This window comes from Taurulus bubalis (genome assembly GCF_910589615.1).
Source record: "Taurulus bubalis genome assembly, chromosome: 15".
Classification (NCBI taxonomy): domain Eukaryota; kingdom Metazoa; phylum Chordata; class Actinopteri; order Perciformes; family Cottidae; genus Taurulus; species Taurulus bubalis.
This window is the reverse complement of record NC_136603.1, coordinates 2,986,975-3,089,482: the sequence shown is the minus strand read 5'-3', so window position 1 is coordinate 3,089,482 and position 102,508 is coordinate 2,986,975. Positions and strand designations below refer to the sequence as shown.

The window sequence follows — 102,508 nt, the reverse complement described above, 5'->3', positions numbered from 1 at the left end:
TCGGAAGAAAATAGCAATTTAAAGTTGTCGCTTTCGGACTGTTTTTTTTTTTTTGGACTCTCTATTTATCGAACTTTAGCCAAAAGACAAAATAAAAATAAAAACGACACATTCATGAGCGTGGATGTTTCTGCTTCCTTCAACTGTAAATCAAGAGTTTCTAAATGACCGTGATGTTCTGGATGTAAATAAACATGTTATTGTTGTCGCTGCTTTCAAAAGATGTTCACTGCTGGGTAGTTTAAAAAAATGACAATATTTCCCTCTAAAATGTGCAGAAAATGTAAATACTAATTATAGTGTTTGAGTAAATGTACTTTGTTACATTTAACCACTGAAATTGTGAATTATAGTCATAAACGACAAGGAATTTCATTTTTGAAAATCGTCCCTCCACTATATCATTTCATCATCGAAAATCTGTGAAACGAAGTGAGGAAATACATTTCCGTGGTTTTCCTCTCAGCCGCGATGATTCATCTGTTTCATAAGAGAGAAGCTTCAGGAGCGATGACTGAGGAGGAGGAGTCACACTAAAGAGGAGGAGTCACACTGAAGAGGAGGAGTCACTCTGAAGAGGAGGAGTCACACTGAAGAGGAGGAGTCACTCTGAAGAGGAGGAGTCACACTGAAGAGGAGGAGTCACTCTGAAGAGGAGGAGTCACACTGAAGAGGAGGAGTCACACTAAAGAGGAGGAGTCACACTGAAGAGGAGGAGTCACACTGAGGAGGAGGAGTCACTCTGAAGAGAAGGAGTCACACTGAAGAGGAGGAGTCACACTAAAGAGGAGGAGTCACACTGAAGAGGAGGAGTCACTCTGAAGAGGAGGAGTCACACTGAAGAGGAGGAGTCACACTGAAGAGGAGGAGTCACACTAAAGAGGAGGAGTCACACTGAGGAGGAGGAGTCACACTGAATATATATAGAAAAGTTAGTCAAAAGTCAGTAATCTCCTTCCTCTAAAGCTTGATTGGGATTATTCAGGTGTGTGTACGTGTGTCTGTGCGTGTGTGTGTGTGTGTGCATTCTATAACAGCAGTTGGTAACAGGAAGTAGCAACTCACAGTCTGTACACAGGTAAAGTTGAACACCTGTCAGGCTCCGCCTCCTCTCTCTCGTCACTGAGACGCTCAGCAGCTGACTGATGAAGCTGGAGAAGTTTGGGCTTTTTGGGTTATACCCAAACATGTAAGAGCAGTCCATTCACTGGCCCTGAGACGGGATGAAGAGTCTGCCGGTAGTTAGTCATTTCGTCAATTTTCAGAAAAACACTGAAGCTCTGAGAGGAAACTGTGGACTAAAGAGACTCACATTTGGTTTTATTGATTCAGCAACTTTTCCACCTTTTTTGCAATAATTTGACTTTTCTTTTTTAATTTCCTGTGTTTTCTTTCATGAAAAAAAGAAGCAAATATAATTGAATTGAAATGAGTGCCGTGATGCCCACTTTGAGGCGGCTTTTCACAGAAAGAGACCGAAACAGCAGAGAGGAGGAAGACGTTCACACGATGGAGTCCATTTTCTGTTCCTGCAATTACTGACATTTTGCTTTTTTTCTCCCCCTTTTGGAAACAGAATTTTTCTGAGGCTATCGGACGCAGAGCGAGGCCTTCAGGGACTATCGGACACACAGCGAGGCCTTCAGGGACTGTCGGACACACAGCGAGGCCTTCAGGGACTGTCGGACACACAGCGAGGCCTTCAGGGACTTTCAGACGCACAGCGAGGCCTTCAGGGACTATCGGACACAAAGTGAGGCCTTCAGGAACTATCGGACACACAGTGAGGCCTTCAGGGACTGTCGGACACACAGCGAGGCCTTCAGGAACTATCGGACACACAGTGAGGCCTTCAGGGACCCGTTGTGTCTTTTGTCCATCGAGAGAAACAACTCGTCAGCCAGACGACCGCTAGTCTGCTCTGAGTCATAAAACTGTGGAGGGATACTGTGTGTGTGTGTGTGTGTGTGTGTGTGTGTGTGTGTGTGTGTGTGTGTGTGTGTGTGTGAGCTGTGATCCATCTGGACCCCCGTCCTGGTCTACTTGTCCTTCATGGTTTCTCGTTGGAGCTTTAAAGATGACTTCAGTTCATCAGGATGAAATGCATCAATGAGTTATTTTACAGTCATATGGAAGCCTGTTTACGCTACAACACAAAAAGTCATAATTATGAGATAATAAAGTCGAAATTATGCACACACACGCAGACACGTGCACAAACACACACACACATGCAGACACACGCACACACACGCAGACACGTGCACAAACACACACACACATGCAGACACACGCACACACACGCAGACACATAAACACACGCAGACACACACACACACACTTAGCAGACACATACACACAGACACACACACAAACAGACACATAAAAACACACGCAGACACACGTACAAACAGACACACACACACTTAGCAGACACATACACACAGACACACACACAAACAGACACATACACACTTAGCAGACACATACACACAGACACACACACAAACAGACACATACACACACACGCACACACACGCAGACACACGCACAAACAGACACATACACACACACACGCACAGACACACGCACAAACAGACACACACACACAAACAGACACATACAGACACATGCACAAACAGACACATACATACACGCACACACACAGACTCTCGCACACACACACACAGACACACGCACACACACACACGCACACACACACACGCACACACACACCCTGCCGTGCCACATGAAGCCCCCCGTGTACCAGGCTATAATAAAGTGATCTGGCATCGAGCCCCCGGTGGATATCGAGGCTCTGGAATGAAACGTGAGACGTCCGCAGACGGAAACGGGATTAAGAGCTTCAGACCAACGGAGAGGCAGGAAAGAGAATCTGGATTGAGCACGGACGGTGTGTGTGTGTGTGTGTGTGTGTGTGTGTGTGTGTGATACGTGTACAGATTGTAAAGTTTTGTGTAAAGTAAATAATGTAACCTGGTTATTTAACTCACAGTGAACTGGTAGATATCAGCATGTAACTCCATTCCAAACAAAGACACATTGTTTTGGTTTCTCTTCACGTCTAAAGTCACATGACCTCGTCCTCCCACTCGTCTCTTATGAGTGAGCGGCTGATAAAAAGCCGGTGGCGTAAGAAAGGGAAGTGGGATGCGGAGGTGTGTCTCTTCTCGGCATCGCACACTCAGACGTACAGGAACAGTGTGGGGGGGCGAGGCCGACCGGTCAGCAAGGCAAGGCGAGTGTATGTGTAAATCAACAACAAGGCCATGCCAAGTGCTTCACATAAAACCAGGAAGAGCATTAAAAAACATAAAGCAGGAGAAAACAAGAAAGTAAAAGTTGCAGTTTAAGAAATAAGATGCAGTGAGATGCAGAAATGGATTAATATCCTTGAATCTGGTTAAATGGAAGGCAACAGAATGGGCGACTCGCTCGGGAACTTCCTGTCCGACAGAACGGCTGTGACCTTCACGTGTGGGATTTCATAACCTTGGTTTTAGTGGGAAAACAAACAAAAAAAGGAAATAAAGGTAAAAGTGTAAGTAATTATTTACACGGTATTATTTTGAATTTATTCCAAACGCTCAACCGTGATTGGTCCCTGCTCGCTCGCCTCCGATTGGCTGCTCGCTCTAATGTGTTCTCCGGCTGATGTTCCAGCTGCAGGGAGTCGCGTCCGGCGCCTTCTGGGGTTTAATGCGGGATTAGAACCGCAGACTGGGATGTCCAGTATCGCGCTGCAGGATTAGAGCCTGTGATCACGCTCTCGGCCTCGGAGCTGAAGCCAGACGTTTCTATTCAGACGCATTAAAGGAAAAGTCTGATGATAATCCAACAAATCTCCTGAAAAAAAAACGCCACCAAAAGCAACAGTGAATGTGATTCGAAACCGGATATCTCAATTAAAAACACATCAATTCTTCATCACCAGGCATCAACACACACGGCACACACAGCAGCAAATGCAGATTAATCCGCCGCTGAAAATAGTCCCCGACAAAAACACAGTATCCTCTAAAGATAAAGAATAAAGTGAGCAGCTGCTTTAGAAAACGACGTGTTCAGTAGGAAGCATAGACTGTAAATAAGAAGTGGACGTAGTTGAACTGCCATTTTTGAAGCCTCGAGTTCGGCATCTTGGCCGTCGCCATCTTGTTTTTTTGCACGAGAGGGCGGAGCTAAGTACGACCGAACGCCAAATAGGACGTTTTTTTTGGTCGACTAAAATGCTAGAATTAACTTTCATGCAGTGAAAACACAAAGAGTTAAAGTTGTTAAAAGAAAACACGGACGACTCCCAGACCGGACGACAACGCGGTAGAGAGACCTGTCAATCACTGTAAGCCCCGCCCTGAAGCATTAATGAAAGGATGTAATTAGACAGCAACCCTATGGTGATTTATGGTTGTAGAACAATGTTTCTCAAAAGCTGCATTTCTTCTTCTGTGTGTTTGTTTTGTAGCAAAAAATAACTCATAGTGCATAACTATCATTATAACTTCCCTAAATTATTAAAACAGAGAATTCATGTAACTCTCTGACACGTTGTGGGAGCATTTTAATGCTACAAAATAATAGTATGAACTAATAGTTTTAGTTTATAATTAAAACACGTTTTGGGGTGGGGGGTATTCCAAAATGAGAGCAGCCGGAGTTTAAAGGGCACACGTCTTGGATTTCACGAGCTGCTAAATTTAACGTAGAGCTCATTAAGCTGAGAGGAGTTCTGCAGCACAGCAACACGGCGAGGCTCTGCAGCGGGTAGAGGTCTCACTTCTACAAGACAACAAACAAGTCAACACGTTCACTTCTACAAGACAACAAACAAGTCAACACGTTCACTTCTAAGACAACAAACAAGTCAACACGTTCACTTCTAAGACAACAAACAAGTCAACACGTTCACTTCTACAAGACAACAAACAAGTCAACACGTTCACTTCTACAAGACAACAAACAAGTCAACACGTTCACTTCTACAAGACAACAAACAAGTCAACACGTTCACTTCTACAAGACAACAAACAAGTCAACATGATCACTTCTACAAGTCAACAAACAAGTCAACACGTTCACTTCTAAGACAACAAACAAGTCAACATGATCACTTCTACAAGACAACAAACAAGTCAACACGTTCACTTCTACAAGACAACAAACAAGTCAACACGTTCACTTCTACAAGACAACAAACAAGTCAACACGTTCACTTCTACAAGACAACAAACAAGTAAACATGATCACTTCTAAGACAACAAACAAGTCAACACGTTCACTTCTACAAGACAACAAACAAGTAAACATGATCACTTCTACAAGTCAACAAATAAGTAAACAAAATCTACAGATGCAAGCAGACAAAGCAGACAAATAAACCCCTGAATGTGTATTTTAAGATGTTTCCTTTCCACTCTAAAAGAAGACATGTTGTGGAAGAAAGAACCTCTAAATCGACTTGTGGATGAAAATGTTTTGCCTCTTGGGTCTCAACTTAATTGAGATGTCAGCAGTGGACTCTTAAGCAGTTGTAGATCAAATCTAAAATTAAAGATACAAAAAGAAAGAAACAAGCACCTCAAACAATAATAATAATTTTACCTATTTGACAAATTATGTTAAACACCCACATTCATAATACAAACTTGTTTTTTTTAATTCTATCAGCGTTTGTATTTCCCATAATTATGAATGACAATCATAACGAGTTGCTGCAGTGAGTTCAGTTTCCAACGAGACGTTTCACTTTGAAACATATTTTTATCATATGTCATTAATAAGAAAGTATTGATATAGTTGAGGATTGCTACTCAATCAATTCCTAATAGTTTACACATACAGATGTGTTGCAGACAGCGGATCAGATGGCACAACAATGAATCTCACGGGAAGGCGTGTAAATAGTCATTATTACATCATTTTGGATTTTTTTTCGGTCGTTGCATGAATACAGACTTTTTCTAAATGAACTTAGAGCAACAAATCTGTTGAGTCAGGTTTAGATGGTGGTTTGGGTTAAAATGACTGCGGAAGCGTCACTACTGAAGTTCACATTAAAAAAATTGTTTTCCTGTTTGTATTTATTTTTATTAATATTAATATTTTTCCGTTTGTATGTTTTTTTTAAATGTTTACTTAATTATTGTCTATCAACCCTAACTTTTGTATCTATGTATAATATTAATATATCTAAATGAATACAAGATTAGGTGATAAAGATGAAAGAAATAGGTCAACGTCGACGTCTTTTTGTTGATGTTTCTCAGGATATTTATGAATGACACCGCACTTGTTTTCATAGCAGCTATGAACGCTGGGCTTACAAAAAGTACATAAGCTAAGTAAAAAATACATACACATATTCACAGAATGAAAAATTAACCAAATAAATAACAGCTAACCATAACAGCTAACCCTAACAGCTAACCATAACAGCTAACCCTAGCAGCTAACCCTAACAGCTAACCATAACAGCTAACCCTAGCAGCTAACCCTAACAGCTAATCCTAGCAGCTAACTCTAACAGCTAACCCTAGCAGCTAACCCTAGCAGCTAACCCTAACAGCTAACACTAGCAGCTAACCCTAACAGCTAACCCTAACAGCTAACCCTAGCAGCCAGCCCTAACAGCTAACCCTAACAGCTAACACTAGCAGCTAACCCTAACAGCTAACCCTAGCAGCTATCCCTAACAGCTAACCCTAGCAGCTAACCCTAGCAGCGAACCCTAACAGCTAACCCTAGCAGCTAACCATAACAGCTAACCCTAACAGCTAACCATAACAGCTAACCCTAGCAGCTAACCCTAGCAGCGAACCCTAACAGCTAACCCTAGCAGCTAACCCTAGCAGCGAACCCTAACAGCTAACCCTAGCAGCTAACCCTAGCAGCTAACCCTAACAGCTAACCCTAACAGCTAACCCTAGCAGCTAACCCTAGCAGCTAACCCTAACAGCTAACCCTAACGCTACCCAGCAGCCTCCATCACAGTTTAGATCGTTTTATTCGGGGAACAAACGACCAACACCAGGAAAGTCGTTCTTATTTAATGCTGAACGACTTCATTCACTGACGCGTCGGTGGAAGAGAAGGATTATATATATATATATATATATATATATATATATATATATATATATATATATATATATATATATATATATATATATATATATATATGGGTTAAAGATATCTGCTGAAACAGTGACGAAAAGTCAACTTTACAGTTCAAAACCTTTCACTGAAAAAGGTGGTGAAACTTCTCAAAGAGTCATTTTAGTTTTTCTAATTATCGGCAAACATCAGAAGACTCAACGGTCGACTGAGTGATTTGTTAAGGTGGACTTTTTTTATTGCTTCCTTTTTGTTGTTGAGTTTCACCTCAGTGACACCGGCACACACACACACACACACACACACACACTCACACACACACACACACACACACACACACACACACACACACACATACCCCTCAGATCATTGGCCGGCGACACCCTGGCCCCGCCTCCACCAGGACTCCTTTATAAACACCAGCCTGCCGAGGCAGCTGAAGTTACACCGACTGTCCCTTTAAGCACTGCGCTCCTCTGAAGAGCTTCTGCTTTTTATTTATTTGAAGTCAGCTGACGTTGACAGGAGAAACTGTCCTGGTTTTCCTTCTCTCTTTTATTGAGGAGCGGACCTTTTTCTTCCACCAGAGGAACTTTTCGGGAACTTCTCCCCCTGCAGAGCCCCGATGGATCTGTCCGACCTTTCCTTCCCTCTCTCCTCGGCCGACGACCTCTACGATGACCCCTGCTTCAGCACCGGCGACATGAACTTTTTCGACGACCTGGACTCCCGGCTATTGAGCGCCGGCCTGCTGAAACCGGAGGCCCATCTTCTTCACCACCATCACCACCACCACCACCACGTCCCCGTGGCAGAGGAAGAGGAGGAGGAGGATGAGGAGGAAGAAGAGGAGGAGGACGAGCACGTGAGGGCCCCGGGGGGCCTCCACCAGACGGGGCGCTGCCTGCTCTGGGCGTGCAAGGCCTGCAAGAGGAAAACGTCCCTCGAGGACCGGAGGAAAGCGGCCACGATGCGGGAGCGGCGGCGGCTCGGCAAAGTCAACGACGCCTTCGAGACGCTGCGGCGCTGCACGGCGGCCAACCCCAACCAGCGGCTGCCCAAGGTGGACATCCTGCGCAACGCCATCAGCTACATCGAGTCCCTGCAGACGCTGCTGCGGGGCGGCCGGGGGGCCGGCGGCGGCGACTACCCGCAGCAGGGGCCCCGCGGCGGGGACTCGGGCGCCTGCAGCCCCCGCTCCAACTGCTCCGACGGCGCGGTGAGTCCCGGGAACAGCTGGGCGTCCGCCTGCCGCCTCGGGAAATGTTTGGAATGCCTTTGGCTTTTTTCTTTCTTTCTTCTTTTGGAGACAGTGCTTTCATACGGGTTCAACTAGGGGGTCAAATTAAGAAAAATCTAATTTGATAGGTCAAGAATATGTTTTATATTTTTACGCCAAACTGTGAAAAAGTTCTTTTGAAGTCAGTTTCAAGTATTGAAAGTGATTTGTTTTATTTAGAAAGAAAGAATGGAAATACATGCATGATTTATGTTCTTGTTTTGTTGCACTTCAACGTCTTGATTTATAAGGAATTAGCAGAAAAGTGGAGCAGATCAACATTTTAAGTCCCTTTCCCATTTAACAATGCTAATTACATGCTAAAATATAGAATGACAAGTAGACAATATGTGCAAGTTGTGATAAAAACTACAGACTACAAACGTATCAATAAAATTTTAAAATTCCAAGTTACTGTTTAAAATAACTAAATTGAGTGATGAAAACAATACATTAAATAAATCTGTTTTCAAGCATGAATAATGTTGAAAAGTTAGGTTTGACTTTCAACTTCTGTAAGAGCCGATCATTGACTGATCGACTGCATTGATCTGTTTCAGATGGACTTCGTGTCTCCGTGTTCGAGCAGAAGTGAGAACAGCGACGGCTCGTACTGCAGCCAAACGGACGGTCAGCTTCTATTTGTCATGTGACCACTTTCTCTTTTACATGACTTATTTCTGACATTTCTCTTTTGAGTTTTGCTTTTTTTTATTAATTTTTTTAACTTGCATCGCCCCCTGGTGGTCACTAGAGAGAATACAGTTTTAACCAATAGAAAACAAACCTATTTTTAGGCCTCTGCTCGAAAATGTCATCCCCAAACTAAACAGGGTTTATCTCTGCAACCACTAGGGCTATTAGAATAATGTTGGTGTTATAATAAAAGGTACACATGTGAGATTGTGTTCAAATGTGTAAATACCAGTCTTTATGTTACTGGTTAAGAGTAAATGAAGATGAAAAGGTTTCAGGTCCGCCTATAAAAAAATCACTTTCAGGATGATTATTTCTTTGAAATGATGCAGCTGTAAGTTCCAACTCTAACCCAAATCATAGCTCAATATGTGAACATTCTCTAACCCAAATCATAACTCAATATGTGAACATTCTCAAACCCAAATCATAGCTCAAAATGTGAACATTCTCAAACCCAAATCATAGCTCAATATGTGAACATTCTCTAACCCAAATCATAGCTCAATATGTGAACATTCACTAACCCAAATCATAGCTCAATATGTGAACATTCTCAAACCCAAATCATAGCTCAAAATGTGAACATTCTCAAACCCAAATCATAGCTCAAAATGTGAACATTCTCAAACCCAAATCATAGCTCAAAATGTGAACATTCTCTAACCCAAATCATAGCTCAATATGTGAACATTCTCTAACCCAAATCATAGCTCAAAATGTGAACATTCTCTAACCCAAATCATAAACAATATGTGAACATTCTCTCTGCAAAGGTTGACTTTGATTAAGTGAAGCAGAACAAAGTTGGAGAGGGTTTAGAACAGAGAACATTCAGGCGAGGACTTCAACATTTGCATTGGGGCACATTTGAATTTCGTACCAAACCATATATTCATACCATATTCACTTGTATATTACTTATGGTGTTCAATACGTCCAAATACAGCAGTTTGGGGCTTTTTTTTTCATGAAACAAGCTATGATTTACAGTTTTATATATATAACAATCGCTCCGTCTTCCAGACAGACTTTGTACAACCACAGCCTTCAGAGATGTTAAATGTTTTGTCAGAACATTAGCTTTATAGATTAGTCTGGAAAAGAAAATGTCAACAAATATTTAAAAATATATATATATATATTTTTGAAGAAGAGCCCAAACTCTAGCTTTAAATACGACCATTCACTCTTTTTCATTATGACCGTTATGACCGGACACCGTGACATTTTTAAGAAATAAAAACCTTCAATCCGACCGAGCAGAAACTAAACGTTTCTCTCTTCACAGATTCCAGCAGCAGAAAACCGTCGCTGGTTTCCAGTCTGGACTGCTTGTCCAGCATCGTGGAGCGGATCAGCAGGGACCCGGCTGCGGCCCCTCCAGGGGACAGCGTGGTCCCCCGGGGCCCCGGGTCGCCTCAGAGCAGCCCTGCAGGCTCCAGGTCCTCCAGGTGCTGAAGGAGCCGCTCCGACTCCTGCTCCACAAAAGCACTAAAACAAACTGCATTTTCCAGGAGTTTGCGTCCAGTTTTTCTTCAGTTTTTATCTTCTTGAACGAAGCGAACGCTGCTGTTAAGTTTGAATAATCTCATCGGAGGGAAAAATATATATTTTTATGACTGATTTCTGCTGCAGAAATGAGAACTGAGGACCATTTTGTAAATTTGTAAATAAGAGCTGTTTGTTCATATCACACACACACACACACACACACACACACACACACACACACACACACACACACACACACACACACACACACACACACACACACACACACACAGGAATGCTGCGATTGTTGTGTCATTACGTTTCTATATATTATTTATGAGTGAATGACATTTTAATAAATGCATATTTATATTCAGTTTAATCTCTCTCATATTTTATAAATTGAGCCTCGATTATAAACCGCAAAGCCTCATTTTCCAGGAGAAACGACTGCCGGTGAGTTTTATTTGAGCTTTCTAGATCTTTTACTCATTTGTTCCAAACATGTGATGCAGCTAAATTATATTCACGTCAAATATCGACTGAACTAAAACAGTGAAGTTTGTCACTATGATCGAACTCCTTCAGTTAGACATTTTAATCCATCGTTTGTATTAAATATTTAAAGTATCAGAACTTAAATCGTATGGTTGAGTCTGACGCCAGATCTTTGGCACACGTGTAAACAAATATTCTCATTTGTTGGTGCAGACATAAACTACATGAATATATCATTGCACATGTTCATGTAGAATCCAAACCATTTGAGTTTGATTCGTGATTATTTTTCAGCCCAAAAAATATGACCAGAGATGGAAAGAGTACGAGAATATTCTGCTGGAGTAAAAGTAAAGTTACTTTACAGGAATTTTACTGGAGCTAAAGTAAAGTTATCGGTTTAAAAATACCAAGAACAAGTCTTTTATTAATCCCTCATTCTGAAAATATAATTAAAAAATGTACACAGACAATATTTATGCATCAAAATAAGTGGAAAGGTCTAATGTGAATACACACACACACACATATACTTATTTTTGCTGCCCCGTGAGGACGCCATACTCGGAGGTTTCATGTGGAGACACCACTTTCTAAATGGAACAACATCATTCTTTTGATCACACACATTTACATTTTGGGAGGTCCTGGGAACCAAAATATGAACTTGACTATTACATTTCTCAAATTTAGAAAGCATACATTTTTAACAGGCTTTTCTATCCCAGCTTGTCATAACACAAACCACCACCAGGTGACACTGTTAAACTTTTGTCTTACACTTACACGACTATATGAGGTGCAATGGAGGACACACTTCAATTGTACCAGTCCACTCCGCCTCTCTGTCCCTGTATAGGACAACATTTGAACACATCACAATAATGTTGTAATTAACCTTCTCTCAATTCTCCTTTTCCTTGTCTGGAGCCTGAACGCACCACAATGTGTAAACATGAGCGGTCATCTCCGTTCAGACCGGCTGCTAACGGCTCGTTGTTGTCTCCTTTTTTTAATTTAATGCGACATAAAATAATAGTGACCTCATCCTTCATTTTAATTCCATGTTATATATTTATATATTGTTCCCAAACTCACCAGGTAAGTTCACACATTCAACATGCATCTTTTCCGGAGGGTCAGCTGAGCGCAGTGCCACCTCTTAGGAGCTCTGCACAATACGTGTGATGAATAAAAGTACTTAAAGTACTTAAAAGTGCAATATGTGATTTTTAAAAATACTTTAAAAGAAAAATGTATTGCCAAACATTTTTTAAGCTGACTGTTGATATGGAATATGAAATGTAGGGTCAACAACAATATAAACAACATATATATATATATATATATATATATATATATATATATATATATATATATATATATATATATATATATATATATACATATATATATGTATATATATATATATATATATATATATATATATAATAAATAATATGAATGATTCCCTTCAGATGCCAAACAGTCAAAAGAAAAGTCAGCGTAACTGCATGAAACTACTGTTTATTAGAAGCTAATCAATGAGATCGATCAAACAATGACATTTTTAAAATGTATTTATTAGAGCGGAGTTCCTCAAGCAGACACAGACGTCCGGGTGTCGACCGGCTCCGAGCCGCTGCTGCGGCCGAGGGGAGGAGCCTCTTATCGGGCCGATCGACGCTCGGCCGCCGCTCACTTCCTGCGGCGCGCGGCGGCTCCCTTCTTGCTGCTGCAAAGCGCAAAAATGCAAAAAAACTGCATCAGATGTGCACAGAGATGATTTATGGTGTCTGTGAGTTGAATATTATAGCTGGGTAGATATTTAAACATGTATTAAATATATAACAAAGCACAGGATGAGAAATAAATGTGGAGCGGTTTATTGGAGCTGCGTCGCCCTCTAGTGTCCAGACAGAGAACTACCAGTTACAACCATGCACCCTCGTTATTAAGTATATATAGATAATAATATATGTTTTATTACAATACAAATATCATTATAAGTCCAAACTACATTTAATAAATAAATACATATACATATATATAAATATGTACTATTATTTAGCAAATAATAATTGACTAAATAAAATATTTAGTAAATGTATTAAATACAAATAAAATATATTTTACTATATTTTTAATAGTTATACATTACTTAAAAAATTGATCAGGATTGCATATAAACAAACTAATGTCAAAATGAAGGTAGATATTTTTAGATAAATAACAACAACGAAAAACAAGTAAATAGGATCGTAATTGGTGGTGAAATTATTAGTAAAAATAAATACGCAGTGTACTTCAGTACAATTTTGAGGTACTATATTTATCTATTTTTCATATAAACTACACTTATTTGACAGCTTTAATTAATAGTTCAATTGTAGATTTATTATTTAAACCAACCGATATTATTACTAACTAAGTTAAGTAAAATATATAAATACTTCTTCCACTACTGATTATATTACATCATAAAGTAGACTCTTTTTTAAAATATTGTTTTCACTAAAGCCTCAACTTCCCGTTTGGATTTTGGAGTGATTGTTCTGTATCTTTGGAGTGATTGTTCTGTATCTTTGGAGTGATTGTTCTGTATCTTGGTTTCTGGATGTTTGTGTGAGCGACTCACTGTTTCTGCAGCTCATCGATGCGGTTTCTGAGAGACACGACCTGGAACACAAACAGCCGGGTCACCGGGTCTCCCTGCACACCTTCAGCACTCTGTGCCTCCGATTGAGGTAACTTGTTACACATTAATGTTATTTTTAGCATCTAGAAAAAAAAAAGCTGCATGTCGTGGGGCCTAAAAACCGTCTTGGAGATACATTCAACGGGTTTGACTGCAAAGGTGAGACTTGTGGATCCAAAGAGCTCGACTTATTGTTTACATTTTAGTCTTTGACGGCTTTTCTTTGTATTGAAATACTTTAGTCTTACGAAACCGTTTTGAATGGTCCCAGTGCTGCTGGAGTCCTGGGTCACTGACCTCGTATCTCTGCCTCGTGAGCTTCTCACAGTGGTCGTATTTAATGGCCTCCAGGTCGTGAAGCCGCTCCCACAGCTCATTCGCCTTTTCCCTGAAAGAAGAACACAAACCAGGAGCCAAACATTCAAGGAACAGTTCGGCAAAAGCTTGAAAAGTACAAATAATCATATTTTAAAACGTTGCTTTGTTTAGCGCTTTTGTTTTAAATAACTTTTGAAGTTTTTCAGGTGGCGGAAAAAACGTTATTCTCCTCGGTGACGGCGTTAAAATGTCCAAAGCCGGAATTCAAGATTCAAGATATTTAGCACAGTTATTACTCCGTACGATGAAAATCTTACTTTGCGAGGTCCTCCTTTCCACAGAATTACTATAACTTAAACTTAAGCTAAAAATTGTAATCTAAAAAAAAGGAGGTCATTGCTAATAGTACAAACAAATATATAAAAAACAGTATTGCACACACATCCACAATGCATGTAGCCCAACACATAATGCCTCAAATACAGGAGAATCTGATCAGCACATTGCTGAATGATTAAATATATTGCTCTATTGTCTCTTTTGTTTAGTTTTCTCTGCCTTTTCTCTAAAGAAAATACATATTCGAGCAGTTTTGTTACATCTCTGTGAGGACATTTCCGTGCCGCGCCTCGTTACCTCAGTTGGTCCTCGCTGAACCCGTCCACGTCCATGGATTTGCATCTCTCTGACATGATCTTCTTCTTCTTCTCTCGCTCCGTCTGCTTCTTGCCTCTCTTCGATTCAACCTAGAAAGAGAGAAGAAGAAGAAGAAGATCTGACCGGGTCCAACGCCACAAACGTTGTACCACAAACGTTGTGCCACAAACGTTGTGCCACAAACGTTGTGCCCTGCTCTGCAGGAAGTGGAAGCGGCGGTCTAGACCCCTACCTTCTGCAGGTGGCTGCTGTAGCCCGACCCCATGCTGCTCAGCGTCAGCTTCTTCTTGGCCTCCGCCTCGGACTTCCAGTGGGCGTCGGCTTCCTCCTTCCTCTGACGCTCAGCCTGTAAAATGTATTTCATGAACATCACGATCTCACTGGGTGATGTAGAGACGTGACATCACTGCTGTGGTGAGACGGGCAACACGCGTTAAACCTTAAAGGTCAGAGAGACGCTTCACACCCTTTATTGTGTTACAGGACAAGATAAAGTAAGATAAGATGCTATGAGGATACCATGATAAGATAAGATAATATACTATAAGATAAGATACTATAAGATAAGATAATATACTATTAGATAAGATACTATAAGATAAGATAATATACTATTAGATAATATACTATAAGATAAGATAATATACTATAAGATAAGATAATATACGATAAGATAATATACTATAAGATAAGATAATATACTATAAGATAATATACTATTAGATAATATACTATAAGATAAAATACTATAAGATAATATACTATAAGATAAGATAATATACTATTAGATAACATACTATAAGATAAAATACTAAAAGATAAGATAATATACTATTAGATAATATACTATAAGATAAGATAATATACTATAAGATAAGATAATATACGATAAGATAATATACTATAAGATAAGATAATATACTATAAGATAATATACTATTAGATAATATACTATAAGATAAAATACTATAAGATAATATACTATAAGATAATATACTATAAGATAAGATACTATAAGATAAGATAATATACTATTAGACAACATACTATAAGATAAAATACTATAAGATAAGATAATATACTATAAGATAATATACTATAAGATAAGATAATATACTATAAGATAATATACTATAAGATAAGATAATATACTATAAGATAATATACTATAAGATAATATACTATAAGATAAAATACTAAAAGATACGATAATATACTATAAGATAATATACTATAAGATAAGATAATATACTATAAGATAAGATAATATACTATAAGATAAGATAATATACGATAAGATAATATACTATAAGATAAGATAATATACTATAAGATAATATACTATAAGATAAGACACTATAAGATACTATAAGATAAGATACTATAAGATAATATACTATAAGATAAGACAAAATACTATAAGATAAGATAATATACTATAAGATAATATACTATAAGATAATATACTATAAGATTATATACTATAAGATAAGATACTATAAGATAATATACTATAAGATAAGATACTATAAGATAAAATACTATACGATAAGATAATATACTATGAGATAAGATAATATACTATAAGATAATATACTATAAGATAATATACTATAAGATAAGATAATATACTATGAGATAAGATAATATACTATAAGATAATATACTATAAGATAAGATAATATACTATAAGATAATATACTATAAGATAATATACTATAAGATAAGATAATATACTATAAGATAATATACTATAAGATAAGATAATATACTATAAGATAAGATAATACAAAATAAGAAAAGATGAAATAAGGATGCAAAAATAAGATAAGACAAGATACTATAAGATAAGATGAAATAAGATGCTATGAGGATAAGATAATAAGATAAGATAAGATAAAATAACAAAAGGATAAGAACAGATAAAAAAAGATGCTATGAAGATACAATGATGAGATCAAATAAAACCTGAGCAGCAGTCGCATTTCAAGGTGTCTAAAAATAAAAGTCTAAAATAACAATAATGTGCAGATCCAGAACGCATGAACTAAATGACCACTGCTGTGTATTTGTGAGCGTGGATCCATTGAGAGAGACTCTGCTGTCCAGAGAACCTAAAGCATGGAGGGGAAGGGTTTGAACTCGAACCTCCCGTCTGGCCTGCCGCTCTTTGTCCTTCTCGGCTCGGACCCTCTGCTGCTCGGAGCGCTCGTTGCGGCGCTTCTCCTGAAAACACAAAGAAATATAACATAATGCCAAGTGCATGAATTAAGATAAATATATATGTTATCAATGTTTTGTTTGGGTAAAATCTCACAATCCTGTCTCTGAGGCCGAGGAGCTCCTCCTCCTCCTTCTTCCTGCACTCGAAGTGGGCGTCGATCAGCGACTGCAGCTCCACCAGGTCTTTGTTCTGACGTTTCTTCTGCATGTCCTGTGAGGGGAGACGGCGGTCACTAACACACCGGACCAGGAGGTCGCCGGCTCCAAACCCGCTGGTGTTCTGTCCAACTAACGATCCAAAAGGCAGCAAAGTGACTCAAACAATTATCAAAACTGTTGCCAATTTAAACATTTTGAGTAACTAACGCTATCAGATGAAGAGAAACAAGTACAAGGTCCAATGTTTCTCTCCCTCCACGTTGTACTTCAGTGCAGTACTTAGTAAATGTACTGAGTTATATTCCAGCGCTGCGTGTTTCTGGATAAAAACAAACTCGACTTACATCAAAGTCCACTTTCTCTCCGTCGGGGATCTTCGGAGCGGACGGTCTGTCGAAGGAAAACATGATATCGTCATTTTCTATAGACTTCTATACAACCACAGGTCAGTAGAGAGCTTTAAAGGAAGTACATGTACTCACTTGAACTTCGGCTTCTCCTCTTGTTTTGTTTTGAAGCATTAAAACAGGAACAGAAAGAGAGAGAGAACGCGTTAGAAAAGCAGAATATGAAGAAAGACCAAGAGGCTGCTGGTTAATCGGGGGGGGGGGGGCGTCCATGTTGTTTCACACCTCCAGGAGATCCACGTCTCCGTTGTGTTTGCGTTGTGAGTACACAGTGTTACCTGCTTCATTCTACCTAGTGTGTGTTAATTTGTTGTGCATTAGTGTGTGAATCAAACCAAAGGAATCCGATGAATACTGCGTGTCATAAATCACCACTAAAACTACTTAATCTTCTTCATCGCACACTTTGCACAACAAGGAGTTTGACGGTAAATTACTGTTAATTGATGGTAAATAAAAACACAAATTTCAACAGTGAGCAAAGTTTGTGATTAACTACTATATATACATTGTTTTGTTTTTTCACGGGACCCTCACACTGAAAAAAACAAAAACAAAACAGCAGACAACACGGGGAAGAAGAAAAGAAAACCGCAGGCAAAGCAACAGCGACTCAGCAGGAAATACAAACTACCATCTTGATCTCCCTCGTCCACTGGCAGGACGCAATCATGCAAAGAAGAGAAGAAGCAGAGATGAGCAGTGGGGCACCCGTCAAACACACGACTCAGCACTTCTGCATCCCTGCAGATGTTCCCCCGCGTCTCTCTTTCGACGGAAAGACCAGCGAGACAAAGCGTGACATTGTTCATGTGCAGAAAAGGTGCGAAAGGGACGACACCAACATACCTTCCTCTTCATAGCCGTCTGCATGCAGCAAGCGTCCAAAGCAAGAGCAGAACAGAACCATTAGTGGTGCGGCGGCTCAGCTTAGGAAGCACATGTATTCAGATCCATGTTCTAATCATAATAATCATAACAATAGTAACCAGGCATCGGCAGCCACTGCAGAAGTCCCGTGTGCTCGTCATGCGTTCACTCTGCATTAACACAGCGGCAGCTGGCACGTCCACAACATCGAATAACACAATAATAATGACTTTATATTCTTAATAACAGCCTTTGCAAAAATCCTTTTGAATTTTTGGATACTGTACGGACAGATTGTGTGAGAATGAGCATGAAGAGGATTTTTCACCAAACACGGCAGGTGTTTAGGTAAATCTGTCTCCGGCAACATTTTGTTCCCAAAACAACTCGACTGCGCTCAAACTACGTTATTCTGGGTCTAGTCCATGTGGACTGGTCTCTGCTGGAGTCTGAGCTGAAGGAGGTTCTGGTGAACCTGCACAATGTCATCTGGTTTCACCAGAATCCGACCCGGCGGCTCAGATGAGGATCTTTAAGAAGAACTCTGTAGAACCAGACCATCTTCTCTCTGGTGGTCTGATTACTGATGGAGGTCTACAGAGGACCAGGACTAGACTGAGGTCTACAGATGACCAGGACTAGACTGAGGTCTATAGAGGACCAGGACTAGACTGAGGTCTACAGAGAACCAGGACTAGACTGAGGTCTATAGAGGACCAGAACTAGACTGAGGTCTACAGAGAACCAGGACTAGACTGAGGTCTATAGAGGACCAGAACTAGACTGAGGTCTACAGAGAACCAGGACTAGACTGAGGTCTATAGAGGACCAGGACTAGACTGAGGTCTATAGAGGACCAGGACTAGACTGAGGTCTATGAAGGACCAGGACTAGACTGAGGTCTATAGAGGACCAGGACTAGACTGAGGTCTATAGAGGACCAGGACTAGACTGAGGTCTACAGAGGACCAGGACAAGACTGAGGTCTATGAAGGACCAGGACTAGACTGAGGTCTACAGAGGACCAGGACTAGACTGAGGTCTATAGAGGACCAGGACTAGACTGAGGTCTATGAAGGACCAGGACTAGACTGAGGTCTACAGAGGACCAGGACTAGACTGAGGTCTATGAAGGACCAGGACTAGACTGAGGTCTATAGAGGACCAGGACTAGACTGAGGTCTATAGAGGACCAGGACTAGACTGAGGTCTACAGAGGACCAGGACTAGACTGAGGTCTATGAAGGACCAGGACTAGGCTGAGGTCTACAGAGGACCAGGACTAGACTGAGGTCTATAGAGGACCAGACCATCTTCTCATCCAATAAAAGTAAATACATATATAAAATGAGTGTCCTTGTTTGATTTGGTTTCGGCAGCGTTTATCTTCCGTACCGGAGAGATCATCATTTGCTTTAGATTAATCGTTGGGAACAAAAACTACGTTTCTCTAAACGCATTCTGCTGAAGCAGCGAACTCGAAGCATTAGTTCAGCAAGTGGACGGTGAAGCGGAACGTCTGCAGTGACTCCGTCTGAGGGAACCCGTCTGAGGGAACCCATCTGAGGGAACCCTTCTGAGGGAACCCGTCTGAGGGAACTCCGTCTGAGGGAACCCTTCTGAGGGAACCCCGTCTGAGGGAACCCGTCTGAGGGAACCCTTCTGAGGGAACCCGTCTGAGGGAACCCGTCTGAGGGAACTCCGTCTGAGGGAACCCCGTCTGAGGGAACCCCGTCTGAGGGAACCCCGTCTGAGGGAACCCGTCTGAGGGAACCCCGTCTGAGGGAACCCGTCTGAGGGAACCCGTCTGAGGGAACCCGTCTGACACAGATTACACAGATCATACAGAAACTGAAACAAACAACACAAAACATTTCCATGGAAGACGTGAATAGTGGGGATCGATCAGTCCCACTCTTCTACTCATGGAAAGAAAGATGAAGAAGAAGCTTTTACATGACCGATATTACCCATAATCCTTTCTGAGTTTGCCAAAATGAGACAAACACAGGAAGAAGAAGACAGTTCATGTAAAAGCAGCGGATTTTCTTCTTCTCCCTTTCAGCATTCAGATTCACATGTTCAAAACACACCGAGCCGCAATGCTGGAAACAGGACAACATGTTTTTGTTTGTTGCGCAACACTAACACTGATGGTGATGATGCAATAAGTGTGGACATCTCACGAAGCAAAGCCCAGACGTTTGCTGCAGAGTTGCACGCTCCAAGGAGCCCGAAGACGCCGAGAGGCACTTCCGGCTTCTTCGTTAGAACAACACACACCGGCCTCGTCATGCCGCGCCGACCCGCCGGCTTTTTGGTTTTCACATCACGTTTAAGTCGAATGTGACAGGAACATGTCAGTTAGACATCCCAGAACTAACAGCTACATTTAGAGCTTTTTAAAAGGATGTTTTGTTTTCTAATTGTATAGAATCACTTTCTTCCATTATAAAAAAATAATAATAAATAATAAAAGTGCAATGTTGTTTTTACGTCAAAATTCATTGACACTCATTACATTTCTTAAAGTTGTTAAATTTCCACCACATGATGAGAAACTTGACCAAATGTGCTTAGAATTGTAAAACAATGGAAAAATGCAGAAGTTGGCCTGAATCTGGAAAACAGTTGTTTCAGTTTGTGAAACCTGGGAAGTTGGGTTGCTTGCGATTGCGCAACAAACCAGTTTCTATGTGCCTTGCGACTGCTGTTGTTTCACAAAGTGACGACATGATGACCGGTGGACTATTTAAAAATCTATTTGAGCTCTGCGACTATAAAAAGAGGGCGCAGCTCAAAACATTTATTTTGGAGAGGAAAACTACTTTTACTGACTGAATGAAATGTTTTTATCAACGCTGCAACTGAAGAGAGTCTAATCTTGAGTGCGAAAGCTCATTTTGGATGAAAATATCTACAGAAATAACACAGGAGGCCCTGACATGTAAAACGTGAGCTCTAAGCGTGTCCCGTATGTTGTGCAGCGTGTCGATGTTGGAAGGACCGTCGGTCCTGCAGGAGAACGGGGGTCCGCTCGAGCCACGTACCTTCCTCCTCTTGGAACGCCTCCTCTGGCTCTGGCTCGGCTTCAGGCTCTACCTCTGGCTCTGCCTCCACCTGGGCCTCCGCCTCAGGGGCTACTTCTACTTCTACTACCTCCTCCTGGGCTACGGGCCACGCAGCATGCACCAAAACCGCCGGGGAGAGGGAGGGTGTCGGAGGAGAAGGCCGTTAATGGAGACCACAGACATGACACAAAGTGAGAGATTACTTTAGTTACGAGAGTAAGGGAGAGAGGATGGATGGGTGAGAGACGGACAGAGCTGCTGGAGAGAGAGAGAAACACATGATGATGAGAGGGAGTCAGTTGACCTTTCACACCGAAGCCATATTGAACTGTTGAGGTGGGAAACTTCCTGAAGAGCAGCTGATGCTGTGGACAAAGTTGTCACTACTTTGCTTCCATAATATGGAAGCAAAGACGTGACATGGGCGATAATTTGTCCCTCGTTTAATTGCAATCATTGAATTAAAAACAGGGAACTGACGATTGTTTTCTTTCAATGCTGATTTTCCTGCAACATCGCTCCCATTATTTAACTTGTAACGTTTAATGTTTTGAAGTGTTTCTTTTGTTTAGAGGTTCTTATTCATATTTTAAGTTTTTACTCTACAGATTTCTTTGATGGATTTGGTGAAACCTCTGGTTCTTGTTTTTCACATTTAGAGTGTTTTCATAAGAATCTAGTTGTATAGAAGTCTATGCTTCATGTGTTAAAGCTGCATTCTCTCTCCTGACCACCAGGGGACGACTCCTCTGGTTGTATAGAAGCCTATGCTTCATGTGTTAAAGCTGCATTCTCTCTCCTGACCACCAGGGGACGACTCCTCTGGTTGTATAGAAGCCTATGCTTCATGTGTTAAAGCTGCATTCTCTCTCCTGACCACCAGGGGACGACTCCTCTGGTTGTATAGAAGCCTATGCTTCATGTGTTAAAGCTGCATTCTCTCTCCTGACCACCAGGGGACGACTCCTCTGGTTGTATAGAAGCCTATGCTTCATGTGTTAAAGCTGCATTCTCTCTCCTGACCACCAGGGGACGACTCCTCTGGTTGCATAGAAGTCTATATAAATGACTCTACTTCTCTCTTGATTTATTCCCTCAGTAAACATTGTAAACATGAGTTTATGTCTCAATCTCTAGTTTCAGTATAATGGCCAAAAAAACAAAATGGCAACACCAAAAACCAAGATGACGACTGTCAGAAACCAAGATGGCAAAGACCAAATTGTTGAGCTTGATGCTTCAAAGCTGCAGCCCACAAACCAATGGTGATGTAATGACAACTACACCAACGTCTTATGCAGAATCTCTGGTTGATACAGATAAGAGAGCTCTTTGTGAAATTAAACTTGCTTTTATGACTTGTGCTGTTTAATCTGCTGCAAATAAGATTAAGATTTGAGGATACACAATAAAATAAAACATAATTTCCTTGATTTGTCCTTATTGAGCTAACGTAGCACTCTACCTGGTTGTCAGCTCTAATGGGGGCTACTAATGGGGAGTGTTGCAGGTTTATTTAGTTATCTGGCTAACTTAAAGCGATTCAAAGGGTTCAAGAATGTTAAATAATTGACCTTTTGTTTGATAACCTTAAAAGAAAGCATTTTAATTTGATAAACTTAACATTTATACGTCCAATCATCACCCAGTCTCGCCCCGTTTCCTCCCTAGTTTCCACCATTGTGATCAATGTGAAGTTTCGTGGTAGTTTGCCACCTCCACCGTTGGAAATTTGCCCGTTGCGTGAATGAGGTCAATGACGGCTGCATTGATGTGACATCAACGGACGACAGCGTAAAAACATGTCACATGCCGAGAAAATGTAAATGTGGAGAGCGTCTGGAAGCTCTCTCACATCGTGGTTTTCCTCAACCATGTGATTCAAAACATCACTCAGTCAGAAAGAAAAGAAAGTCACCCTTAACTTGGAAGTGTTTGATCGACAGCTGTGTTAGTCAGTACATGTTGAACAAGAGATAATACAATAAAATAAAACATTTATTGATACAAAGCTATCTTTAAAGCAACAAAGCAGATCCTGGCGTGTTTAACTCTCATCACCTTTTTAAGTTAAATAAGCAAACTTCCCGCTACGACTGAAATAACATCTGTGCAGATGTTAGCGCTTCCTGTATGAGGAAGTCGCCGTCAAAACACTTCAAAGTAAGGATGAAATCAGGCAGCTGACAAATTAGTGGAACGGAGAGAAAAGATCTTAAATATGGAATGGATTCAGCCGTCTTTACCTTCCTCCTCTTCTGTTTGGGAAAGACGAGGCGTCAGGAGGAACAGAGACAAATACAACATGGCGTCATTCTCACAATTACATGTAAATCCTCTCTTAACTGACCGTGATGTAAATCAGTTAAATTATTAAAAATTGTAATTAAATTGTATGAAAACATTGATATGTGACATATTTTTACAATATTTATATCCAAATAAATACAAAACATTTGGTAAACAAAATTATTAATATATTTTAGCTGCACATTTGAGGCCATTATAACATATTCTGAGCATTTTGAGTGCTAATTTGAAATTAAGCAACGAAGCTTGCATATTTTAGTTTTTATGAATAATAAATCAAACCCAGTGGTTGTCACTTACCCTCGACCTGATCCCTGAAACATGAAAGACATTCACAAATCAATGGAACATGAAAACCTTTGTTTGTTCTTTTTTAATGAAAGTGAAACTAATGAACGTGTGTTGTTGTTGACACTTACAGTTCCTCGGTGTCGGACATGTTGACAGCAGACTTCACACCTGAGGAGAAAACAAAGAGCCTCTGAGATAACAGCTGAGAGGAAGAAAGGTTCAGAGTTTGATCCCCATGAGAACATCAGTTTACTCTCTTAAAAAAATACTTTAAACGTTCTATTAAAATTGCTTTCTTGCAAAGAGTTAGACGAGAAGATTGACACCACACATGTTTGTACAGTGAATGTGATGCAAGTAGACAATTAGCATAGCTTAGCTTAGCATAAAGACTGGAAACAGGGGAAAACAGCTAGCCTCTAAAGCTCACTGATCCACATGGTATATCTCGTTAGATTATTCCAAGTAAAATCCTAAAGTAAAATCCAGAAGTTCTGTGTTTCTCATGTAATTAAAGGCGTGAACGTGCAATAAAACATTTGTCGACACAAAACTTTATCGACACATCTGTGCAACAAGCGCGTACACGTAAACAAAAGTGAAACCTACAGTTCAGTCGGCCACTTTGTTTACACAAGCGCAGCACCATATTCATGACTTCATGGAGTGAGTCTGTTGTTGTAAACATAACTGTTGCTGCTCTATAAACAATATTAATTTATAGTTTAAATTATAATCCCATTCTGAATGTATTTGTAAAAGCAATTGTTTGCAGAGTACTGATACAGGTAACTCCTAGTTGAAGCTACATGTCGCTACCTGAGGGCCACCGTAGTTCTCCAACAGGCTTGGGGTCAGGAAAACAGGAAAGGGTCATTGAGGCTCATGGTGGTCGCTATCTGCATCCTCGCCACTAGATGTCACTAAATCTTACACACTCAGCCTCTAAGATTTTGAAAGAAGGACGTTTACATGTAGTTGTAGTTTATTCGCAATGACAGACCAATGGAACTGAAACAGAAACATGCACATTGTGTAAACATTGTAAAAAGTTTGTTTTTCTTTTTAGTACATATTTTGACTCATATGTAGTAAATATTTTGTTTGAAAACAAAAACTGTTGTAATGTTTTTTCTTTTTCTCAGTCCTATTTTATCTCAGTCTCTCTCATTTTGGTGAAAGTAGTGACAGACAACACTTCTACTCAATACAAAATCTGCTATTAGACATTTATTTACATGTATCTACCGTGTTATGCATACATTCCACTGCTTTTGTGAACCTAAGACCTTTGGTAAAACAATTTCCATCACCAAAATGTTTCGTCCACATGAATAAAGTTATGTTTTCACAACGATATGAAGAATTTCTAAAATCAAGCTTAGATTTTTCAGCTTTAGGGCCATATTATGTCTTTACACTCGTGCCTTAGGACAATGGTTCCTCATTATATAGAGAGCTGAGATTGTTCTGCAAATTTTGACGTAACACATGAGTATGTATCTCATATGCAAGTGCCGTTAAAAGGTGAATTTAAGACATATAAAATCGAGAAAATGACCTCAGACCCCAGAGGGTTAAATGCTACTAATGGGCTACTTTCCTTATTCAAGGTATAGTCGGAAGCTGTAGATACTTTCTGCTGTCCTAATTCCACCAATGAGGATCTCATTCCACCAATGAGGAGCCAGGGCAGCAAACAGTCAGGACTTGATGTTGACATTCAAAGCTTCTCTGTCGTTGGTTTTGTTTTGTTACTTTGACTTTATACCTCAAGTCCAGTAACCTCCTGTCTTTTCGGACTTCTGCAGACTTTAAAAAAAAACGTATTTGTGATACTTTATTTCCCTCAAAACATAATTCCCAATGCAAGTCGGTTGTATGGGAATATAACTGTGAGGAGACGGAGCAGGTTCAAACTGTTTTGTGTAAATGTATTTACAGTCGGCCCAAACTGGCTTCATTTGCGTTGAACTATGACCTCGTCCCCGGATTAAAAGACCAGCTCTCCAGTTAAGAAACGCCAAACTCCAGTCCTATATTGGGGAAATACCACTCTAATCCCTCCACGGTCTCGCTGACTGAAGGAAGCAACCTTTCCAGGTCCAAACGGAGGACGAGGAGCAGCTCTGCTGGAGACAATGCGGTTGGCTTTCTGCTCTCTGTATATTCTAAACATCACATTTGAGATACATACTGTATATTTATATAAAGTGTCTTTGGACGAGTCCTTCACACTTAGCGCCGAGCACAGCTGCAGGGGACTCGGAGGATTATCTCTGGATCCTATTTCTACCCATCAGCTGAGGAACGATGTCCAAATAGTTGCTTTAATCCCTCGGCTCGGTCTGGCGGGAGGATCCTTGGCCAATCAGCAGCCGGCTCGCCACCGAACCGACTCTTTGATCAACTCCGATCCGACACCTCTGTGTGTCCGGCGTCCGCTCAGTGCATACCGACGCTTCAGCACGTCCGTATATTTAGCGGTTGATCGCTTCACTTCTTCAGCGCGAGAACGACGAACGCCGAAGAAGAGTCTCCTCTGAAACTGAAACTCTGAGGATTTAGAGTGAAATGTCAAGATGCATTTATAGACTGATGGATGTTTGTTCTGCGTCTGACAGCAAACTTATGTGTCATCACTATCCCAAAACTTCAGAGGTGTCGGCTTTGTTTTCAAGTCCACCGTGATGGCTATGGGGGGAGGGAGGGACATCTTTCAGTTTCTGTTATATACACAGAGATAAAGGAGATGTCATCATTCTGAAAGAGAATTTAAACTCTAAATCTGAGGATGAAGCTGCTCGTCCGTTTACGTGCAAACAGAAAGACAAAAAGTTTTGCCAATTTTCAACCAAAAACAATGTTACAAATATAACTTTTGTGGCACTTTGAAAGCGTAAACCAGGGGTGTCAAACTCGTTTTAGTGAAGGGGATGCTGCCCATTTTGATCTCAAGTGAGCCGGACCAGTAAAATCACAGCATAATAACGCATACAAAACGACAATATTTCTCTATGTTTAAATCATTGGTGAAGGTTTTTGGATGATAAACCCTATTTTAAGGTCTTTCTTCAATAAACTAGAAACATAAAGACCAAAAATTCAGACATCAGCCCACTGAATCTGCAATATCTTTATTAAAGTCAGTGCTACAATCAATTGTGACTGTGGCTCAATGGTTATTATGCCCATCTTACAATCAGAGGATCAGTGGTTTGAGTCCCAACTTGTTTTTTTGTTGTTGTTGCAATTTTAACAACGATCCCGCAGGCCGGACTGGACCCCCAGGCGGGCCGGACTGGACCCCCTGGCGGGCCGGATCCCTGGCGTAAACAACCACTGGTAGCTGTGGTTGTGTCACCTTTGAGCCTCTATGGTTGTGTTCATATTGGACAATTCAGCCGGTCACAGTTTACATCCAAGGCCAAAATATTGAAAAAGCAGATCTTAGTGCAACTGGACCTAAATGTATTCAAGATTAAAGAAAAAATAATGACACCAAATTAATGAGATGGATAAACTTGTGAAAAAGCGAAAGCCATTTCCAGCCTGGATCGACAGCTTCACAGCCGAAAACCTCGCCTCACAGAGAGTGGAGGTGCAAACTGCTCTCGTGTCACAACATTTGGCAATAAATCACACGCCGCTGATCACTTAAAATAGTTCCGCTCCTGTTTTTTGTTTGAAAGGTACATAAACACGTGATTCTATTACATAAAGTCATTTTTATGAACCTGTTAAATCAGTCTGCGCTCGGGGGAAACTGGACTCCGTCCCTGGAGGCCGACTGTTTACTCTCCCGAACATAAACGACACGCGTTTGGCGTGCAGCATGAGCTCGTCTTCGCCTCCCGGGGTCACGGCCCGACAGGCGACGAAGACGATGATCTGAGGTTCTCTCTCACGACACCTGAGTCAGCTCTTTTCTCCACAAGCGCGACAAAAACAACCAGCTGATTTGGGGCTTAAAAGGAGAAAACACAAAGTGAGGAAGTGTGCGGTTCAGAGGCGGCGGGTCGGCTGGTCGTCTTACCTCTAAAGAGGAAGAGCAGCTCCTCGGGCGATGGGGACGAAGGTCTGTAAGACGCCACAGGGCTCCGCTCAGAGAATAAGTCCTTGTGTTATAGTGATACTTGAGCTCATCAGGCCCTTATTGGCTGTGGGATGAGAGTGTGTGTTGTATGTTAATGTGTGGGAGGCAGGCATGACCCTGGAGAAGGAGATGGGTGAAATACTGCGGATGGAAGAGGAGGGCTCAGGTTTTGGAAAGGAGCAGCTGAGAAGCTTCTGTTGCTAAATTTACGGTGATAGAAGGCTGAGTGTGTGTGTGGCTGGTTACACATCAGCTTGGCATCCAGACAATGGAGAGGAACGTGTGTGTGTGTGTGTGATGTGCGTGTGCGTGTGTGTGTGCGTGTGTTTGTGTGCCAGACACTTCATCAACCGGTCAGTCAACCAGTCGCTGCACATTAACAGAATAATTGTCTAATCATAATAGAACTGGAGCCGTAAACTCACCATCAAGCAGTCAATTTTAATGGGATCTCTGGAACAATGGAAACACACAATTGAGGGGTAAACACGAGATATATATAGCTTCTTTCAGAGAAACCTGTGGCAGCTTGTCGATTGTGGCTTCATAGCTGAGCCCAGTTATTTATCCAATAGAAAAACAACTTAATTAGAGGTTTAGAATAGTCAGACTGTGCCGACTCCTGGAGTAGATTCCTGTGTCGTCAGTCGCAGGTCTCAGTTAGGTTGGTCTCAGTTAGGTTGGTCTTAGTTAGGTAGGTAGGTCTCAGTTAGGTAGGTCTTAGTTAGGTAGGTAGGTCTCAGTTAGGTAGGTCTCAGCTAGGTTGGTCTTAGTTAGGTAGGTAGGTCTCAGTTAGGTAGGTCTTAGTTAGGTAGGTCTTAGTTAGGTAGGTCTTAGGTAGGTAGGTCTCAGTTAGGTTGGTCTTAGTTAGGTAGGTCTTAGTTAGGTAGGTCTCAGTTAGGTATGTCTCAGTTAGGTAGGCAGGTCTTAGTTAGGTAGGTCTCAGTTAGGTATGTCTCAGTTAGGTAGGCAGGTCTCAGTTAGGTAGGTCTCAGTTAGGTAGGTCTTAGGTAGGTAGGTCTTAGTTAGGTAGGTCTTAGGTAGGTAGGTCTTAGTTAGGTAGGTCTTAGTTAGGTAGGTCTTAGGTAGGTAGGTCTTAGTTAGGTTGGTCTTAGTTAGGTAGGTCTTAGGTAGGTAGGTCTTAGTTAGGTAGGTCTTAGGTAGGTAGGTCTTAGTTAGGTAGGTCTTAGGTAGGTAGGTCTCAGTTAGGTTGGTCTTAGTTAGGTAGGTCTTAGTTAGATAGGTCTCAGTTAGGTATGTCTCAGTTAGGTAGGCAGGTCTCAGTTAGGTAGGTCTCAGTTAGGTAGGTCTTAGGTAGGTAGGTCTTAGGTAGGTAGGTCTTAGGTAGGTCTCAGTTAGGTAGGTCTTAGTTAGGTAGATCTCAGTTAGTTAGGTAGGTCTTTGTTAGGTAGGTCTTAGTTAGGTAGGTCTCAGTTAGTTAGGTAGGTCTTAGTTAGGTAGGTTTTAGGTAGGTAGGTCTTAGGTAGGTAGGTCTTAGGTAGGTAGGTCTTAGTTAGGTAGGTCTTAGGTAGGTAGGTCTTAGTTAGGTAGGTCTCAGTTAGGTAGGTCTTAGTTAGGTAGTTCTTAGGTAGGTAGGTCTTAGTTAGGTAGGTCTCAGTTAGTTAGGTAGGTCTTAGTTAGGTAGGTTTTAGGTAGGTAGGTCTTAGGTAGGTAGGTCTTAGGTAGGTAGGTCTTAGTTAGGTAGTTCTTAGGTAGGTAGGTCTTAGTTAGGTAGGTCTCAGTTAGGTAGGTCTCAGTTAGGTAGGTCTTAGGTAGGTAGGTCTCAGATAGGTAGGTAGGTCTCAGTTCGGTAGTAGGCAGGTCTTAGGTAGGTAGGTCTCAGTTAGGTAGTAGGCAGGTCTTAGGTAGGTAGGTCTCAGTTAGGTAGGTCTCAGTTAGGTAGGTGTTAGTTAGGTAGGTCTTAGGTAGGCAGGTCTTAGGTAGGCAGGTCTCAGTTAGGTAGGTCTCAGTTGCCATACTGTGTTTATTTGTGCTCTGCAGAAGGAACGGGGCGGTCCAGATGGAGGGAAGACCTGGAGTTTACAAAGTGTGTCTCTGAGACTCAAATCCTCTCTCACTGTTCTCTCTTTCTCTCTTTTCACTGTCATCTAGTCCATGCAGGTCACATTTACATGTCGTCACCTTCCTAAATTAAGAGTCAGAGTAATTTTCTCGTTTTTTCACCTTTTAGGAAGGTGACGTTGTGTAAAATGTGCGTATAATTCTAAATCTTTCTTCTAAACATGCAGTACGTCTTCAGATGTGGAAAACAAATGTTCCTAATATTATCTGTCTCACAAAGTCAGCTGTATCAATCATTGAGGACATGTCATGAACTTGAAGCATGAATATTGAAGCAATATTGTATTTTATGAATGTTTGTGTTTTCTACTTTTTTGTGGGGAATACAAAAAGTAGCAAATTGTATTCCCCTTTGTAAAGAAACAGTAACTTGCTCGTATCTACTAGAGAGATGAGAAGATCATCGACTGTTTGGGGTTATTTTCTGTCACCAGTGTAGCAGCAAAGCACACTAACTAGCCAAACAGCTGGCTAACTGCTGCAGGCAGAACACGATCCCAACAAAGTTGTGACTCGTCTGACGATAGCGATGTGCTTTCACATACAGTGACGAGAGGATGTGTGATCAAAGCATGTGTGGTCGATAGTCATGTCGGCTTGCATCCATCAGACATTTGCATCCTTCACGGCGCCACTGAGCGAGCGACGGTAATCGAGTGAGAACGTGCAGACGAGGTTAACAAGCATCAACAGGAGGTAGAGGGAGCTGTATTGATGATGAAATGCAAGCTAACGCTAACGCTTAGCTAAACGGAGAGACAATATTCACCTAAACTCTTCAGGTGGCCAGAAACAGGAAACCCTAATGGATGCTAACGTTGATAAGCCTTTGCTAACATGCTACATCCTGTAGCAACACGGTAAGCTAGTGGTTGTCTCTCTCGGAGACCTTTAAAGATTCTGAGCATTTCAAACGGTAAGTTACAAAGGAGAGTTAGATTGCATTAAGACAAATTACTATTCAAAACTTATTTTAATCAATAGTGCAAGCGGAAGTGTTAAGTACATCCCAAACTTTCACAACAGTCTCCATCTATGAATCATGAGGAGAGAAAACATTCTCGACCATTTTTACATCACCTTATATGATGTTGAACAGGTAAACCAGCCATTTACAAGAGATGTGTGTTTAATAAATCATAACTTTGTTAACCGTTGACTCTAAATGGACCATAATTTACTAAATGAACATCATGCTGTATTGAAGAAGACTTGAAATTAGAGATTGAGACATAAACTCATGTTTACAATGTTTACTGAGGGAATAAATCAAGAGAGAAGTAGAGTCATTTATATAGACTTCTATACAACCCTGGTGGTCAGGAGAGAGAATGCAGCTTTAACACATGAAGCATATACTTCTATACAACCATAGGAGTCGCCTTCTGGTGGTCAGTAGAGAGAATGCAGCTTTAAAACATGAAGCATATACTTCTATAAAACCAGAGGAGTCGCCCCCTGGTGGTCAGGAGAGAGAATGCAGCTTTAACACATGAATAGACAACCAGAGGAGTCACCCTCTTGCTCGCTTTTAAGCCGCTTTAAAGCACTTCAGCATCGGAATAGCTGGTTTAGAGGAGGGGCCAATGAGTGGAGTCAATGCTGAGTCTGATCTCCAGGGATTTTTGAGCGACTGCTTGAGGCCAGCAAGAGATTTATTGATATTCATCACTTAAATACAAATGACAGAATACACAAAACTATGCCACAAGGATGCATATCGTAAAAATACTGCCCATCTGCTGCTGGGCCTATAGAGGGCCCTGAATGGCTCTGCTGCTGCAGTTAATGGTGTACATGACGTGCTTAAAGGCTGATCAGCACCTACTCCATCATCACAAAAGTACAGTTTTACTAGGTAAAGTGACACTTGATTTACAGAAGAGAGAAACTCGCCTAACGTTTATATTCGCCATAAACAAAGTGGCTTCAAAGTCAATAAATAAACAGGAAGCTTAAAATATCGTTACAAGAATTCCCAAATCGTCAAATAAACCTGGGAGAAAGAAAAATGCTTTGTGACCTTAAAATACATTTTGTAAATGGAGCTTTATCACAGTTTTGGAATTTCTCAACAGTGTTTGAGGTTGTAATGGTAAATACACCTGGGCTGGGTTATAACAGTGAACCCACCATTGTTGGTGTCGGGTAAAGGGCTCGTGTCCTGCTGGAAGACCGTCTTCCCCCTCAGGTGGAGGTGTCCTCCGGCCGCCTGTAGGGGCTGCACCTCAGCCATCTCAGGTGGCCTGGAAACCCCCATCTGTCCGCCCTGCAACACACTCACACACACTTACACACACACAGACGCACGCACACACTGAACGGTTTTATTTTTGGAGCGTCCGCGGGCACGGTGGCTCGCTCCCCAAGGCTTCAGTTCACTTCAGGATGTGTGGCCCTGTGGCACTCTGAGCCGGGATTAACAAGCAGAGAGCCGTTTGTCCCCCGCGACAGCCGCTCGCCGAAGGTAAACCAGTCAGACTCAAAGTGTGCCTGTTGATTGACCAGCTGGTGGTACCGCAGAGTGGCGCTGACCCGCCGGCTCGGGGCGCTAACCCGCGTAGAATTTGATCGATGCATGTGTGCACGGTCGGAACTCTTGAACGCATGATGCATATCAGACGAGGCTTTTCTGTGAGAGGAAGAGCTTGCAGAGCAGTTTTTAAAACATGTTTCTGCACATTTTTTTCTTTTGCGCCACGATAGACATTAGCAGCGATTAACCCTGCACACCAGCCTGTAGATTATTATTCTTTTCTTGGCCTTTGGATCCACTTTTCCTTGTAAATAAATGGTTTGTTTTGCAGTCTGAGGTCCAGCAACCCGCCTCAGGTGAGATTAATAAAGAGCTCGCCCTCCCTTTTTGTTTAATCGAGTTCTTCAGGTCTGGATAGATTGAGGTCATGGCACACTTTTATCCCAAAGCTAATCTTAAACGTTCCTCTTTCGAGCTGCTCCAAAGGAAGCCTCCCAGATATCCAACCCAGAGCCTTAAAAGGGGGACTTCTCATGTGTCAGCTGGCCTCCTTGTCACTGCAGGAGTCGCTCTGACGACAGGGATTCATGTTAACATTTGCTCAAAAGCAGCCAAACATTGTTTAAATTTCAAGTGAGCGGCGACATATCTCAGGAGGTATTTTTATGCTTCATAAGACAGATGCTCAAACTTGCAGAAAATATCCCATTGGGTGTAATAACCCTGCTTCTCTCAGTCCCAACTGGTGCTAACATGACATATATCAACATTTTAAAGGAGAAACACGAGGCTGAGCTCACAGTCGGCGCAGCTCTGAGAGGATTTGGGCTCGGGGGATTGATTTCCAGCAGACTGTGTGAGCGCAGGACGGCGGGCAGCAGGTGCTCGGTGTCAGTTGGCCGGTGTTTGCTCTTATTTCCTTTCGATCTAAAATTAGGACGTGGACCTTTTTCTAGTGTCGCCACCAAAGATCAACTCCAACAATCAGACGGAGAGAACAATCCCTGCTGTTGTTTTGTTGTTCTTTTCATTCAGTTTCATTGTTGAGTTGTTTATTGGTTGTTTTTTTGGTAGTGTGCTTGTTGTTCTTGTGCTTTTTGTTTGTTCAGATTATTTGTTGTTATTATTGTCAGTTGTATAGTTTCTTGTAGTTTGCTTGTGTTTTTTTCTTCCAGTTTTGACTTGCCATTTGTTTTTATTGTCATTAACAGTTTCATTGTTGATGCTTTTTTGTTTCTTGTCATTTGCTTGTTTCTTTTTTGTTTTATTTTGTTGAAATCTTTGACTAGTTTGTTGTAATTTTAAATAAAAGTAGTATTTTTGTTGACTTTTTAATTTTTGCAGTTTGCTTGCACAGTTTGTTTTCTTTAGTTTTCGTTCCCTTTTTTGGCTTTGGATTTGATTAAATATACATTTTTGTACGGATCCCAAAAAGAGTAGATATTTTACCTGAATTATGAAGATTCTGGTGAAATTATTTAAAAAAAAGGTAAATATATATTATAGAGGGAACAAAAATTGTGACATTTTAATATGAATTATTGTTTGTATAAGCTTTTTGTAGACATCATGTCGAGATTCAGCAGCAGCTCAAACTGGAAACATATCTTTGTCTTTTATAATCCTGGGAGCAGAAGGAGCGTGTGCTACATTTATTGTCGGTTAATTATGCTCCTGACCTTTGACCTCCCTCGTATAGTTTGTGTATTGTTTCTTGTAAAGACAGAAGTCCCCCCCCCTGGACCTGGTCACCCTCCTGTACGTGTCAATCATCCTCCTCTGGGTTCACTTTTATTTCCCGCAGAGGTCATTTTTAAATCCGACTGTCTCCTTGAGAGACTATTTCCATAAGTAGTTTGTCATCGTTTCAAAGCAGCCTCGCACACAAGCAGCAGCTTCACATGCCTTTCTATTTCCAACAGTGACGCTTCTTTTAGCCACGCAGCATCTTCAGGACCCAATTACGAGTTTTGAAAACCTGTTAACGAGCACGTTGTGACGAGGGCTCACAGTTTTCCAGACGCCATTAGCACCAGTACACAGCTGAGTCCACTGCACTGGGAACGCTGGAGACGCAATAATGAGCTCGCCTACACAGTGAATGACAAAGGAAGCAAACAGAGAAACTCTCAAACTGAAGTAATGAGGAATTGAACATCAGGAATGTTTTTAATTGAAGTTATTTCATTGTAAGACTACGGCTGAGATTATTATTCACAAAATAAAATGAAAAGAAAGACTCATTATTTGCTTTTTGTAAAATGATGTTTCACAAGATAATGTGTTATTACAACAGGATTTAAGTACATTTCCAACCTTGAAAAACAGAGAATGAAAGAAGTGATAGTGGCTAAGGTTTGTGCAGGATCAACGTTTCCATCATCCAAAAGTCTTCAAAGTCCAGCATGTGTTTCACAAGTCTTCGTAGAACTGTCCAGCTGGAAAAGGAGGAGAAAAAAATACGTATTGTATACTTGTTATACGAACACAATTAATGACCATAATCACGTATTTATTATATCCACGATAAAACAAACGGAGATTATTTGACCAGCTGCTAAAAGTATTTTCTGGCCCCGACTCTGTAATGGAACAAAAGCGCCTCAATGTTTCCAACAACTGCTCAGTGAGAGAGAACATCCCACCATGCAGCCACATATCTGCCCCGATATATTAATATTATAATTCACAGGCTGTGAAAGCAAATGCCAAAAACAGCAACGTGGTGCGTAATGAAACATTTAGCTGGATCTGGGCTGAGTTTTTGACTTCTTTTGGGGACACTTGGACTACAAATGATATTATAAGCATTTTGTTTTTGTGATCAAGCAAATCTGATGAAACTAACTTTTACATAGCAGGCCTCTTTTGATGAATACTTTGACTGTTTTGTGTTTGCTTTGCTCTTATTATAAGACATAGTCTGATGCGTCTCGTCTGTCTTTCAGGGGTCTGATAATGCTGATGGAAGTCGGCTACATTAATGGGCTGGAGCCTGACCTTTCTCAGCAGTATCCTCCGCCCTTACTGCCTAAACCAGGCAAAGACAACGCCAGGCTTCAGAAACTCAAGAAGAAGAGGGCCAAGAAAAAAGGCAGCCTCTCCCAGACGCCCGTCCCCTTTCGCTCCTGTTTGTCACCTGTCAACGAGGCGAGCACGGACCTCGAGCACAGCGACCAGTCCAGCCCGCCGGGGTCGCCGGACTCGGTCTGCGATGCGGACCCGTCAGTGTCCAGTTTCCCCTTTGAATCGATATACGATGACTCTGCATCTGCATTCCCTCATCCTCGGAGCAGCCCCTACGGCCTTTCTGGCAGATACACCCCTCAGTCCTACATAGCTCAGATCAGGACTTCTGAAGAGCAGGTGGCTCCGCTGTTTGAGTGCTCCTCGTTTTTATTCGATGACGTGACTCCTCTCATGATGCCACCTTCAGTTTCACCACCCCTACCAACACCTGAGCGGCTTCCAGCAATGACTCTTCCCTCCGCTTATAATTTAAACATGACTCCAAATTCCCATGGGTCAATCACAACAGTTCCTCCGGTCGCTGTGTCGCAATCCAGCACTAAAATATCAACTCACAGCCTGACTCTGTTTCCAGCCAACCCCAACTGCGGCCCAGGCCCGGCACCTTCTCAGATTACAGACCTACCTCCTCTTCCAGCGCTGCTATCGCTTCCAAACACTCAGACACAGCCTTTTGTCCAGAGGGAGACAAATGCCAGTTTAAGGGACAACTCTCAGAGCCAGACGTCGTCCTGGATGGCCAGACCAACCAGTAATGGCAACTTTGTTCCCAGCCAGATGTCCCCCGAGATAACCGCCTCAAAAATATCCCTTGTTGAAGCGGTTAAAGAGACGAAGCCTGACGCCCTACAAAGCAGGATTTATACGTCGAAGGCAACATTTTATGAGATCTCTAAACCTCCCTCCATCCAGGACCTTACGGCCATAAACCCAAGCTACGAGGGAGCATCGTTATCTGATGTGTACAGAAAGAAAACAGCGGTGACAGTGGTGAAATCGGATCAGAAATGGAATACGTCCATGTCCCAATGTGGAAGACCTAGGACTCCCTCTTCTACCCCAGCTCGAGTGTCAACTCCCTTTATTGAAATATCCAAACCAAACCCACTTTTATTTGCCGCTTTCAAGTCCTCCCAAGATCCTCAAGCTCCTGCAATTCCCAAGGAAGCTCCGAGACAGAAATCGGCGATTCAAACAAGTGTAATAAGTAAACCTTCAGCTGCCGCGGAAGAACTGAAGCAGACTGATGTTAATCACATTACTGGTATCAAACAAGCCAGCAACTATGAAAAGATAGAGGAGATACAGCAAAGGAGTACAATAAATCTAAGCGTTGATCATACTGATCTGTACCCAAGAGAGAACTTGGCATCAAGTAAGGCTGCACTTGACTCTGCTGTGGTAAAACCAACACTAATAGAACCAGTCGTCTCAAAACTACAAACAAACCAAGTTTCTGAAAGTGAGGCTTCGTATTTGCCGAAAGTTCCATCATTTTTTTCTACAGTACCAAATACTGCAAATATCAACCTTACGACTGTGATTTCAATTCAAGCACCACCAAGTCCAAGTCCCCTGTCCACCCCTCATCGCCCTCCTGCGGTCGATGCACGTAAGTCTTTGTCGTCACTGTTGGAGAGTCAAATGTCATTAGCGACCTCAAAGCCTAAATCACGATCAACATATTATGGGCTCACTCCATCTGAGTATGCTGCCTACGGAGGGATAAGGACTAAAGCTTCCCATCACAGCCCTGCAACCCCCAGGGCCAATGAGACCTCTTCAAACAAAACACAGTCAGACGTGGCTCAGTCTGATGCAACACTACAAATCAATGGACATCAAGATCTTCTGTCTTCGATGGAGGTTTCTGGTCCTAACATTTTAAAACCTCCAAAGGATGTTGAGCTTTCAGCTGAACGGATCGTCACACGTAGTAAAGATATGCTTGAGGAAACTCAGTTTGCAGCTCAAAGTATTGGAGTACAATCACTTAAAACATCAAACATGGACACAATAAAACCTGAGCTCCCCCTTGGCTTGTCACAGAACACAATGCAACAATCCACAAGTGATGCATCCACACCAAAAGCCTCATACTCTGAGGATCCAATACCAATGTCTAAAGCAGGTGAGGCAAATACACAAAGTGTGGCACTATTTTCTACAGAGGCAACGGGAAATACGACTCCATGTCTGACTGATAGCAAAGGTCTGTCAAGTTCTTCCCCACCCTTAGTGAAAGTAAAACTAAATGTTGAAACACAGTGTAGTTTAAAAGGGAGAGAGAAAGCTTGTAATGTTGAGAAAAAACAGACACGAGGAGAATCCAAGGTCACAAATGTCAAACAACAGTCAGGACATGTAGAGATATCCCCGGTCCAGTCTTTCCAAACTCCCAGTGGAGTCAGTTCATCAACAGCCAATGATCTCAATTTCCAAATCACTACCAAGCCTGTTAAAGACCCAGCCAATCGTAAAAAACTTGATGTTCAGTCTCCTGCCACAGATTTAGAGCCCAAATTATCAGGGAATGCCATCATAAATGGTGCATTAACCTTAGGAGTACAACAAGCCATCAAACTGGTTTCGGAAAGGCCACTGCCCAGTAAAGTGGCTGCTGAAGCGGTTTCACATAAGCCAAGTGAAGAAGTTAATCAGAACATTAAAGTGAGCAGTGAGGTTACTCTACCCAATAAAACAAACATGGGGAACATTTTGCCTTCTGTGGCTCGTAATACCAAACTTACCCATGACAAAACAAACACTGAGCCCCAATTGTCAAATATATTCCGCAAAGAATCAATTACCGCTACAACAGGAACAGTTTTGCAACACAAGCCTGTCACAGCATCTGTGTGTTCTGCACAGTGTAGTCGCAGCACGGTATCTGCAGCTGTACAAAGCACAAAATCCATGCAGCAGCTTTGCGCTGATACAAAAAATCCCAGGAATAGTCAAACAGTAGGACAGAGGATTTATTTGCCTGGAGAACGTCTCACTTCTCAAGCATCAAGTGCACCATATACCCCTGCTGCTAATGGTAACTTAGTGGGCAAACCTACCACAGAAACCAAACTACCTGACCTTTCTGTCATTGTAACCAAATCCCCTTCAGATATGACCTCCAATGCGCCCACAAAAGAGCCCCAAAAGCTCACCAAAATATTTGAGAATGAACTTCTAAACATCCAGAGTAGCATATCATCCAGTGGCCAAGATAACATTGTTCAAAGAGCAAATGTCCACACAAACTCAAGATTGACAGTAGTGTCCACACAAGTAGTTGGAACCAGCCATAACATTTCTGTTAAAGACGCGATACTGTCAAGTCAAGTTAATACAGAACCTAAACTCCCCGCTCATAATACTATCGACACTAACAGAATCGGCAACTCAACAGTACACACAGAATTGCAATCACAACTCACCAATGGAAGAATGCGTTTATTGACTGGGAAAACACCCACAGAGTGCCCCAGTGGAGCTATTATATCAGAAAACATTCAGACCAAATGTAGTATTGAATCAAGACCAGCTTCTAATCTTTTAAAAGGGAACACAGTGCTTAACACGCTGAGCGGTGCAAACAGACTGACTGCAGGATTGCCAACAGTCAGTAAGTCTTCCACAGACTCTGTCTCACTTGGACAACCAGGACGTTTAGAGCCTATTCAACACGGCGCACCTGTTGCAGAGACCGCCCAGTCCAACAACTCCAATTCAGGCAGCAATGTTCACGTCCCCAACACGCCTCACACAGAATCCATTATGCCTATGAAGACAGACCCAGCAGTGAGTAAACCATCATTTAATACCGTGCAGGTTTGTAAAACTACCATGCGGTCTAGCCCTACCATGAGGCATGTCACACCAAAAAGCCCTCAGCTGAGATTAGACAGACCCGCAAGTCTACCTGCAGCCATCAGTGCAAAACCCGTTTCTGGCCCTGTTGCTCAAACAAGAGTCTACAAAAACTCAAAAGCAGCCAATATTCTGGCTGAGCACAGATCAACCGAGACATCTGCATCACAAAGTACAACTAAATCCACCGTAAAAGAACAATCTCCTTTCGTTCAGCCAATTTTAGTCAATGAATCTGTAGCGAGTGTCCCTACAAGGACAACGCATCCTGTAACGTCTAAGACTGAGACAACGGTTTCTTCTTCCTCTGGTTATGTCATGGCTAACAGTGTGGAACAGCAAACCAGTGCCAGTCAAATCACGTTGTCTGGAGATAAAGTTCTAACCTCTGTTAGTTCGGTGAGCTCTCAGACTGGAGTGAAACAGTTTAGGCAATCTGTCACTAACACAAAGACATCTGTAGAAACCAACATTCACACTCTCCATGCCGTCTCACACACTCATTTAAATAACCACATTGCCTCTAATATTCAACCTCTTGCTGAAGCCACCAGAGACGCTAAAGCTCCACGCATCCCTTCTAGAAGAACTAAACATTGGAGCTCACCAAGAAGCTCTCCTCTACCAGAGGCAAGACTGCGTAATACACCAACTCAAAGTTATTCTCCAACCTTGCCCCCGTCTCCTCAAACTTCAGTCTCTTTAAACCATACTCCAGAAAAGAAACCTTCTTTGGTTCTTATGAAAGACCAGACAAACATTCCCATTACACCTCTTCGAAATAAAACACCTACTAGCACCGTTCAGCCGTCTGCTAAGTCGATCACAGAGAATATCTCAAAACCTACTACGACTAAGGGCCCTTCAGCCCTGGAGGTAGAAGTACTTTCCGAAATGCAAAAGATAAAAACACACATAGGAACCTCCCTACTAAACGCTGAAACTAACGCTCCCATCCAATCTGCCATTCCTGTTTTAACCAGTAAACCCACTCTAAAAGCACAACCTCCCACTAAGCAGGTAGAATCAAGACCTGTAGAAACAAAACCCTCAGTTGTAAAAACACAATCCTCAAAGTCTTCCCCCGATCCAGTCCAGATTAGCTCGCGCACCAGTAACGTTCAGACTTCGACACAGCTACCAGTAGAGAATATTTCCCCCCCAAAGCCAGCAACAGATACTGTCATGAAACCGTCCGTAGTTAAAGCTGCTGTGATTGACTCTGCCACTCCTGCCTCTCTGCCTCAGGCCTCAGTCTCAGTCAAAGCTCCATCCCCAAACAGAGGAATGTCACCGCCATCTCAGCCAAAAACTGGACTCAAAGACAAGGACGTTCCGAGGACCAAAGCTACAGCGGTGCCGACGGAAGCCCCGGCGGTCAAACCCTCCACGAAGTCAGCGACATCAACTGCATCTTCAACTGCTGACGACGAGAAGGCGGTGACGGCGGAGACCTCCCCTCCACCCGTTGAGCCCAAAGCGGCCCAGAAGCCGAAGGGCCTGAAGGGAAAGCTCAGCGGGTGGACGCGGCTCAAGAAACACATGGTCGTTGAGCCGGAGGAACTTTTGTTTCCAGCGACGAAGGCCGAATCCCAGGTCGAGAAGACGGATCAGGTTGTCAAGAAGTCACCAGCAGACCAAGGTTCTAATCAGGAAGTGGCTGACAACAAAGACGGTCTCAAGGGGTTTAAGATGTGGGACGTCCTCCTCTTTCAGATGTTCTCCACCAAAGACCGAATTATGCACCAGATCAACGCCAACAAGAAAGAGCCGGATAAGAAACAGGAACCCAAAGACAATCAAGGAGACGTTCCTTCTTTTGTCAGCCGGCTGCCGCTCTTGTTGTACAGCCCCCGGTTCGATGCCAGGAAGCTGAAAGAGGCGGCAGAGAAGCCGCTCTCGAAAATAGCCGCCGTGTTTGAAAAGGGGCTGATAAAACGCAAGTCGCAGGAGGACGAACACAAGGACTTCAACAGGAAGGCGCGAGGATTTGGTTCAACGAAAACTACAGATATTTAACTTGAACCGGTGCACAAGTATGTTTGGGATAAATGACGAGTGAAAAAAAAGAAAGATGCAATGATTTCAGAAAAGTGTGAGAACTTCAGAAATTTGGAAGAAATAAGACGAAACAATTTGTTGATCTATTTCATGTTTAGATCAATTGTATGAATCAGGGCTGCAGTAAGGAGGAATATTCTTGAGGGGGAAAGGATGAACAGTTCATTGATTATTGATTAACTATCAAATAAAAAGTCTGATTTTTTTCATCAGTTGTGGTTATTTAGGATGTATATGTCTATGAGTTAGTTTGTAAAGCTTTTAAATGTCATAAATAATAATAATACAGTTACATTAATACAGTTTGGGAATCTTTGCACTTTTAATAAAATAAAATAAGAATGTAACTTGACACAAGAAACAAAAAGATAATGCAAAGCAAGAAAGGAGCATTGCTGTGCAACTCTGCTTTGTCCGATTGTTCTTGTTTCATTTGATGATGGCCTAGATGTTGAATGCACGTACCCTCGACACTTTGATCGAGAGAATATTGTTTTATTTGACATGTTCTACCTTTTTTCTATTTTTCTAAACGGGCTTTTAGTTTACACCGCTGGTAGGCAGTTTGTAATCTCTGTAATAAATAGGGCTTTCACATTCCTGGAACAACAGGGCAGATGGATTTTTGAAAGATGGGAAAAACAGAGATGGATGAAGAGTCATAGTTGAGTCGAGTCAGAGCAGATTTAGGGTTCAGGAAGTTGGGTGTATGGAAGGAAACAAAATGGCGGGTGTCTGGGCTTTTGATCGGGGCAAGAAACTCCAACCACACAGGCTGAGGGCGAGGCAATATGCCCAAAACATCACGACACCCAAAGGATCCTATTCTGGTGTCGGGATGTGTTACTGTGTAGCGTCTGCACAGGGTTATAGGTCCGACGGTCAACTTTTAGTGTGATTGTTTCTAGTGGCTCCTGGGAAGTAATGTCAGGTCGCTTGGTCTACCACGTTGTTCTTGAAATATAAAATATAAAATGTATTGCTGATAGATTTTGATCATGAATGTTAGACTTTGGTCGATGGGATTCACCATTTTTAGTCAAATAATTGGGATTGTGGACGTTGCATGTATTTAATCATGCATAACACAATGTTATTAAACGTTGCTTATTAGGCATCTGCATGTTTGCACTCTCCCAGTGAGAATGTTGGCATGTTTGGGAGAAAAGTGACATTATAATTGTTGCTTTTTTGGGGGGGGTTTTCAGACCTTCTCAGCATACGTTTGCCAAACTCATCCCAAAAATCTAATTATTGTGTCATGGTATCACCAGTGTGCAGGAAATAAACTGGACAAATGTTGATTTTTTTCAGTTAAGTTTCTTCTGTTAGTTCACTATGAAAGTTGGGGATTCATTATTTTCATGCAAATTTGATGATTTGAGAACAATATTTCAATATTAAGTGTAAAACTGTAATTTCTTGCCTTGTGGTGGATCGTCCTGAACTTGTGAACAATGTCACCGAGTTTAGATTGTAACAGGATGTAGAAGTGAATGCCAGAGAATGCCAAATTTATGATGATGATGATGATGATGATGGTGATGATGATGGTGATGGTGATGATGGTGGTGGTGATAATGAAGATGCCTGCAGTATGAAGACAGAACTGAGCAGCTGGAGAAGAAGTCCAGGATGGGTGTGATGTTTCTGGTGCTGCCGTAGAGCATGTTTGCATGTTGTTGATATTTTGACCCTTTTTGTCTCTATTTCGGGAGTTTAAAAATGGTTGTTAACCCAAGACGACCATCCTGATGGGACATTTGTTTTAGGTGACGAGCCAATCAGAGAACTGTGTTTGTTCACTTTGCGATTCAAAAAGATGCATAAAGTTGAAATGGGAAAGTCTTGTTTTGTATTTTATTTTGTATTTTTTATCCCAGCGTTCACCCCTAAAATAAAGTTTCAAAAGAACTAAAGAACTGGACGTTTAAAAAGGTGACGCACAGCAGCTGAACAGTTGAAGAAACAACAGTGAAGCTCATTGATCCGTTTCAATAGGTTTTGAAAAACAACTTTTTATTGTTGGCCTTTTAATTAAATTTATAGACAATAAGAACAATATTGCATATCATGAGACTTCATGATCATTATTTTTGGTATGAAGTTTGTTGGTCATTTGTTGGTTAAATAAAACAAAAAAAATCATCTTTTGAATAGAAAGGAAAAATAATGAAATCCCAAATTTGGCGATGAGCATCGTTCAGTCTCTTATATCTATAACTTCTCTTCAGATGAATGACTTTACACCAGTTTTGCACGTTAAAGTAAAGTTAGAATGAGGTGCAGAAAAACCATAAATCTCTCTGAAGACGAGTCAAGTTTTAGCTACTGATGGTGTTAAAGTGAGTGAGAAAATAAGTAATTCAATAAAAGTAACATTTCTTTTAGTTTTGAACAAGATAAAAAAAATTGGCGTAGATTATTACAATCCCCAATGAATGCATGAATGAATGAGAGAATGAATGAATGGCCTCACCTGACGAGCAGTGTGCCTCCTCCCTGCAGTCAAAGTCCTCAGAGACCTTCTCATACTTTCCGTGACCCGTAACCACGAACTTATATCTTTTACCAGAAGAGCTCTCCTGAAATACAGGCGATGCAACTTCAGACATTTAACCGGCAACTTCAGTTGGTCCTCATTCAACCAAAACTCTCATCATCCCACTCATCTTTGTAGTAAATATTTCATATTAATACCCGAAAGATTACGACCAGTAAATAAAATAACATCAGTTTACAGTTTTGAATGTGCAAAATGAAATCTTTAATGCCAATAATTGAAGCTAGAAGAGTGTAACTGACTTATAGGTATTATTGGTGTCCCTGAATGCAGCCACAGGGAGGCAGACTTGTACTGACTGATGGTTTACAGCAGAGGAAAAGATGCTCGTTGTGGTTGAATGAGGCAGAAAGGAACAGAGAGACGAACGCTTGTTGAAAATTAAATGAAGTTATCAGAAAAAAACACAGTTGAGGAGAAAACGCAGAAATAAACAGTCTCTGTGGAAAAAAATGGATAATGTTAAAAAGTAAAAATCCTAATTTACCGCCGGTCTGGAGGGCGAGCTGCACCTGCTCCCGTCTTCACTTCCTTTCACCCACTGGTTGATGAGATTAGCCACGCCCACTTTTAAAGCATCTGCATCCTGAGCCAGAGAAGAAGGAGCGTTACCTCGTGCAACGTGACGCTTCCTCACGTGGAACATGAGCAAACAGACGAGTAGTTCATTCGTCGGGTCTCGCGGACCTTAGACGGCGTGCCGGGGCCGGCGCTCTGGCTCCAGGCCTCTCCGGCCTCGAAGAGGCTCTTCTTGGAGGAGACGGGCTCGGTGGGACTCGTCAGGTCCGCCAGCGCCTGAGTCCCCGAGCGGCCTTCCTGTGTGGACAGCTGTGCAAAGACAAGGTGAGAGTCGGGACGTTCAGGTTCAAAACACTGTGACGAAAGGCCGTGAAAAGAAGAGTAACTCGTGGGGTTTGACCTCGAGGGCGTGAGCGTACAGCTCCAGCTTCCTGTCAATCTTGGAAACGGCAACAGGTGGAAGCGTCTTCTTCACGTTACCGGAGCTTCAGAAGAGTGGAGGAACGTAAATGTTAGGAATCTGCTGCTGCACGAGCGTCGTGTTGAACCTTTTAAACTCCAATCCAGACGGAGTGATTGTTTTATAAAACTGTAAATCATAGCATGTTTTGTGAGGAAAAAGCCCCAAACTGCTGTATTTTGATGTATTGAACACCATAAGTAATATACAAGTGAAATATATGGTTTGGTACATGAGAAAATAAAAATGGCACAGATGTGCGCAAATCCACATTTTGGGGTCCTCGCCTGAATGTTCTCTGTTCTAAACCCTCTCTAACTTTGTTCTGCTTCACTTTATCAAAGTCAACCTTTGCAGAGAGAATGTTCACATATTGAGTTATGATTTGGGTTAGAGAATGTTCACATATTGTGTTATGATTTGGGTTAGTGAATGTTCACATATTGAGCTATGATTTGGGTTAGAGAATGTTCACATATTGAGTTATGATTTGGGTTAGAGAATGTTCACATATTGAGCTATGATTTGGGTTAGTGAATGTTCACATATTGAGCTATGATTTGGGTTAGAGAATGTTCACATATTGAGCTATGATTTGGGTTAGAGTTGGACCTTACAGCTGCATCATTTCAAAGAAATAATCATCCTTGAAAGTGATTTTTTTATAGGCGGACCTGAAACCTTTTCATTTTTTTCTGTGTGTCATCTTCATTTACTCTTAACCAGTAACATATAGACTGATATTTACACATCTGAACAAAATCTCACATGTGTACCTTTTATTATAACACAACATTATTCAAACAGCCCTAGTGGTTGCAGAGATGCACCCTTTAGTTTGGGGATGACATTTAGAGGAAAGGGCCTAAAGGTTTAATGAATACAAGGTGTGCTGCATCTCTGCAGCTACCTTCAGTCTTCATGTTTGGGAACATTTCAGGTATCCTCTTTTAAATCTCTCCTCACTCACCTCTTCCTCAGAGACTCGGTTCTCTCTATGATCTAAAGGAGAAGAAGGAAGACGTTCTGTGATTAAAACTGACGCTGTGTTAAAGTTCAGACCCACAAAGCAGCAGAGCGTTGCAGGGTGTTTTAGAAAAGCCCTAAAAGCCCGAAACATTGACCCGATTAAAATGAGCCGATTACTTTATTCATCTCATGATAATGGTGACAATATTCCACTTTTTTTTTTTATTAAAACATTTCAGAAATGAGGCAAATAAATCAGACAATTAAACATTATACACATTATAACAATAATATTATTAATCACAGGGCTGCATCTAATGATTAATCTGTAGATTAATTTTCTCTATTAATCTATTAGTTGATTGGTCTATAAAAGGTAAAAAAAGCCATTGTGAGAAATGTCGATCAATGTTTCCAAGACGATTTTGTCCATAACTCCATAAATGATGTATTTTACTGCCACATAGGAGCTTAGATAGCAGATCATATTCACATTTAAGAAGCTGGAATCAAGTAATTCAGACTTTTTTAAATTTAAAAACAAAATGATAGTAAGAATTATCAGAATAGTTGGCAGATAATTTAACATACGACAGCTATTAGAATAGTTGTTGGAGCTCTAAATGATAATAATACAGATAAGACATAGAATAGTGTTGGTAGTGACCTTGGACCGTGACCTTTGACCTGACTGTAGTCTACAGCCGCACTCACCGAGCATTTAGCGTCCGCTGAGACTCTGCTGTTCACTTCCTCCTGTGAAGAGAGGCTGCAGGTTACTCCAGGGCCAAAGTGACCTTTGACCCGGACCAAGTGACCACGAGAACAACTCGGACGTGAAGCATCGAGTTCACACGACGAGACTTACCGGGTAGAACTGGATGAGGAGTTTCTGCAGGAAGGAGACACGACACGGTTAACATGACATCATCGCACCATCAGCATCTTCACATTGAGTCAGAGACATCAGAGACATCGTCACTCTGAAGACTGGCGGCTTGAAGAAGAAGGTATGAGCAGGGCACGCTTTAGGGCGGGGCTACAAGGTGATTGACAGGTCTCTACAGGTCTCTATGTCACTGGCTTTAAACAAATGGTAAAAGGGATCTTTTTGTTTTATTTATCATAACTAAGTCCCTCAGTTGAGTTCAGAACTATTGTTCCTGAAGGTATGTTATTATCTCCATTGTTGAAAACGCCGTGCGACAGTAACCAAGAGGGGAGGGGCTTAGTGGAGGTTTGCTCAAAGGTTGCTGCTAAATGGCAGCAACTTTAAAATGATGTTTAATGCTTTAAAACCTTATTAACCAGCAATGTAATGGCGAAAATTGCGAATGGTTTTGCGTTCAACTAAATACTGAATATCTCCTCAACCCCAAAGTCTATTTGAATAATTTAAAAAGCTATAATATACAGAAAACCCGTGTGAACATAGATAATAAATTCATATATGTGTTCGTGGTATAGTAGTTAATGATAGTACAGTATGAAAAGAAAAATATATATAAAAAAGAAGAAACAAATTAATTGTTATTTCTTCTTATCGTAACTATATTAATGAACGCTGTTATAATATAACATAGCTCTACGTGTCAGGAAAGTGCAGTATCTCTGCAAAGTTTGGCTTTGATTGAGTGAAGTTAAGTATTTTTAATAATTATTTTAGTTCAGGATTTTCGAGAAATCCTATCAACTCGGCCAACACTGGGAATTCCCACTCCCTCCCTGGAAGAGACAGAGCCTGCACACATCTCCACAGTTCCTTACAAAATGATCTTTGAATCTGGGAAAACTTTATTGAACCCCCTCCGCCCCCACACACACACACACACACACACACACTCTCTCTCTCTGGTCCGGTGAGGTACCTTGAATGTGGGGCTCATGGGGCCGTAGTTCAGCGGCTCCTCTCCTCCATCTCTCCTGTTCCCCTCCTCACTCGTCCTGCTGCTGCTGTCCGTCAGACTCTAGACACCAACAGACATCACCGTGTCATCAGCAGAGTAAATAGTAAATATCTAATTGTGTTAAACATTATAACCTCAGTACCTGTCCTCTGGTTTGTGGCAGAACACTAGTGAAACGCTCTGCTGCTAAGAGCAGGAATGTGTTACGGCGTCTTACATTTCGACACACCCGAAAGTCCAAAGATGCATTCTTTGGACTTTTTATTAGTTTCAGGTTTGAAGCCAAATGTTAGGAAACGCTGAGAGGAAGAAGCAGTTGGAGTATTTTTATCGTAAAAAGGAAAGGTTTGTCCTGATGGAGGCACACGTGGACGATAGAGGTATTCTGCAGAGCGACAATAACACTAATGATAATATAATAAACCTTATACAGCGCTTGAAAACATAAATAAGTTGCTGTACATGGTTGCAACAGGATTAAAACATTCAGGACTGCAATGAGGCAAAGATGAATCAGACAATTAAAATGATACATGCATAAAAATGGGATAAATTGACTCAACAATGACATAAAATAAAAGCAATATCAGAAATATGTTGTAAAGAAAACAGCGTGGTAGCTTTAATGAATAGCTTGTTACTGATGTTACTTCTGCTTAACGCTTATAAACAAAACCAACTCAGAACAATGAGCTTCACAAATGTTTTTTACGAGGAAGGAAATGGATTCAACGTGTTCGCTGTTGAGCATTACAGGCTGTGTTTTGGTGGGTCACTGAAGGTGAACAGAAACCGTGATGACAAGAAAACAGAGTACCTGTGTTGTGAAAAGGGAAATATGAATGGCTCATAAAGTTAGCAAAAAGGAAACGGCTCCTCCTCTGGGGACCACGAGTGTAGTCAGTAAATTAGACGTTCATATTTAATGTCCTCCAGTCAACAAAAGCATTAAGATTCGTCCTCTGGGGACCATGAATATGTGCAGCACAATTCATCCGTTTCCCTGGTTCACCATTTCCTCGGTGAACCATCAGTCGAGGTATTAGTAGTACTAGTAGTATTAGTAGTAGTATTAGAAGCAGTATTATTGCAAAGCAAACCTTGTCTGGCATCCTGTGCTCTTCCTCCTCCTCCTCTTCCTCCTCTCTGTGTTTCTCCTCCCTCCTGAGGTGGAGGTATTCCTTCTCTTCTTCTGTGAAGCTCAGTTCTCCTTCCTCATCATCATCTTCATCTCTGGAGCTCCGTCGGGTTTCACGTGACTCCTTCTGCCGGGCAGCCTGCATCTCTTGGACCTCCTGCTGCTGCACCTCCTGCTGCTGCAACTCCTGCTGCAACTTCTGCTGCAACTTCTGCTGCACCTCCTCCTGCTGCACCTCCCCATCCACCCTGCAGGCCCTGCCGCTGCGAAGGAGATGATTTCACTAGTTAATAAATTGGAAAAGATACGGCTAAGAGGAGTTAGCATGTTCAGATCTTCCAACAGTCTCTTGCAAGTTCGTGAAATGGTCACGAAATGTTGTCCAGGTTGTTTTGTGTCCCTTGGAACAACTTTCTTAATAGTTAGGTTTAGGCAACAAAAAAGAAGCGTTAGGTTTAATTAAGCAACAAACCACCAACAGTTAGGATTAGGCAATACAACCACCAACAGTTAGGTTAAGGCAACAAAACCACCAACAGTTATGTTTATGCAACTAAACCACCAACAGCTAGGTTTAGGCAACTAAACCACCAACAGTTAGGTTTAGGCAACTAAACCACCAACAGTTATGTTTAGGCAACTAAACCACCAACAGTTATGTTTAGGCAACTAAACCACCAACAGTTATGTTTAGGCAACTAGACCACCAACAGTTATGTTTAGGCAACTAAACCACCAACAGTTAGGTTTAGGCAACTAAACCACCAACAGTTATGTTTAGGCAACTAAACCACCAACAGTTATGTTTAGGCAACTAAACCACCAACAGTTAGGTTTAGGCAACTAAACCACCAACAGTTAGGTTTAGGCAACTAAACCACCAACAGTTATGTTTAGGCAACTAAACCACCAACAGTTATGTTTAGGCAACTAAACCACCAACAGTTATGTTTAGGCAACAAACCACCAACAGTTATGTTTAGGCAACTAAACCACCAACAGTTATGTTTAGGCAACTAAACCACCAACAGTTATGTTTAGGCAACTAAACCACCAACAGTTAGGTTTAGGCAACTAAACCACCAACAGTTATGTTTAGGCAACTAAACCACCAACAGTTATGTTTAGGCAACTAAACCACCAACAGTTATGTTTAGACAAAGACAAACGGGAGTCAAAGACAAACGGGAGTCAAACACACCTCATCGTCCCCGCCACCAGGTAGGACGTCCTGTCCGGTTGGCCCACGGCGTGCTGCGGACGGGCGTCATGTGACAGGAAGACCGTTGAGCTGTAGGACATCTTGACTTCCTTTCTGTCGACGGAGACCTAGACAGACCAAAAGCAAAGCGGGTAGAAAGCAGGTTCATATTTAATATTAAGCTTGGAAAGTATGTTTTTCGTCTTCACGGAATCCTATAAAAGAGATGAGCAGCTTCAGAGAACCCATTATACCTCATTACGTTTAGTCACACATGTTCCAGTGGTGATGCTAATGGCAGACGATCAAAATATATATATATTTTTTTTTTCATTAGTTTTTTTACCCGATTGATGCGCTAGAAGAAAAGTCAGAGGATCACTAGAGTTACTACCGTTCATCTTCAGGGGAATGTGAATGGATGAATGAACTGAACCAAATTTCAATTTCAATTCATCCAAACACCGAATATCCGGCCCATCCAGAACAAGATGAGCTCCATGTGAAAGCCCAGTATGGTCTGTTAGGACCTGTTGGGCGGTTCACCTTCTCTGGAGGTCTCGCTGAAGCTTCCTGTGACCGACGGCTCCTCCCGGCCTCCTCTTCCTCCTCCTCCTCTTCACCCTCCTGCCGCTTCTCCTCTTCAGGCCGTGGTTTCCGCCGTTGTGTTGAAGGTCTCTGCCGCCCGGCCCTGCAGTCCGGCTGCACCTCCCGCTCACTACGATTCTCCAACCTGTGGCTCCAGTCGCTGAAGCCCTCGTCCTCCTCCAGAACCAGGCAGCACCGGGGCTTCAGCTCCTCGTCCGGCCTGAGGAGAACCGAGTGGGGGAACCGACAGGAAGTGGAGTCAAGCTATTGAAAGTTTTACTATGAAGAAATGCAGACGTGATACAACCATCAGTCAGTGGTTCAGAGGATTGATTAAAGGGATGAACCCTTCAGTCTGAATCTCAGCAGACGTGGACATTTTTTATGTTCTTGCTTTTTGCAACCAGTGAACAGGAAGTGACCCTATCTGGACTGAGGAGTGACGTAGCAACGCTGTATACATCTCTGGTCGCGACCTGTCAATCACCTTGTAGCACCGCCCCTAAAGCGTCCCCTGCTTTATGGTCTGTTTGACTCTAAATGACCATAATTTACTAAATGAACATCATGCTGTATTGAAGAAGACTTGAAACTAGAGATTGAGACATAAACTCATGTTCACAATTTTTACTGAGGGAATAAATCAAGAGAAGTAGAGTAATTTATGTAGACTTCTATACAATCAGAGGAGTCACCCCCTGGTGGTCAGGAGAGAGAATGCAGCTTTAACACATGAAGCATATACTTCTATACAACCAGAGGAGTCACCTCCTGGTGGTCAGGAGAGAGAATGCAGCTTTAACACATGAAGCATAGACTTCTATACAACCGGAGGAGTCGCCCCCTGGTGGTCAGGAGAGAGAATGCAGCTTTAACACATGAAGCATATACTTCTATACAACCGGAGGAGTTGCCCCCTGGTGGTCAGGAGAGAGAATGCAGCTTTAACACATGAAGCATATACTTCTATACAATCGGAGGAGTCGCCCCCTGGTGGTCAGGAGAGAGAATGCAGCTTTAACACATGAAGCATAGACTTCTATACAACCAGAGGAGTCGCCCCTGTTGGTCAGGAGAGAGAATGCAGCTTTAACAGATGAAGCATAGACTTCTATACAACCAGAGGAGTCGCCCATGTTGGTCAGGAGAGAGAATGCAGCTTTGCCGCCTGGCTGCCATTGTTTTTCTCACCTCTTCCATCTTGTTGCTAAATGCTAAAACCCGCTAATTCCAGATCTAAATGATGAGTGATGTCACAGGTCTGGTTGTAAAGATTCCCAGAGTGCAACACAGCAGAGAGTTCGGCTCCTGTTGCTGCTGGCAGGTAAACCGAGTGTCACCAGAGTGTTGATACAGGTGGCAGGTGGCAGACCTGCAGCTTCAGGCTCCATAGCAACAGAGACGGTTGCCCATGGAGACAGCAAACAGAGAGGCACTGAGGCTCAGCAGACTGGACCTCATCAGCGCTCACCGAACACCAAAAAGCTGAGGTTTCTTTGGACAAGAGACATTTAAGTGGTTTCTAAATGTGTTTAACTTCCATTTATTTCAGGGGATTTATCACAAAGTGCAAACACAGTTTCCACTGGTGTTCAATAACTGGTATTTTCTCAGTTTAACCTGAAATGTATCCGATCCTTTATGTTTATGATTATTTATTTCGTCCCTTTTCTTGGTCTGTCTGATAGTTAGCGACTGAAAAAGTCATATTTGGTGAGATGTAACACAGGGAAACCATTAATGAACAGCTCTATGTTTTGACGAATTACCTTTTTTTTGTGATTAATTTTGCAACGAACAAATTGTATTAATAAAATACTTGAAGCTACTTATATATATATATATATATATATATTTCTTCCTTTTTCCCTCACAGAATTTATTGCAAAACATTCAACAATTGAACCCCTTGATGCAAGAAGCTTTCTATAATCACAGCTAAAATACTAATTATTTTATTCTTGTGTGTTCTTAATAATTTGGGTCATGAAACCGAACGCTTGCTGTCGGAGTCTCAGCATCAGTGTTTCATGCGTGAGCTGCATTCACACCCAGTGCTCTAAAGGAGTCCAGTCAGCAGCTCCCGTCTCAGGTGATGAGGATGTTTTCACCTTTCTGATCAAACAGGAAACTGGTGCAGCAGCTCGATCAGCTGCAGCATCGCTGGACTCGTTTCCCCTGTAATCAGCGCTGCAGCAGGTTGAGACTCGAGGACAGTTACAGACCAACAATTTGACATTTCAGGAAGTTGCTTGTTGGATTTCTTGCGTCTCAACACTCTCAAATCTATATAATAAATGTGAAGCTGCAGCCAGCAACTGGTTAGCTTAGTTTAGCATAAAGAAAAGAATGTTTTTTGTCGGCAGATTTGCACAGAACCAGAATGGCCGTTGCCACCTGCTTCCAGTCTTTATGCTAAGCTAAGCTAGCTAACCGTGGAGACATGGACTAGCAGTGTTCTCACCTCATCCTCAACAAGATAGAAAATCAGCTTTTCCCAAAATGTCAAACTATTGCAGTTAATGTGACCTTTGACCACCAAATTCTAATCACTTTATCTTTGAGTCCAAGTGAACGTTTTTGCCAAATTTGAAGAAACTCTCTGCGAGCGTTCCTGAGATATCGTGTTTACAAGAATAGACCAGAGGCAGACAAATACTCGTAAAGACACTACTTACAATGCACTATATTTTAGAAACAAATGTATGTTATCTGATTCACTTTGATTGTGAATCTACAGCCACTTTACAACCAGCATGCGGGCTGGTCTCCAGCATTCGCAGCTAGAAGTACAAAGAATTATAAAAACTTTGTTTTGTATACAATCCACGAAATCATGAACGAAGGAGAATAAAAAGCAAAAACGCCCACTAAGAGCTGGTGATTGTGTCGTGGGATGGATCCAACAAACACAGAGTTCCCCACGAGAGACAAGAAGTCAAAGATCTATTCGTCTTAAACCTAGCTAAGTACGTGTTGTTGAACAACCTGAACATGGCGGCCGTTACACGAAGACGGGATCGGAGCGCGTCGTACTCACGGCGTGTTGTGAGCGAGCTCGTTGCGTTGGGGGCTCTCCGGACAGGAGGCGCGGCTCTCCGGACAGGAGGCGGGGCTCTCCGGACAGGAGGCGGGGCTCTGTGGCCAGGAGGCGGGGCTCTGTGACCAGGAGGCGGGGCTCTCCAGACAAGAGGCGGGGCTCTGTGACCAGGAGGCGGGGCTCTCCAGACAGGAGGCGGGGCTCTGCTCGCCCCTCGGCGTCTCCCTGGATCTCCTCCTTCGCTCCCGCTCCACCTCCTCGGCGTCCTCTTGGCTCCGCTGGGCCGTCACACTGCAACCGACACAACAACCTCAGGAAACATATCTGATAACCTGTAATCTTAACGCATCGCTTCCCTGTTAGGAAGTAGCTTTTATGTCACAGAAATAATCCTACTCCACACAGTTTGACGTGTATATTGACTCTGTATTTATTCTCTACCCGCTTCGACCCTGAGAAAGAATCCTCATACGAAGATTCATTCATACCTTGTGACCTGATATAAAAGGGTCCGCATTGTTGGGAGATTTGAGTTTAAGAGATTAAATATTCTCCAGACAGCCAGGAACATGAACACTAGATATATTCACTCGGCTTTCATCTGTTGCATTGAACATGTGTGAAAGTCCAACATGTCACTCCTCTCTTCTGGCTCCGTCTTTCCTCCAGATGTTGAGGCAAGGATTCACTCCCCTTCAGCCCCGAGTGAGTGAGTGAGGTCCAACAGCGTGAGGAGATCTGGCTCCTCTAGGTGTCGGGGCTTTGTTAAGCTGGCCGGACACTGATGTCTACATTATCTCTGTATGCTTCTTTTAAACAGGAACCAAGAGTCTCAAACCAGAAAGCAATGTCCCGACACTAAACCTGCTTAAAGGTTTGTGGATGAAATACAGGCTGATTTAGTGACGCAACCCAGTCGGCAGAAAATGTTCTGGCATTCTACGTTTCTGCAAACCGCAGATACGTAGAATGAGGAACCCACAATAAGTTTGGTATCAGCCTCATGTCGCGCTGACAGGAAGTACAATGTCACGTGGGATTGGGAGTCAACTGGTTGGATCTGAAAAATGCACTTTTTGGAGAATCCCTCCCAGAAATTGTGTTTTTCTTGCAGAATGCTATTTGTTAAGGTTGCCCAATACAAAATACAAAATACACAAAGTGCAGCTCGGAGGTTTTGGCCTCCATTGGCCATCGTGACCTCCCCTCCTCTGCGTGGAGCTCGTTGGTCAAGATGTCCATCATCAGAAATCAATGACACCTCATGTCTTACTTCATGAACACCCTGCAGCCAATCACAATGGAGGATTCACCCACACTATTGTATAAGAAAAGATAGGATAGTCCTCTATTAGTCCCACGGCGGAGACGTTTACAGGATTACTGGAGCATGAAACAGAGAAAAGTTTCTCCTTTCAGTTATAGAAAGCTCATTCCGTTCTCATGTTTCCAGAGGGGCTTGATAACAATAACCCTTTTTTTATTGTCCATGCACATCTGGTGGAGCTCTGGCCAGCTGCTGTTTCACTTCGTTTCAGTCTCTGGAGGGGAACAGGAGGGGAGTCATCCCGAGAAGCCAGAACGTCATTATAGTTATGGAGGTCTGGAGGAAATCAACAAGAACTATGGAAATAATCCGTCAGCCGATGGGCTCGAGATCCCCGATCTGTGGAGAGAATCTGCTGGTGTCTAAAGAGTTTTAAAGGATAATTATGGTTTATAAGTTGGATCACATTTTTATAGGTTTGGCCGCGATATCGTTATCGAGTAATTGTTCCGAGCTCAGGGAGCTGATGCCACCACGACTAAACATGCCTGAAACCAACACTGAAGCCAATCTATCGCCTACCAGCATCCATCAGATCACAGCTCACTCCTTGGCTGAACTTTGACCTCCTCACAATGAGGGATCTCCATCGCTTCAGGTTCACTCGCTTTTTGTTTTACTTCCAAATAAAGTGCTGTACGTCGGTTTAACTGGTTTAAGACGATCAAAAACTCTGGAATGAACTAGAACGTTTCATCCTTGACGGCGTTGGAGATGAGCGACGAAGTCTTCCGTCCTCGTTCTGCGCAGCAATAGTTTCCAACGTGTTTAAGTTCACGTGAGGCTTCAGACCATCAAGTGGATATCTTCCAAAGTTACAGTTTTGTGTTTCCTTGTGCAGCTGGTGCTACTGGATGACCAGTAGCACGAGTAAAGGGGGACCGGTCTCGGTGCTCATTCATTTGGGTTTCTGGAGCTCCAAAACTGTGAAATAAGACGACCCAGTCAGTGTTTCTGTGGGTTTCCTAGGTCAGAAAACATGAAGTGATTCAACAAGCCAATCAGATGAGGCTCCCCAGCCTATGAGTGTGAGTAGCTCCACCCAGTTTGAGATCTACCTTTGCAAAGCTACGCCAAGTCGATCAGAGTTAATCAGAGCAGACTGGGCTTTTTTAGTGGGTGAACAAAATAAAAATTTTAAGAAGCGTGAAGAGCGTTTTTTTGTCCTGATTGGACGACCTTTTATAAAACGCCCCCGAGTGACTGGATGACGTAAGTGAGGCCGAAGACGCTCTAACCGCCGTTCCACTGCGACTCTTAAAGAGACAGGCGCTTTAACGGAGTTTCAGATAGACGGTGAATGCACGTATATTCAGACAGAAAGCATGGGGGAGGGGGCGCAAAGTGTTTTTTGGGAATATTAAGGGTCTTTTATATCAGGTCACAAGATACAAATCAAGAAAAAAACATGGTATAAATCCAAAAGAATAAATAAAAACATGTTTGGTATCAAATTAAACATAAAAATCAGGGCTACTATAATATATAATCCCCATGTACAACCTCTAAATACAACTCAAACTATAAATAGGATTATGGGTTAGGGCCTGAAAAAGAGCCCGACATGTCCCCTTTAAGATGAACTCTGCACAGCACGAGAGTTCAAACGCAGCATCAGGGAGGAGGACCGGCCTGCAGCTCGGTGGTTCTCATTACAGGGTGAAACACAACGCATGCAAACCATTAGCTTGTGTAATGCAAAGGCATGGACCCAAAAATATGATTAATTCTCCTAACATGTCAACCAGTCAGCTCATCAAACATTTGGCTGAATAAATGAATGAAATCACCGCTAGGAAAAGAAGAAACATCTTAAAATATAAAAGTCTGGAGCTGCCGGCGTTGTCGTGGCTGTTGGTGAGGACGCCGGCGGCCGGGAGTCAAACATGCTGCGGTTACTTTGTGGGAAAGTGACCTACATGAGGTCAGACCCACTGGAGGTGCAGAGGGAGCCGTGCTGGCAAGGGCCGGCCGTTAGTTAGTTAGGGAGCCATTTTTTAGGAGGAACTGGATCAACTGGGGAAGAGGTTAGATTGACCGCCTGAAACGCAACAAAGGACAAGAGAGCGAAGTCCTTAAAAAGGACCTTATGCATGTTTAAAAAGCTTTAGCCGACAGCATTATCGTATGTTATTAAGTGTTTTCGTACAAACCAGATAACTCACGCTGATTGATTAAATGTTTGTTAACATATCCGGCATATTTGTAAGGGGAAGTGAAGGCAGTCACAGTATTTTGTTAAAGTTAGGGAACGATCGTCTGCTTTGAGACAGAAAAGTCCGCAGTGAGACACAAGAGATGTTTCAACCAAAACTAAAATCTTTCCCCAAACCTGAAGCAAAGTGCTTTTGTTGCCTTAACCTAACTTTCTGTTAATTAACGTAATGTCGTCCCAGAGAAAACGTAGCTGGAGGCTATTTCACAAACCGTGAGACTGTGTTGCGACACCGCAGAGTAAATAGCAAAACAGTGCAGTACTTTATATAGCTGTACTTGTTCAGAGAAAGGGTTGCTTGTGCACACAAGGTTAAAAAAAAAGAAAAAGTCTTTTGGGATTTCGGGGGCTGAAATTCCTCTGAACACAAAGCTGTAAACCAGCTGTGATGACCGATGACACGTCGAGATCAAAAGCACAAACGCAGGAGATCACAAACGGTTAAAAGTTGTAAAAGACGAGCCGTGTCTTCGGGGTATCGGGTCTGCGGGACGGCCTGGACTTCAGGTTCCCCCGGAGTCTGCCGGGACATTTAACTGCTGCGGAGCGTGAAGCCAGCTCACTGGAGGAACGCAGTCTGATCACTCTTTCCACCATTTACACAATGAGGCAATGGAGGCCAGAACTGCATTTTCTTTGTGTGCAGGAGGAGAGAAGGGGGGGAAAGGGGGGGGGGATTTAGCCAGACGATGATGTCATGGCCAGATGATGTCATGGCCATTAAGGAAGTTGGGGCTATAAAAGAAGCCATTGAAGTCAGATCAGAGTTTAGTGTCATTTTCAGTGAAGTCATTCAGCAATGTTCCAGTGATCGCTGAGGCAACAAGAACCTCCCTGAGGAGTTAGGAAATTAGGAGATAGGAGTTAGGAGATTATGAGATAGGAGATAGGAGTTAGGAGATTATGAGATAGGAGTTAGGAGTTAGCAGTTAGGAGTTAGGAGATAGCAGTTAGGAGTTATGAGATGAATGCAAACATAGAAAACAACAAAATAAATTAGGCTCCTGGAGCCTTTTAATCAATAGAAAACCGACTTTCCTCTAAATGTCATCCCCAAACTAAAAAGGGTGCATCTCTGCAACCACTAGGGCTATTTGAATAATGTTGGTTATAATAAAAGGTACACATGTGAGATTGTGTTCAGATGTGTAAATATCAGTCTATATGTTACTGGTTAAGAGTAAATGAAGATGACACAGAAAACAATGAAAAGGTTTCAGGTCCGCCTATAAAAAAATGACTTTCAGGATGATTATTTCTTTGAAATGATGCAGCTGTAAGGTCCAACTCTAACCCAAATCATAGCTCAATATGTGAACATTCACTAACCCAAATCATAGCCCAATGTGTGAACATTCTCTAACCCAAATCATAGCTCAATATGTGAACATTCTCTAACCCAAATCATAGCTCAATATGTGAACATTCTCTAACCCACATCATAGCTCAATATGTGAACATTCACTAACCCAAATCATAGCTCAATATGTGAACATTCTCTAACCCAAATCATACTCAATATGTGAACATTCACTAACCCAAATCATAGCTCAATATGTGAACATTCTCTAACCCACATCATAGCTCAATATGTGAACATTCTCTAACCCACATCATAGCTCAATATGTGAACATTCTCTAACCCAAATCATAGCTCAATATGTGAACATTCTCTCTGCAAAGGTGGTGGAGGGGGGGGATTGGTTAAATAACAGTTGACTGTATCAAGAGGCCAAACTATATATATATATATATGTAAAACTATTTATCGTGTTGCATCACCAAACATTGGTTCTAATGAGAGCCTTTCACATGGGGACATGTTTGTCCCCATGAGGCCACCGTAGGTCTCACACACTGTGAAACAAGGTGGGGAAAGGTTTTTTACCAGTTTCATTTTTCTAAATTACTTCTTTATTCATCAGCAAAAACAGGCGTAAAGAAAACCTTTTGGCTGGTGTTTGTTGTTGTAATACTATGTCTGGCCACTAGAGGCCGAAGCCGACTAACGCACGTTCCAAATCGGACGATAAGCGTTCATGTTTTCTTACGGGTGAGTGTGACAACAAAAACAAAAACTGTCACAGATTTTTAGAAAAGTAACTTAGAAAAGTGATACTGGGGAAAACAATGTTTGGAACGAAAAGGCAATACAACATGAGAGAGAACATTTTGATGAGATTTAGAAAATGGATAACCAGAATGTATTTTTCTCACCTTTTTCCCTCTCAGAGCTTCCATACAATAATATATTATATTATTCTGGTTTATTCCAGTTGTGTAACAATTGGAATCTTAATATTTAGTATAAATATTAATATTTAGTATAAATATTAAGATACACTCAGATGCTTCACAGTAAAAGTGACACAATCAAAACTACACGAGAGTCGGATAGTTTCACGTATCAATGCAGATTTTTTTATATTTAAATAAAAGTTGTTTTTAATCGCAAAAAGTGTTCTAAAGTATAAAAAGTAAAAGTACTCAATATACACAGAGACCGGTCGCTCTCACTTTTACAATATAAAAATGATTATGTCATCAAGTCAATATGGTGGAGAATCTTTATAAATATATTTGAAATACAGCTGCACACTCAGGTTTTTATAACTTTATCTGTCAAATAACTGCAGCAAAAAGGTAATGCAGTAATAACAGTAGAATACAAGAAGTGACTGGTTTTGTCCTGCAGGTAAACAACAACAACGTCTCTCTCTCTCTCTCTCTCTCTCTCTCTCTCTCTCTCTCTCTCTCTCTCACCTGATGAGGTTCTGCAGGAGCTGCCTGCTGGAGCTTTTCCTTCTGAGGGACTCAGACATGGTGGACTGGGCTGCTCCTGCTCCTGGTTCCGATTCTGGTCTGCGTGCAGCCTCTGGTCCTGGTCCTGGTCCTGGAGGCTTAGACGTCTCTCTCTCTCTCTCTCTCTCTCTCTCTTTCTCTCTCTCTCTGCAGCTCTCTCCTCCCTCCATGTGGTTTTCATTGAGGCGTTCTGACCCCCCCTCTCTCACCCTAACGGGGTCATGTGACTCACCCAATGGGAGGGTGGGTAAGATGATATCATAACAGGATCAGTGACAATATGATATTTATGTGTATTGTACATATTCCTGTGAGGAGAGCGACGCAGTGAGAGGCACCTCGTTATAATAATCACTAATACTGCTTTTATACTTGTTTATTTATACTATTTAAAAAAGTATATAGTACTATAGTGCTACTATATGAAGCAAAAGTTGCATTTCATTTCACATTTTCCTTTATTTTTTTCTAATATTTCTTAAGAGCAACTGTACTCATTTCTCCCCAGGGATCAATCAAATATTCTGATAAGATCAATATTAATCCAATAGACTTTAAAAATGCAACAATGACACGTAATGCCGCTTCATGCTCTCCTTTGTTCTTGTTTTCTGGATAAAAATACATTTTGCTCTATTTTTATAAAGTGAGCAGTGCTTACATGTTCTGGTTATTCCCAGAGAGTTCATTAATGTGTATGAACTTCAACAATAAATGAGTCTGACTGTGAAGGGATTTACAGCCTAATGGTTATCGGTGGGGATCCGACTTTAAACCCTTTAAAAGACAAAAGGTCAAGTTTACTTTCAGTAATTGATTGTTTTTTTTTCTTCTTCTTTTGAGTTCAAAGTAGCAGAAAAAAACAAAACAAGGAAGTGTCTCATCAATCAGTAAAGACGATAAATGACTCAGGCCCATGTTTCAGGAGCTGATAGAAATCAAATAAAAAAAATGAACAAAAAACTTAAATTAATAGCATAATATGGCCAATACTGTAGGATTAAGACAGCAAAAAAATACATAGAATTATAACATTTTAATATATGACTAACTCTGGTAAAATGCATTTCTTCTTGTGTGAGATTTCATAGATGGTCTGTGACAAATAAACTAAAGTAATTTAAATGAGACTTCTAACGTCAAGCATTTATAGGAATATACATTATTGTGTAGGAAAAGCTGAGAAGATTTTTTTAATTCTCTCTCAAGGAAATGAAAGAAATGAAAATAAACACACCACAGCACCGTGGAGCCGGACAGCGAGAGGATGAGACTTCTGCTGGATCTGGTTTCTGTTCAGCAGGTTATGAATAAGATATAAGAGATATATACGGGAGACCAGCTGTCTGTCTGCCTGTGTGTGTGTGTGTGTGTGTGTGTGTGTGTGTGTGTGTGTGTGTGTGTGTGTGTGTGTGTGTGTGTGTGTCTGTGTGTGTCTGTGTGTCTGTGTCTGTGTGTGTGTGTGTGTGTGTCTGTGTGTGTGTGTGTGTGTCTGTGTGTGTGTGTGTGTGTGTGTGTGTGTGTGTGTGTGTGTGTGTGTGTGTGTGTGTGTGTGTGTGTGTCTGTGTCTGTGTGTGTTAGTGTTCAGACACCCCGATAAAACATTCTCTGCTTCTGAAAACACACAAAGACAGAAGTGAAGCTTTCCTCTTGAAAAGAAACTCTCTCCGTCTATCAGTCCAACACACACACACACACACACACACACACACACACACACACATACACACACACACACACACACAGATGTGCATGAGGTCACACAGGCATTTCCAGCCAACACTGATTTACACACACTCACACTCACACACACAATCCTTCGGGAGCTTGAAATGCTCACAAACACTCCACAAAACGGTCTCCACGGCAACACTCCCACAGCACTTAACCCCGTTTGACCGACGGCGGCGGACCCTGACACTGTTCCTAAGTTTAGAGTAAAAAAGGCAACGTGACGCTGAAGGATCCCTCTGATAGGTTCATAAGCTCCTCTCTGGAGTCTTTGTGTTAGCTAACGTTGCTAGCTAACGTTGCTAGCTAACGTTGACTTTACGTTTGTTACGCAACGTTGCTCAAGAAAGTCTGCGAAAGAAACACTACTGCTGCTTTGTACATGTCGTTAAAGCGCCACGTATCCCGGGAAACCAAACGCTGTCACGTCCGGGTTCATGACGTCATCCGGAGGCTGTGTTCAGTCCCTCTAAGAAGCTGCTTTAGTTTACCACAGCCGTGTGAACCCAAACTGAAACGGATCGATTGCAATGGACGGATAAAGCAGGATGTCGAATGAACTGCCAAACAGCGACGATTTGTAAAAAGTCTGGATTCATGCTTTGGCAGTTCTCTCCGCAAGACCACAAGCACACGACTTTTAAAATGCTGGTTTTGTGAACGTAGCTCTGATCGATCGATGCTAGGCTATGCTAACATTGTAGCTGCTCCAACAACACTCAAAACAACATCATGAGTAGATATTTAGTACAGTTGTGTTGTGCTTGTTACTATTTAATACGTTTACTATACAATTTGAGAATTTCCTTCTGAGTTTTGTGCCCAAAGGTTCAGCTTCCGCCTCCAGGTCTAAAACAGCCGTCAGTGTCTTCGCTCACAGAGGTAAAACGTTGCCAGCTGTCCCGTAAAGACGGCGTTACAAAGCAGGAAGCCGGAAACCGCCGAACCGACCAAAATGAGGGAATGGATTCAAGGTGAGTTTGCAGCTTGGAAAAAAGAAAACGCTGCCTTAAGTTTATTGATGCACGGATGCCATTTAACCTTTTGGAAACCGTGCACAAAAATCCCCCCCAAAAAAAACAACGTTTCGTTACTTATCTCTGGAAACACATCGTTGTTTAACTTCATTTAAATTGCTCCAATGCCGCAACCCTTGTGAGAAGAGACATGTGGTGTACAAAATAATTAAAGTAACCGTTAAGATTAAGTACTTACGTAAACTCCACCAGCTCCGTCAACTTCTACGGCGGACCGTAAGGTTTTACTAAATCCTCAATAAGTACACCTTACAAAGTTGGATTTCACTATCAAAGACATCTCCATAACCCTGTGGGCTTGTCTACGGTAGTCTACATATAAAATATAAGCTTTCAAGACTCCCTATTTGTACCTGATAAATCACAAAACGGCCGGAGTATTTTTTTTTCTTCTTCCGTCTCACGTTTCCTGGTCCTCAAAGCTTCCTGTTGTGCTCACGTTCCTAAGACCACGCCATACAGCAAGTCCAAGCATGCCCCATTCAGACAAAGTTTTGGCATAAAATAAGTAATCTTTCCATTTTTTAACCCAACAACACAGTTCTTTGACTGAAACTCCTTCGTAACACCACAATGCTTTGTTTTATTGTGATTTTTGTTGCATATTACGATTCTTTAGGTCCTAATCGTTCCAAAAAGATGCCTTATTAGTATGTGGGCTGTTGTAAAGGCCCTGAAAAAAATCTGAAATAAATTCTTAAAACAATTATATTAAATAACACAAGTATTAGAGCTCATTTGGGGTTCATACGACTACTTGAACACGGGGGGAACAAGAGGTCCAACCTCAGTGCATGGTTTTCAATTAATCATGAAATCTCTCACAGGAAGATTGTGGAAAACAAGAACTCACCGGCCGGAAGGCGATCTTTGTTGCAACATGAAGTGGGTGGAAAAAACAAGGAAGGGTAATATGTGCAAGAGGGATTTACTAAAAATACAATTATTTTTAAAATACATTTTTAAATGCGGGACAATCCAAAAAAACGGACCAATTGTGTCCACAAAACCAATAGATCGCATTTTGTGACTAACTCACAAACTAAGAGGCATTAAACGGGGTGTTAAACGAATGAAGAAGAAGACGACCTGGTGAGTTCAGAAGTTCAGTATTTCTTCGGTTTTAAAGAATAAGACCGGTGGATGTTTGGGTTTCCTCTGAGTGATCCAGTCTGAGGAGGACCCGCTCCGTCAGCTCACGGCTGTAGACTCGTGTCCGTATCTGCCGACATCAACAAACTAAAGTCTTGCATCAACTTTTCTAATAGGTGGAGGCCAGAATGAGTCAGCTTTTTCAGCTACTTAGTCAATTTCCAGCTTAACTTCTTATCCATTCAACCTCCTCTTGACGCACATCTGTTTTATTTTTCTGCACCAAATCTCTTAATACTTGATTTAGTCCCGGATGAATGAATGTACAGCTACAGCTGATTTGCTGCTCACAGTATAAGCACAAGGTCCACATGTTGTTTCTGAGCTGGACGGGTTCTGTGACTTTTCTTCTCCAACGTCCATCGTGTTTCAAAGCTGAATCAGTGGAGTCCTCGTTCACCACCAAGTAGAAAACAAGTAGACAAATCTATGAGCTGTCACTTCTGTGATCATTTTATCACAAAACACCATCTTTTCCTCAACCTAACAAAGTATTTCACAACCTTTTCCTACACCTAACGAAAAATGTTACGATCTTTTCCTCAACCTCACGAAAAATGTCATAAACACATAAAAAACAAAAAACAACTTTACGTAAAAAATAACCAACGTATATTATAATACGAGTAATGCAACGTTGACTACACGTATGGGTCGTTTTGGAAAGTAATAATAGGATGTGAGTCGGTACGTTTGCTTAAAATATGTGAGCTTTGTCATGACATACTGGTTTTGAATGAACATGTAAGAGTCTGTTCACTCTGGGTTAAAGGCTCCGATCTCTCTGAGCACTTTTCTCTGTTTGGAGAATGTGAAATAACTTCTGACTCTCGTTCTCCGACTACTCAGTTGTTTCCCGTCTTTCTACCGTGTGTGTAAATCTACTGGAGTTTGTTTACAGATCTGATGGCTGAGTAGCATCATGTGACATGATGTATAACGCATGCAACTGGTCTGTGTGCTTCCTGCCGTAAAGGCTAGAAAAGCTGCGGCGGTAGAAATGCTCCATCAAAATCAAATAATTCTCAATTATCTATCGATCTGGATACAACGCCGAACCGTGTTCCGCCTATTAGTGACCCCTGGTTTAAAGGAACAGGGATTTTTGAGTTATTATCCACACACATAGACAGCTGTTATGACTTCAACATACATTGAGACTATCACACTTCATTAGACTGAATTTATTGTAGAAATGAAATGTCCCCAATAACAAAATGTTTCAGGTAGGTTGAATCTTTAATTAGTTTTCAAGTGAAATACCCACACATTTGTGACATTACATCTTATAGAAAATGTATTTTAACCTTGATCCCCACATATAGCAATAGCAAAACTAAGCATCAGACGCCCCACTCTCCCAACCCCAATTAGAAAGACATTCTTGCTGTTTTCTGTGTCTTTTGTTGTTGTTGTTGTTGTTGTTATTGCGGCAAAAATAACCGCAATGACAGTTTAAAGGAGTAGTTAGTAAGATTTAGTGAAATCCGCTCACTCCTGCCATTCGAATTGTGTCGGAGAACTGAAGTGGCCTAACGATAACAAAAAAGAAAGAATGACTCTCTCTCTCTCTCTCTCTCTCAAGTGTTTGCTTTGTCCATTCTGGGCTACCGTAGAAACATAGCGGCAACACGGTGGACTTTGTGAAAAGGACCTGCTCCTTATGAAGCTCAATCGAAGGTAACGAAAATACAGCGATTCTTAGGTTTAGCTGATTATACACCAATGAAAACATAGTCATATTCAATTTCTGTCAATAAATGCTTCCAGTAACTACGGTTGGTGAAGTCATTTAGCTCCAGGTATCTACCAAAAGTCGTCACAATGATGAAAATAAATAAATAAATTGTTCTCATAGGAAACAACCACAATAGGTTTGAGGCTGCTAGAACGTGCTCAGTCAGGATTTTAGTCTGTCTTCCCCAGTTTGGGAACCGCTCTACATAGGAAGACATTTATTCTCCCATCTGCGACAGAACAACGGAGGACGGTAAGAATCTCGAGCCGGTCTCGAGCTCACGGATTCGTCCAAACCCAAACGCAGGGTAGAGGGGTTCGGTGAAGGTGCATTTGAAGGTGTAGAGGTGGATCTGTTCGGCCGAAGAGACGATGGAGGGGAGCAGGTAGAAGGACAAGGTACCGGCGGGCCAGTCCAGATACACCGCGACTCGGTTGGAGTCAGACAGCAGGACAGCGGCTACGTCTTTTGGCTCGTGGTTGTGCCAGGCCGTGTAACCGTGAGCGGAGCAGAACAGACTCCAGGACCGATCGTTCCATCCAATGCAGCAGTCGGCACGGTCTCCTCTCCTGTTGATTCCTCTGTACGTTACTCCTATGTGAACCCTTCCTTTCCACCGGACCTCCCAGTAGCAACGCCCAGTCAGACCTTCTCTGCACAGCAGCTGTCTCCAGCTGTCGAATCTCCCCGGCTGATCGGGATACGGCTGTTTCTCTCTCACCACCACCACTCGCTTGTTGTCATCAGACAGTGAGAGGTTTCGGTCGGCAGTGTTGGGGTTCAGAGAAAGCTCACAGAAATCTAATGGAGGACATAAGACACAAAACACAGCGTTAAGGTGACGGCCCTTTGAATTCACTGATGCAGCTTCCAATGTTGACTGAAAACGATATTGGTTATGATGGGTAGAAATGCTGGTCCACTGTTCCACGACCGGGACGGAATCCGCACTGCTCGTCTTGAATCTGAGGTTCGACAAGCGGTCGGAGCCTCCTTTCCAGCACCCTGGCATAAGCTTTTCCCGGGAGGCTGAGCAGTGTGATGCCACGATAGTTTGAGCACACTCTCCGGTCCCGGTAGCGACCTCTGCCAGGGATATGGGAGAAACCACCCCAAAGTCTTCCGGCGCTGCCCCCTCTCCGGGGGACATGTTGGCCGGGTTTAGGAGTTCCTCAAAGTGCTCTTTCCACCGCCCGACGATGTCCCCAGTCCGGGTCAGCAGTTCCCCCCCGCTGAGAACAGCCTGGGGTAGCCCCTGCTTTCCCTTCCTGAGCTGTCGGATGGTTTGCCAGAACTTCCTTGAGGCCAACCGAAAGTCCTTCTCCATGGCCTCCCCGAACTCTTCCCATGCCCGAGTTTTAGCATCCGCGACCATCGCAGCTGCAGCCCTTCTGGCCTGCCGGTACCCGTCAGCTGCTTCAGGAGACCCCTGGGCCAGCCAGGCCCGAAAGGCCTCCTTCTTCAGTTTGACGGCTTCCCTCACCCCCCGTGTCCACCACCGGGTTCTCGGGTTGCCACCACGACAGGCACCGATGACCTTCCGGCCACAGCTCCGAGCAGCCGCGTCCACAATAGAGGCTTTGAACATGGTCCACTCGGGTTCCATATCCCCAGCCTCCCTCGGGATTTGTGAGAAGTTCTTCCGGAGGTGGGAGTTGAAGACCTCCCGGACAGCATCCTCCGCCAGATCCTCCGCCAGACGTTCCCAGTTCACCCTCACTACACGTTTGGGCTTGACAGGTCTTTCTAGCCGACTCCCCCGCCATCTGATCCAACTCACCACTAGGTGGTGATCAGTTGACAGCTCTGCTCCTCTCTTCACCCGAGTGTCCAAGACATACGGCCGCAGATCAGATGATACGACTACAAAGTCGATCATTGATCTCCGGCCTAAGATGTTCTGGTACCAGGTACACTTATGAGCCACCTTATGCTCGAACATGGTGTTCGTTATGGACAAACTGTGGCTAGCACAGAAGTCCAACAACAAAACACCATTCGGGTTCAGATCGGGCAAGCCGTTCCTCCCAATCACGCCCCGCGAGGTTTCTCTGTCATTGCCCACGTGAGCGTTGAAGTCTCCCAGGAGAACTATGGAGTCGGCAGGCGGCGCCCTTTCCAGGACCCCTCCCACTGACTCCAAGAAGGCCGGATACTCTGAACTGCTGTTCGGTGCATAAGCACAAACAACAGTCAGAGCTTTACTCCCTGCAACCCGTAGGCGCAGGGAGGCGACCCTCTCGTTCTCCGGGGAAAACTCCAACATAGCGGCGCTCAGCCGGGGGCTCGTGAGTATCCCCACTCCTGCCCGGCGCCTCTCACCCTGGGCAACTCCAGAAAAGGACAAAGTCCAACCCTTCTCCAGGAGCTTGGTTCCAGAGCCCATGCTGTGCGTGGAGGTGAGCCCAACTAAATCTAGCTGGTACCGCTCCACCTCCTGCACCAGCTCTGGCTCTTTCCCCGCTAGCGAGGTGACGTTCCACATCCCTAGAGCTAGTCTATGCTGCCGGCGATCGGCTCGCCCAGGTCTCCTGCCTGGCCCGCCGCCCGGTCTGCATAGCACCCGACCCCGATAATTCTCCCCGCGGGTGGTGGGTCCACGGGGTGACTGCTGCTCCATGCTGTTTCTTCGGCCTGAGCCCGACCGGGCCCCATGGGCGAAAGCCCGGCCACCAGACGCTCGCCGACGAGCTCCCCTCCTGGGTCTGGCTCCGGGAGGGTGCCCCGGTTTCCCTTGTCCGGGCGAGGTAACTTCAGACCGTGGGCTGCTATTCAGCAGGGGGTTTTTTTTAACCGCTCTTTGTCTGGGCTCTCCCCCGAGACCTGTTTGCCTTGGGAGACCCTACCAGGGGCTGACGCCCCGGACAACATAGCTCCCAGGATCACTGAGCCACTCAAACTCCTCCACCATGTTAAGGTGGCGATTCATTGGAGGAGTTATCCGGGCTATCCGGTCTTTGTACGCCTGCAGTAGGAGCTGTGTCCGCATCCTCGGTAGTAAGTCAGACACGTTCCCGGTGGGTGTTGGCCTCCGCCAGGGCTGCCCTTTATCACCGGTCCTGTTTGTGACCTTCATGGACAGGATATCTAGGCGCAGCCAGGGGGCGGAGAGGATCCGGTTCGGGAGTCTCGGGATCGCCTCTCTACTGTTCGCGGATGATGTGGTCCTGTTTGCCTCCTCGGACTGTGACCTCCAGCATTCACTGGGGCGTTTTGCAGCCGAGTGTGAAGCGGCAGGGATGAGAGTTAGCGCCTCCAAATCTGAGGCATGGTGCTCTGCCGGAAACCGGTGGACTGCTCCCTCCAGGTGGGGACAAACTGCCTACCCCAAGCGAAGGAGTTCAAGTATCTCGGGGTCTTGTTCACGAGTGAGGGTAAGGTGGAGCGGGAGATCGACAGACGGATCGGTGCGGCTGCAGCTGTAAAACAGGCGCTGTACCGGTCCATCCTGGTGAAGAGGGAGCTGAGCCGGAAGGCGAAGCTCTCCATTTACTGGTCGGTCTATGTTCCAACCCTCACCTATGGTCACGAACTCTGGGTCGTGACCGAAAGAACGAGATCTCGGATACAAGCGGCCGAAATGGGCTTCCTCCGCAGGGTGGCCGGGCTCACCCTTAGAGATAGGGAAAGGAGCTCGGACATCAGGGGGGAGCTTGGAGTCGAGTCGCTGCTCCTTCGTGTCGAAAGGAGTCAGCTGAGGTGGTTCGGGCATCTAGTCAGGATGCCTCTTGGACGCCTCCCATTAGAGGTTTTCCAGGCACGCCCAACTGGTAGGAGACCCCGGGGAAGACCGAGGACACGCTGGAGGGATTATATCTCCCGGCTGGCCTTGGAACGCCTCGGGATCCCCCAGAATGAGCTGGAAAGTGTTGCGGGTGAGAGGGAAGCCTGGGTCGGCCTGCTGAACCTGCTGCCACCGCGACCCGACCCCGGATAAGCGGCTGATAATGGATGGATGGATGGATGGATGGATGGATGGGTAGAAATGCAACTTGTCACAGTTCAGCTATCGCTCTCACCTGCCAACCCTACAGCACTCACTCCCTTCTGTATTACCTCGTCAGCTCTATCACTCTCACCTGTCTACGCTGCTGCACCTATTCCTCTGATATATAAGCTCCTCTCTCTGGTACATAAGCCCCAGCTTCACTCACACTCACTGTCAGATCATTCTCCGAATTTCTGCCAGAACCTCCAGCAATTACCCTCCAACTGCTCTCCCGTTGTCCTGTCTCATCTTATTCTCGGCAAGACAGGGACCTTTTTCACGTGAGGTTTTAGTCAACCAGATCAGTGACACTAGAAGAGTTTAACTTACACCGAAGAGGTGCTGGGTACAGACGATGCTTTCCACAATGATCAATCCTGTGGAAGAGGTAGATATTTGTGAATGGCAGGAGGATGAATCAAAACAGGCGCAGAGTTTGCTTTCACACCTGTAGTTGGGTTCATTTGGTTCGGACCAAGGGGAAAAACATAAAGTTAAACAAATGGACAGGTAACTTGTTGAGTGGACAGAACCCACAATATCTGGTGACTGACAGCACTTTAATTCTTCTGATTTGTATATTTATGTTCTTTGCTGTCACAAAGAGCTCACAAAGAAAATACATAAGCATTATCAATATCTTAGTGAAAATCAGGTAGAAACAGAACTGTTCAAAAGCCCCTGATGACTGGTGCAAATTATGTATTGGTTGTCAAGCTTTTGAAATCGTGCTCAAATCACACATCTGTTATCATAAAGTCCTGTTGTTGGTTTGTTCGATTTCTCACCACAAAGCAAAACTGCGCCAGATTGAGCTTGGAAGCGGATCAATAGCCACCTTTCTAGTCTTGGTTCGGTTATTTGGGCCTCACCTTGGTTGCATTTACAGCTTTTACACCAGTCCATGAACCGTACTTCCCAAGCAGTTTAGGTGTGAAAGCACTCTAACACATGCACAAATATACAACAACCCGGAATGTATCGGCACAATTATATAATCTATATGCTACTTGAGTGTTTCCAGTTTCCAGCTGGGGTCATTCAGTGCAGCAGACAGCATCGTCACTCCTGAGTCTTCAGGATGGTTGAAGCTCAGGTCCAGCTCTCTCAGATGGAAGGGGTTCAACCTGAGAGCTGAAGCCAGGAAGGTACAGCCTTTCTCTGTGACCTGACAGCCCGAAAGCCTGCAAAAACATACGCAAAGCTTCATAGATTTCATAAATGTATACCTTCATTAATCAACATGTCCGACCTTTGGAAATGTCATGCTTCCTCTTACGCTGGCCAATTTGCGTTTGAGGACAAGACTTGGCAAAGGGTCAGTCTGTCAGAAATCTTTGTGTTAGAGTTCAGTTATCTTGATGAATAATGTGAATCTGGATGATGGTTATTAATCCCTTCAAATGTTAATCTATTCAACCAAGACTGACCTGAGAACCTCCAGTCTACAGAGTGGACTCCTGAGTCCAGATGAGAGCAGCTTAACACCTAAATCCTGGAGGTCATTGTGACTCATGTCCAGTTCTCTCAGACTACATTTCTTGGTGATGAAAACGGAGGCCAGAGCTTCACAGCTTTTCGGTGAGAGGTTACAGCCACTCAGCCTGAAGAAGAAAAAGTAGTTTGATTTTAGCCACAGAAATGAGCATTTTCAACACATTTTATGCTTCCATGTGTCAGTACACCTACAAAGCTTTTTTGGATGCTTTGACCACTGGAAGCAGCTTCAGAAAACCCTCCTCTGAAGTTGAGAATTTACTCAGATCAAACACGTCTAGATCCTTTTGTGATGACAGCAGGATGAAGACGAGCGCTGACCACTGAGAGGAAGAGAGTTTTTTTCCCAGGAGACATCCTGATCTCAGGTACTGTTGGATCTCATCCACTAGAGAACGGTCATCCAGCTCATTCAGACAGTGGAACAGATTGATGCTCTTCTCTGGAGACGGACTGTCCTTGATCTTCTTCTTGATGTGCTGCACTAACATCTCCTTGCATTCGAGTTTCCTTCCTGTCGTCTTCAGCAGGCCTTGTAGGAGAGTCTGGTTGCTCTTCAGTGAAAGACCCAGGAGGAAGCGGACGAACAAGTCCAAGTGTCCGTTTGGACTCTCCAAAGCTTTGTCCACTGCCTTCTGGCAGAGGTGGCTAATGTGGATATCTAGTTGTAATGGTGCAAGCCGTACCGAGTTGAACCTTCTTCTTCTCAGTAGATTGATGCCGGTGTTGATGAACGTCAGGAAGACATAAAGCGCAGCCAGAAACTCCTGAACGCTCAGATGGACAAAGCAGAATACCTTTTCCTGACTCAGCCCACGCTCGTCTTTGAGGATCTCCGTGAATAGTCCAGAGTGGACAGAGGCGGCTTCTAGCTCAATGCCACACTCTCTCAGGTCCGCTTCATAGAAGATGAGGTTTCCTTTCTCCAACTGCTCGAAAGCCAGTTTCCCCAGAGTGAGGGTGGTCTTCTTGGTCTCTGTGTTCCAGACGGGATCGGCCTCCACACTGCCGTGATACTTTGCGTTCCGTTGTTTGGTCTGAACCACCAGGAAGTGGATGTACATCTCCGTCAGGGTCTTGGGCAGCTCTGCCTCCTCTCTGATTCTCAACACGTGGTCCAGGACCGTAGCCGTGATCCAGCAGAAGACCGGGATGTGGCACATGTTGTGGAGGCTTCGCGACGCCTCGATGTGGGAGATGAGTCTGCCGGCGTGGTCATTGTCCCTGAATCTCTTCCTGAAGTACTCCTCCTTCTGCGGGTCACTGAACCCTCTCACCTCCGTCACCATGTCAACGCATTTAGGAGGGATCTGATTGGCCGCTGCAGGTCTTGTGGTTATCCAGAGGCGAGCAAAGGGAAGCAGGTTACCTTTGATGAGGTTTGTCAGCAGCACATCCACCGAGGTGGACTCTGTAACGTCATTCAGGATCCTGTTGTTGTTGAAGTCCAGAGGAAGTCGACACTCGTCCAGACCGTCAAAGATGAACAGAACCTGGAACTTTTCAAACTTGCAGATTCCTGCTTCTTTGATTTCAATAAAGTGCTGATGAAGAAGTTCCACCAGACTGTATTTTTTCTCTCTCAGCAAATTGAGCTCTCGGAAAGAGAAGGGAAAGACGAACTGTATATTGCTGTTGGCTTTGTCTTCAGCCCAGTCAAGGGTGTACTTCTGCGTTAGGACTGTTTTCCCAATGCCGGCCACTCCCTTTGTCACCAGAGTTCTGACTGGTTCATCTCTCCCGGGTAAAGGTTTAAATATATCCTCACATCCGAATGTTGTTTCTGAACCTGACGTTTTTTGGGACGCTGCTTCTATCTGTCTGAACTCGTGTAGATCGTTGACCTCTCCACTCTCTGCCTCTGTGATGTAGAGTGTTGTGTAGATCTGATTCAGAAGTGTTGGGTTTCCTGCTTTGGCAATACCTTCAAACAAACACTGACACTTGTCCTTCAGTTTAGACTTAAGTTTACGTTGGCCAATCGCAGCATGAGTTTCTGAGGAAGTAACAGGATAGATGGTCAATGGATGTTGCAGTAAATATATGTGAAATGACACCTTTTGACAAATGGATACGTTCCTTAAAACTCTGGTTCTGTTAATCACAAATTACCTTAATTTGGAACATTCAGACATTAGGCTAATGTTGGTTAAGCTCTGGAGTTCATAGATCTAGTAGATAAATGCCCATATTTCCAGAAGCGGTTTGTAATTCATAAAAGCATCTTACTGCTCTGCAGAGAGTCCGCCAGCTGCTTCTCCTCCATGTTCCTGAGGAAGTTCAGCGAGAGTTTCAGAATCGCTTCTCTGTTGCTGTTTCTCTGCTCTTCATCACCCACAACTTCATCATCTTCTTCCAGCCCCTTCAGGAATTGTGGATTTTCTGGATCCAGAACCTTCTTGAACTTCTTCAGCTCGTTCTTCACAAAAGTCACAATGTTTTCTTCAAGATGCTGGAAGAGTAAAAAGTATCATTTAAAATGTTCTCACAACGATGGAAACAAACATCATACACACCTGACTCTGCTGCAGCAGAAGAACACCATCGGGGTCTGGAAGGGCCTCAAGTACCCAGAAGGGCCTCAAGGCCATTTCTGGGTACAAGGGGCCCAACCAACAGCCTGAGGGGAACCAAAAGTGGGACCTTTGACCCACATTTATGTTAACAGATTTGACCAGCCATCCATCCCACCCAGACCTCCCTGCTGCTGCAACCCCCATCATCTGCACCCCCTGTGGATTATTGCCCACCCTCCACCTCCCCCCCTTCCACAGCAATCGGCTCCCCTTCACACCTCTCATACTCAGCATTCTACAACCAGCACCCCACCCCTACTCCAACACCTCACAGCACCCCACACCCCAGCGTGTCCCTTAACCGGGTTAGGAAGGAACTGAGGAGGATCAAGGTGAGGAAGGCCACGAGTCATGTTTACGACTTCTCCAGTGCCTTCAACACCATCCAGCCTTTACTTCTGAGGGACAAGCTGGAGCAGACCGGGGTGGACCACCACCTGACTGCATGGATCCTGGACTACCTCACCAACCGTCCACAATATGTGCGGATACGGGAGTGTGAGTCAGATCGGGTGTCCTGCAGCACAGGAGCCCCACAAGGAACTGTTCTGGCTCTATTCCTCTTCTCCATTAACACATCGGACTTTAAACACAACTCTGCCAACTTCTACCTGCAAAAGTTCTCAGATGACTCTGCAATCGTCGGCCTCATTTCCGGCGATGATGACAGGGAATACAGAGAACTGAACCAGGACTTTTTAGGATAGTACCAGCGGAACAGCCTCCAGATAAATTTGAGCAAGACCAAGGAGCTGGTGATGGACTTCCGCCGGGGTAAACGCCCTCCTCCGATACCGGTGAGCATCCAGGGACTGGTCATTGAGATTGTGAAGTCTTATAAGTACCTGGGTGTTCACTTGAACAACAAACTGGACTGGTCCGACCATGCACACGCGCTTTATAAAAAAGGACAGAGCAGACTCTTTCTGCTGAGGAGACTGAGGTATTTTGGGGTGCAGGGAGCACTCCTGAAGACCTTCCTTGACTCTGTGGAGGCATCAGCCATCTACTATGGAGTGGTCTTCTGGAGCAGCAGCATCACGGCAGCTGACAGGAGGAGATTGGACAAGCTTGTAAAGAAGGCCAGCAGCGTGCTGGGGCGTCCTCTGGATACTGTGGAGGTGGTAGGGGACAGGAGGATGATGACTAAGCTCTCATCCATGATTAGCCACGCCTCCCACCCCATGCAGGACGCTCTGGCAGCGCTGCACAGCTCCTTCAGTCACCGGCTGATTCACCCTCGGTGTCTGAGGGAGAGTTACCACAAGTCCTTTCTTCCCGCTGCGGTCAGGCTGCACAATACGTTGAGCTCCCAGTAGACCACTAACTAACACTAACTAACTAACAAGAATTGACATTAAAGCTGACTTTGACTTTTTTCTTTGATCACATTGGCAGATTGGCCACCTGCAGCTTAGCCAATGTGTGAGTCGTGTCTGATTGTCATGCCCTCACGATGTGCGCTAACAGGTTTGACTGCATGGTGTTTTCCAGACTGAAGACGGCTCTAAGTGACAGCGCCAAAAGAAAGACAAACGACGGCAGCTCAGTCGCCCTAAATTGATCTTGAAAGTGTGTGAAAGTGTGTTTTTAAATCAAACAGAAATAACAGCATTAAGTATCACTAATGTTCATATTAAATCAGAGCGTACCATTTCAAGATTCAATGTTTCAAAAAGTAAAAGTTCTGTTCTGTACATTTCGTTACCTCAAAAACAGAGTCCAGGTTTTGATGACACTTCAGCTCAGGCCGTTCACTCAGAACCTCTGACCTCTTTCTGTGAGGCCTGTTGACCCAGAAAACACGAGGCACACACACACACACACACACACACACACACACACACACACACACACGCACACACACACTTGATTTTACATTTGAAAAGTCTGCATCCTTCAGTCTAACACATCCATCCCTTATCTTCGTCTGTTTCTCTGAAGAATATTGTTACCAGCAGCCTTAAAGTAGTTATTTTAAGGTAAAATAAAATATATATTTAATATAAAATTGATGAATTATCTCACCAAATATTTGCTAATATGCTCATTTTAATTAACAGAAAACTTTACTGAACTTTGGATAAACTCTAAGTGGCAGGAACGAGGAACGGCTTGCTCTTTCTGTTTTTGTCCTCCCGGCTTCCAGGAGACTACTTTGCCAGTCTCCTGGTGGCGGCGGAAACAAAATTCTGGTTTCTGACACTTTAGATTTAATCTAATAAACAAACCATTAAACCATGAACTGCCCTTGGAGCAGCTCGACTTCTTCGTCCTCTCATTTTCTATCTTTTAAACAGATCTTACACGTTGCAATAACATAATTGTGCTTCAAGGTTTCACCTTGGCTCCACAGTCGGCTCTTCATTCTTGAAGTTGGTAGGTCTACTTATAGACCGGTGGCTCTTCAGTGACACACCACTGGGTCCCCATGAATCTGGTCTCTCCGGCTTCACGGGGCTTCAACACAACACGGAGAGAACAAATGGATTCCAGAGCTCTGAGAAGACAAGCGGTCCTAAACAGGCGTTTAAAAGTCGACCTCACCTCTCGTCTCCGGTCTGGCTGTCCTGGAGCTCAGAGGCCGAGACGCCGTCGTCGTTCTCCTTCTGCGAAAAAAATTCCAATGAGTCTGGACTGTTGGTCTAGGCACAAATGGCCAAATAAAAACCTTGAACCTTGGACACGTTCATGTTTCTGCGTAACCCCTTCAAAGACACATTAACGTACATTCTCCAGGTGGAAAGAAACTCAACTCCAAATGAACGATTGTGTCGTAAAAAACTTCATTTTTGGCAACAAGTTCGCCATCATCACAACATCTCAAAGATGATGATGCACCAAGCTTTTGTTCACAGGTGGGTAAATAATATATTATTCAATAAAGATAAATGTGTATTTATTATTGCAACTGTTGCCCTGACTGCAGCCCAAATACCCACTGTTGTTTATCACCTGACTGGATACACCTGCAGCTCATGTTTGAACTGTTATGAAGTGCATCACATGGGCAGATAAGCCACCTGCAGCTCAGACAATGCGTCAGTCGTGTTTGATTGTCACGATGTGCTCTAACAGGTTTGACTGCATGGGGTTTTCCAGGCGAAAAAAAAAAACGATCTTGTTGATCTTGAAAGTGTGTTTTTAAATCAAACTGAAATAACAACATTCATTATCACCAATGTTCATATAAAATCAGAGCGTACCATTTCAGAACCCAAAGATTCAATGTTTCCTTACCGCTAAAACAGAGTCCAGGTTTTGATAATGCTTCAGCTTAGGCCGTTCACTCAGAACCTCTGACTCCTTCCTCTGAGGCCTGTAGGACCCAGAAAACATGAAGCGCACACACACGCACACATTTTATTTTACATTTTAAAAGTCTGCATCTTTCAGTCTAATGCTGTGTTCACACTGGACATACTCTGTGTACGCTTTGATGGTTTTGTTCATTGGATTGAATTCAAAGGGACAGAAACGAGGAACGACTTGTATTTTCCTTTTTTTGTCCTCCGGGCCTCCAGAAGACTACTTTGCCGGGAGGAGAGCAAAATGGCGGACCTTCAGTTAGTGGTTAGCTGTAGTAGAAAACTATTTGTCGCAGCCATGACACAGGTTAGATCCCCTGAATGTCAGTTGCTCCAGCTGACCACTAACTGAAGGTTCATCTTCCGGAGGTTTCACCTGCTCTCCTCCCGGCAAAAGCAGTCTCTTGGTGGCGGCGGAAACAAAATTCTACTTTCTGACACTTTAGATTTAATCTAATAAACAAACCATTAAACCATGAACTGCCCTCGGAGCAGCTCGACTTCTTCGTCCTCTCATTTTCTATCTTTTAAACAGATCTTACACGTTGCAATAACATAATTGTGCTTCAAGGTTTCACCTTGGCTCCACAGTCGGCTCTTCATTCTTGAAGTTGGTAGGTCTACTTATAGACCGGTGGCTCTTCAGTGACACACCACTGGGTCCCCATGAATCTGGTCTCTCCGGCTTCACGGGGCTTCAACACAACACGGAGAGAACAAGTGGATTCCAGAGCTCTGAGAAGACGAGCGGTCCTAAACAGGCGTTTAAAAGTCGACCTCACCTCTCGTCTCCGGTCTGGCTGTCCTGGAGCTCAGAGGCCGAGACGCCGTCGTCGTTCTCCTTCTGCGAAAAAAATTCCAATGAGTCTGGACTGTTGGTCTAGGCACAAATGGCCAAATAAAAACCTTGAACCTTGGACACGTTCATGTTTCTGCGTAACCCCTTCAAAGACACATTAACGTACATTCTCCAGGTGGAAAGAAACTCAACTCCAAATGAACGATAGTGTCGTAAAAAACTTCATTTTTGGCAACAAGTTCGCCATCATCACAACATCTCAAAGATGATGATGCACCAAGCTTTTGTTCACAGGTGGGAAAAATATATATTATTCAATAAAGATAAATGTGTATTTATTATTGCAACTGTTGCCCTGACTGCAGCCCAAATACCCACTGTTGTTTATCACCTGACTGGATACACAAATCGATCTTGTTGATCTTGAAAGTTTGTTTTTAAATCAAACAGATATAACAGCATTAATTATCACCAATGTTCATATAAAATCAGAGCGTACCATTTCAGAACCCAAAGATTCAATGTTTCCTTACCGCTAAAACAGAGTCCAGGTTTTGATAATGCTTCACCTCAGGCCGTTCACTCAGAACCTCTGACTCCTTCCTCTGAGGCCTGTAGGACCCAGAAAACATGAAGCGTGCACACACACACACACACACACACACACACACACACACACACACACACACACACACACACACACACACACACACATTTGAAAAGGCTGCATCCTTCAGTCTTATCTTTGTCAGATTCTCTGAGAAATGTTGTTACCAGCAGGCTAGTAGTTATTTTAAGGTAAAATAAAAAAAATAAAAAAAAATAAAATATATATATATATATATATATATATATATATATATATATATATATATATATATATATATATATATATATATATATATATATATAATGGCGATGGATCAATGTCCGCGGCTCGAGAAGCTCTCGTAAATAAATGATTCCTTGTCGGCAGAATAGATAGCGCTCGTACAGGAAGTCATGAAAGATCGCAGCTGACCCCTCTCACCCTGGACACAACCTGTTCGTGTCCCTCCCCTCTGGCAGGAGGTTGAGGTCCATCAGGACTAAGACCTCACGCCACTCTAACAGTTTCTTCCCGTCGGCAGTCGGGCTCATCAATAGAGCCCGGGTTCTCCACTGACTGACTATCACAGGACTATTCTCGGACCATTCTTTCGGACCATTTATTTTTATTTTTCTTCCTTTCTCTCCTCTTACCGGTCACTCCACTGCACACTTCATATTTAAACACTCATGCCACATACACATAACTTTAACTTTAACTTAAACACACACGTCACTTTAACATACACTTATATTAATGTTATCTGTTGTCTGAGCACTTTATCCTTATCTGATTTAGACATCACTGCACTGTTGCTGTCGTTGATTGTTGTTTGTCTCGTCTAATGTCTAATGTATGCACCTTCCGCCTAACTAAATTCCTCGTTTGTGCAAACATTCCTGGCAATAAACGGTTTCTGATTCAGATTCAGATTCTGATAATGTGAGAATGGATCTTGGCGATCTGAAAGAACTCTCTCCCTATAAAACTAATGTAACTAATATCGCTCCTTCATCAATGAGGAAGTGAGCTGCCTGTTTTGTCCGGTGGGAGTGGCCATCTTATCCAGTGAATTGAAGTAAACCTGCACGGTAGCAGGTTTACATTTTTGGCTGTGTTGCTATGGTGATTTTTCTAAACTTGCTTCGAGGAACCGAAAAGCCTGACCTACGTCATCTTATCCTGAAAATTAGTCAGCTCAGTAAGCCAGCTCCGAAGAATAGGGCCCTGGTGGCGGCGGAAACAAAATTCTGGTTTCTGCCACTTTAGATTTAATCTAATAAACAAACTATTGAACCATAAACTGCCCTCGGAGCAGCTCGACTTCTTCGTCCTCTCATTTTCTATCTTTTAAACAGATCTTACACGTTGCAATAACATAATTGTGCTTCAAAGTCTCACCTTGGCTCCACAGTCGGCTCTTCATTCTTGAAGTTGGTAGGTCTACTTATAGACCGGTGGCTCTTCAGGGACACACCACTGGGTCCCCATGAATCTGGTCTCTCCGGCTTCACGGAGCTTCAACACAACACGGAGAGAACAAATGGATTCCAGAGCTCTGAGAAGACGAGCGGTCCTAAACAGGCGTTTAAAAGTCGACCTCACCTCTCGTCTCCGGTCTGTCTGTCCCGGCGCTCAGAGGCCGAGACGCCATCGTCTTTCTCCTCGGACACGTTCATGCTTCAGCGTAACTCCTTCACAGACACGAGCATCGCAGCTCCTCTAACCTCCAGGGACACGATCACAGTACGTCTCAGTGATCACATTTCATCTGCGGTGAAGATTCTTACCTGCTGCACTCACATTGATCTAAACACTGAAGGAAATACTTTGCATTCCTCGTCTGAGGTTGTGTGTGTGTGTGTGTGTGTGTGTGTGTGTGTGTGTGTGTGTGTGTGTGTGTGTGTGTGTGTGTGTGTGTGCGTGTGTGTGTGTGTGTGTGTGTGTGTGTGCGTGTGCGTGTGCATGTGTGTGTGTGTGTTATGATTTCGTGGAACATCCTCTTTACTTTATTAAGACATCCTTCCACCGGTCCAACCTGTTTGTTGAGGTTAAATGTGTCCTGGGTGTAGATGATGAACCTGATAGACGATAAACAATGAATCTTGCAGAACACATTGTCTATAATCCTCATGGATATACATAAACACATTAGACAACTATTAGTTTAATACAAAACAATCCTGCAGTAGGAGCTGTGTCCGTATCCTCGGTAGTAAGTCAGACACGTTCCCGGTGGGTGTTGGCCTCCGCCAGGGCTGCCCTTTATCACCGGTCCTGTTCGTGACCTTCATGGACAGGATATCTAGGCGCAGCCAGGGGGCGGAGAGGATCCGGTTCGGGAGTCTCGGGATCGCCTCTCTGCTGTTCGCGGATGATGTGGTCCTGTTTGCCTCCTCGGATTGTGACCTCCAGCATTCACTGGGGCGTTTTGCAGCCGAGTGTGAAGCGGCAGGGATGAGAGTTAGCGCCTCCAAATCTGAGGCCATGGTGCTCTGCCGGAAACCGGTGGATTGCTCCCTCCAGGTGGGGACAAACTGCCTGCCCCAAGCGAAGGAGTTCAAGTATCTCGGGGTCTTGTTCACGAGTGAGGGTAAGGTGGAGCGGGAGATCGACAGGCGGATCGGTGCGGCTGCAGCAATAAAACAGGCGCTGTACCGGTCCGTCCTGGTGAAGAGGAGCTGAGCCGGAAGGCGAAGCTCTCCATTTACTGGTCGGTCTATGTTCCAACCCTCACCTATGGTCACGAACTCTGGGTCGTGACCGAAAGAACGAGATCTCGAATACAAGCGGCCGAAATGAGCTTCCTCCGCAGGGTGGCCGGGCTCACCCTTAGAGATAGGGTAAGGAGCTCGGACATCAGGGGGGAGCTTGGAGTCGAGTCGCTGCTCCTTCGTGTCGAAAGGAGTCAGCTGAGGTGGTTCGGGCATCTAGTCAGGATGCCTCCTGGACGCCTCCCATTAGAGGTTTTCCAGGCACGTCCAACTGGTAGGAGACCCCGGGGAAGACCGAGGACACGCTGGAGGGATTATATCTCCCGGCTGGCCTTGGAACGCCTCGGGATCCCCCAGAATGAGCTGGAAAGTGTTGCGGGTGAGAGGGAAGCCTGGGTCGGCCTGCTGAACCTGCTGCCACCGCGACCCGACCCCGGATAAGCGGCTGATAATGGATGGATGGATGGATGGATGGATGGATGGATGGATGGATGGACAAAACAATCCAGCAGCACCACGGTAAAATGTGAATGAAGAATTTGTTGCACGACTGTTGTATTAGACTCCATTTATTTAAGCTGTACAGTAATATACACATATTGTGTATACATCCCCTCCCAGTGGTTGCAGCAGGAACTGCAACCCATCATGGCATCTGGTGAATGAACTACAATTCCCAGTCAGCAGGGCAGCCGGGCCCAAGGATTATTTTATAACCCAACTAAATATTTCACGATATTTTCTGAAACCTAACGAAGCCATTTTGTTAACAGTTTCCTGTGTAAACATAAGTTTATTTGAAAATTCTGCATTAATGTAAAGAGCGGAAAGTAAAACAAATACAAAATAATACCAACGGTTATTATAATACGAGTAATATAACGTTTGTGTTACATTAACTACACATATGGGTCGTTTTGGAAAGTAATAATAAACATGATTCATTTTGGAAATGTTGAGTTCTTGCTTTTGCTATTTTTTTTGCTATTGTACAATTTCTGAAACCTGGCATGAATGAAATAAAATCATAAAAGTGACGCATGTGGTTCTTGACACACTGTATTTCTCTCTCTCTCACACACACACACACACACACACACATACTCTTTGTCTTTCTCCTGGAAAGGTTTCCATGGCTCGCTCATAACGAGCACATGACACATCTGTAAAACATTCATGACTCAATAGCTGCCAGCTTCATTAAAACACAGGGAGAGCTGTTGAGGAACAGAAAAGCCCAAATCACATCAACTGCGATATCATTCATCTCTCTTTTTAAAAACATTACACATATTCTGGTTTTCATTCAGTTTTTTAATCGGTTTCCAAAAGCAGAATTTTCTGAATCGTCTCAAGCGTTTCACTCCCGAGAGGGACAGTAATCAACACACGAATGAGTGTGTGTGTGTGTGTGTGTGTGTGTGTGTGTGTGTGTGTGTGTGTGTGTGTGTGTGTGTGTGTGTGTGTGTGTAGGTGTGTGTGTGTAGGTGTGTGTGTGTGTGTGTGTGTGTGTGTGTGTGTGTGTTTCCATTACAACATGAGTTATGAACAAGTTTTCGGTCAGTTTGCATGAACGGTAAATCACCTCTGCTTTGCTAAACTGTGAGAACAATAAATGAATGAATAGGATACATTTTTATTAGTTTAAGTTACATTATCCCCCAAAAATGCATGATCAACCAAAAACTACAAAACTACAGTGCAGTGGCTGCTCGGGGATCGTGTTTTTTCAGAGCCGGACGAAAATGAAGTATTTGAATTGGGAGCATTTTGATTGCCTCTTAAAGGCTCTCAACATAGCGACGTCTGAGCTGGTGGCCCAAAAGTGCTAACAGTGCTAACCAGCGCTGACAGAGCCAACAGTGTTTACCTGTAGAGGCACCAGATGGCGGGTGCTACGCTTCCACGACCATTGGCTAACCGGTGAGCTAACCAGTGGACTAACCAGTGAGCTAACCGGCGAGCTAACCGGTGAGCTAATGAGTGGGCTAACCGGCGAGCTAACCAGTGAGCTAATCGGTGAGCTAACCAGTAAGCTAACTGGTAAGCTAACCGGCGAGCTAAAAACACACATTTTCTACGATAAAAAAAACCCTGAGGCTCACCAACAACCGAAACAGTTACAAAATGTCACATTGTAGCATAACACAACATACATGTTCGGTACGTATTGCGCTACCTACTGGCATGGAAGAGTATTTCATGACTAGACCAGCCACTATATTGCAGGCTCAGACGCTCAACAATGGAAAAATAAATAATATTTTTTGTGACTGATTAAGTGAAATTGGACATTTTCCCACGGCACAGTGGTAGAACATCACTGGTGTAATCCGCCCCCTCCACGCTCAGTACTAGCTGTAACACAGGAAGTTCCTTTTCTCGGTGCAGTCCGCGATCAGCAGCGAGTCGTTCTTGGTCAACGCCCCGCATCGCTGCAGCATGGGGGGGCAGAGCGGCAGGTCGGAATACAACATGGCCGCCGTGTTCACCCACAGCCATTCATCGGCCAGGAAACGGAGGCCCGACCACACCTGAGGAGAGGAAGCAACTCGTGAACATCCAAGGAGCATTTCTTCCACCAAAATCTCTCATCATTAAAAAACAGACGTCTATAAAAACTGTTGATGGGATTATAACCTGCAATTATAACCCTTAACTATTCATTTCCAGTTTAATATTTGTACATTCCAAGAGCCTAGAGGAGCAGTTTTTATGTGCATGATGTCATCTCAATGTGAGGTTTATGGGCCGTGCCAGAGAGAGATGATAATGAGCAAATGCAGCAGGAAGCACAACACAGAAGTAAAACAGAGGGAAAGATTGTGTTTGGAGTTCGTGCAAAGTGAGAAGCTTCTTGAGTTACGACCCAAAAGCTTGTTTTAAAGCAGTGACGGTGACCTTTGACCACCAGAATCTAATCAGTTCATCTTTGAGTCGACTACTTCATCTAAACTCACCAACAGTTAACATTACATCACGCCTTATATATAAACAAAACATAATAAATCCTCCTCTTAATGTCAATGATGAAGTGGTGAAGTTTCATGGTGATACCTATGAGTTCATGTGTTGACCCTCTTCACCTGCAGAGTCTTCATCATGATGTCATGTCACTAAACTTCTCTTTAAAGGACGTTTTCTCTCCATGAGTTTGTTCTCAGTAAAATGATAATATGGACCCACCTCCTCCGTGTCGGCCTCCTTCACCTTGTTCGTCACGTACTCGTGGTCGTCCCCCGGCTGCACGCTCACCAGGTCGTAGCCCAGGCCGCGGCAGTGCTCCAGGGCCTCCTCCCACGTCTTGTTCTCCTTCACCAGGACCAGGTTGTCGCTGAAGCAGACGATGGGAAACCGGGCGGAGCACTTTTGGGTCGACATCTTTTTGTCCTCGGAGGAGACGGTGACGCAGTCGCCCCGGTCACTCGGCTCTTCTGGCGCCCAGTTCCTGTACTCAGACAACTTGGAGGTCCACTTCCATGATCCCCCTGGCCCTGTGGAATATAGCATCCTTAACTACTTTGTGCACATCGTAAAGGGTGTAGTACGTGCTCCATTGTCTTAACAAGCTGTGTCATCAAGGCGTTTAAGATAGTAAGATAATAAAGTCATAAACTCTCCAGTCGCCCAAAAATGATGTCATTGTATGTTTCTGCAAACCACAGATAAGTGAATGTTGACGTTTGTGCATTTTGTCAGAGCAAGCAACTTAATCAGGGCCAGACCAGGTCCAGGTCCAGTCGAGTCCGAGTCAAGACCAAGTCCAGAGGCGGTCGTAACCGAGTCCGGAGCAAATACAGTAACAGGACCACAGTCAAGAGTGTCTTTGTAATGCTAACAAAGTGATCAAGGAGTTAGAAATGGACAGAAATAATCTTTAAAGCATTGTGCTATGTGTAGCACTGTGCTGCATGTAGCATTGTGCGTGTAGCATTGTGCATGTAGCATTGTGCGTGTAGCATTGTGGTGCATGTAGCATTGTGGTGCGTGTAGCGTTGTGGTGCGTGTAGCGTTGTGGTGCGTGTAGTGTTGTGCGTGTAGCATTGTGGTGCGTGTAGCGTTATGGTGCGTGTAGTGTTGTGGTGCGTGTAGTGTTGTGGTGCGTGTAGCGTTGTGGTGCGTGTAGCGTTGTGGTGCGTGTAGCGTTGTGGTGCGTGTAGCGTTGTGGTGCGTGTAGCGTTGTGGTGCGTGTAGTGTTGTTGTGCGTGTAGCGTTGTGGTGCGTGTAGCGTTGTGGTGCGTGTAGCGTTGTGGTGCGTGTAGTGTTGTTGTGCGTGTAGTGTTGTTGTGCGTGTAGCGTTGTGGTGCGTGTAGCGTTGTGGTGCGTGTAGCGTTGTGGTGCGTGTAGTGTTGTTGTGCGTGTAGCGTTGTGGTGCGTGTAGTGTTGTTGTGCGTGTAGCGTTGTGGTGCGTGTAGCGTTGTGGTGCGTGTAGCGTTGTGGTGCGTGTAGCGTTGTGGTGCGTGTAGTGTTGTTGTGCGTGTAGCGTTGTGGTGCGTGTAGTGTTGTGCGTGTAGCGTTGTGGTGCGTGTAGTGTTGTGCGTGTAGCATTGTGGTGCGTGTAGCGTTATGGTGCGTGTAGTGTTGTGGTGCGTGTAGTGTTGTGCGTGTAGCATTGTGGTGCGTGTAGCGTTATGGTGCGTGTAGTGTTGTGGTGCGTGTAGTGTTGTGGTGCGTGTAGTGTTGTGGTGCGTGTAGTGTTGTGGTGCGTGTAGCGTTGTGGTGCGTGTAGCGTTATGGTGCGTGTAGTGTTGTGGTGCGTGTAGCATTGTGGTGCGTGTAGCGTTATGGTGCGTGTAGCGTTGTGGTGCGTGTAGTGTTGTGGTGTGTGTAGCGTTGTGGTGCGTGTAGCGTTGTGGTGCGTGTAGCGTTGTGGTGCGTGTAGTGTTGTGCGTGTAGCATTGTGGTGCGTGTAGCGTTATGGTGCGTGTAGTGTTGTGGTGCGTGTAGCATTGTGGTGCGTGTAGCGTTATGGTGCGTGTAGTGTTGTGGTGCGTGTAGCGTTGTGGTGCGTGTAGCGTTGTGGTGCGTGTAGCGTTGTGGTGCGTGTAGCGTTGTGGTGCGTGTAGCGTTGTGGTGCGTGTAGTGTTGTCGTGCGTGTAGCGTTGTGGTGCGTGTAGCGTTGTCGTGCGTGTAGCGTTGTGGTGCGTGTAGCGTTGTGGTGCGTGTAGCGTTGTGGTGCGTGTAGTGTTGTGGTGCGTGTAGTGTTGTGCGTGTAGCGTTGTGGTGCGTGTAGTGTTGTGCGTGTAGCATTGTGGTGCGTGTAGCGTTATGGTGCGTGTAGTGTTGTGGTGCGTGTAGTGTTGTGCGTGTAGCGTTGTGGTGCGTGTAGCGTTGTGGTGCGTGTAGCGTTGTGGTGCGTGTAGTGTTGTGGTGCGTGTAGCGTTGTGGTGCGTGTAGTGTTGTGCGTGTAGCGTTGTGGTGCGTGTAGCGTTGTGGTGCGTGTAGCATTGTGGTGCGTGTAGTGTTGTGGTGCGTGTAGTGTTGTGCGTGTAGCGTTGTGGTGCGTGTAGTGTTGTGGTGCGTGTAGTGTTGTGCGTGTAGCGTTGTGGTGTGTGTAGTGTTGTGGTGCGTGTAGTGTTGTGCGTGTAGCGTTGTGGTGCGTGTAGCGTTGTGCGTGTAGCATTGTGGTGCATGTAGCATTGTGGTGCGTGTAGTGTTGTGGTGTGTGTAGCGTTGTGGTGCGTGTAGCGTTGTGCATGTAGCGTTGTGGTGTGTGTAGCATTGTGCGTGTAGCATTGTGGTGCATGTAGCATTGTGCTATGTATAGCACTGTGCTATGTGTAGCACTGTGGTGTGTGTAGCATTGTGGTGCGTTTAGCATTGTGGTGCGTGTAGCGTTGTGGTGCGTGTAGCGTTGTGCATGTAGCGTTGTGGTGCGTGTAGCATTGTGGTGCATTTAGCATTGTGGTGCGTGTAGCGTTGTGGTGTGTGTAGCGTTGTGCGTGTAGCGTTGTGCGTGTAGCACGCGCAATACGAGGGCCGATACGAAGAGTCTTCATGAAATGTATTTGGGTTCACATCTTATCGGTTTACAGAATCTCTGCAGAATTTGTTACGTTTATTGGTGGGCGGTTGGTTCATGGTTTGAATTTAGATATTTTCATGCTGATGTTTAAAAACTTGAGATGGGGACTGTCATTAGACTATTGTCTTTACCCTCTCTGTGCAGCCCAATCCAGACCGGAAAGTCCTGCTCTCCGGTGGCGTTCGTCACATCTTTGCTGTCTTTGAGATATGCCAGATCCTTGAACTGAGTGGTGCAGTGTTCCCGGGCTTCAGCCCAGTTCCTCGACAGCGGTACGAACACACTTTTACTGTCACCCTCGGGCTTTTCACAAAAGAAGAAGTAATGTCCTTCACAATCGCTGCCATAGAACCTGTCGAGAGAAATATTAAAAAAAAATTACAAAGAGGAAGTTTTTCTTTTCCATTGGCATTGTTTTCTTCTAAAAAAAGAGGACAGTGTACTTTAAAATCCCAACTATTATTTCCTTTTACCTGATGAGCCATTCATAAAACTATATTTTATAAAACCTTCTCTCCCTAACGGGACTATACGTCACTCGTCTTGTGGGGCTTAAAGCGCCAAAAACGACATTTGTAGAAACGCAGCAGAAATGTCTCTTTCCAGAAATCATGACCCGGTTACTCAGGATAAGATTATTGTAATATAATATTATATCGGAGAGAAGGCCAACATATATCTCCCAACACTCTGCAACTCTAACACTAAACAATGTGGATTGATGAGCAACATGTATTTTAGATTTTGGGGAAATCTCCATGAATATATATACACACAATATAAAATATGTTACAAAAAAAGAAGTACGATTTGCCGCTGTAGAAGACAGAAGCACAGTCGTCCTTGCGGTCTGGCTCGTCCTTCCCCCAGTACCAGAACTTGATGAAGGTGTAACCGCTCGGCCACTTCCAGGTCCTCTGCTCTTTGTGCAGGCCGATCCAGGCCTGATAAGAATACAGGTCGAGGCGGACTTCATCCGCCTCCTTAAAGATGGTGGCCAAGTTGGTGTCGCCAGCCCAGCTATGCTACCCCAAAAGAGAAAAAGGACAATTCAAACAGCTTTGTATGCAACGTGACCTGTAGTAAGATATCCTGACCCCCGCTGGAGAGAGGCTCTTTTAATCACCTTTATTTAATTCTACCAGGACATTCATTTACATGTTGAAAAAGGTCTCACACACACACACACACATCAGCTTTAATTATACAAACAGTCAAGGAGTAAAGCGATCAAAATTACGAGAACATTGAAGAGTTCATTCCTTTGTGGTCATTGGACCTCGTGTGCGATCGTCCGATTTGTTTTTATATGTCATTATTTTTATTTTTTTATTATATGTAATTTGCGTCATATGAGTTTATTTTTCTGATCCACATCTTAAATAGTTTCTTGTTTCATGAGCACTTGAACCCTGCGGTTAGAGTTCGTCTCAGTGCTCCTGGATGCGTCATGTTTTTGTAAAAGCTTTTTATCTGAAAAGCACTTTCTAAATATATAGAAAGATTCTGCATCATGAGACACGGGATGTTTCCATTGATCCAACCAAAACTCTTTTTTTTATATAATTTCCAGTGTTCTTTTTCATGATCCCGTCTCCACATTCTAACCGTTGATCAAGAGGACCCACCTGCTGCAGAAGGTTTGCGCGTCGTGCCAGGTGAAATGAGCCTGTACGTACGAGTAGTAGTTAACCACCACTGATCCCAGTCCAGACCCAGTACCGCAGAGGAAGAGGAGGAGGAAGGCTCCGGAGAAGCAGCTCTTCATTGTTGTCATAAACATTATTCAAACGTTTAGCAGATGAATCATTCGTGGATCTCTTCAACTTCTCAGATTATATTTAGGAATATTGTGCTGATTTTACCCCCAAAGAAACAAACCTAAAAAGACCATAAATCGGTGTCCGGTTGCCCGTCCCGGTGCTCGTCTCCCGGTCCCTTGGTGCTCAGTGAGGATCCCGCGGTGCTGCAGCTGAACATCTCACCTCTGAGCTTATTTGACTGGCAGACACTTGAACCAACCGTCTGCTGCGTCTCACCTCCACACACCATTTGACTGTTGGCAAATGAAGCAAGAGATTTACCTACAGACCTGAAAGATATGGATACCTTTGGTTGGAGAGACGGAGAGAAGCAGGCCCCAAAACAACAAACAATACAAAAACAGAAACCCTGCTGCATCATGGGAACGTCCTCGTGTGACTCCAAATGTCCTCGGACAACAATCGTTGAAGAGAACAGTTCATGTCACAGAGCATGTTTTTATGACCTTATAAAACCAGGGGTTTAACTCTGGGTAGAAGTCACACAACAATCTTTTATTATTGTTCTCATCCGGCTTCACAGTCACCAGGTATGAGGCCGGGCAGATCAAGTCAATAATCAGATCAATGCAGATACTTTGATTGGCATACATCTCAACCGGTAAATTATGAAAAAAATAAAAAGGCAGTAAAAAAAGAAAATAAAGGAATAAATAAGTCAGATTTGTTAAACTAAATATGGTTTGTTTAATTAATAAACATTTGTATAATAATAAACATGATAATCTTGGATTTATTTGATACACTTCTGCCTTATGACAATGGTGCCTCATTATATATAGAGCAGAGATTGTTCTGCAGTTTTAGATGTGAAACACATGGATATCTATCATATGCAAGTGACTTTAAAAAGTGAATTTAAGAAATTATGTAAAAATCAAGAAAATGACCTCAGATCCCACAGGCATAAAAACATGACTGACAGCCGGAGGTTATTATTGTAACCCAGGCGACCCATGCTAATTTTAGCTCATTTCAACAGTAGTTTATGTCTAAAATAAAACTAACAGCATTTCAGCATAAACACATTTTTATTTTTTTCAAAGTGATTCAAATTCTGTTCTAAAGATTAATGAAACATTTAGCTTAATTCTTTGAAAGAAAAACACAACATGGAATAAATCACATTTAATCAAACTTAATCATTAACACACTTTTCTTTTTTCATTAATTTAGCGAGGTTTAAATGTCACTGATGACATTGTGCACATATCTGCACGTTTTCTAGTGAGAAAATCAAAACAATAAATAAATAATCAGCATAACAGTGAAGCATGTAAAGTTGAATTGATTGTAACTCTTTGATGCTTTTTTTACAGCTGCAATCACATCGCGAATAAACTCTGAATGGCATCTGAAAAACAAGAAGAAAACAGTCTATGTGTATTATTTTGCGTTTATTATGAGTCCTGGAGCTAAATAAAAAAAAAAGCGATCTTTTATGTGGCGATATTGTATCGATACACGGAAGCTCAGTTTGTCAGGTGCATGCACCATTTATGACAGTGTTGGTCAGTTTATTGCAATAAAACGATGAACGGACTGAAAACTTTATCTTATTAGATCAAATATGTTGACAAAGTTTTCCTTTGGGGACAATTTGCGGTTGAAAAAGGGTAATAAAAGTGCAATATATCGAAATACTCAATATATCGTGATAATATCGAAGTGTCGTGATAATATCGTATCGTGACAATATCGTAGTGTGGCTTAAGTATCGTGATAATATCGTAATAATATCGTGACTTAAGTATCGTGATAAAATTGTATCGTGGCTTAAGTATCGTGACAATATCGTATCGTGATAATATCGTATCGTGGCTTAAGTATCGTCACAATATCGTAACTTAAGTATCGTGATAATATCGTATCGTGATGATATCGTATTGTGATAATATCGTATTGTGATAATATCGTATCGTGATAATATCGTATCGTGATAATATCGTATCGTGGCTTAAGTATCGTCACAATATCGTAACTTAAGTATCGTGATGATATCGTATCGTGATGATATCGTATCGTGACTTAAGTATTGTGACTTAAGTATTGTGACTTAAGTATTGTGCCAATATCGTAACTTAAGTATCGTGATAATATCGTAGCGTTGGACGATCCCCCTGCTGCTCACCCGGCCGGGCCATGCTCCTCTGCAGCTGCTTGAAGGATTCCCCCGTCAGCGTGCGGATCTCGTCCTTCAGCCGGCGGTGGCCGTCCAGCGTCAGGTGCCAGAAGCACGACTTCCTCTTGCCGTCGCGGAACAGCTGGTTGCAGGTCTTGCGGAAGCTGCTGTTGAAGCACAGGTTGTGTCGGATGGTGTTCTTCCAGCCGTCTGGAGCCGTCTGGAAGAAGGGGAAATGCTCTCTGTGGGGAGACGTTACAGCTTGTTACCTTGAAGCTGGGGCTTTAGTCGCCACATAAACCTGGCGTCCCGCCGACCTGGTGAAGTTGTAAATCTGCTGGACTTTGAGGCTCCCGGTGAGGCTGCTCTTCAGCGCCAAGGCGATGAGGATGCAGTAGTTCACAGGGGGACGAGGCCAGGATCCGGGCTTCAGGGTCTTATTGTCCTGGAAGCAGACAGAACATCATTTAAAAAAAAAAAAAAACATTTGCTCCTCCTATAGCAGGGGTATTCAACTAATGTTCAACAAGGTCCAGTTTGAGAAAATGTCCTCATGCAAAGGTCCGGAACATCACAGTAATGTCTAACTTGCGCTATGATTTAGTCCAATATGTATTGAAGTAGCCAGCAGTTGTTTCAACATCTGTATGAAGTCAATTGTATTGCAGAAATATGTCTTATTTTCTAAAGATCTTATTGATAACATGGACTAAATAAGCAACAAGCAAGTTAAAGATATAACAAAATAAGTTGTTATGGCCTTTTAAAACAGGTGTTCTGAGGGTTGCCCACATCCCTCCGGAGGAACCAGAGCTCTCACCCAGGAAGTCGGGGTTCTTCCCTTCCGTCTGTTCTTCGCTGGTCGACCGGAGACGTCTTCATTCATCATCTAACAGTCAAAGACATTCAGAAACACAAACCGTCAGTAAAGCATCCCGCAGACTGAGCGATTGTTATATAAAACTGTAAATCATAGCTTGTTTTATGAAAAAAAGCCCCAAACTGCTGTATTGAACACCAGTAATATGCAAGTTACATACATGGTTTGGTACATGAGAAAATTCAAATGTCACAAATGTGCCCCAATGCAAATTTTGGAGACCTCGTCTGAATGTTCTAAACCCTCTAACTTTGTTCTGCTTCACTTTTTCAAAGTCAACCTTTGCAGAGACAATGTTCACATATTGGGTTAGAGAATGTTCACATATTATATTAAATCACAGCACTGTGAATTACATCTTTTTTTAAACAAAACTGCTTTGTTAGCGGGTACTATGGTAAGGTATTGGTATCCAGAGCGCTACTCGAGGTCTAAACCTCCACAGGGAACCTTTCAGACAGGTTGCACAATAACAATAACACTGTGCACCGTACCGAGTGCTCGGGCTGCATCCTGCGGAGGCCGGACCCGTGGGCCTCTGTGGCGAGGCGCCTCTGGGTCTCTGCGGGGCTCAGCCGGGCCGGCTGGACTCCCTCAGCCGGGGAGCAGACTCCCTGAGGCCCGGCTGAGGCCTCGCCGCACCGGAGAGGGCAGGCGATGCTGGGGTTCACCAGCAGCCACAGGTTGGGCTTCACGAAGGTGTCTGGAGGACAGAACAACAGAGATGTGTGTAGTGGTCGTTCTGAAACCACAAGGTCCACGGTTCGATTCCCCGGTCTCTGTTGAGCAAGACTCTGAACCCCCAGTGAAATGCAGAGGATACTTTCTTTCAGAGAACACGGCGTGGTGCAACCAGAGGATCTGGGGTGTGTTTGGTGACGGTTCAGGCAAAGTGAAAAGCTTCAAGTCTTTCTGAAAAACAAGTGAAATGCTTCCTCAGCTCACCTGAAGTCTTATCGTACCAAATGAAGTCATCCTTTCTTCTTGAGGCTCTAGCAGACGACCTCTGGGCCACGTATTGATCGTTCAGCTGGTCGTCTGACACACACACAGTTTTATCATTAAAGTCTGAAGTGGTTCTCTGGGATTCATCGGGAGTGAAGGACAGTCACCCTCACAGGAGACCAATAGTAAACCCGTCACCGTGGTAGAACTGGTCCGTGGTGGTGGCCAGCTTCAGCTCCTTGTCCATGTCCCAGTCCGTCAGCCCCACGGAGCAGTGCAGCGCCGAGAGCCCGGCTCTGGTCTTCAGCCTGAAGCTCATCGCGCGTCAATAAGCTCAACTAGAAGCTCACCGGCTGCCTTGAAGCCTGCAGGCAGCGGCTTCCACAGCTGGAGCCCGGCAGCCTGATTGGTCTCAATTAGCCTGAAGAGTTGCACCTGAAGGAACTCAATGTTGTGTGATAATAATTCTGCAGTTTGAAACCAACTGGAGCCAAAAACTGCTCTGGATTGATGAAATAAATCTGCACCTGTTGTGAGCGATGATTTCCTGTTCAGGTGGCCACGCCCCCGAGCCGACCGAACGAGGAAGAAGCCCCCGACACGGGACCCGAAAGCTCAGGAAGGAGCCGGTGAGCAGACCGCTTGGTCACGATGGAGACTTGGTCTCAGAAACACTTGATTAGGCCTTTTACCCCGTCACCGCAGGGCCAACGTGCCCGAGGGCAGGGCCCCGGCATAGCTAAATGGAACAGGGCCCCGGCATAGCTAAATGGAACAGGGCCCCAGCATAGCTAAATGGAACAGGGCCCCAGCATAGCTAAATGGAACAGGGCCCAGCACACCTAAATGGAACAGGGCCCCGGCACAGCTAAATGGAACAGGGCCCCGACACACTTATATGGAACAGGGCCCCGGCATAGCTAAATGGAACAGGGCCCCGGCATAGCTAAATGGAACAGGGCCCCGGCATAGCTAAATGGAACAGGGCCCGGCATAGCTAAATGGAACAGGCCCCAGCATAGCTAAATGGAACAGGGCCCCGACACACTTATATGGAACAGGGCCCCGGCATAGCTAAATGGAACAGGGCCCCAGCACACCTATATGGAACGGGGCCCCGGCATAGCTAAATGGAACAGGGCCCAGCACACCTAAATGGAACAGGGTCCCGGCATAGCTAAATGGAACAGGGGCCCGGCATAGCTAAATGGAACAGGGCCCCGGCATAGCTAAATGGAACAGGGCCCCGGCATAGCTATATGGAACAGGGCCCCAGCACACCTATATGGAACGGGGCCCCGGCATAGCTATATGGAATGGGGCCCCGGCATAGCTATATGGAACGGGGCCCAGCATAGCTAAATGGAACAGGCCCCAGCACACCTAAATGGAACGGGGCCCCAGCATAGCTAAATGGAACGGGGCCCCGGCACACCTGTGTTTGCTGCGTTTATCCTGAGCCGTTTGTGTGAAATGTTCATAACTAGCAGATGAATTATTGAGTTATGGGCCAAAATAATAATTTAAAAAAAGTCAGTGACCTTTGACCCCCAAAATCAAATCCTCTCTCTCTGTCCGCACATTTGATAGCAAAGACAAATAAAACATGAGAATGAACTTCAGTCTTCGTTGTTATTTCATAACTTAACAAAACATCAAAGAAAGTCAAAATGGATTTCGGGTTCAGTTTAGTCCGTTTATTTTCTTCCATCACATTTACAGTTCACATTGCACAAGTAAGAAACAGATCAAAACAGAAAAACAAATCAAATATTTCTTTTACAGCATGAGTAAACAAAATCATAGTCATCTTTAAATATCTATATATCTTTGTATAGTTTAAACATTTAGTCGGTCGTATACTCACAAGATTTCACCTCATTCACACAAACTCGGCCGCTGGATTCTTTTATATTTTCATTTCTAACAACGATCTAGTTAATGCAGCGAACCGGGCGGGGCTCGAACACACGTCACTCGGTAGTTTAGGGGGTTATTTAGGGGGAGGGGCCACAGCGATGACCAGACATGCTGACGAAGAGGAGCACGGAAACAGAAATAAATACAGGCGTATTAGAACCTGGAGATGATGATGATGATGATGATGATGATGATGAGCAGAGGAACGTTTTCACGGTCGCGTTCAGTTTCTGATTTTGGGCGTTTTCTTTGTAGTTTTTAAATCTAACAGAAACACATCCAGCCGGCTGCAGCTTTACGTGTCGCTTTAAGATTGACATGATCTCAAAAAACAATAAAGAAGACAAGACGGCGGTTGTTTGAACGGAGGCGGCTCCGTTCTGCCGGACGGCGGCGAGTAAATTGCAAATTCTTCTTCTTGTGTTTGGTCAGCCGATGTGTAAACAGGAAGCGCCGTAAAACAACAACAACAACAACAACAACACAGCGAGCGTCAGAGTTTAGACAACCGGAGAGTTTGGAAGTCAAATGAGCCGATCAGATTCAAGCTAGCAGCAACCGCTGAACTCTCTGGGGCTTTTACAGGGTTTATGAAAGAGCCTGAACGCAACGCAACAAATCAATTAACACCTGCGAGTGAGGAATGCAGAAGATTTAGCATCAAACCGTCAGAATGTTTAACACCGAGGCGACACAATGAAATGACGGCGGAGGGAAGAAGAGGAGGAAGAAGAGGAGGAAGAGGCTCAAAAGATGGGGATGTAGTTGTCGATCTTGGCGCGGTGCCGCTGGGCGATGCACTCGGCGATCCACACGATGTTCCTGCACTCCTGCTCCTTCAGCTTCACGTAGGCGTAGAAGACGCTGAAGTGGAACTGGTTGAGGAAGGCCAGCTTGTTCAGCTTCACCTGAGGAAGAGGAGGAGGAGGAGGAAGAGGAGGATGAGTACAGCACAACGCCGCGATCCAACGGCGTCTACGATGCTTATTGGAATCCATGTATACAATATTGCAAACAATCAACGGATTACACAAGGGGGCGGCGAGTGTGTGTGTTTGTGTGTGTGTGTGGGTGTTTACGTGTGTGTGTGGGTGTTTACGTGTGTTTGTATGTGTGTGTGTGTGTGTGTGTGTGTGCGCGTGTTGTTTGCGTGTGTGTGTGCGTGTGTTGTTTGCGTGTGTGTGTGGGTGTTTACGTGTGTTTGTGTGTGTGTGTGTGTGTGTGTGTGTGTGTGCATGTGTTGTTTGCGTGTGTGTGTGTGTGCGTGTGTGTGTGTGTGTGCGTGTTGTTTGCGTGTGTGCGTGCGTGTTGTTTGCATGTGTGTGCGTGTGTGCGTGTGTGTGTGTTTGCGTGTGTGTGTTTGCGTGTGTGTGTTTGTGTGCGTGTGTGTGTGTTTGCGTGCGTGTGTTTGCGTGCGTGTGTGTTTGCGTGCGTGCGTGTTATTTGCGTGTGCGTGTGTGCGTGCGTGCGCATGTGTTGTTTGCGTGTGTGTGTGTTTGCGTGTGGGTGTGTGTGTGTTTGCGTGTGTGTGCGTGTTGTTTGCGTGTTGTTTGCATGTGTGTGTTTGCGTGTGTGTGTTTGCGTGCGTGTGTGTTTGCGTGTGTGTATCACCTCGTGCTCAAAGAAACGGTCCTCCAGGGTTTTGTCTCCCGGGTTGCTGCCGGCTCCTTCAAACAGCAGCTTGTACTCCTGCAGACACACACACACACACACACACACACACACACACACACACACACACACACACACACACACACACACAGTGAGGTGTTGGTTATAACGAGACACTTTGAGAAACCAGGAAGTGAGTCGCCGGGTCTCGACCTTACCGGGTAGAAGTCGGCGACGATCTTGACCTGATCGTAGTCGTCGGCCCGCGCCAGCTGAGCAAGGCCTTCTGGGTAAAGCTTGCCGCAGTGGGGGAAGAGCTTGGCGCGGTCCTCTTTGGACAGCTCGGTCCCGAACGAGTTGATGGTGATGATGAAGGCTCTCCTGTCGGCCTCGAACTGCAGCGGAGGAAGCACAGATTAGCCGGTCCACCTTAAAAAAGGTCAGTCCACCTTAAGGCTCTGAACCCCAAAACCCGCCGGCGGGATGGAAAAGCACGTTTTCTTCAAACAGCCAAAACTAAACTGTTCATCTCAGCAAGAAGCTGTGAAAACTGCAATTATCGTCAGATTTTCCTCTTTCCGACGGTCCTTGAACACACCGTGTGGGACCAACTCTTCCATCAGAAAAGCAACTGAAACTAAAGCTTTAAATTGTGATATTTCATCAAAACCATTGAATTACGAAAATAAACAGGGAGAGAGGAGGAGAAGGAGAGGAGAGGATGGAAGTAGTAATATCTCAATATAAACAGCAGGTGGCGCCTCCACTTCTTTTTTCCAACATTGGTAACTTGTGGACACTTTACCTAAATGTTGAATAGATAGATTTCTGTGTTTGCCAATTTTTGTAAAAGAAATTATCAAAGAAATTCACATTTTTCGTTTTCCGGATTCATGCCACTCATCAAGACTCTTATTGGTTCTTTTTCATTATTTTCTTAATTATTTTTTTTGTTTCTCGAGCAGCGACACAATAAGTTCTGTAGTCTTTAAAAAGCATTCATCTCAGTGATGATCGTTCCTTGATGACTTCTGATCCGTCTGTGTGACGCTCACCTCCAGGATGGGGCACATGGTGTCGGCCGTGGTTCCTCCCAGGTTGGAGCAGAACTTGTAGAACCCTTCCAGGTACGCCTGAGAGGAGGGACGGTGAGGAGGGAACTCAGTGGAACCACAAAGACAATAACATGGATTTTAATTTGTCTTCATCTTGTTTTATCTTTAGATCTCTAATAATTAGAATATTAATTAAACAATCCGGTTCCCCCGCCTTTCTTTAAGCGTTAATAAGTACGATCATAACTATGAGGCGCTTTACCTTATAAAGCGTGTTACGAATTATTTCGATGTTCATCTCGTCCAAGTCCTGCTCAGATATGCAGTCCTGGAAGAACGCCGCTGGAGGGAAGAAGAGGAAAGCTTGAACGCTCTGGCGCCAACTGCTGTTCTGCTGCAGGAGAGTCCACGAGTCACGAGTCCGATTCCACGAGTCACGAGTCCGATTCCACGAGTCACGAGTCAGAATCCACAAGTCAGAGTCCACGAGTCACGAGTCAGAGTCCACGAGTCACAAGTCAGAGTCCACGAGTCACGAGTCAGAGTCCACGAGTCAGAGTCCACGAGTCACGAGTCAGAGTCCACGAGTCACAAGTCAGAGTCCACGAGTCACGAGTCCGATTCCACGGGTCACAAGTCAGAGTCCACGAGTCACAAGTCAGAGTCCACGAGTCACAAGTCAGAGTCCACGAGTCACAAGTCAGAGTCCACGAGTCACGAGTCCGATTTCACAGGTCAGAGTGTACGAGTCAAATTCCTGGAGTCAGATTCCTGGAGTCAGAGTCCACAAGTCAGAGTCCACGAGTCAGAGTCCACAAGTCACAAGTTAGATTCCTCGAGTCAGAGTCCACAAGTCACGAGTCAGAGTCCGCAAGTCTCGAGTCAGAGTCCACAAGTCTCGAGTCAGAGTCCACGAGTCAGAGTCCACGAGTCACAAGTCAGAGTCCACGAGTCACAAGTCAGAGTCCACGAGTCACGAGTCAGAGTCCACGAGTCAGAGTCCACGAGTCACGAGTCAGAGTCCACGAGTCACAAGTCAGAGTCCACGAGTCACAAGTCCGATTTCACAGGTCAGAGTGTACGAGTCAAATTCCTGGAGTCAGATTCCTGGAGTCAGAGTCCACAAGTCAGAGTCCACGAGTCAGAGTCCACAAGTCACAAGTTAGATTCCTCGAGTCAGATTCCTCGAGTCAGAGTCCACAAGTCACAAGTCAGAGTCCACGAGTCAGAGTCCACAAGTCACAAGTTAGATTCCTCGAGTCAGAGTCCACAAGTCTCGAGTCAGAGTCCACAAGTCTCGAGTCAGAGTCCACGAGTCAGAGTCCACGAGTCAGAGTCCACGAGTCACAAGTCAGAGTCCACGAGTCAGAGTCCACGAGTCAGAGTCCACGAGTCAGAGTCCACGAGTCAGTTTTCACCTGAGAGAACACTGAGAATCTGAACCAGCCGCTAACGGCGACTCGGCTAACCCTCACTGATCGGCGTCCTTCAGAGACCTAGAGTCTCTTGGATTAAAAACACACAAGAAGAGCAGACGGACAGCCCCGCCCCCTTTTAAAATGGGCGGGGTTACGCACCCAGGGGCGTGTCCACCAGGATGGCGTTGTACAGCTCGGCCGGCGTCTGGGCGATGTTCACCGCCTCCATCTGCTCGAAGCTGCCCAGCGGGTGGCACTTGGGCACCAGCTCGGAGATGGCCCTCTGGTGCAGCGTGCCGGTGATCAGCAGGATGACGTTGTCGATCATGTAGCTGTACCTGGAGACACGAGGGGGAGCAGAAATTGTAAAATCCCCAAAAATCGGGAACAGCTATAAACATCAGTTTCATGCTCTATATTGGAATAATGTTGAATTGCATTGCAAAAATCAAATCAATTTATTTTTTAAATGATCATATAAGTTTTTTTAAATAGTTCAGAAAATATATCACTGCCAACTATTCTTTTTAAAGTTAAATCAACACTTTATATTTATATTCGGTCCATTTTAGTACAGAATATAAAACACAGAGGAAATCTAAAGCCTCAACAATATGAGACACACTAAAAACCCTAAAACCTTTAATTTAGTGTGAGAAATATTATGAAATGTGTCAATTTCAGTGTCATTGTAACGGACCTACAGGCAGGAACCACTTTAAACTGGTCCCTGGTGGTGCATTCAAGGACACTGAAGGAAGACGGGACAGCAGCATTTCAGAAACACATTATTTTAAAGGCGTTTACGTTTTCTCTTGTCTTCTCTTATGATTTTCTTTTTCTCTCCAACGTCAGAACTCATAGATGGGTTGCTTTACACCATCAGTTCTCATTTGTCGGAGCACACTTGAACGCACCACTGTGTAGTGCCACAAGAACACAAAGAAAAGACTGGGAAATTGTGTGTTTCATAACATTTTGGACGTTAGAGTCGATGAGCACTTTAAGATATATAATATATATTTATATATAATATATATAATATATATATAATATATATATATATAATATATTATATATATATATAATATAATACAGTCAAAGGTTGTCGTGTGGAAACATCCTGCGTCGATTCAGTCGGGCCGAATTCTGGGGAAATGTATTTAAAGAGCAGGACCTTTTTTCACCATAAGGTAATGGTGAAAAAGACAATAACACCGTGAAGTCCTCGTGTACAATACGAGTAATATTCGCTTGTTGCTCATTGCGTCGCCGCTCTTACGTGATGAAGTCCATGAAGCTGGCCAGCGGCTCGTACGACTGGTTCCTCATGTGGCGGAACTCCACCACCATCTTCTCTTTCAGCTTGTCGTCGATGACGGACACGGTGAGCGGAGACGCCTCGTTGGCCAGGAAGCTGCCATAGTCGGTGCTCTGCAGGTGGAGCTTCAGATCTGTGAAGAAACGCCAGATTTATAAGAATGTTCACCACGACTCAGCTGCTCCCCGACCCCGTAGTTCAAGTTTATTTGAACTGTCTTAAAAGTACAGCAGAGATAAAATAACACCACCACAGTGAACTTTATTCTACTTCCTGTTTACACCTGCGCGCGCGCACACACACACACACACACACACACACACACACACACACACACACACACACACACACACACACACACACACACACACACACACACACACACACACCTGATATTATACGTCTTAGTGCAGCTTATTCATTCGCATCACTACAGTAGTTAGACAGAAGTATAGTTTACATTTTAAAGTCTGCACTATTTACATTATCATATGCTTAATATCTTGGATTCTCATTTTTACTTGAGTGTTTTTCTTTTATACATTTAGCAGGAAACAAACTGGATGTATCTTTAAGAAGAGTGAAACTTAAAGAGGACATCTATTGTGAGCATCAATCTTATTTTTTATTATTTAAATGTTGATGCTGTACAGGAATAAATAAAGCCAATATAATTATGGTTTGGAAAATGCTCCACAGTACTGAAGTACATGTACATAATAACTGCACAAGTCTGTCATACTTGTACTTGCCTTGAGTATTTGCGTTGTTCTCTACTTCACTACATTGAATACGAGACATTTAGTTTGCAGATTAAACATAAACATAATTAATACATGTTAGTATGTATTAGTTATTAGTCAGGCTAATCTACCAGCAGTATACACAGGAAATATACAGAGGTGTCAAAAGTATTCACATTCATTACTCAAGTAGAAGTATAGATACTAGGGTTTAAAAATACTTCTGTAAAAGTTGAAGTAACAACTCAAGCTTTTTACTTAAGTAAAAGTGTAAAAGTACTGGTTTAAAAACTACTTAAAAGTATAAAAGTAAAAGTAATGTAAGGGGAATGTTTTTTTTCCATTAAGGACAAACTCTTAAGCCGCGTCTCAGACACAGACCGACAAGACATGACAACTAGTTGCCTATAAGTATTGTAATCGTGCAAAATAGGCGGCGACTCCGACACAAACACTTAAAGCTGTGGTTCTCAAACTTTTTCTGTAAATAACATAATTGTGTGACTCATCTGTGCTTTTATAAATAACAGAATAAAGACAATTGCAATCACTTTCAAGTAAATCAGATTGCCCCATCAGACAATGTTTTGTGTAAGTTCTATCTGTGCAAAAAATTACTCATATTTAGTTACTACTAAATAGCTCATTGTGGAAAACAACAAGCTTTTAATTTTTTTTGCCAAACAAAACAGAATGAGTGCAGATATGTGAGCATCAGGTTGTATCAGTATTAGTGGAGCAGTGAGCTGCTTTCCTCGACACATATGTTATAAACGGGGTTGTAGATTTGATACGGCCTCTCTCAATTCATGCTCAACATTGAGCTTAGATCTGTTTTTTTATTTTGAGAAACGCAACAGCAGGAAAAGACGAGCTCACGGAGCTCACGGCGTCGCGTCAAATCGCGCACATATTTTTCGCAGCGCTCTGTCCGCTGGTGTGTGTGCGCGCGCACGTATCTGTGGGCAACGGGGCGGAGAGGTTTTTGGTGCGTGTGTTTTTGAACGATGACAAGCCGGAGTGAAAACAAACCAAAATGAAATAGTAACGAGGCTATTTTTAAAATGTAGGGA

The 102,508-nt window shown here is 43.7% G+C and overlaps 7 protein-coding genes across 7 annotated transcripts in view; 2 read left to right on the top strand and 5 right to left on the bottom strand.

Moving 5' to 3' along the window:
• The first annotated feature begins 7,629 nt into the window (after positions 1-7,629).
• LOC306747647 (myoblast determination protein 1 homolog 1-like) lies at positions 7,630-10,979 on the top strand. The gene is made up of 3 exons (XM_079230717.1): positions 7,630-8,353; positions 8,974-9,043; positions 10,401-10,979. Exons 1-3 carry the CDS (start codon positions 7,760-7,762, stop codon positions 10,568-10,570), a joined length of 834 nt encoding a protein of 277 aa, XP_079086843.1. The 5' UTR covers positions 7,630-7,759; the 3' UTR covers positions 10,571-10,979.
• Positions 10,980-12,612: 1,633 nt separating this feature from the next.
• On the bottom strand, positions 12,613-21,702 carry LOC306747450 (troponin T, fast skeletal muscle isoforms-like). The gene is given in 14 exon segments (XM_079230508.1): positions 12,613-12,836; positions 13,740-13,780; positions 14,097-14,187; positions 14,754-14,863; positions 15,007-15,120; positions 16,923-17,000; positions 17,092-17,208; positions 17,501-17,546; positions 17,639-17,657; positions 18,198-18,218; positions 18,413-18,430; positions 21,484-21,607; positions 21,609-21,629; positions 21,631-21,702. Coding segments are annotated over 14 exon segments (894 nt in total). The 5' UTR covers positions 21,688-21,702; the 3' UTR covers positions 12,613-12,799.
• Positions 21,703-32,661: 10,959 nt separating this feature from the next.
• On the top strand, positions 32,662-43,607 carry LOC306747980 (uncharacterized protein). Its single transcript, XM_079231088.1, has 3 exons — positions 32,662-32,750; positions 35,708-36,819; positions 40,201-43,607. The coding sequence occupies exons 2-3, from the start codon at positions 35,718-35,720 to the stop codon at positions 41,670-41,672; spliced, it is 2,574 nt and encodes an 857-aa protein (XP_079087214.1). The 5' UTR covers positions 32,662-32,750; positions 35,708-35,717; the 3' UTR covers positions 41,673-43,607.
• On the bottom strand, positions 34,906-60,512 carry LOC306748006 (uncharacterized protein). The gene is made up of 14 exons (XM_079231117.1): positions 60,405-60,512; positions 54,100-54,390; positions 51,018-51,279; positions 50,472-50,599; positions 49,233-49,533; positions 48,094-48,192; positions 47,094-47,117; positions 46,940-46,981; positions 46,227-46,258; positions 45,197-45,281; positions 44,965-45,105; positions 44,765-44,863; positions 44,194-44,299; positions 34,906-35,197 (listed from the first exon to the last, which is right to left on the bottom strand). The coding sequence occupies exons 1-14, from the start codon at positions 60,461-60,463 to the stop codon at positions 35,172-35,174; spliced, it is 1,695 nt and encodes a 564-aa protein (XP_079087243.1). The 5' UTR covers positions 60,464-60,512; the 3' UTR covers positions 34,906-35,171.
• A 5,103-nt stretch (positions 60,513-65,615) lies between these two features.
• On the bottom strand, positions 65,616-73,906 carry LOC306748124 (protein NLRC3-like). Its single transcript, XM_079231251.1, has 6 exons — positions 73,816-73,906; positions 71,779-73,582; positions 71,520-71,693; positions 71,100-71,273; positions 70,420-70,466; positions 65,616-66,902 (listed from the first exon to the last, which is right to left on the bottom strand). Exons 1-6 carry the CDS (start codon positions 73,850-73,852, stop codon positions 66,319-66,321), a joined length of 2,820 nt encoding a protein of 939 aa, XP_079087377.1. The 5' UTR covers positions 73,853-73,906; the 3' UTR covers positions 65,616-66,318.
• A 16,839-nt stretch (positions 73,907-90,745) lies between these two features.
• On the bottom strand, positions 90,746-93,686 carry foxr1 (forkhead box R1; the record flags this gene model as incomplete). The annotated part of the gene is made up of 7 exons (XM_079230507.1): positions 90,746-90,774; positions 91,552-91,784; positions 91,860-91,987; positions 92,363-92,431; positions 92,917-93,125; positions 93,368-93,460; positions 93,566-93,686. 7 exons carry the CDS (start codon positions 93,684-93,686, stop codon positions 90,746-90,748), a joined length of 882 nt encoding a protein of 293 aa, XP_079086633.1.
• A 1,363-nt stretch (positions 93,687-95,049) lies between these two features.
• LOC306747641 (V-type proton ATPase subunit d 1) overlaps positions 95,050-102,508 on the bottom strand; it is a gene marked incomplete at its 5' end in the record, with an annotated part of 8,528 nt that continues 1,069 nt past the window's right edge. Inside the window, 7 exons of the mRNA XM_079230711.1 lie at positions 95,050-96,195; positions 96,899-96,976; positions 97,117-97,293; positions 97,954-98,031; positions 98,216-98,295; positions 99,531-99,709; positions 100,654-100,825. Coding sequence (XP_079086837.1) covers positions 96,034-96,195; positions 96,899-96,976; positions 97,117-97,293; positions 97,954-98,031; positions 98,216-98,295; positions 99,531-99,709; positions 100,654-100,825 — 926 coding nt within the window. The 3' untranslated portion in view covers positions 95,050-96,033. The remainder of the gene's footprint in view (positions 96,196-96,898; positions 96,977-97,116; positions 97,294-97,953; positions 98,032-98,215; positions 98,296-99,530; positions 99,710-100,653; positions 100,826-102,508) is intronic.

Bases quoted from the DNA above. Each gene is read 5' to 3' on its own strand.
- LOC306747647 (XM_079230717.1), top strand. From the start codon at position 7,760: ATGGATCTGTCCGACCTTTCCTTCCCTCTCTCCTCGGCCGACGACCTC. The intron at 8,354-8,973 runs GTGAGTCCCGGG...GATCTGTTTCAG, and splicing joins CCAACTGCTCCGACGGCGCG to ATGGACTTCGTGTCTCCGTG. The intron at 9,044-10,400 runs GTCAGCTTCTAT...CTCTCTTCACAG, and splicing joins GTACTGCAGCCAAACGGACG to ATTCCAGCAGCAGAAAACCG.
- LOC306747980 (XM_079231088.1), top strand. From the start codon at position 35,718: ATGCTGATGGAAGTCGGCTACATTAATGGGCTGGAGCCTGACCTTTCT. The intron at 36,820-40,200 runs GTGGAAGACCTA...CTCTTGCTGAAG, and splicing joins GAATACGTCCATGTCCCAAT to CCACCAGAGACGCTAAAGCT.
- LOC306748006 (XM_079231117.1), bottom strand. From the start codon at position 60,463: ATGTCTGAGTCCCTCAGAAGGAAAAGCTCCAGCAGGCAGCTCCTGCAG. The intron at 46,259-46,939 runs GTGAGTGCGGCT...CTTCTCCTTTAG, and splicing joins CAGCGGACGCTAAATGCTCG to ATCATAGAGAGAACCGAGTC. The intron at 45,106-45,196 runs GTCAAACCCCAC...GTCTTTGCACAG, and splicing joins TGTACGCTCACGCCCTCGAG to CTGTCCACACAGGAAGGCCG.
- LOC306748124 (XM_079231251.1), bottom strand. From the start codon at position 73,852: ATGGAGGAGAAGCAGCTGGCGGACTCTCTGCAGAGCA. The intron at 71,694-71,778 runs GTAGGTGTACTG...TTTCTTCTTCAG, and splicing joins AAAGCATCCAAAAAAGCTTT to GCTGAGTGGCTGTAACCTCT. The intron at 71,274-71,519 runs GTCAGTCTTGGT...ATGTTTTTGCAG, and splicing joins TGTAGACTGGAGGTTCTCAG to GCTTTCGGGCTGTCAGGTCA.